General features: G+C 42.7%; 3 protein-coding genes across 3 annotated transcripts; all 3 read left to right on the forward strand.

Moving 5' to 3' along the window:
- Positions 1-19,047: 19,047 nt before the first annotated feature.
- LOC310793487 (adhesion G-protein coupled receptor G7-like) lies at positions 19,048-34,431 on the forward strand (the record flags this gene model as incomplete). Its single annotated transcript, XM_083655289.1, has 12 exons — positions 19,048-19,164; positions 19,416-19,492; positions 20,712-20,860; positions 23,403-23,558; positions 24,110-24,300; positions 24,822-24,974; positions 25,824-25,936; positions 26,943-27,289; positions 30,296-30,377; positions 30,726-30,884; positions 32,705-32,870; positions 33,804-34,431. The coding sequence occupies 12 exons, from the start codon at positions 19,048-19,050 to the stop codon at positions 34,032-34,034; spliced, it is 1,941 nt and encodes a 646-aa protein (XP_083511415.1). The 3' UTR covers positions 34,035-34,431.
- A 3,943-nt stretch (positions 34,432-38,374) lies between these two features.
- On the forward strand, positions 38,375-81,015 carry LOC310793490 (adhesion G-protein coupled receptor G7-like; the record flags this gene model as incomplete). Its single annotated transcript, XM_083655292.1, has 18 exons — positions 38,375-38,420; positions 39,739-39,975; positions 50,834-50,959; positions 51,595-51,723; positions 52,269-52,394; positions 59,457-59,566; positions 59,774-59,917; positions 60,450-60,526; positions 61,388-61,536; positions 66,210-66,323; positions 67,839-68,029; positions 68,689-68,841; positions 70,650-70,762; positions 71,767-72,113; positions 75,125-75,206; positions 75,555-75,713; positions 78,747-78,912; positions 79,858-81,015. 18 exons carry the CDS (start codon positions 38,375-38,377, stop codon positions 80,086-80,088), a joined length of 2,700 nt encoding a protein of 899 aa, XP_083511418.1. The 3' UTR covers positions 80,089-81,015.
- Positions 81,016-103,471: 22,456 nt separating this feature from the next.
- Positions 103,472-120,407, forward strand: LOC310793491 (adhesion G-protein coupled receptor G7-like; the record flags this gene model as incomplete). Its single annotated transcript, XM_083655293.1, has 13 exons — positions 103,472-103,564; positions 103,772-103,915; positions 104,448-104,524; positions 105,385-105,533; positions 108,112-108,225; positions 110,238-110,428; positions 111,088-111,240; positions 112,092-112,204; positions 113,213-113,559; positions 116,565-116,646; positions 116,995-117,153; positions 118,918-119,083; positions 120,216-120,407. The coding sequence occupies exons 2-13, from the start codon at positions 103,799-103,801 to the stop codon at positions 120,405-120,407; spliced, it is 1,860 nt and encodes a 619-aa protein (XP_083511419.1). The 5' UTR covers positions 103,472-103,564; positions 103,772-103,798.
- Positions 120,408-144,179: the final 23,772 nt, after the last annotated feature.

Raw genomic sequence — 144,179 nt, forward strand, 5'->3', positions numbered from 1 at the left:
GGCACGAGTGCTTTGTGAGACTGTTTCATTCTGGCTCTGCGTATAGGCTACCAAACATGACTGGAGGGGAATGGTATGCAGTCGTCAATTTAGCGGAGGTAAGAAGCTCTTTTAACCTCTGCTAAATTGACAGCCTACATCGGGCGAATCAATCAATGAATCAATCGCTCGCGCTTGTTGCCGAGCTCGTATGATGAGGAGATGAATCAAAATGCTTACCACCAATAAAGCCGAAGCGGAGCCAAGAACGAGTGCAGGAGAGCTAACGCAGGTGCCAGGTGTGAGTGGGAGAGAAAGGTGCGTAGCCCAAGTTGTGCGCTGTCTGTCGCAGTTATTACTTTTAGCTGCGTTGTTTTTTTTGCAACAATTTAAGCTCAAGATTGACTTGACATGTATTGATAAGATTGACTTGACATGTAGGCTATTGATTAATCAATCATCAATCAATATATTAAAATAATTTGCTTCAAATTTTACTCTGCCCTCTTATTTAAGTGTGTATTCTTCAACGTAATACCTTATCTACTTGAAATGTACTGAAAAAATTTGATATATATGGATATATGTGACACAAAAATGCGTTTTTTTTTTGGCCGGTAAGAAATATGCTTGGCGGGTAGATTTTTTCCACTGGCCGGTGGGTCAAAAAGTTAATTTCGGGCCCTGCTCACACTCGTATGCATGGTCATCTATCTATCTATCTATCTATCTATCTATCTATCTATCTATCTATCTATCTATCTATCTATCTATCTATCAACGTGTATGGTAAATACATGATACTGTCACTTTGATTGCCTGATATTCACCACAATGCTGTGCACTAAACATAATGAGTAACTAAAATGATCTTTATACTGGTCCTTCTTCTACGCAGCTATTGATTATACAGCCAGCTCCTTTCCTTTATTTTTCTTTTATTTATCCATGTTATATCCATAATGTCAGGGCAGCATACCATTTGTTTTGTACTTGATAATAATTTACTTTTCCAAGTCTGAGCTAATAGCTGACCAGAGTTGATTATACTGTATGTAAAAAGTCACACGCATTACCGTCCTGTTTACTATGAACTCATCATAAGACATGATTTGACCCCCACTATGCAAGAGATTGTTCATAGGGCTGCAATGTTTATTTTCATTATCAATTAATCTGTCAATTAATTCCTCAACTAACCAATTAGTCGTTTGGTCTATAAAATGTCACAAAATGTTTTCCCCAAAGCCTAAGAAGACATCCTCAAATGTCTTTGATCTGATCAACAGTCCACAACCCAAAGATAGCCTAATCAGTTTGCTGTCATAGAAGACTAAAGAAACCAGAGAATATTCACATTTAAGAAGCTGGAATGAGAGAGAGAAAAAAGTCTAAACCAGGCGAGCCTCCCCAGGGAGGGAAAAAGTGAACACTCCAAAAAATATGCAACTTCGGTGCAGGGCACATGTAATGTCAAGTCACAACAGAAAAGCCAGCACACAAAAAAAGTCCTGTTAGAGGTTTTAATACCTTAGTCTGGGTAGGGCAGCACAGCAACAAACAAGTTTCGGCATGTAGGCCTTCTTCAGTGACACTGAAGAAGGCCTGCCCAGACTAATGGCTCATTTCCACTACATTTTACTGCCCTGCACAGCTCGTCACCACTCGGCTCTAATCGTTTCGGCCCGATGGACGTTTTGCTTCCACCGCGGATCAACTGCCCCCACCCACCCCCGCCCACAGCTGGTCGTCATAGCGACCGCATATCTGTCCTTCGCTTATAGCTGAAGTAGGCTATAACATAACGTTACAATTAAATCCATCCACAGAACTTTTAAACTGTTTATGAAATACTGGTGGTGCCTCTAAATGACCTACAGTGTACATGGGCAAGTCAAACTCACAGGCATGCGCTGCGCTGTGCGGGGACGGGAGAGGCGCAACAGAGTGAAGCATGTACCCCGCGGCCTCTCACCAGGCAAGACCGCGGCTTCACCAAACACCCGCTGCGGCCTAGCGGAGCACTGCAGCCTGCACTCAGCTACAGAGCTCCCTGAGCAGCGGAATTGACAATTGAACACCCGCCACGATTTTATTTCACCGGAGGCGAAGGCAGCAACACAAAAGACTGATGGAAATATACATAACAGAAGAGAAGGTAAGCCCACTAAACTGGTATGCAGCCGCCAGCATTGCACTGCATTGACAGTCAGTAGACAGAGTAAACACGATTCTGCCTGACCAATCAGTCGTCAACAATGTTTTCACGTCACCGTATGAACCCGGGTTCACAGAATAGAACCACGACGAGGCAGGTACTAAAAGTAGCACGACTCGACCCCAATACAACCCGGGCTGGGATAGTTTTTAGTGGTGGAATGAGACCATTTATCGAGTCGAGCGGAGCGGGATCGCGTTACTACCTGTGGTGGAAATGAGCCATTAGGTATTAAAACCTCTAAAAGGACTTTTTTTTTTGTTCTGGATTTTCTGTTGTGACTCCCCAGGGAGGCTCAGTGAATGGAAGTGAAAAGTATTAGTTATTAGCCTACATTAGTTCTCAAAAAGAGATCTCATAAAATAGCCTAAATGTGTGTGATTTGGTTAGATAGTTCAAAGATACAGTTTTTGGTTTACTGTTTTTCCCACTTTCGCAGAGGCAGAAACTAATAAATGCCTTCAGACAGACCATTTCTATGCATTTGGTGTACATGTATGTCAAAAAGCTATGGAGTTATGTGGTTGCAATGGAATCAAATAACATAATCATGATGGGGGGCTTTGACCGTGCTTTGTCTGAGGGGAGGCTCACAGTCTCAGACTTTGAAGAAATAGTTGGTGATTAATTTTCTGTTGATCGACTAATAATTCTAACTGCAAGGCACTGCTAGTGTTGGGGAAGAAAAACAGGAGAACTGGCAGGGAGATAGTGTGCCAGTTTACATGGGTCCTGTTGGGATGTGTGTGTGTGTGTGTGTGTGTGTGTGTGTGTGTGTGTGTGTGTGTGTGTGTGTGTGTGTGTGTGTGTGTGTGTGTGTGTGTGTGTGTGTGTGTGTGTGTGTGTGTGTGTGTGTGTGTGTGTGTGTGTGTGTGTGCGTGCACGTGTCTGGTGTCACAGCAGGTGGGTCAGAGTTTCTCTCCGAGCGTCACTGGATGTGGTTTCTGGACTCTGTACTGTGGCTGCTTTGTGGTTTTGAGTTTGAGAAACAGAATGTAACATTGCCCATCTCTCCCCACAGGCTTACTGTCTCTGCTGATGAGAAGTGTCTCCACATGTGAGAAGGGATACAGATATGTTCGTGGTGATGTTTGTGTTGGTAATTATCTGACCTCTGATCTTAACTATCGCTCATCACCTCATCCCTTTACCACCACCTTTCTTCTGTAGCCTACACACTAATGCTCAAACATGACAAGACACTCAAACATTCAAAAGAAATTATGTTCCTATACAGTTCCTTCTGCTGACTGGAGTTTTGAGGGAATATTAACCTTAACTCATTCACCGCCAAAGACGTCTTTGACGTCTTATCAGAAATAGCCATCCACGCCAAAGACGTGTTTGACGTGTTTTTGTTTTTATGAGTGCAGCGCGTAGTTGAAACACTTACCCAGCCTCTGACATGTCATCTGGTCCCTATCCTCAAAGGGTAGCCGACAGCACGTTATCAAACACATACCGCAGCTGTTGTTTGAAACGAGGAAGAAGGAGGAAAAGAGGAAAAACAGAGAAACGCGCTTCCTTGTACAGAGGAAAAAACGCCATTGAAACGCCTCTCGGCGCGCTGCACTGCTGCCTTGCTGCAGGGCGAACCTGGATTGCCTAGTCAAACCCGTGACGAACATGATCGATCCGGTTCCAGCAGCGCCTGGTCCCAAAGCCAAGCTGCGGACCCGTTCCTGTGTCGTGTGACTCGTGTCGCAGCATTCGTCCCACTCCCAGCCCGAACGAGAGGAGGAAAACGAGCAGCAGAGGAGGCAAAACGCTGATGGGGAAGGAGGGGGAAGGAGGACTTTCACTATACTCGCGCATCTGACTGAGATGACTCCTCCTCTATCATGGCGGCGGCGGCTGCAGCAGCCTGCGAGCACACAGCGTCGTCCAACAAATCTGTTATTGAGCATTTTGAGTGTTTTTTGCACGTTATTCCTGATCACAGCCGCGGTGAAGAATATGCGACCAGTACTGCTGGATCAGAGGATAGTTGGGGAATCAATGGAGAACTTTCCGACGTTCTACATTCCCGACGACAACGTTAAAACAAACAAACACTTCGGCTTTGGCCTTGCGGCAAGTTACGACTCGCTGTTACGGCGTAAATGGCGGCCCCTTATTGTAAAGGGAACTGATGATCGCAGGAACATAATCTCCATCTGCCTGCTGATCTCGGGCGACATCCACCCGTGCCCAGGCCCTGCACCGTTTACCGGAGGGACGCTAGAGGCTAATACATCCACACAAACTGTACATGCTAACATAGCAATCCAGCAATTAGCCTGGCTCCCACAACAGTCGGTAGCTAACGTTTTAGCATGGCTCCACTTACCCCCATCGGTCTTCGCGCGGCTAAGTGGAATTGAACCAGCGCCGGTTGTGCCGCTGGGTGGGCCTGACCATCCAACAACTACGGCGCGGGCTGAGCCCCCGCGGCCAATGACGGTGGACCTGCCGACGGGAGAGCCATCACCCTCGCCGCCGGCGAGCCTTGTTGTAGCTCCGGAGCCATCGGAGGGTGGTAACAACGACTGCCTGCCGCCAGGTAGGCCGCTAGCTAGGCCGCTAGGCAGGCCTACCGGGCCTTCGCCTGACCATCTGACATCTACGGCGCGGGCCGGACCCTCGCGGCTTTCGGCGGTGCACACGGCCATCCACCCGGCTAGAGCCTACATCGGGCTGTCACCTGGCGACAGCTTAGCAGCGCCAGCTACATCAGCGGCAGTCACGGCGCCACTTCGGCATCCAGAGTCCATCTGCGGCGGGGACGCGCTGAGGGACCAGGCGGTCCTAGCAGCCCCAGATGGTCTACCATCACCAACCGTCTCAGCACGACCACGGGCTGAGCCCCCGTGGCCAACGCCTGCCCATCCGGCCGTCCCAGCACGACCACGGGCTGAGCCCCCGTGGCCGACGCCAGACCACCCGGCCGCCTCAGCACGACCACGGGCTGAGCCCCCGTGGCCGACACCTGTCCATCCGGCCTATGACCAGGCCAGCGGTGACATCGCCCCGGCTGACGGGAACCATGACAGCCTACCCAGTTCACCCATGAAGATTCCTGGCAGTCCACCCAGACTGTCTGTACCCGCGGACATGGACACGTTGTTTGCATCTAGAGGTTTGCACATGATACACCTTAACGTAAGAAGCCTCATTCATAAAATGGACGAAATTAGATTATTGTTTGCTTCAAACATAGTTGGAATAATATCTTTTTCAGAAACTTGGCTTGATAACACTATAAATGATTCTGAAATTGAGATAGAAAACTATGCTGTGATAAGAAAAGACCGAAACCGTAACGGTGGGGGTGTATGTGTGTACGTTAGATCTGATATATGTTATAATGTACGGGCAGACCTTGACCACGGCCACATCGAGGCCGTTTGGCTCGATATTATATTTCCAAACTCTAAACCCATTCTTTTCGGAGCCCTGTATAGGCCACCAGATCAAAGCCGTTTCTATGATGAATTGGAGGAGGTGTGTTTAAACTCAGTAAACTTTGGTAAAACAGAGGCGATATTGATGGGAGATTTAAACACCAATATACTGAAGAAGGATTCCTCTATTTATAAATCCTTAAGGAACTTCAGCCATCTATGCAGCATGCATCAATTGATATCCCGATTTACAAGAGTATCTACCTCCTCTCAGACCATCATAGACCTGGTACTGACATCTGACAAGTCCAAAATATCAAACAGTGGTGTCATCGAATACGGTCTTAGTGATCATTCAATGATTTTCTGCACTCGAAAAACCCGTAGATCTGTATTTAACTGTCACAGCTCAGTGAGGTCCAGGTCTCTGAAAAACTACAATACAGAGGTTCTATTAGACTTCCTGGGTAGTTTGGACTGGTCAGATGTCTTTTCTAGCTCCTCAGTGGAGGAAGCGTGGTGCTACTTTAAAACACTGTTTTTGTCTGCTGTTGATAGAACTGCTCCCCTGAAGACGTCCAGGATCAAAGCCAGGTCAGAACCCTGGGTCAACACTGACATTATTGAGGCTATAAAGGCAAGAAATGTCAGTTTTGGTCACTTTAGAAAACACAGAGATCCCGCCTCTTTCCGCATATTTAAAAAATTGCGAAATGAGGCAAATCAGCTTATTAAGAAAGCAAAGGCAAACTTCTTCAGGGAGTCTATAGCAGAAAACAAAAATAATCCTTCACAACTATGGAAAACCTTGAAACACCTAGGGCAAAACAACAGACTTAGGACAAAAACCATAAATAAGACCCTGATTATAGATGGTACAGTCACATCAGATAAAATTAAAGTTGCAGACTGCTTCAACAGGTTCTTCACCACTATAGCAGACACCCTGGTAAAGAAACTGCCAACCTTTACAGGGATCTTTGGTGAGAGCCATGTTGATTCATTCTACAAAAAGATGAACGTTCAGCCAGATGCTTTTTCTTTTACAGAAGTGTCTGAAGGGGAGGTGCTTAAAAGACTTAAGGCCCTAAACCCATCTAAAGCAACCGGTCTTGATAACATCCCGTCCAGGTTCCTAAGAGACGCAGCTGAAGTCATCTCTTCACCTATAACGTTTATAATTAATATGTCCATAACACAAGGCCAGATTCCTCGTGAATTCAAAATTGCTAAAGTAGCCCCGTTATACAAAAAAGGAAGCAAACTGGAACCAGGAAATTATCGTCCTGTTTCAATTCTTTCTTCAATCTCTAAAGTAATCGAAAAAGTGATTTTTGATCAGATAGACAGTTATCTATCATTGCATAGTCTGCTGTATGAATTTCAATCTGGCTTTAGGAAGTCACATTCAACAGACTCCTGCTTGCTCTATTTAAACGACTTCATAAGGCAAGAGGTGGACTCTGGTAAATACTGTGGGATGGTCATGCTGGACCTTCAGAAGGCATTCGATACTGTAAACCATGATATCCTCCTGTACAAACTCAGGTCGTTGGGATTTAATGGCACCTCCCTCAAATGGGTGGGGTCTTATTTAAAGGGAAGAGAGCAGGTTACCGACGTGAACGGTACCCTGTCCTCCCCTCTCCCCCTACGGTGCGGGGTGCCCCAAGGGAGCATATTGGGTCCACTCTTTTTCCTTATTTATGTAAATGATATGAAGTCGGCATGTGACTGCGACCTGTTTCTCTTTGCGGACGACTCGGCTCTCCTGGTCTCCCACAAAGAGAAAAAGGAGGTAGAACTTATCCTTAGTAATGAACTCCAGAAAGTAAGTACATGGTTAGTAGATAATAAATTATCTCTCCATCTAGGAAAAACTGAGTCAATTCTGTTTGGCTCTAACGCCAAACTTAAAAAATCCCCTGGCTTCACCATCACAGTCGACAATGTGACCGTCGAAAGCAAGGAGGAAATTACATATCTCGGCAGTATCCTGGACAGTAAAGTATCGGGAGAAAGTATGGCTTTAAAAACCATCTCCAAAATAAATCAGAAAGTGAGATTCCTGGCCAGACTTTCCTCCTTCCTAGACGTAAGTACTCTAAAAATTCTGGCGGGCGCTTTGATACAATGTCACTTTGATTATGCATGTATTTCCTGGTTCACCGGCATCACCAAGGCCCTCAAAAATAAACTTCAAATATCTCAAAACAAACTAGTACGGCTGTTACACTCTCTCCATCCCAGAACCCACCTCCTGCCTGGCCATTTTTCCAGCCTCAGATGGCTCAGAGTGGAGGAAAGAGTGAACCAAATCAAGCTGTGCCTGGTCCATAAGATCTTGCATAATATGGTCCCGAAATATCTCCAAAATTATTTCACCAAGGTAAATGACGTTCATAACTACTCCACCAGAGGGAGCTCCCACAATGTTGTCCCCATTAAATTTAAGAGCTGTATGAACAAAAACTCTTTCAAATACTCAGCCGGGCTGTTGTGGAACAGCCTTCCGGACAGCCTGAAGATGATTAACACCTTGAGCAGCTTTAAAATCGCTCTCAAAATCTGGTTCATGACTGGTGCGGGTATGTAAATGTAAATATTTTTGAGTATTGTTAATTTATAGCCTGTTTAAAGTTATTTCATTTATTTTAGTCAGATTGGTTTTTTAGCCTTTTTAATGTGTTCTTTATTTTCGGGATTGGGTCCTGTTTCAAATGTCTTTTTATATTGCTTTTGTTAAAACTGTTTTAACATCTTAAATGTTTTTTTTTTTAATAGTCTATAGGTGGAAGTAGTTTTATGTTTCTTTATTGTTATGTCTGTTTTTATGTCGGTCTGAGTCGTCTGTCCGAGACCAAGGACCACAATGGAAACAAGTCCTCGGACTTTATTGTGTTTTTATCCTTGATGGTGATGTATGAGTGGCCTTTATATTTTTGTGTATGATGTGCTTTACTTTTGTCATTCATCGAATAAATCAATCAATCAATCAAAAAAAAGAGGTGCGATCTAGCTGCAGGCAGCTGTGGACAGAACTCTCTCTCTCTGTGTGTGTGTGTGTGTGTGTGTGTGTGTGTGTGTGTGTGTGTGTGTGTGTGTGTGTGTGTGTCTGTGTCTGTGTGTCTGTCTGTCTGTCTGTCTGTCTGTGTGTCTGTCTGTACACTCACTCACACTGAGCAAACTGTATTGTTGAATGTAAAAAAAGCACTTCATATATTAGGGATGTCCCGATCAGGTTTTTTTGCCCCCAAGTCCGAGTCCGAGTCCTTTGATTTGAGAATCTGCCGATACAGAGTCCCGATCCGATACTTTTATAATACATTTAAAAAATGAAGAGCGAAGAAAATTATCCAGGATGTCCCTTATTTTTATTATATTTTAACATGTAACACTTATCATGCACAACTGTGCATGCAAGTAGTGCAGTGTATTGTAAACTGAGCACTAGTTATGAGGTAGCTTGAACATTCTCAAGTCAGAACAGAAAAATTATTCTTCACATTAGAACTAGTGCAACATTAGAACTTAGTGCAACATCACAGACTCAATAGTCTAGTGTTAAAACAAACAGCAGCTTAACTTAAAATGCCAGTCAGGCATTAAAATAAAAAATAAATAAATAAAAATATCAAATAAAACAAATGAGCCAATATTCAAGCAGTGCAGTGTATTGTAAACTGAGCACTTAAAGCTTAAAGATTTTCAAGTCAGAATAGAAAAAATATTCTTCACATTAGAACTAGTGCAACATTAGAACTTAGTGCAATATCAGTGTGTGTCTGTGACGCTGCGCTGGGAAAGCAGGCCCTCGTGCACGACAAGTTGTAATGTGTGCGCTACACAGCCCACACTCTGTACTCCCATATCCAGCATGGCTTTCTTCATATTTGCAGCGTTATCGCGCAAAATGATATGGACTCGGTTCTTGTCTATTCCCCAGTTGTTCAGCATCCTCTCCATCGCCTGCTGGATGCGCTCTGCTGTGTGGGATCCACGAAATTCCTGTGCATGCAAAGTCGCACGGCTTAAAACAAAACTGGAGTTGATCCATTGCGCAGTGAGGCTTAGAAGGGCCATGAAAACACAGACGAACTCCAAATATCTGTGGTAAACGCGACATCAGGCACGTCTTTCAATAGGACAAGCAGCTTGTCGCTTATCTTTTTCTGGAGCGCTGGCAGAGCCTTTTCAGTGATATAGTGTCGAGAGGGCATGTCGTATCGTGGTTCCATGTAGGCTACTCCATAAGCATGATAAAACCCGGGTCGTCTACCAGAGAGAGTGGCTGGTCACTCATTGCTATCATCTCGGCTATCTTTTCTGTGATCTTTTTCGCCTTTTCACTGTCGTTCTCGTCGTTCACTTTGAAATATTTCCACACAGCAGACATGATAGCGGCAGCGCGGCTCAGCTTCAAAACAAACTGGCGTGCTCTCTGCGCATGCGGTGCGGTGTTTTTGTGAGGCTGTCTGGCTGAGTGTCGTTTGACACAGACAAGGTCTGACTCTGTAAACGGTGGTAGTAATACTAATTTTATTCTAATTTATTTTGAATCACCAATAGCCCATATATAAAAAATCTGATAAAAATAATGACTCGGACATATGATCGGGTCATAATGTCCGAGTCCGGATCGAGTCTGCAGTCACGTGATTGGCCCCGATTTCCGATCACGTGATCGGATCGGGACAACCCTAATATATATATATATATATATATATATATTTTTTTGTCATTTGTGTCATAATGAATAATATTTACATGTCTGATGTCAATACAGTTCAAAATAAAAGAATTGAGAGCGAGTTCTGCATGATATTGTGTGCTGTACATAAATGCCATTTTCTGCAATTTCTTTTCTCAGAGAGACATTTTGGGTGAAAACAGGGTGTATATAAATGGCTATAAGTAGAGTACAGAACATGCTAAAAGCTCACTTTTTTTTTCCTGGTGAACCCAGAGACGTACATCTTCATTTTGAGGTATTGCGAATCACTCTGGTGCTAATAGATAATTTACTGTGGGTCTTGAAAGATGACCAACAATTATGAAAATCTTTGGCCTGTGCTAAATATTGGCAGTCCTAAACTGGCAGTGAATGAGTTAAATGACATTACGTATGTTGCTCTTATCCAGTAACGTAGAGGGAGAGAAGGGTGTGTGTGGGCCATTGAAGCCATTGAATGGGGCCATTGAAGACCGACACGGCTGAACCATGACACAGACACAGCAAAACAGTTGAATCCCCTCACTAATAAGCTGTTGAAACATTGTCGAATATTGGTATATAATCTTGAACATCAGTTGATCATTAGAATGTTCGACAAAATTAAATAAATGGTTAACTAAACTATTCATATATAGGTTGTTGAACATTTGTAAAGCATAGGTTGAGTGCATAGCTCATGTTCAACTAATTTATTCTGAGAATCGCTGATAATTAGAAGGTTCAACAAATATTAAATAGTTTACAAATTGTTTGTTGAATATTTGTGAAACATCTGTAAAGTATAGGTTGAGTCCATAGTTAAAGTTCAACTAATTTATTATGAAAAGATGTACCGTAGATATGTTCATGAATTGTCACATAATACTCTATAGATCATCTGTTAAACATCTACAGACGAAGCTGAATTGATGAATTGTTGAATGTCAACTAATAAGCTGTTGAAACATTACTCTGTAGACTATCTGTAGGCGGACTATCCAAGTAAAGTGTTACCCTAGTGAATTGTCAGTTCATAATCATGAGTAGAGTAATTCATCGTTAATCAATCACCCCCCACCCTCCCCCGTTTTTGTTTGTATATTTGGTATGGTATGAATTGTTTTGTTTGAATTATTAATGAATGAATTGAAAGATCATTTTCAACAAACCTTTTCTGCTGTGAAATTTAAATGAGCTCTGGTTAATGGTGCTTGGTCACATTTAGATTTAAATTAATCTCTGAAGTATTTTCATGCAAGTGTTGATTTCTGTGGTGCCCGTCTTTCTTTCCACATTCCTCTTTCTGTGCTTTTGCTCTTAGATCTTGATGAATGTGATTTTGAGGCCTATGGTTGGCCTAACCCATGTGGGGAGAATACAGTCTGTTTGAATACGATGGGCAGCTTCTACTGCAAGTGTGAAGATGGTTACATATCATCATCACATAATGAGACATTTTCAGACAACACATCTGCAACATGTGGAGGTAACTGACCTTGTCATTTTTCATCACTAACTGCAGAGACTGCTCCATACATTTGGTCTGTGTTTCCTCCAAATATGAAATGCCTGCTGTCCTTATCTTTGGCATTAAGATATCAATGAGTGTATCTCCGGAGACATCTGTGGACCTAATGCCATCTGTCACAATGAAATACCATTCTACTCCTGCACTTGTGAGGCCGGCTTCATCTCCAGTAGTGGAGCACAGAGTTTTCACAGGACTGACAATGTTACATGTATAGGTAAGATGCCAAGGAACACCCACTGCTCTTTCACACAGTCAGCACAATAGCAAGGCCATGTTTCAATGAGGCAGTGCTCTCCTCAACAGCTGCCAGGTTCTGCAGTGAAAGTTCAACTATAATGAACTTTGACCCAAATATGCTGACGTCTTCGAGGTGCGTCCAATGGCATTCTGGAATTTACAAGAGCTAGGTTGTGTTGATAGGAGAGGGGGGGGGGGGGGAGTGTCGTGGTAACAGCGACCTCCGTAATTACATGTAGGCTAACTAGGAGGGAAGTAACGTTGCTTTAGAATACAGCGCGTGCCCCTGTAGTTACCCTGTATAATAGGCACCCGATAGTTACGGAATAACTACAGTATAGGTTCTCCTAAATTGAAATTACATTTAAATTATTATTTCTCACAGGTCATACGTACCCTGTAACAACAGAATACTGTAGGTAAAAAATAGCTATGGTATTATAACAGAATAGGTACCCGGTAGTTACAAAAATAGGTACGGTATATTGAGTTCTTTATAAGTCCCCATTTCTCACACATGTGAGAAGGGATACATCGCGGCTTTTTGTGGGAATGCTCCTGTTTGTGTTGGTAATTATCTGACCTCTGATCTTAACTGTCGGTCATCACCTCATCCCTTTACCACCACCTTTCTTCTGTAGCCTACACACTAATGCTCAAACACGACAAGACACTCAAAAGAAATTATGTTGCTATACAATTCCTTCTGCTGACTGGAGTTTTGAGGGAATATTAACCTTAAATTACATTACGTATGTTGCTCTTATCCAGTAACTTAACAGAGACTGTCAGGGTTAAATGTCATGTGTAACTTTTAAGTCTAGTGATGGCTTTGATCTATGTGATGTATATCAATATTTGTATTCTTGTTGCTTACTCTATTTGTATGTACATCTACAGATGATAATGAGTGTAAAGACGAACAACCACCATGTGGGAATCACTCACGCTGTATCAACACACAGGGCAGCTTCCACTGTCAGTGCCTTGATGGGTTCATGACTGTTAAAGGGCTAAAGGACTTCAATGCCTCAGCTGGACGATGCCTAGGTGACCCTGTGTGTGTGTGTGTGTGTGTGTGTGTGTCTGTGTGTGTGTGTGTGTGTGTGTGTGTGTTTATGGTGTGTCTGTGTGGTTAACATACACATGACTGATGATGTCTCTCTCTTAGGCAACCTCTTGCTACGCTCTTCCCTTATTCCTCTGACAGACATCATCGAGTGCTGGAACACGAGCGAGCAACAGTCACAGTCTGGGGCACCGAGGCCTACTGTATTTTATTTGATTCATATAAAGATACTCTATTTTGCAGGAAGCAAAAGTAACAGGAGCTCATTTCATGGGGTCTTTAAAGCTATCATCAGTAGACAAATCATGTGAACATCAAAAACACTTTTCTCAGAGTGGTTCGAAGGCCAAAGTTTCAGTCATCATTAGAAGTTTCAATCCATCATTCCCCGCTCTGCTTTCCTTAGAGTCCAGTAGAGTACGTTTCAGAACAGCCATTAATTATGAGTCTGTCTCTCCCTCTCCCTCTATATCAGACATAGACGAATGCAAGGAAGCTGAAGAAGAAAACATTTGTGGAATGAACGGGAATTGTGAAAACCTTGATGGGAGCTACAAGTGCAAGTGTCCATCTGGATACAGTACTTACAACAACGAAAAGACCAAATGCTCAGGTGAGTTTATGTTCCTGCCAGTGGGCGAAGGTAGCTCATTTCATCGTCAGCAAATAACACAGTAGACAAATAATTTGGACACCACAGAAAACGAATGTACGGTATATCAACCACTTTTCCCAGAGTGGTTCAAAGGCCAAAGTTTGAGTCATCATTCATTCCATCATTCCCTGCTCTGCTTTCCTCAGAGTCCAGTAAGTTTCAGAACAGCGTCAGCCATTAATTATGAGTCTGTTTCTACCTCTCCAGACATAGACGAATGCAACGAAGCTGAAGCGAATAATGAAAACATTTGTGGAATGAACGGGACTTGTCTAAACCTTGATGGGAGTTACTGGTGCAATTGTCCATCCGGCTACACTACTTACGGCAATAAAAAGACCAAATGCTCAGGTGAGTTTTATATATAATCCATCTATTGCCTTTTGGTTATATTTCCTATTAGAGGCTCAATTCAAGGCTTTCATTTCCTCCTATTATGTGCACGTGAGGATTGGCTCTATTCCAGTTTTGTGCCTCCGCCCGGCGATAGCCGTGGCCGGAGGCATTATGGCTTCGGGTTGTCCGTCCGGCTCAAACGTTGAACTGATGAGGTTTTGGTGGTCAAACAGTCAAAGTTCAAGCTCACTGTCGCTGCATGTCCGTCTGTTCCATCAAGGATAAATGCATAAATATGCAAGGAGGGTGCTCTGCTCGTTGTTAAGCTGTCTTGCTATTTGCCAAACAAAAAAAAGTTTGTCGCGGTCCGCCATGTTTCTTGGTTGCGTTTTGCCTTTGTGCTCTGGAATGCTTTGAAGGTGGGGGGGTGGGACTTTTCCACTGGGAAACACCCACGTCCCAGGTGTCTGGAAGGCAGCATTATTTCCATCCCTTGTCCCTGTTGTGTTGACAGTCTACTGTGGGGACAAGCATGTGCTATACAAGTGCAATACAACATTAAAATGGATGGATAGGACGGTCATAGAGGGTTTGTGGTTCGAGGGTTGGTTGGAGAGAGTGGCTAGGGGGATCTGGGTGGTGGGAGGGGGTGTGGGGGTCGAGGAAGGGGGCGGGGCTGGGGAAAAGGGGCTGTAGCTAGGGACAGGAAGGTCGTAGAGAGTCGGGGTTCGAGGGTTGGTTGGAGAGAGTGGCTAGGCCCTAATTAATATTTGTCGAACATTCTAATAATCTAGAGACTTCAGGTCCATGGCGTTGCTGTTTCCATACCAGAGGGAAACACAGTTTTGCAGTTTAAACAAACATTACACAGAGATCTAATGCAACTTCAACACCACAGACAGGGAAGGCTCCAAACCACCAAAGACAAAGTTCAAAAACTGTAGCAAGAAGTCACTTCAAGTGAGATGATGTGACAGTGGGAGCTGCAGAAGGTGAAAGCAGCAGCACATTGAGACAATGGGCTGAACCTGGAGTTTAGTCCAGACCAGCCCACCACCATCAGCCGGACACCAGCCATCCTGGTTGATTATTTCACAACACAATCGGTCAGCTCCATGGCTCAGAGTAAACTGTGCCCGGCTTGCCCATTGGGTGGGTCTTTAAGCACTGTGATTGGCTCGAAGGTCCGAACACCGCCAGCCGGCAAATTTGTGTAAAAACTAACCAACTCAGTTGTTTAAGCCACCAAATGTTTACTGCTCTGTAATTTATTTTTTCAGACGGTCATCAGATAGCACGGCCAACTGAATATATTGCAATGCATAGGCTATCCAGTATTATGGTTGTTATGCATCACAAACCGCACGTCAGTTTCAAAGTGAAAACCTTTCAAGAAGCATAAACTCATTGTGACGTTCTTCACTCTTTTAAGTTGTGAAACCGATCTCTCACCCTTAGTCTACAGTTAGTGACAGGGTGAGAGATCTCTCATCCACAGTTAACAGACAGGCCAAGAAAAGCCAGACTGTGGTGAACATGTCAGACTTGGGGAAGTCGTTTTCAGCCAACCTTTTCTTAGCAGTTCCTCTGGTGAACATGTTTTCTCTCATCACACAAAATGCTTGAACTGGATACATTCAAATGTGATGGAGGGGGGTGGGGGGGGCACCTACACACCAAACACCATTCTTTCTCATTATGCATTCGTTTAGTATTGAAGATTAATTTCGGCCATGGAGTTTTGTTTGTATATTTGGTATGGTATGAATTGTTTTGTTTGAATTATTAATGAATGAATTGAAAGATCATTTTCAACAAACCTTTTCTGCTGTGAAATTTAAATGAGCTCTGGTTAATGGTGCTTGGTCACATTTAGATTTAAATTAATCTCTGAAGTATTTTCATGCAAGTGTTGATTTCTGTGGTGCCCGTCTTTCTTCCCACATTCCTCTTTCTGTGCTTTTGTCTTAGATGTTGATGAATGTGATTTTGAGGCCTATGGTGAGCCTAACCCATGTGGGGAGAATACAGTCTGTATGAACACGGTGGGCAGCTTTTCCTGCAAGTGTGAAGATGGTTACATATCATCATTACAGACTGTGACATTTTCAGCTGGCACATCTGCAACATGTGGAGGTAACTGACCATGTCCTTTTTCATCACTAACTGCAGAGACTGCTCCATACATTTGGTCTGTGTTTCCTCCAAATATGAAATGCCTGCTGTCCTTATCTTTGGCATTAAGATATCAATGAGTGTATCTCCGGAGACATCTGTGGACCTAATGCCATCTGTCACAATGAAATACCATTCTACTCCTGCACTTGTGAGGCCGGCTTCATCTCCAGTAGTGGAGCCCAGAGTTTTCACAGGACTGACAATGTTACATGTATAGGTAAGATGCCAAGGAACACCCACTGCTCTTTACACAGTCAGCACAATAGCAAGGCCATGTTTCAATGAGGCAGCGCTCTCCTAAACAGCTGCCAGGTTCTGCAGCGAAAGTTCAACTATAATGAACTTTGACCCAAATATGCTGACGTCTTCGAGGTGCATCCAATGGCATTCTGGAATTTACAAGAGCTAGGTTGTGTTGATAGGAGAGGATGGGGTATTCTAAAGTAACGTTGCTTTAGAATACAGCGCGTGCCCCTGTAGTTACCCTGTATAATAGGCACCCGATAGTTATGGAATAACTACAGTATAGGTTCTCCTAAATTGAAATTACATTTAAATTATTATTTCTCACAGGTCATACGTACCCTGTAACAACAGAATACTGTAGGTAAAAAATAGCTATGGTATTATAACAGAATAGGTACCCGGTAGTTACAAAAATAGGTACGGTATAAGTTCTTTATAAGTCCCCATTCATTACCCCCTCATTCCATAAATTCAGATGTTGTTACCCTACTTACCCTGTAAATTCAGATTTTGTTACCCTACTTACCCTGTAAATTCAGATTTTGTTACCCTACTTACCCTGTAAATTCAGATTTTGTTACCCTACTTACCCTGTAAGTTCAGATTTTGTTACCCTGTACTTACCCTGTAAGTAATCTAAAGCATTTCCAAAAGTTGCATAGTGTACCTTGAATCTTTTAAATAAACATGCCTTTTTCTCTTAGAAAATTTCTGCCAAGCAAACAAAATCTACGGATTCAACTTCCCACTCACCCCTATCGGCTTGTTTGGATATGCTGAGGAAGTTTGTCCTAAAGGAACAAATAGTGGCAAGTTTATCTCAACCATGACACTGTAGAGAGCTACTATCCATCTACTGTATATACAGAAGATCTACCATCTATTTACCTACCTACCCACTTATCTATCTAGAAACAGTTGAAGTGACTGGAGCACACAAAATCACTGGCAAAGAAAATTTAATAAGGTGCAAAAACTAACGTTTCGACGCGAGCAGCGGCTTCTTCGAGTCAGACCCTCTAGAGTTAGAGTCTAACCCTCTGACTCTGAAGAAGACGCTGCTCGCATCAAAACTTTAGTCTTTGCACCTTATTAAATTTTGTTTGTTTGTTTCTAGTATTCTGTCCTCCTCTGAGAGCACCGACCTCCCTTTGTGGACGGGCTGTAGCGCAAGAGATTCCTTCCACTTATCTATCTATCTATCTATCTATCTATCTATCTATCTGTCTGTCTGTCTGTCTATCTATCTATCTATCTATCTATCTATCTATCTATCTATCTATCTATCTATCTGTCTGTCTGTCTGTCTGTCTGTCTATCTATCTGTCTATCCACTTATCCATTCATTCACCTGTTAATCTACCTATAATCTATCTATCCATAAATAGTTTTACTTTTCAGATCTTCTCTGCAGAAATGATGATTTGTTTAGAATATCAGGTTCTTTTACCCATATTGATGATTAATTGGCATGTCTTTGTGTCCAACACGTCACCTTCCTGTCTAGCTGGCACACCGAAGGCCTCAGCAAGATGTTCAAACCAGAGAGGATTACAGAGTTTCGATGAGCTACAAGTTCTCCAGTGTGACCTGACGCTCAGGGACATACAACAAGCTGTGAGAACACAGGCTCTCTTCCCTTAAAACCTCAAATACCATCTTGCTTAACCTGTACTGTTACTGGCCACCTACTGGCAAAAGCAAATATCTTTTTTAGGTTTTAAGGAAAATGTGATTTTAAGATTCAATATGACATTACATTACATTACATTACGTCATTTGGCAGACGCTTTTATCCAAAGCGACTTACAATAACACATTTTTCTGTCTGCAATAGAACAATCAACTATGGAGCACAGTCTATGACAACTACAGCTTCTGAAGGAACAGTGGTACAAGTTTAGGTTAGTGGTACAAGGTTGGTTAGGGTTTTTTTTTTTTTTTTTTTTTTTTTTATATAAGGAAAGAGAGAGACGAGGTTAGATCAAGAAGGGCCCAGATGGAGCCTGAAAAGGTGTGTCTTTAGTCTTTTCCGAAAGATCGGCAGTGATTCAGCAGTCCTGACCGAAGGTGGAAGCTCGTTCCACCATTGAGGTGCCAGGGACGAGAAGAGTCGAGATCGGGATGAGCGACTTTTGAGCCCCCGTAGCGAAGGAGGGGCGAGGCGACCTGCACTGGTGGAGGAGCGAAGGGAGCGGTGAGAGGTTTGGAACCTGACCATGGATTGCAGGTACCGGGGAGCTGTCTGGTGTACTGCCCTGTAGGCCAGTACCAGTGTCTTGAATTTGATGCGGGCCGAGATGGGAAGCCAGTGGAGCTCCTGGAAGAGGGGAGTGACGTGAGAGAATTTGGGTTGGTTGAATATCAGACGGGCTGCAGCGTTCTGAATGAGCTGGAGCTGAATGAGAATACATTACTTGTTAAGAAGGGTCATTTTTGCACATCTCTAAATAAAACAAATATCATTCATCTCTCAGCTTACCAGCCCAGCTGATTTTGAGATGTTAGCGGCCAGCACTCAAATCCTGACCTCCAGACCTGATAAACTGATGGCAGAAGACGTCATCGCTGCAGTCGAGATCGCCAACACACTCCTCCTGTCTCCTAACGTCACACAGGTATGAAACACCTCTTCCACCACTGCATCAAACAAGGGGCAGACCCCTGCACATTATTAGGGGTTCAAGAGCGGCTAACTCCTACCCTGAAAACTCCTACTGCTAGCCTGACATCGCCAGACCAATTTCGCAAATGCAAATCCATCTGCCAGAGCAAATAAAGATTGAGCTTGCAGATTCGTCAGGTTCCCAGGCTACCATGGTGATGGAACCCTAATGTATTTGTTAGGATTATTTTTCTCCACTAAAAGTATGTGTACCTCAGAAACCATGAGCCCCAGAGGAACCACATTCGGCAGGTGGGTTCCTATGGCCCCCCACTACTCAGGTAAGGCCAGACCCCCATGCAATGTCGACCCGATGGTGGCGCTATTGCAACATATCATGTAACACCATCTGCTGGGGAAACAGATTTATTTAACTTTGCCTGCATCTATTGCGCAATTTGGATTTGACTTGTGTTACAAGACCAAGCTTCCTAAAGGATAACACTTTTACAGCCTGAATTCTCAATTTCAGAGATGCCGACTTGATCAAGTAATAGTTTTTTAAGCTGATATTGGTTTGGAAATGAACTCTTCAACTGTATTTTTATGAGACTACAGTTCTTTCTATCTGTTCTGATCTATCCTCCTATGCTAATGGTTGTGTTACAGAGAGTTAGGGTGGCAGCAATAGCTACAGTCAGCCAGTTGCTGGATTCCAGTGTACCGCCTGTGCTTGAAAATCACAGGTACGAGTTGAGCTAGGCTAGGGTTTAAAATGATGTTGAACTTTGGTAGTATCTTGGTTTGCGTAACTTTATCCGTGATAAAACCATAGAGATAAATAATATGGATGCAGTATATCCCATAAAATTTCTTCTCCCTGGCGGAGTTCAAACGTTGGCCGTCACCATCTTGATTTTTCATCAGCAGAGTGGGAGGGAATGGGTTGAGTCCTTTCGCACCTCACGTGAGATGAGAGTTTCCCCAGAGCCGCAGCTCCGCCTGCTGTCACTGGACAGGCGAGTTATATAAAGAATGACCCCCCTAAAGATGTTAAGAAAAGGTGAAATTAGCTATATAGACCAAAACCATGTTTTGCCCGTAACTGGAAAGATGTTTAATCCTTTTACAAAGTCAGGCATTTTAACATGGGGGGAATGCCTACTGCCCCCGATTCCTAGTGGCCATTCGAGGAACTACAGCTTTTCAATTCACTTCTGCGTCATCAGAGGAAAGGGGGTGGGCTTGCCCACTAGATAAAACGTTAGGGTTGTGCAACAACCCAGGTTTTACGAGTGATAACGAGGGTTCTCACCTTATGCTAAAAGCTGCTCAGAGCAGCGTCAATCTGAATGGCAGGTGATTGGCGCTCCACCCATGACTTGTCACTATATAAGATAGGCCAAAGTTCAACACCACTTTAAATTTCAGGCCTGTGCAGACATTTAGTAGGCAATAATTCAAACATTACATGTTGTAATTTTGTGATAAAGACCACGCCATGTCTGTGTGCGCCTGTATTATGTGTCTTATGCATGTGTCCACTATTCCCGCGCCCAGCCTCACAGTGACGCTGGAGCAGCTCTCTGTGAAGCAAAGTGTGGATCTGAACACATCTCAGTCTCAGGTGGTCCAGCCCAACCTGGTCATCCAGTCGGCCCAAATCCCTGCTGAAAACATACAGGGAGTCCAGTTCACTTTGTTCAAAGGTGAGCTAACTGTCGTATAGCAGCCAATCACATCACACTTAAGTCTCTCAAAATGGAAAAGAATGTGCATGCTCCATCAATTTCCCTGTTTATAAATATGTGGGGTTAGGTGTTACACCCAGGGGAGTAGTGGTAAATACAGGAGGGGAAACTATCCAAGGTGAGTAGTTACCCACCTTGTTTCCCCTCATTGATTGATACAGTTGATCTCAAAATGCTGTAGGTGAGTAAAGTCTTTGCCTCATTTCAAAGAGGTGGGTAAACCGTGTTTTCTTGCATTGACCCTCCACTACGCCCCTTACACCTGGACCCTTCTTGAAGTAACGCTTCCCGAACTAACCTTCTTACACTTCAAAATCAACAAATGTTACTTATTCCTTGTGAAAGTCTTAGGTGAAGAAGCCTGTGATGCAGGTAGTTTAACTACTGTACTGTTGACAAAATGTACTATTGTAAGTGCTTTGGACAAAAGCGTCAGCTAAATGATGTAATGCAGTAATAATCAACTTGCAGCCCGGGGGCCAGATGCGGCCCGTGATAGGGTGCAGAGTGGCCCCCCGGCCATTTTCTAATTCACAATGAAAACTGTGATGATTCGCGAGCGACCTCTGACCTATGACCCCTCCCCTGAGAGTTAGAACAGCGTCATCGGAGCACTCATAAATCACGGAGGTGAGAAATCGTGATAACCAGCGGATCTCTACCTAATAGAGGCTATCCCATATGACTAGAAATACCCAGAGCAAAGGCATGCATGTAAGTTCCCCGATGAGTAACAACATGTTAATCCTTTGTATACCTCCAAGTCTTAATCTAGGACCTCTATCCCCTCCTCCCCGAGCATCGGGTGGGCAGTCTACCGATACAGGTGGCCTGACGGCACTTTTTCCCTCCAGGGTGAAAGAATTGACTAACCTAGATAGTAGAATCACCCAGTAGGCTACATATTTTGCAAACGAGCTGAAGCCCGAGATCATTCTGTCCTTTCTACATGCATGGAGGAGGCTATTAGCTGAACCCAAAATCATGCCTCTTAACCCTACCTTATAGGATTTGTGGACCCTTCTCAAAAATGTTTTGAAGAAGAAAAATAAATAAATAAAAATCCTGGGGTTTTATAGGTTTTATATAAGTTTACACTTTTCCTTATTAAGCATACAAATCATTGTCCAGTACATTTTGTCCAACACACATGACATCATTGTCCAATATACATTACCTTATTTTTCAACATGGTGTTCATTATACATTCCCTATTTCAGCATCACTCTTGGCTTAGATGACATTTCATTGTTTTCCCTATCTATTTGCTATTTCCCTGTGATTGCTGTCTATTTTGTAATTCACCCTACCATTCAGTTTCACCTCGTTTGATAACGAGTCTTTTTCTCCCTAACTTAGGCTATTATCCCTGCGATAGATAAATGAGAGCCTGTCTGCGTCTTCACATTCCCTGGTGGAGCCGAGACAATTCCATCTAAGTGACGGTTCTCCCGTCTGGCTCCCTGCCTGGGCAGGAGAGCAAAATAGCTGTGAGGTCCGCTCCTTTTATCTGGTTCTCATCGAGGGTTTTGCTGGGTCACGGAGACCTAACCTCTAATTGGAGGCAACACTGTCTATCTGCATGATATCATCCCTGCCCATCTATGATGATTCAGCCATCATGTTTGTGTGTGCGCTGATGTGCGCAGTTCAATTCTAATCAGCCCATGATATCACACTACTCCTCACCCTAGCCCATCTTTAAACATTTCACATGTAATATACAGCCAAGATTACATTTACCACACTTTAAAAGCAGCATTAAACTCAGTTAGTCATCGATTGTCACATCTTCACAACCCTCAGTCAGTACATTATGCTTTTTCAACTTTCCATGTTTCATCATGCTACTGAAAAATCCTTCATTTGTCAACATACTGCATTTCAATTATATAATTCAATCCATGCTCCTAATATAACATTGTGACTTCAGTGCACACAGAATATATATAGAAAAACTTAGGTGAATAGCATTTTAATTGACTAGGAGTCTCCTCTCCTCCAGTCAGCCTTGCCCCCTCTGCTGCAGGTGGTGGAGCAAAAGTTCATCCAAAGCTCAGCTTTCCCAACAAAACTAACGTTAAATAAAGTTTGACTGGGGTCCTGCTAAATTGTCAAATATCGCCACCTACTCGCCGCCCAGGCACTTGTATGTACTTAACTAACTTAACCTAACAAACTATCCTTAAAAGCCATTTAACTATCCTGTGTGTGCTTAAAATTGTCAGACTAACCCGGCTGATTTATGTTTTACGGTATTAATAGACAGATATTTATAAATACCTTCCAAAATAGGCTATATATCATGATTTATTTGGAGAAACCAGGGAATTCTATGGAAAATCTAACATCCAGCCCCCATATAGCCAGAATGGAATAATCCTGGTTTCATAACCACACGATTCGACTGTGAGATTGGCCGTCGAATCAGGCTCCTTAGAATAAAGTGTTGAATCATCGACTATTCGGGGTCACCCCTAGTAATGTAATATAAATAAAGGTTATGGTAATAATAATACTAATTCTGATTCCCAATGTTTAGGAACTACTTGCAGTTTTGTGGCAGACCGAATTCAGCTCAACACCAATACTTCAGAAATTGTGGTGGAAACTGGGTCCGTAGCCGACGTCCTGGTATACATACGATTCCCCCCCGGTGAGTTTTCCCTCTATTTTCAAGTCGAAAAAGTCACAACTTTCTCATCCACATTGCACAAACCATCCTCCCACTGCAAAAAATACACTTCAGACTTTAACAAGGGCAAATTCAGTTCAGGACCACGTGCATCATGTAGCAATGAGGCGACCTCATGCAACTCAAGCCCATTCGAGGAAATTACATCTTTCAACAGCCCAAGTTTGGCAGGTTTAAAGATGTTTTTGATATCTTCAATCTATGGCAGATGTTCAGCTGTGTAACACTGGAACAGAACAATCACCAAGGCAACGACAGAACATAAATAAAACATAGACAACCGTTTGTCCATCTTGGCATAGATAGTTCAGGTCAATTGTCACAGGGAAACAAAAAGAAAACATAATGATTGATTGGCCCATGAGGTCCCAAAGACTATGGCTCAGGTCTGCCGTCAACTTAAAATCGAACTACAACATCAACTATCACTACTATTACTTACTACTACAAATAATACTGTACTAATAATCATTTACATTTCTTTCTCTCTGTCTGATTTCTTGCATCTGAAGATGCTGTGGCTGGACAGCGAAAGCCATCAAACATCTCCGTGGGTTTTGTTCTCTACCAGAACGATGGTTTCTTCAGGTCCCGGCTCTACAGGAGACAGAAGTCCACCTCCATCAGGGTCCTGTCGGCCAGTGTCAAAGGTCACGACCGTGCTGTGGTGCCACAACATGTGGAAATGCTGTTCACACCCACAGTAAGATAACTAAGCTGTCAGCACATTTACATCATGACAATTTGTATATTTTATGATTACATCATCTGAGCCTTACCAACGTTTACGGCCTTGACCTGGTCTGTACACTGCTCGTTCATATAACTTGCCGTCAGATTTAGCGTGATGTATGGGCAGTTACCATCACAGTAGTGTTTTCAAATTCATAAATGTGAAATACCTGTACTGTACGTTATTAGCGTTACACAAATTTGAAGAGGGATGGTGGGATCTTATGGAGGCAAACAATTTGATAGTGGCAAAGACAGCGTGGAGTTTACTAGTACCATGAAGTTTTCATTGAAAGTTGTATCAGTGAGTTTCATCTCAAATGTCTGAGCCATGGTATCCTTGACTTGATCTTGCACGTTTGCTGCCACATGAATCTCAAAACATTTTTTTCCCCCGCACATTCAAGGTGATGCTTGTTAATAAGTTTGCTTTGTTCCTTTTATGTTGCAGAACTCGACAACATTTATTTATTGTTGTTGTTGATGTTTTAGATCATCACCAATGCAAAGCTGTATGACTACGCCTGTGTGTTCTGGGACTACAGCCTGGGTGACTGGAGCACTCATGGCTGCACCAAGGGCAACGCAGTGGGTGGAGTTCCACGATGTTTCTGTAACCACACCACTAACTTCGCTGCACTCATGGTAAAGTGCTGTGGCTCTATTGTGGCAATGTCTTTCAAAATGAGGTTAAAATGTTTTTGTTTTTGTTTTGTTTTTTCTTTAAAAAAAAACCCCGTTACAGATAGGACAACCATAAACTGAGAAATATGATTTTGTTTTAATATTGGAATGCTGGTAACGGGGAAAAAAAGTGAAGTCCGTCTGAAACAAAAAATAAATGTGTTCTGAGTTTGTCACTCCACAGAAACGTGTTATTAACCACCCAGCCAAATTTGAACTATTAAAAATGTCGGCAAGTTGTCGAAGGTGCAGTGTCGAGGTGCGGACATGTCTGCCCTGCACATCTTACAAGCACCGCTCCCAATAAGGAAGCGGTCAGGGAAATGGAGGTTCACTGCACCCCCCAAAGTAAAGTCCCACCTCAACGAGATTCCAGTCTTTATCCCTTCCTCAAACATTTCGCCTCTCACCTTTCAAATGGTGACTCTTTGGAATCTGGAACCTGGGACTTTTTCTCCTTCTTCCTCCACTCATCCATGACTACAATCATTCTTCTCTCCTCTCATCCTCCGTTCTTCTGGTGGAGGAGATCGTCTCCGTCCTGCCGTATTAGTGACCCTCTCATCTCCAGCCCTCCATCTCCCCGATCGCTTCCTTATCGGAAGCCGTTACCATTAAGGTTTGCAGGACAGCAGAAGATGTGGACTAAGCATTACCTTACTGACTGACTGACTGACTGACTGTCTGCCTGCCTGCCTGACCTGAATTTAGCTTGTGATGAAAAATGGGATTTTGACAAATTCAAAAGAAACATTAATGTGTACAGAAATCACTGTTTGATTCTGTCCTCTCGGTTTGTTTCTCCAACAGATATTCAGGGAGAATTACAAATATGCAGAAGCCCTGAGCTATATCTCCATCATTGGACTATCTTTCTCTATCATTGGCTTGACAATAACAATCATTCACCGCATTACGGAAAGGTAAGACAGGACACACCTTCTTTTCCTCCACATGCACAAATGTGATTAGATTGTGTCACTGCCTGCCTGGTGTTGCACAACGCTGGATCTGCACAAAATGGCCCTCATTTCTCAAACAAGTGTAGAAACCAGAGCAGATCTGAAGGCAGAAATCATCTTACGACATGGTTCCCGTGTGATTGTATGAACCAACCAGTGTTATGCCAAACTCTGCATGTTTTTAGTGGGAAGGTTCATGTTGAGGCGAGCATGGGGAGAGCATGCAAACTCCACACACAAAGGCCCTTTTCAAGCGATAGCCCACCTGGGCACTATAGACACTGACAGCATGGCGAGACATACCCCCATGGGTGAAGTTTGCGTTGGTTCCTATGGTTGGTTCAGGGGGTGCACAGAACCCCCTAGTGGCCATAGCCAAAAATGAATGTTTTAAATATCCAATTTATAACACAAAAGTTATATTTTATTGTAATGCCTTGCTCTAGATAAAGGGTAGAATAACTGTGTGACTGTGATTATTTTCAATGTTTATTATAAAACATAATATTATGCTGGTCTATCTATGAGCCATATCTGAGCGGCATAATCTTGATGTAAACAACAGATAAAACGTGTGCGTAATGACGTCTCTATGCCGTGGAGAGTGTGTGTGTTCGCACTTCATACCTTCACCAGTCTCCTTCCCTCCCTCTGACGTGTCATTCTGTGTGTTTAAATTGTGTTTTCTGAATTCCTATGGAATGATGGTATTTATTGAAGTTATAGGCTATCTGTCGTGAGAATGAGCCACCGTGACACCTTTTTTGCCATTTTGGACATTTTGGGTGTGTAGTAGACAGCAGCGTTCCTGACAAAATGGAGCTACGTAAAGCTCACTACAGTAAAGCAAGTTACAAAATGTTCAAGACATAAAGACAATCTTTATGATGCTAAATGATAGCTAAATAAGAGCCAGGTTCAAAGTAAACAGAAATAGCCTTTAAGGATTGCTTTTCATCTTCTTTAGTTTTCAAGGAAAAGCTCGAAACCAGAACTCCACTATTGTGCTGGTGAGTATCTGCATCAGTCTGCTGGCCTTCAGCATCATCTTCCTCTCTGGAGTCAACAACCCAAATGAAGCCAGCAGCACCCAGGTGGAAGCCACCAACACCCAGACCACCATCCCTGATTCAGACGTCCATGTTGAGCCAGATGAGGGACCCTGCACGGCAGTGACGGCTCTTCTCCACTTCTTCCTGCTGGCGACCTTTGTGTGGAACGCTGTGTTCGGCACGCAGTTGATGCTTCTCATCCACAAAATACGCCGGAGTCTTCCACCTGCCTTCACCCCCCTCAGCATTACGATTGGATGGGGTAAGAGATTCAACATTCAAATATTTGAAAGGATTGAAGTTTAAGCGCACAGTGGTACCGCAGAAAACAATCAATTTGTGTGTTTTTCTTTTGATAATAATGTGTTTCTGTGTGAAATGAATGCTTTTAATTTTTGCATTCTCAACAGAGATGCATTAATGCATAAAAAACTGATTGTTGTAGAGATACAATCAAGTACTGGTAGTTTATTCCTCAACCTCAGGAGCCACAATGGCAGATCATTATTCCGTTTTCAAACTAGAACGACATCCGTCTGTCCAGACTTGTGCAGAAATTCCGTCAAGGCGTTACTGAGATATGGCATTACCGAGCTTGAAAATGGCGTTTGTGAGGTCACAGTGACCTTGACCTTTGACCACCAAAATGTAATCAGTTCATCCTCGAGTCCAAGTGGACTTTTGAGCCAAATGAACCAAAATTCCATCAAGGCATTCCTGAGATATCGCGTTAACGAGCAAGAAAATGCATATTTGTGAGGTCACAGTGACCTTGAAGTGACCTTGAGATATATCGCATTAATGAGCATAAAATTAGAGGTCGTGAGGTCACAGTGACCTTGAACTTTGACCTTTGACCACCAAAATCTAATCAGTTCCTCCTTGAGTAGAAGTGGAAGTTTGAGGCAAATTTGAAGAAATTCCATCAAGGTGTTCCTGAGATATCGCGATAACGAACATCAGACTTTTATGGTTTCGGACAACTTTTATGGTTTCGACATCCCAAAACCATAATGCCTCCGGCCTGGCTATCGCCGGCGGAGGCATAAAAACTATAACTATAAACTATAACTCTTTCTTCTTCAGCACAATTAATTACATTTTATTGTTTTGTCATATCAACTAGTGTACAAATAAACTGAAACTGAAACAAGAATGTTGGCAATTCCCCTTGTTTCAAGTAACTGTTATACTGTATATAAAAGCTGCATTGAAAAGTGAATACTGTGAAGGTAAGTAAGTAAATAATTTAGTAAGTAAGTAAGTAAATAATTTATTTCAGTCAGTTTGTCAATTTCACATAAATGCATTACAGTAATAATGTGCGTTTACATATAGGAGACCGAAAAGGTGTAGGCTGAAGCCGCAGCTTATGAATGCCTACCCTTTTTTACATTTCATTACATCAAAAATCAAAAACAAAAAATAAGATAGTTGCAAGAATCAGTTGACAGCGAGAAGGAAAGTTTTCAATAGAGCTTAGAAGCCCTAATGATAGCTTTTAAGTACTTGATTGTACTAGGGTTTTGTATTTGTTAAAGGGATAGTTTGGTTTGTTTGAAGTGGGGTCCTATCAGCTAGTGAGATACACTAACTTAATTAGGTACAGTGTTCAGGAGTGAGTGCGCATTGTGGAACGAGACCGCGCACTCAGCGCAGCAGCCAAACCAGCCTTTTCTCTGTAAGTACGGGGGGTCAACAACTAAAATGTAATTTAGCCACCTAAAACACCTAAAATAACGCCCACCTAAACAAATCGACATCCGTGTACATGCACGCTCTATTTTGACCATTTTCAGCGCTTTACTTTTCCGCAAAACAGCAGTTTCATTCGGCACTGCTTTTTCTCCCAACCGTACAACTACTGTATTCCTCCGCTAAAAGCCAGCACAGAGCACAGAGCCGCGGTTTACAAAACAGGAAGGCTTAGAAGAGAGATAAAACACTGACTTACTTTAGAGACAACAAGTCACCTGGCCTCTCTGGTCTGGGATGTTTTCCACAATTTATCCTGGGAATGGTGAAAAAGGTCTGCAGCCAGGGCACCCAGGCATTTAAACAGGAGGCGCATCTCTCTGCCTGTTCACTTCACTCTCTGCAAAAGTTCCTCTTCTGTATTCTCTCTGGTTCATAATTATATCCTCTTGTCACCAAGGTGAATGGCATATCATCCTCGCTATCAAAATCACTCATATTTTCGTCCGTGTATTCTATTTGTTGTGTCTTCAAACCGGGAGAAATAAAATAGCCTACCCCCAAATAACTGCGGAGTAATCCAGTGCTGCGGCTGTGTGCTGGCTTTTAGCGGAGGAATACGGTAGTTGTACGGTTGGGAGAAAAAGCAGTGCCGAATGAAACTGCTGTTTTGCGGAAAAGTAAAGCGCTGAAAATTGTCAAAATAGAGCGTGCATGTACACGGATATCGATTTGTTTAGGTGGGCGTTGTTTTAGGTGGGTAAATTACGTTTTTTTGTTTAGTTGTTGACCCCCAGGACTTAGAGAGAAAAAGCTGGTGATGCTGCTGCTCTGGGTGCCGGATCTCGTTCGACGCTGCGCTCCGCTTCAAGAACACTGTACCTAATTAAGTTAGTGTATCTGACTAGCTGATAGGACCCCACTTCAAACAAACCGAACTATCCCTTTAAGTACTCTTAGTTTAAACATTTTTTTGAATTTACATATAGAATTGCACAATTTTAACTCATCGCAGAGACTATTCCATAGTTGTACACCTTTGACAGAGATGCATCTACTTTTAAAGTTTGTTCTTACTCTCATTTGTTTGAACATGCAGGTTCCCCTTAGTTCGTACCGGCTGACTCGGGGTGAAAACAATTTCTGAATGCAGTTGGGAAGACGGTTATTATGTGCCTTGTAAAGTATAATGGAGGTTCTGAGCTCAACTAAATCTTCAAATTTAAGGGTATTTCATTTAATAAAGAGTGGGTTTGTTGGGTCGCAGTATTTGGAATGGTTGACAAGGTGAGCAAGACTCATGGGGTTGTTTCTTGGTTTATTGCTTCCCTTGACAGAATACAGAGCATACAGTAGTACAATGTAACACGCATGAAAACAAACTGATACTTTATAGCTTGTTTATTTAAAAAGTAGCTTGTTGAAGCTTCACACACTTTGGTGTTCACGTGTGTGAAACATGCTCCAACTTCAAGTTGCTTATTTTATTTAGAGAATATAAGAATTGTTTTTTTTATATATTTAATTCAAGCCACATGTAACTTTGTTTGATTTCCTTGCTGTGTTATTTTAGGAGTACCAGCCCTTATCGTGGCGATCACACTAGGAGCTACCTACAGGGTCGACGCGCCTTTGGGATACAGACAAGAGGAATTGTGGGTCAATGACAGTATTTTATTGCCTCTCTGCACTCGTCTCTTCTGTTCTAACAAATAGCTTCTTACCTTTGGACACATCAAGCATTGCCAAAAAGGGCCTTAAAAGTGCTAAAAGTGCAAATGTTTGCCTTTATTATAGATGTTGGTATGTTTTTCCTTTTCACTTTGTGATTTTAAAGATCACGTGATGTCCAGATATTTCCAGCAGCTACAGTGGAGTTTGATATGAGAAAAATGTTTCAGGATTTAAAACATCAGCTGTAAATGTTGGTGTCGCTCACTCAGAATCATAGAACTCTTACTAATTGTACAGTATTATCACTATTTTATTTCTGTACCCTCAAGTTGCTGGCTTGCAGCTCTGGACAGCGACGGGCGGTTTGACTTTAGGAAACCAATGTTTTGGGGGTTCGTTCTTCCAGTTGGCCTGGTCCTCATCTACAATGCTGTACTCTTGTGTTTCTTTGCAATAAAGACATGCAGAACAAATCCCAACCTAAACAGGTAATGTTGGAGCTTAAAGTTTAACTGCAACTTTTGTACTCCTGCAACCATTTTTAATTTTTTAAAAATGGTTGGATTTTATTTTGATCTTACACACTCTTGCGCACTTATTGCTACTCTGCACTAGTGTGCCATTGGTGAAGCCTTTGCGTGCCAAAGGTGTGTGCCGTAGTTTGCAGAGATACTGCTATACTGCTACACAAGGAGGGCCACTGTTTTTCCCTTGGCCAACCCAACATTATGCATGCGTGTGTTCCAATGAGCTGAAGACTGACTGTATTTAGACCTAAGCCTATTAAACTGGAAAAGATCATACAGTCCAGTTAGACACAAGGTTATGCACACAATCTTAGACAGCAAATCAAGTGTTTATAGTCAGAAGTTACACAAAAGATTAAAAAAAATGTGCTGTATCAGACAAATTAATCGCATAGCCTACAGGCACTTACTATATTAATTGCGAAATGTCTGTCTGTCCATCCGTTCGTTTGAGCACATTTATCTTCCTAGCCATGGCTCCAATCGCCTCCAAAATTTGCCAAAACACTTTTCAGGGGTCTGGAATGAATCTGGTGCAAAAGGAGAAGAAAATCTGCTCACAGAGGGTCTTCTTCTTGCTGGTGTTTTATGGCAGCTGGCAACCGCCACATTACCTCACCGCCTCCCTCTGGATTCATCCACCCACTGTCTCCATCCTGCCCTTCTGGTCCTCTTAGGTCTCTTCTTCTTCTTCTTCCTCCTCTTCTTCCCATCGTCTTACGGCGAGAGCATCCAGCTTATCGGAGCATTAACGCCACATTCTGCTCCCAGTATGGATCAGACAATCAACTTACAATCTAAACCCCTAACACACACTCGCACAACCACACACACACACACACACACACACACACACACACACACACACACACACACACCTAAACTACCTCACGCCCTACTAAACACCCCTGCCTTCACAACTCTCCGCTCACAGAGCGTGTAGCGGTATTTTGTTTTTAGGCCTTCACACTCACAGAGCCATTGTGACTTCATCAGCATCCCTTCTCTGCTTCCCACTGATGATGTCACCGCATCAGTGATGATGTCATCAGTGATGTCACTCAAGCAAGTTCGCTGCTGAGTTTCACCTGTCTGATTATGATGATGATGATGATGATGATGATGATGATTATTATTGACAGCGCTAACAACCAGTTTTGCTCCACAACAGCAATTCGTAAACGTGCTCATATCGCCACCTACTGGCAACACAAACAATGGTTTATTTTGAGTACCGTTCGTCCGATTGACTTCAAACTGCTGGGGTGCTGCTGGGGACCCCAGAATGTGCAGTGACAAATTTTGTGCAATTCGACCAATCAGAACATGGCTTTCATGTGTCTCGAGAAACGTTTGTCTGATCGACTTCAAACATGCTGTGTGCACTGCTGGGGACTGGAGAAAGTGCATTTTCGACTTTCATGCAATTCGTCCAATTGGGGGGAAGCGTTGCAGGGGGAGGATGGGTGATGTGGGAAGGGAAGGGGCACTGCACTAGTTATATTAATGTGTCACAAATTTGGTTACAAGTAAATATACTTGAGTGTCATCAGCATAGATATAATCAATGCTGTCTTCTGATGATATAAGCTAGAGGGAACATAAATATTAAAAAGGAAGGCCACAGTAAGTAACTGTCGCTAGTAGTCATGTAGTCATAGTTTTAGTATTTTTCATTCAGTATTCAGCCATCATACAGTATCAACCTTTACATGTATTTATCTGCAATGTTTGACTCCAGAGAATAACGTCCAATCACCTATACTCTTTCTGTTGTGCAGTACAAAGCAGACGTCTTTGGGGAAGAAGTTCCTCCATAGTTTTTCAGTGGCTGTGTTACTGGGCCTTTCCTGGATACTGGGCTACATGGTGCTCAGTACCAGCCAAGAGCAGGGAGTGGTCCACCTCATCTTAAGCATTGTCTTCTGCCTCTGTACCACCACACAGGTAGGTTACAAGAACACAGCCACTTTGTGGTACAAAGTTACTTACCTCGCATTGGCTTCTGGTTAGTTTTAGAATTGATTTTAAGATTTGATTGATTACTTATAAAACGCTAAATGGCCTTGCGATATTCTGGAAATATCACAATTCTTAAAAGAAAAATCTATGGCTGTAGCGGGCTCAGTTTTAAAGCCAGAGTGAAGTTTCTGGTATGAAGACCTAAGGTATCACTTGGTGCCAACCATGTCATGCTAGGAAGGTGGCAACAAGTTAAGCGAAATTTTGGCGAGGTCAGAAAAACAAACATTTTCAAAGGGGTCCTCTTTTTCACAGAATAGAGAAAAAGCCAGCACTCCAAATGTCCCTTCACAGGTTTTAATAGTTCCTCAAACCGGGCAGCAGCAACGAATGTTTCAGCCAAAGGCCTTCCTCAGGCCTTCCTCAGGCCTTCCTCAGGCCTTCCTCAGGCCTTCCTCAGGCCTTCCTCAGCGTTGTGCTGAGTCAGGCACCTGTGAAAGGACATTTGGAGTGCTGGATTTTTCTCTATTCTGTGAAAAAGAGGACCCCTTTGAAAATGTTTGTTTTTCTGATAGCCTTTTTTTTTTTTTACTTAATTTTTATTTGGTTTACATTAACAACAATACATTGTATTCCTTCGATTACAGTTGTTTGCTTTTTCCCTTTCCTTTTCCAGCAGTGTGCTTATTGTACACATTATCATTGTATGCTATTTCATGGTTAAAATCAGCTAATTTTATTTCATGGTAGAAAAAGGGAAGTGGTCCCTGGGAAATTTGGTTTGGTACATACCGCCCCCTTCTGGCAGCAGTGTCAGGTTAGCATAGTGGTATGGTCTGAAAAGTTTGGGAACCCCTGAACGACAGCAATAATAAAATAAGAGTGGGTCTAACCAATTTCTTCCCGCTCACTCTCCAGGGTTTTCAGATATTCATCTTCTTCACAGCAAGATCACCGACCTTCAGGAAAGCCTTCTGCAAGCTCATCAGGCATAACTCTTCTGCCAGCACCCAGAGCAAAGAAAGCAAAGAACAGGGAACGCAAAGCACTGGCATTAACTTAAGTCAAATCAACTCTCAACTAGAAGTGGACTCAGCGAGACCGCATTTAGCTGTGAGCAGGCCACCCAAATCACCCAATATGACATAGAACACCACCCTATGTGAAACATCTATGTCATATTGGGGCTATATATATCCCTTGTAGATTTAACGTGATTTAGATGAGTGACAGTGTAACGCGGTTCTACTGTCATGTCCTACTGTGATGTCAGCTCCAATAAATTGGCTCTACTTCACATTTTAGTTTTACAATAAAAACACATTTCTGCAATGACTTTACATAATGTAGGCTATATTTATGTGCATCATCCTACCTCTGCAGCAGGGGAGAGAAAACGATATCTTTCTGGACAAACTTTCACCAATCTAATTAATCTCATCATATAGGGATAGGCTATATTTTTCTAGCTGATGCGTTTAGAACATTCTTTTCACTTTGATCTTGCTATAGTGTAGGGTATTTACATGCTTGCAGTATTTAAACTGCAGTTAGATTGGTTTGATAAGCATAATAATATGGAATAATAGCTTATATATGGAGACAGACAGACGGGATGAAGGGAGGGGGGGGGGGAGCAGAGCGCTTGGCTTGTCTGGTTTTACTGGATTTCTCGTGGAATTGGAGCTGAAAAGTGAAGCATGTGCTTCGTTTACTGCACTTACCCAATGACCAGACAGTGCATAATTTTACGCTTAAAAGGCGTGGTTGTAATGCTTTAGGCTGCATGTAGCACCAACACCAAGATATCGAGTGGGCTGGTCCACGCCCACTGATCAGCGCTGCCGGGCGCTCAGCGCAGTTTAAAGGCTGATGCAACGATAGGGGCCATAATGTTTAAACTCAAACATATGAATCGATGGAAAACCAATATTTTGGAAGCATTTATATGATCATGGCGTTTGTTTCATGTGTCTAGCAAATGAAGATGATGAGAAATTGAGAAATTTAAGTTTAAGCTTCCTATGAGGAATCATAAACATCACATTGAAGCAGATAATCTGATAATCTGATATTTTAGTCTCAAAATGTACACTGTCCCTGTTCAAAAATAAATAAAAGAAATGCATTCATTCAATTATTCGTTCAATTTCATTCATAATGAAAGTTAATTATGTTCATTATAGACCTGTGTAGTCTTTATGGACATGACTTTAGGCATCCGTTTTGTTAGATTCTCATAAATCATGAATGTTGTCAGCTTTGAATTAGAAAATTAAAGCCACCATGGGACCCACAGTTTTGTATTTTTCCCCGTACTCCTCATAAATTCAGAGGCCTGCAGGTCTGTATCCTACAGTAGATCTCTGTGTCACCTATGCTATACTATTTATATTATTAGTGTTTACGTCAATGTATCACATAATTGCACTTATCTAGCACAATCTTGCCTCCACAGGTTTCTGGTGTATCTCACTGATGCAGCACACTATGATAACATCTGGGGGGTTTCTGCTTATCTAATCACACTCTCTGTCACAGGAAATATGTCTTTGGTGAGTTGACTCATTGCTATGATGGTCTTTTGGTGACTGACTGTAATGGCTGCTACATTTATTTATTTATGAAAGCCAGCACCCCCTTGTTGATATTTCTAAGAATTTGTTAGAATTATTTGTAAGTCTACAACTTACAAACTCCAGCCCCCATGATGTATCTGCTCTGTTGCGAAATAGCCTCACTGTCTGTCAAAAGGGTGAAGGAAAAGATCAAGCTCTTTATAACCTGTCTTCATCTAATGAACATTGAGTTCTGAATCTTGGCCTACCCTCTTAACATGATCTCATGTTAAGTGGGACAGACACCGTAGACTATATAAAATGATGGACAAAGTCTCTGTGACGTCAATCACTGCCTCTCTAGCCTGTTTTAAGCAGACAATTGGACTCGAGTCATAGGGACTCGGACTCGAGTCGACTCGAGTCGCAAATTTGACGACTTCCGACTCGACTCGGACTTGGAAGGTAAATACTTGAAACTCGACTCGGACTTGGAAGAAAATGACTCGAAACTCGACTCGGACTTGTGACAAGATCAGCTGAGTGCACCAGCTGGGCGTACGCCTAGGTTTACACGCTACGTCTGATGTAGAACTCAAAGTTACGACTAACTTAATTTTATGACTAGTGCACCCTGTATGCGCTGCATCTGTGTATGCAGCAGGCGTAAAAGTTACACCCAAATGCATAGCTACTCACTGACAGCTGTCTCATCTTGATCTGCGCGTGATGCGGCCGGAATCTTCTCCAAAAATATCAATCGATATGTGCTGTAAATAGACGTAAGCTGATGCGTCGGAAGATCTTTCAATTTCTTCCTGACTTCGTCAACTGCCCGCAATGCGCAGTCTGCCATCGCATTCAGTACTGATTGCACTTGTGATCAAACTGCTTGTGTTGGCACTGTTAAATTGAGCTGTGAGAACGTTTCTATGCTTTGAATACAACTCTATAAGTTTGAGCTGAGTTGGAGCTGTCTGTCAGCTGTCTCGAGCTCGTCTGAGAGAAGTGTGTTGCTTGGCAACAAGCACGTATTAACGTGAACGCGCACGTCTGCAGCCTAAATAATCTCTGCCTTGTCATTTTTTCTAACCTGTGACTCGACTTGACATAACCTGTGACTCGACTCGAGACTTGACTTGAAATAACATTGTGACTTGACTTGACTTGACGACAAAAGGAAAGACTTGGGACTTGCTTGAGACTCGGGACCAATTGACTTGAGACTCGCTTGTGACTCGGATCAGAGGGACTTGGACAATTGTCTGGTTTTAAGCATATAGGAAGTGGGCTTTCTGGGTGCCAACATGTGGTCAGAGGTTTGGACAGTAGAGTTATAGAGCAGGGAGTCAGCAAAAGCCTTGTAGTCATAACATAGATGCCAATGCAGATAACAAGTTTGTTGGGTTGTTTATCTATCACAAAACCTTCTATGGGTAATTACTCATGAACATGCAAACTCCACACAGAAAGAAAGGCCCTTACGACGAGATAACCCACCTGGGCAGTAGGCACTGAAGATATGGGGGGGAACACAACCACAGCGCTCACAGTGTCCCACGCGAGAATCGAACCCAGGACCTTCCAACTGCGAGGCGACAGCGCTACCGACTGCGCCACCGTACCCCCGTTGTCGTTGATGTTGTCAGTTATACAGTATATTTTCTCTTGTGAAAATGATGAATGTTCTCCAAAACAGGCCATTACTAGATATGTTGCCCACAAATACACTGTAATATTATGCAATAACACATAAACCAATATGTGAAAATATATACTGGCACAGATACTTTCTATATTAGCTAATAGGAGAGGTAATTTCCATAATGAGATGCTATTGTTGCAGTAATAGAACAAGAAAATTGTGGATTCGGCAAACTACAATAATCATTTACTCCACTAGAGTGAGCTGTTGAGCCTCAGCATCTCCTCTCCTGACATCTCATTTTCAAGCTTTTTTCCCCCAACCACAGCTATAAAATCATATAATCATAAAGATAAAATCTATTATAAAAAAAACTTGTTTTTATATCATATATAATAATGCGGGTATAAGATGTTTCAGTTTGTTTCTACAGAATGCATAATGAAATGTTGAGTTTTATAGATCCATTATTAGTATCCCTTTCGGTAACCCTTTATTTTACAGGTACACTAGTTACATATGAACTATTTGTAATTACACATGAACACCAAATGTAATTACACAGTAATTACCAATAGTTATAAATGATGTTCATATGTAGTTACATTGTAACAGACCTGTAAAATGGAGTGAGTCTGTACAACTGTAGTTCATATGTAGTTACATTGTAACGGACCTGTAAAATGGAGTGAGTCTGTTCAACTGTAGTTCATATGTAGTTACATGGTAACAGACCTGTAAAGTGGAGTGAGTCTATTCAACTGTAGTTAATATGTAGTTACATTGTAACGGACCTGTAAAGTGGAGTGAGTCTATTCAACTGTAGTTCATATAGTTACATGGTATCATTACAGGCACACTGGCAAGAGTGCGATGGAGGTCCCCTCCCACACTAACCCGCTGACCAACTGGATGTTGGCCAGCGCCTCCTAAAATGTCTTGGGCTGAAGCCCGTCAGCTCCACACATGGCTCGAGGTCTCCAAGGCCTCGAACATCTGGAACTGGAACGAACTCTCACTGGACCGTTGAACTGGTCCTACTTATAGCCGAGCCAGTCTGACATCACTGGTGATGTCATAACTCCTCTCACTCCCAGCCAGTGATGTCACACTTAAGACACTTGTGGCACTTGTGATGTCACCAATGGCATTGTGATGTCATCTTTCGGTGATGATGTCATCAGAGAATTGCCGTCCAGCCGGACCCAGAGGCCCGTATATGCCTTGAATGTTCCCGGGTTTCGGCACCATTTATTGCGGAGGTTTCAAATGTCAGCCGACGGATCATGGTTGACGTGAAGCATTTGCAACAGTTCCCTAAACATGATGATGGTGAGTGTTGAAGATGTGGTATCCTGTTGTTGTCTCCAGAGTTCTAAAAGTCTATCAGAATATCCCTTACGTGGCTTGCTGTCATTATCTCCCATTATCTTCCATTATCTATATACCATGGAAAAGCGTTCACCCTTCACGGACTAAACCTGCCATCCTACCTCAAGATAGATCTGTCATAATACATGTCACAACATTAACAGACAATATCAGTGATAATAGGAAAATATATTCTAAATATTAAGGAAGTCCAACTATGACCTCCTGCTTCAAGACGTATCGTAACATGTTGATTGACAAACGTCTCGCACCTTAGTTCCAAGCCCGTTTCACCTGTATTGTGAATAATAACAAATAATGCAAAGATTTGTACTCTGATTGATTTGTAGCCTGTTTCCGTATGGAATTTCTTTCAACTTTTCATATACCAACTCGGTAACACTTTACAATAAGGGTCACTAAATTAAGCCTTATTAATGTGTAATAAGCATTGGTTAATGCTTAATATGATCCAACTAACCCTTAGTTAATGTTTATCAACTCTAACCTGAACCATTAGCTAACCCCAACCCTAACCCTCACCCTAACCATTAACTAACCCTAAACTATTAAATAATGTGTAAATTAATACATGGTTAACATGAAAACCATTAGTAAATTATTACCAGACACATTAGTTAACTGTTAGTTAATGGTTAATAAGCATTAACTAACCCTTAATTTAGTGACCCAGTGTTACCATATACTCGTATAGAAATCTGAAGTGACGTGTGTTGTGCAGCACAGTGCAGAGCGCCTTTAAAGTACACCACAGAGATGTCTCACCTCCACCCTCTTCTCTTATATTTAGTTGACAGTAGCCCCGTCTGCCCCTCTTTCTTTAGAAGACTCCACAGGAAGGTGGAGAGTTGTGCAACTGAATTCACTTAACATGCAGTTGGATGCTCAGTAATAGACAATGATGAAACAACAGGTATATACAATTTAGTCTGAAAAGCTTCTTTTTGTATACTGAATTAAATGTTTCTGAGACAGATTACTCTATTCCTGGAATAAGAAAGAAAGAACAAAACTGTAGAACTTGCACTTTATTGATCAGAATGAAGACCATTTGTATCTTCTGCTGTCTTCTTTATGGTAAGTGTTAAAAATAATGCATGTGTTCATTTATTCTGCCATTCAAGTTGAACAAGGGCACCTTAACACTTCAGTGTTATTTCATGTTTGGCAGCTATGTGCACTGTGGAGGCAGCAGACATCAATGTGAAGGGATTTGAGCAAGGTGAAGTCTCATTCAAATGCTCATTCTCGTGGGCAGGGTCAAACAACAAGTACCTCTGCAAGGATCCCTGCACAGACAGCAGCCATAAACTGATTGATGTAGTGTCTGGTGGAAGAAGAAAGAAGGGGAGGATTTCCCTGGTGGACTCAGGTGATGGAGACTTAACTGTCACCTTCACTCAGCTCAAGAAGTCAGACTCTGGGACATACTGGTGTGGAGTGCACAGACCTGTTCCAGATACATATCAAAGGGTGAACGTTGCTGTAAAGGATGGTAAATACATGATACTGTGACTTCAGAATCAGAATGATTTTTATTGCCACAATATGCAAATTACATACGAGGAATTTGTCTTAGTCACTTTGAATGCCTCATATTCACCCCAATGGTGAACCACTGATCATTATACTGGTCCTTCTTCTACACAGCCATTGTGATTGAAACAACAACTGACACTCCTGGAGTTTCTTCCACACGGACAACTCAGAATGTTTCCACGGTGACACATCCAGTGTCCCAAATGGACAGGAGGACTACAAATATTTCAAAAGGTAGGAAAGGAAGGTAATCTGCTCTTACATGTGCTACTAAGACATACATGCTGCCCTCATTTTTAATAGTGTATACTTTATTCAAAGGTCTTTGCAAGCTTCATTTTTCTATTTTTTTTTACTTTTTATATCATGTAGAGTCTGATATGTTTTGAATGTTTGTTGCTGGTATGCCAAAAACAATTTAATCAATGCGTATCTATCTATCTATCTATCTATCTATCTATCTATCTATCTATCTATCTATCTATCTATCTATCTATCTATATATATATATACTGTATATATATATATATATATATATATATATATATATATATCAACGTGTATGGTAAATACATGATACTGTCACTTTGATTGCCTCATATTCACCACAATGCTGTGCACTAAACATAATGAGCAACTAAAATGATCTTTATACTGGTCCTTCTTCTACGCAGCTATTGATTATACAGCCAGCTCCTTTCCTTTATGTTTCTTTTATTTATCCATGTTATATCCATAATGTCAGGGCAGCATACCATTTGTTTTGTACTTGATAATAATTGACTTTTCCAAGTCTGAGCTGATAGCTAACCAGAGTTGATTATACTGTATGTAAAAAGTCACACGCATTACCGTACTGTATATTATGAACTCGTCATAAGACATGATTTGACCCCCACTATTCAAGAGATTGTTCATAGGGCTGCAATGTTTATTTTCATTATCAATTAATCTGTCAATTAATTCCTCAACTAACCAATTAGTCGTTTGGTCTATAAAATGTCACAAAATGGTTTCCCCAAAGCCTAAGAAGACATCCTCAAATGTCTTTGTCCTGACCAACAGTCCACAACCCAAAGATAGCCTAATCAGTTTGCTGTCATAGAAGACTAAAGAAACCAGAGAATATTCACATTTAAGAAGCTGGAATGAGAGAGAGAAAAAAGTCTAAACCAGGCGAGCCTCCCCAGGGAGGGAAAAAGTGAACAGCGAGCACACTCCAAAAAATATGCAACTTCGGTGCAGGGCACATGTAATGTCAAGTCACAACAGAAAAGCCAGCACACAAAAAAAGTCCTTTTAGAGGTTTTAATACTGTACCTTAGTCTGGGTAGGGCAGCAGCACAGCAACAAACACGTTTCGGCACGTAGGCCTTCTTCAGTTTTTCTGTTGTGACTCCCCAGGGAGGCTGAGTGAATGGAAGTGAAAAGTATTAGTTATTAGCCTACATTAGTTCTAAAAAAGAGATCTCATAGAATAGCCTAAATGTGTGTGATTTGGTTAGATAGTTCAAAGATACCGTTTTTGGTTTACTGTTTTTCCCACTTTCCCAGAGGCAGAAACTAATACATGCCTTCAGACAGACCATTTCTATGCATTTGGTGTACATGTATGTCAAAAAGCTATGGAGTTATGTGGTTGCAATGGAATCAAATAACATAATCATGATGGGGGGCTTTGACCATGCTTTGTCTGAGGGGAGGCTCACAGTCTCAGACTTTGAAGAAATAGTTGGTGATTCATTTTCTGTTGATCGACTAATAATTCTAACTGCAAGGCACTGCTAGTGTTGGGGAAGAAAAACAGGGTAACTGGCAGGGAGATAGTGTGCCAGTTTACATGGGTCCTGTTGGGATGTGTGTGTGTGTGTGTGTGTGTGTGTGTGTGTGTGTGTGTGTGTGTGTGTGTGTGTGTGTGTGTGTGTGCGTGCGTGCGTGCGTGCGTGCGTGCGTGCGTGCGTGCGTGCGTGTGCGTGCGCGCGCATTCGTGCGTGCATGCATGTGTGTGTGGGGCAGGGGCGTATATGGGTGGGCCTGGCTGGGCCTAGGCCCACCTACTTCTTGTCTAGACCCATCCAATCACGAGACTTTAAAACTTTAAAACCTAAATGGCTGACATTACTGTCTTTCAGAGGCTGTATTGGGCTCATTTTTAGAGAAAGAGTGAGGGTCCTGCTATCATATGAAATTAGAAGACCTAAGACATGCATTGGTGCCAACCCTGTCATGTTAACTTGAAGGGGACTAAATAACGCAAAAAACATGCAATTTTGCATTTTCTTTTTGCATGCAGTATAATTATTTTCCCATCTATTCTATTTGAATATGTTTTGCATACTGGAGTCCCTAAACCGTTTTTGCATAAATTGGGTATGAGTGGAAAACTGAGACTCTTGTTATTAGAAAATACTGTAGGATAGTAGAAATGTGATGATGCTGCCATGCTAATGTAGCATTACTTATGCCAGCATGCATTTTGAGCTGAGCTAAGTGCTGTTAGATCCTCTACCCACAAGGCTTGGTCAGTGTCAAAAGTGGGGTTTTGCTAGGTGTCAAAAGGGCGTAAGTGCAATTACACCCTTTTGACAGCAAACAAAACAAACTTTTTGCAGTACACTATACAATGATTTCCCTGACCCTTTGAGCAAATGGAATGGCCTGCCATGTTACCTGAAGAGCAGCTGGAGCATGTGTCCCAGGACACATGACTTATTGATGTGTCCTGGCTGGGACACATTCAAAGAACTGTAAACCCCTGCAAAACTCTTACTATCAGACCTCGTATTGACCAGTTCACACTCCTAACCTTATAGAATAACATTTGAATATAGGCCTAAGTATTTAATGGGAATATTAGCATATTTATATTCATCTAATATTAACCTAGAATATGAATTGGAATGTATAATAGTAGAAATTATGTTATCACGCTGCAAACCTAGCATTACTTATGTCAGCATGTACTTTGAGCTGACATAAGTGCTGTTAGGATCCTTCAGTTTACGCACAAGGCTTGGTCAGTGTCAAAAGTGGGGTTTTGCTAGGTGTTAAAATGGCGTACATGCAGTAACACCCTTTAGACAGCAAACAAACCCTACTTTTGCTGTCTTTGCAGTGAGATATACAATGATTTGTACATATACAATTATTTCTTTATCTTACTCCTGCTTATAGCATTCTACATTCTACATAACAAATGACGACATTCTACATAACAAATATTGTATATAATGTAAATAGCAGTTAACCATACCTTTGAGTCCTTGTTTGTTCATTTTAGCTTGTATGAATACCTTTTCTTTTCTTTTCTTTTGAAAGCACATTAAGAGCAACGTATACCGGAGTCAAATTCCTTGTACCCAGTGAGCATTTTCGGTTGAAAAGACGTTTTATGTGATGTGTACGAGACTATTATATTATGTAACAGACTAAAATTATGTTGTGTGTGTGTGTGCATCTAGTCTTTAGGCTGTACGGCTTCAGAGGTTAACTTCATTTAACACCAGAGACTCAGGAGGTACACACCTCGTATACAGTCTGTTACAATAACATAGCGTGCCCAGAGCACCTCGTTCCGCACTTGGTGCAGACCGGTGCAGACTTGCTTTGGTCTAGTCTAGTCAGTCACAGCTAGTAGCCTATAGCTAGCGACTAAGTACTTGCGCATGCACGTTGCTGCAGGAACTGAATTCATTATTTTATAGTATTGCGCTAAACTATTAACCATAGTTGTGTCCTGGAAGCTTTTTGCTGGCACCACATAGCCTATATAGTCCCATATTTATGATATTTCATGTGACATAAAATGCGTTGAAATGTAGTGTTCGTGTAGACCAGATTTCAACTCTCAGTTACACAATAAAATGGACAAATGCCAATTCACACACTATCAATATTGTCTCTATTCCAAACTACAACGAATGTTTTAACAATATGATGAACCAAATTGTGTTTTTTTACACGTTGACATTGTAACCGCATTTTAGCCAGTTGAAAAGAGGGTGAAATTAGGTCTTAGACGTTCAAACCTTATATCACCCAGATTTAAACTAAAAATCAACGTTGAAAAAACGTTTTGTGCTCGCTGGGTATACTTGGCCAATAAAGCTGATTCTGATTCGGATAATGCAAATGACGTCAATAGTGTGGCCCATCCACTTGACGGCACGGTGGCTCAGTGGTAACACTGTTGCCTCACAGCAAGAAGGGCCCAGGTTCGAACCCCGGTCCGTCCCAGGTCCTTTCTGTGTGGAGTTTGCATGTTCTCCCCGTGTCCGTGTGGGTTTTCTCCGGGTGCTCCGGTTTCCTCCCACCATCAAGAAAGACATGTATGTTAGGGTTAATACTCCTGTCAGTGCCCCTGACCAAGGTCCTGGCAAAAAGAACTGGAGTTGGTCCCCGGGCGCTGCACTGCGGCTGCCCACTGCTCCTAGTTCTAGGAAGGTTCCTAGTAGAGGATGGGTCAAATGCAGAGGATGAATTTCCCCAAGGGGATAAATAAAGGATAACTTAACTTAACTTTGATTCAGGCCCACCTGTCATTTCATTTCTGGCTACGCCCCTGGTGTGGGGGCTGTACCCAGGAGGTAGCGTGGGTCGTCCACTAATTGCTTTGGATAAAAGAGGTCGGTGGTTCGATCCCTGGCTCCTTCAGCCTGCATGTCAAAGTGTCCTTGGGCAAGATATACTGAGCACTGAACCCAAAATTGCTCCTGATGGTGTGTCAGCACCCTGCGTGGTAGCTTGCCGTCATTGCTGTGTGAATGAGTGGGTGAATGTACCTACTGACTGTAAAGCACTTTGTAAATGCTGCCCATTTGCTATTTGGCCATTTGTGTGCACGGGTGTCTCATGGTGTGTGTGTGTGTGTGTGTGTGTGTGTGTGTGTGTGTGTGTGTGTGTGTGTGTGTGTGTGTGTGTGTGTGTGTGTGTGTGTGTGTGTGTGCGTGTGCGTGCGTGCACGTGTCTCTGGTGTCACACCAGGTGGGTCAGAGTTTCTCCGAGCGTCACTGGATGTGGTTTCTGGACGCTGTACTGTGGCTGCTTTGTGGTTTTGAGTTTGAGAAACAGAATGTAACATTGCCCATCTCTCCCCACAGGCTTACTGTCTCTGCTGATGAGAAGTGTCTCCACATGTGAGAAGGGATACAGATATGTTCGTGGTGCTGCTGTTTGTGTTGGTAATTATCTGACCTCTGATCTTAACTATCGCTCATCACCTCATCCCTTTACCACCACCTTTCTTCTGTAGCCTACACACTAATGCTCAAACATGACAAGACACTCAAACATTCAAAAGAAATTATGTTCCTTTACAGTTCCTTCTGCTGACTGGAGTTTTGAGGGAATGTTAACCTTAAATGACATTACGTATGCTGCTCTTATCCAGTAACTTAACAGAGACTGTCAGGGTTAAATGTCATGTGTAACTTTTAAGTCTAGTGATGGCTTTGATCTATGTGATGTATATCAATATTTGTATTCTTGTTGCTTACTGTATTTGTATGTACATCTACAGATGATAATGAGTGTAAAGACGAACAACCACCATGTGGGAATCACGCACGCTGTATCAACACAGAGGGCAGCTTCTACTGTCGGTGCCTTGATGGGTTCATGACTGTTAAAGGGCTAAAGGACTTCAATGCCTCAGCTGGACAATGCCTAGGTGACCCTGTGTGTGTGTGTGTGTGTGTGTCTGTGTGTGTGTGTGTGTGTGTGTGTGTGTGTGTGTGTGTGTGTGTGTGCGTGCGTGCGTGCGTGCGTGCGTGTGTGTGCACCCGTGCCTGGCTGTCTGTCTGTCTGTGTGGTTAACTTACACATGTGATCTCTCTCTCTCTCTCTGCAACCTCTGGCTGCTTCCTCCTCCCTTATTCCTCTGTCAGAATTCAACGAGTGTGACATCCCAAACATCTGTGGTGAGAGGGCCGACTGTACCAACACGCTTGGGAACTACAGCTGCACCTGCAAGGCTGGGTATAGACCTACAGACCTCAGCAGTAACTGCACAGGTGAGCTGGGTATAGACCTACAGACCTCAGCAGTAACTGCACAGGTGAGCTGGGTATAGACCTACAGACCTCAGCAGTAACTGCACAGGTGAGCTGGGTATAGACCTACAGACCTCAACAGTAACTGCACAGGTGAGCTGGGTATAGACCTACAGACCTCAGCAGTAACTGCACAGGTGAGCTGGGTATAGACCTACAGACCTCAGCAGTAACTGCACAGGTGAGCTGGGTAAAGACCTACAGACCTCAGCAGTAACTGCACAGGTGAGCTGGGTATAGACCTACAGACCTCAACAGTAACTGCACAGGTGAGCTGGGTATAGACCTACAGACCTCAGCAGTAACTGCACAGGTGAGCTGGGTATAGACCTACAGACCTCAGCAGTAACTGCACAGGTGAGCTGGGTATAGACCTACAGACCTCAGCAGTAACTGCACAGGTGAGCTGGGTATATCTACAGACCTCAGCAGTAACTGCACAGGTGAGCTGGGTATAGACCTACAGACCTCAGCAGTAACTGCACAGGTGAGGCTGTGCTACCTCTGTATGTACTGTAGCTCACTGGTGCATTTAAACACATTTAGCCTACTTCCTTGATTTGACACATTTGCGGGTGGGATATTTAAGCAATATAGCATGAGAGCTAGTGTGTTGTGGCAAATATATCCCGCTGATCAGTTGTTATCCCACGAGGCCGTGTGGGATAACAACTGATCAGCGGGATATATGCCACAACACACGCTGCTCGAGTGCTATATTGCTTTTTTATACAACAGGTAGTTCCGGCCGAGCAATTTGATTGGACAAGAGGGATCCTACGAGTGCCTATATTTCACGATAATGCACTGGCGCTTCACTGTGTGTAGATCACTCCGCTTCACAGCTGCCCTAATCAACAAAACGCTTCACAGCTGTAGAGTAGACAGTAGTAAAGTAGACAGCCTGCAGTTAATTAGGCTGATTAGGCTACATTTTCAGCAAAGCAGAAAGCTGAGGGGACTATTTTTGTTGGCGGAGGAATAAATACAGAAATCATCTATTTTCTCAGCTTTTTGTCATTTTTTTAATCAGCTTTGTTTAATAGAACTGTTGTATAAAAGCAATATCACACTCGAGGTCGTGCATTGTTGTCTAATATTGGCACTGCTGTGATTATCTACGGCACTCGGCCTATGGCCTCGTGCCTGCGACCGAATCACAGCAGTGCCAATATTAGCCAACAATGCACTCCCTCTCGTGTGATATTGCTTAAATAAAATGGTTTCCAAGTATGATAATATAAATATAATAATAATACTATAAGTCCGACTGGCATGGTATTCTGATAGAGTCAGTTGAAACACTACTGTAAGGCGGGACCTCTAGCAAGAAGATAGACGTGCGGGTGATTTGATTGGATCGTTCTGGAGACTGAAGTTGACATTGGCCAATCCTGGCGCTTGCTGAGAAGCTGAGAGCTTTCTGGAAACCCCGACAGGCAGCTCAAGCGCAGCGCTGCATTCTCAGCGCTTGCTGAGAAGCTGAGTGCTTTCTGCAAAGCCCGACACCAACTAACGTTACGGGGTTAAATGCGGGGTTAAATGCGGGGTTAACAGCCTTTTTTTTGCAAAGAAGACATTAGCCCGCATCTATTCTTGTACAAAACATAATTTTCTGCGAAGTATTAGTAAAGTTATAAGCGAAGATCGATTCACAAGGATCTGACAGCTGTCTCCGCCATTTGTTTTTTTTGAGGTAACCAAAGGCTTTTAGTAAGAGAGTTGCCATGGCAACCAATAACCCATGGCCATGGGTTATTGGAGTGGGTTATTGGATTTATACCAGGGGCGGTTTTAGCATCAGAGCTTACCCAAAGGTCATGGACCGCTGCACCCCTAGGGGGGTCCGGGGGCATGCCCCCCCGGAAGAAAATTTTGTACAGTTTCAAGTAAAAATGGATCAAACTGGCGCACTTTGAGATCAAAATGAAGAGACTAGATCTATGAAGAACTACACACATCAATATCTTCTTTACCGTTCTGTGGTTTTACAGCGATGAAAAAATAATTGTTTCCCTATATATATATTCTGCATACAGGTTCTATATGGTAGAATTATGCTTGCATAAATAATACCAAAATCACTTCAGGGGAGTTTCAAGTAAAGTAACATTTTGCTTTGTAGGCAAAACAAAAGTAAAATTATATCAAAAGGGAACTTCCTAATTTATTGGCTGGAATAATATTCCGACAAGATAATAATATACTGTAAGCACTAAAGAAGGAGTTTGCAGTCAACTAGTTGAAATTAATATGTGGCAGTATTTGTGGGGGTCAAAATCTATGTAGGGTGTACCACCACAAATAGATCAGTGTATGGGAAACACTGACTATTAAATTGTGTGACTAGAAAGACACCAATAAATCTGAGAAAATGTACTTTAATTTTGAACAACAGCACTACAACGGTGGCATTACAAATGGTATTATGAAATTATTGTGGGAAAAAACAAGATCTGACTGGTTGGAAGTTGGTAGGCTACCACCACCACAGCGTGCAAAAATAGGGAAAGAAGGAAAGAAAAGTGAATAGCATGCCATGCACGCATGTTAAGCTATCATCATCATCACATCAGACAGGCTGTGTAAAGCAGCCACTTGCGATTCTGAAGGGCTTAATTTCATTCAGATAACAAGGGACCCGTTTGAAAATATGTTTGTCACTTATGCCCATATGTTTCTCAAAAAACATTGCATCCATTTACACCCACTTTACTGCGAGCTAGCATGACATGGCTGGCTGGTGCCATGGTAGCCTACCTACCTTCCTCCAGTCCACCTGTTTGTCTGGCAGGCACAGCCACAAGTTCTTTTGTTTAGCCTACGAAACAACGTTACGCGCTAATTTGCATATCAATATGCGCTAATTAAGTAACTACTAACGACTCTGACTGCTCAATGCTCACCTCACAGTTTCATTGATCATGAGTAGGGAGAACGATTGTGTGGACTGTGGAGGACCACTTCGCTGCTGTACTGTGTGTGACCTGTGTGAAGTGATGTGGGATTAGGCAGATAGATGGAGGAGGGAGCGCCTGCGCAGCCGCGGTTCTAGAAACTTTTCAGGTGGGCTGAACCCCCCTAAATGTTTGTCTCAGCCCACCCTAAGAACATAGAGGGGGGGGGAAACACGCACACAGCGCATTGAGTGTAGTCAGAAACTGCTACTAATGACCACCATGGATTTGGAGAGGGAAAAAAAAAAAAAAAAAAAAAAAAACTTTTTTTTTGCCTCTATTTTTTTTGGGTGGGCTGAGACTATTTTTGGGTGGGCTAAAGCCCACCCAAAAACGGCCTAGAACCGCCCCTGATTTATACAATGGCTGTGAACCAATCAGATTGCTTGATTTGAGAGAGCCGTTTTATAAAATGCATTATAAAACGGCTCTCTCAAATCAAGCAATCTGATTGGTTCACAGCCATTGTATAATTCCAGTAACCGAGTTCAATAACCCATGGCCATGGGTTATTGGTTGCCATGGCAACTCTCTTATTAAAAGGCAGCGCTGCCTCGAGCTCCGTGTTGGGCTTTCCAGAAAGCTCTCAGCTTCTCAGCAAGCGCCAGGATTGGCCAATGTCAACTTCAGTCTCCAGAACGATCCAATCAAATCACCCGCACTGCTGCGGCCTCGTGGGATAACAGCTTATCAGCGGGATATATTCACCACAACACACTTGCTCTCGTGTTATATTGCTTAATTATACAACAGTTAGTTCCGGCCGAGCAATTTGATTGGACAAGAGGGATCCTACCAGTGCTGATATTTCACGATAACAGCACTGGCGCTTCACTGTGTGTAGGGTAGGCTATATCACTCCGCTTCACAGCTGCTCTAATCAACAAAACGCTTCACAGCTGCTCTAATCAACAAAACAAACACCAGCCACGTTACATTGAACGTCATTCACAAAGCGTAACACAGCTACCAACAACGCAAAGATGGATTTATTTCCTAACATAACTAAGTAACATGCCATCACCAGACTCTTATTTCACGGGCTGTACAATAAATGGAAACGTGCTAATGTGTATGATAAAAAAGTAGGCAGCCTGCAGTTAATTAGGCTACATTTTCGGCAACTGGTAGCAGAAAGCTGAGGGGACTATTTTTGTTGGCGGAGGAATAAATAGAGAAATCATATATTTTCGCAGCTTTTTGTAAAAATTTTTAACAGCTTTGTTTCATAAAACTGTTGTATAAAAGCAATATCACACTCAAGGTCGTGCTGTTGTTGGCTAATATCGTCACTGCTGTGATTATCGTCGACCGAATCACAGCCGTTACGATATTAGCCAACAACAGCACTCCCTCTCGTGTGATATTGCTTAAGTGAGGGATCATTCACAAGTCTAAAGCAGAGGTGCAGAAAGGCTGGATTGTTCAAAGATCTGATGTTTATATTGGTTAGAAATGTATATTTAATATTTATGCCTACTATTACAGCATGAGGTCACCATGAAAGATACTCTATTTTCCAGGAAGCCAAAAGTAATGGGAGAACATTGGAGTCTTTAAAGCAATCATCAGCAAATAATGCATTAGACATTCAACAAACAACTTGACCATCACAGAAAAGTCCTTTTTCTTGGAGTAGTTCGAAGGCCAAACTTTCAGTCGTCCTTATAAGTTTCAATCCATCATTACCCGCTCTGCTTTCCTCAGAGTGTAGGCTGGCTACTGTAGACTAGTGTAAGTTTCAGAACAGCTGCTAGAGGAATATCAGTCATTAATTATGGATCTGTCTCTACCTCTCCCTACACAGACATAGACACATGCAAGAACATCATCAACAGCGACACCTGTGGCGGCGAGGCCTACTGCACCAAACTGACTGGGAAAGGCTGCATCTGCCTGGATGGGTATACAGACCTCAGAGGTGACTGCACAGGTGAGGCTGTGCTACCTCTGTTTGTAGTTCACTGGTGCACAACGCATCTGTAAAGACCTCATGAAATGGCATCTGTACTTCCTTGATTTGACACATTTCCTGTTGAAACAGGATGTTGGGGCGAGACGTAATGCAGTGAGGGATCATTCAAAAGTCTAAACCAATGGAAGAGTCCACAATCTTATTTAAATCATGAGCGTAAGAAGGTTCAAATCAACTTTAATGATACGATAAACAAGATTAAGGATTGGCGTATGACCCCATGATGAGGCTCAGTGAGAGGAGGGCGTCAACATAGGATAGAAAATGAAAAAAAATGCCCCCGATGTGTAAGGACCTTAAGACTTGGTAGAGGGGCAGGATTGTTCAAAGATCTCATGGGTATGGTTAGAAATGTACATTTCGAGTACTTACGTAAGTGTGTGTGTGTGTGTGTGTGTGTGTGTGTGTGTGTGTGTGTGTGTGTGTGTGTGTGTGTGTGTGTGTGTGTGTGTGTGTGTGTGTGTGTGCACCCGTGCCTGCCTGTCTGCCTGTTTGTCTGTCTGTCTGTCTGTCTGTGTGGTTAACTTACACATGTGATCTCTCTCTCTCTCTGCAACCTCTGGCTGCTGTCTCTTCCCTTATTCCTCTGTCAGAATTCAACGAGTGCAAAGACATCCCAAACATCTGTGGTGAGAGGGCCGACTGTACCAACACGATTGGGAACTACAGCTGCACCTGCAAGGCTGGGTATAGACATACAGACCTCAGCAGTAACTGCACAGGTGAGGCTGTGCTACCTCTGTATGTACTGTAGCTCACTGGTGCATTTAATCTGTAAAGACCCCGTGAAATAACATATTTAGCCGACTTCCTTGATTTGACACATTTGCGGGTGGGATGATGCAGTGAGGGATCATTCATAAGTCTAAAGCAGAGGTGCAGAAAGGCTGGATTGTTCAAAGATCTGATGTTTATATTGGTTAGAAATGTATATTTAATATTTATGCCTACTATTACAGCATGAGGTCACCATGAAAGATACTCTATTTTCCAGGAAGCAAAAGTAATGGGAGAACATTGGAGTCTTTAAAGCAATCATCAGCAAATAATGCAGTAGACATTCAACAAACAACTTGACCATCACAGAAAAGTCCTTTTTCTTGGAGGCCAAACTTTCAGCCGTCCATAAAAGTTTCAATCCATCATTACCCGCTGTGCTTTCCTCAGAGTGTAGGCTGGCTACTGTAGACTAGAGTAAGTTTCAGAACAGCTGCTAGAGGAATATCAGTCATTAATTATGGATCTGTCTCTACCTCTCCCTACACAGACATAGACACATGCAAGAACATCAGCAACAGCGACACCTGTGGTGCCGAGGCCTACTGCACCAAACTGACTGGGAAAGGCTGCATCTGCCTGGATGGGTATACAGACCTCAGAGGTGACTGCACAGGTGAGGCTGTGCTACCTCTGTTTGTAGTTCACTGGTGCACAACGCATCTGTAAAGACCCCATGAAATGGCATCTGTACTTCCTTGATTTGACACATTTCCTGTTGAAACAGGATGTTGGGGCGAGACGTAAGTGAGGGATCATTCAAAAGTCGAAACCAATGGAAGACTCCACAATCTTATTTCAATCATGAGCGTAAGAAGTTTCAAATCAACTTTAATGATACAATAAGGATTGGCCTATGACCCCATGATGATGCTCGGTGAGAGGAGGGCGTCAACATAGGATAGAAAATGGAAAAAAATGCTCCCGATGTGTAAGGACCTTAAGACTTGGTAGAGGGGCAGGATTGTTCAAAGAGCTCATGGGTATGGTTAGAAATGTACATTTCGAGTACTTACGTAAGTGCTCTTGTGTGTGTGTGTGTGTGTGTGTGTGTGTGTGTGTGTGTGTGTGTGTGTGTGTGTGTGTGTGCCTGCCTCCCTTCCTGTGTGTTTATGGTGTGTCTGTGTGGTTAACATACACATGACTGATGATGTCTCTCTCTTGTGCAACCTCTTGCTACGCTCTTCCCTTATTCCTCTGACAGACATCATCGAGTGCTGGAACACGAGCGAGTTACAGTGACATTCTGGGGCACCGCAAAGGCGTTGGAAGCACGGTGCGGTGGGCGCTGCAGCACCCCCTGGTGGCAAGAGATGTAAAAAAAACAACAAAAAAAAAAAACATTTTTTTTTTTTTTTTTTTTTACAGTGCACCTGAACGCAACATGCAAAATACCCGCTGAATAAGTGTCCAAATGTTCATGTAATTCTGGCCAATACTCCACTTCTGTTATAACATTTCAGTCTGGAAGATATAATCTTTATGACTACCTTAAAAGGCTAAATGAATAGCTTAGAAAATGAATAGCACCGGGGGCCCATGGTACTATTAATCCGGCCATGGATATATCGGAGGAATAGCAGGTAGGCTATCACTGTCCCTGAGTCCTGAGGGTAAATTGAGTAATGCTGCAGAGAAGAGGAGAAGACACTGAATAATGACATCACAACAGTATAATCCTAATGTTAATTTAAAATTTAATATTCCTCTAAATATGGCTAAAAGTCCAAAAAGGGTGGGAGAGAGAATGAAGATTCCAACACAGCAGTGGGAGCAAGTGGTGACATGGAGGTGAGTGAGAAAAGGTGACTGAATAATGACACAACAGTCTAATCTTAATATTAATATTCCTCTAATCTGGCGACAAAGTGGCCAAATTTTTTGTCAGCCGTCCCCCCCAATGTTGAATCGGTGGCAGCACCCCCTACCTAAAAGTACTTCCAACGCCCCTGCCGAGGCCTACTGTATTTTATTCATATACATGTATCGTGCAGCATGAGGTCACCAAAGATACTCTATTTTGCAGGAAGCAAAAGTAACAGGAGCTCATTTCATGGGGTCTTTAAAGCTATCATCAGTAGACAAATCATTTGAACATCAAAAACACTTTTCTCAGAGTGGTTCGAAGGCCAAAGTTTATCATTAGAAGTTTCAATCCATCATTCCTCGCTCTGCTTTCCTCAGAGTCCAGTAGAGTACGTTTCAGAACAGCCATTAATTATGGGTCTGTCTCTCCCTCTCCCTCTATATCAGACATAGATGAATGTACAGTAAGGAAGCTGAAGCGAAAAATGAAAACATTTGTGGAATGAACGGGACTTGTGAAAACCTTGATGGGAGCTACTCGTGCAATTGTCCATCTGGATACACTACTTCCCAGCGAGCATTTTTCGGTTGAAAAGACGTTTAAAAAACGTTTAGGGTCAACGTTGAAAAAACGTGCAAGGAAGGTTTGAAAGTGAAAGTTTTTTCACCCACTATTTGCAGACGTTTATTGAACGTTCAGATTTAGACCATATTTCACCAGGATCTTAAATTAAAAATTCAGCAGCACACACAGGATTCGAACCCCGTTTTCCCACGTGCGCTCTACGGCCTGAGCTATAGATTTTCATATACTATACAGAGAGCCGGGCACATATATACTCTATCTCGCACACAATGTAGACTACACAATTGTCAATGATCGGGAGGACAAGTTATTTTATGTGATGTGTACGAGACTATTATGTAACAGACTAAAATTATGTTGTGTGTGTGTGTGCATCTATAGTCTGTATAGTCTATAAAAAGTATATAAAAAAGTATATAAAGTCTATAAAGAGTCCAAGTTAAGTCCCTGTGTGTGTGGGCTGATCTGCTCCGGATGATGCGATATCTCTTGCCGGAGGGCAGGAGGGTGAACAGACTGTTGAAGGGGTGGGTGGGGTCTTTGGCAATGTTCAGGGCTTTGGATATGCAGCGTTTGTGTGCTGTCTCCTGGATGGTTGGGAGAGAGGTCCCAATGATTCTCTCCGCTGACCTCACCACCCTCTGCAGAGACTTCAGGTCCATGGCGTTGCTGTTTCCATACCAGAGGGAAACGCAGTTTCGCAGTTTAAACAAACATTACACAGAGATCTAATGCAACTTCAGCACCACAGACAGGGAAGGCTCCATACCACCAAAGACAAAGTTCAAAAACTGTAGCAAGAAGTCACTTCAAGTGAGATGATGTGACAGTGGGAGCTGCAGAAGGTGAAAGCAGCAGCACATTGAGACAATGGGCTGAACCTGGAGTTTAGTCCAGACCAGCCCACCACCATCAGCCGGACACCAGCCATCCTGGTTGATTATTTCACAACACAATCGGTCAGCTCCATGGCTCAGACTAAACTGTGCCCGGCTTGCCCATTGGGTGGGTCTTTAAGCACTGTGATTGGCTCGAAGGTCCGAACACTGTCAGCCGGCAAATTTGTGTAAAAACTAACCAACTCAGTTGTTTAAGCCACCAAATGTTTACTGCTCTGTAATTTATTTTTTCAGACCGTCATCAGATAGCACGGCCAACTGAATATATTGCAATGCATAGGCTATCCGTTATTATGGTTGTTATGCATCACAAACCGCACGTCAGTTTCAAAGTGAAAACCTTTCAAGAAGCATAAACTCATTGTGACGTTCTTCACTCTTTTAAGTTGTGAAACCGATCTCTCACCCTTAGTCTACAGTTAGTGACAGGGTGAGAGATCTCTCATCCACAGTTAACAGACAGGCCAAGAAAAGCCAGACTGTGGTGAACATGTCAGACTTGGGGAAGTCGTTTTCAGCCTAGCTTTTCTTAGCAGTTCCTCTGGTGAACATGTTTTCTCTCATCACACAAAATGCTTGAACTGGATACATTCAAATGTGATGGAGGGGGGTGGGGGGGGCACCTACACACCAAACACCATTCTTTCTCATTATGCATAATATTCGTTTAGTATTGAAGATTAATTTCGGCCATTGAGTAGGCCTAATATATAAAGAAAATATGACAAAGCTTATAAAGAATTGAATTTGAATGAGTGGTGACCCCCCAACAATGCAAATTGGCTGGGGCACTCGCCCGATCCGATATATGGATAAACCTGGCCCAGAGTCGGGGGGGCCTATCTTGGTACAGGCGATATCCCCTATTTGCGCTTGTTTGCGCTTGCCTTAAGGCAGGGAAGATTGCAGTCTGCTGTCCAGGTGAGTTTTGCACCCCCGCCTGGCAGCAGCTAAACGCATCCCCACCTCACTGGAGTATATTGTAATGATTGTACAACAATAATAATAATAATGTAATGATATACAGAAACATAACTGTTTAAAAATGATATAATTGTTTAGGTAGAGGTGACCTCCCTGTTTTTAAAGGGCCCATATTTTGCTAATATAATGTAATATTATTTTATTGTTGGCCTCCAGTAGAGTAACTTATTGCATCATTCATAGTGGAAAAAACTCAGTTTATCTTGTACTGGCTCTCACTGCCCCCTTCAGTTCAGCCTCTGTATGAAACGCTCTGTTTATAGGTCCTGTCCTTGAACCCCCACCCTCCGGAAAATACTCAAGGAGGGCAGCGCGAGGAGTTTTTGTGTTTGGCCGCGGCACGTGATGCCCTGCTCGGCCAGCCGCCGAAGGAAATGTCCCGGCACAGCCCGGGCCTAGCGGAGCTGTAGATAGCTAGGGGGATGTTGATATATCAATTGATAGCCTTGCTTGTTACGCCCAAGTCACGTTTGTTATCGATGGTCAAATTCGTTTTGACAATCCCTTGCTCGTTTATATAATTGTTTTACAGCTCCCCGCCCTGCCCGGGAGCTTCACACTCAAGCCACAACACAACAGCTAATGGCCACAACACAACAGCTAATGTAGCTAGTTAGCTAACTTCCCAAATGTTTGTGACTATAGTGTGCCTCTCCTAGCAAAGGCTACACGGACCAAACCAAAATGAGGACTTGGAGAAGTCAGCAAGTTGGACTAACGTTACAAGTTCTGAAAATGTGTGCCTTCGTCATTCATCGGTTGTTCATGTCTATGAAAGGCAGCTGTGCTGCTAGGCTAATAGCAAGTGCTAACGTTACCCAGCCGGTGGTAAGTAACGTTAGGGCTTCCTAGTTGCTAGGTACAACCAATGCTGGAATGAGACACATATTTTCAGAACTTACCACTTCAGTCCTACATCCTGGCTCACTTCCAAGTCGTCTCCTTGTTTTGTGTGAAAGTGAAAGGCAGATACGGCCGAGACGAGTGGAAATTAGCAGCGCTACTGTCGGTCGGCAGTGTACTGGAGAAATGTCAACACAGGGAAGGGTGGGGGCTAGAGGGCGTGCGCGCGCTGCGCGCCGGTGGCGGCAACGCTTTATTGCCAGGGTAACAAGTCCTACCTGACGTCACCAAAATTATGGTTCTCGCACAAAATCGCCATAAATCCATGTCATCTCGTCTACGAGAGTTCATAGGCGCGAGGGGGGGTTCATGGGGGTAACATTAAAACACTTTCACATGTTTATTTGAAGCTTAGCCCATGTTTAATATGACCATCCAAGATTGTAACAACATATATATGATACAAAATTAAGAAATGCATAATATGGCCCCTTTAAGTTAAAACAGACCCAAAATATGGTTGGATGCAATTACTCGCGGGGAAGCATAAGTCGTCACAACAACGGGCGCAAACGCAGATTGGGCGTGTCAACTCATTTATGCATGGCGCAGATGGGATTTGGGCGGCGTTAACCACCAAAGTTATTCACAGGTGTGGCCTGGCAATGCCTGGGCGTTACATCAATTAAACCAGATTCTCGTCTTGCAGTCCCTGTAATACAGTTTGCGTGAGGCATGCTGTAATTCTCGCCATGCGTAATTTGGATAGGTGTAAGCCTATTGACTGTATATATTATCCCTCTCTCATAACGACACCATCACTATACCTCTGTGTTTTGATGCAGTTTGGGTTATTTTGTTGACTGGGGTGGGACAATACAAATGTGTTTGCAGCGGGTAAACGGCGCAGACAAGGCCATGTTTCAATGAGGCAGCGCTCTCCTAAACAGCTGCCAGGTTCTGCAGCGAAAGTTCAACTATAATGAACTTTGACCCAAATATGCTGACATCTTCGAGGTGCGTCCAATGGCATTCTGGAATTTACAAGAGCTAGGTTGTGTTGATAGGAGAGGGGGGAGTGTCGTCGTGGTAACAGCGACCTCCGTAATTACATGTAGGCTAACTAGGAGGGAAGTAACGTTGCTTTAGAATACATTTAAATTATTATTTCTCACAGGTCATACGTACCCTGTAACAACAGAATACTGTAGGTAAAAAATAGCTATGGTATTATAACAGAATAGGTACCCGGTAGTTACAAAAATAGGTACGTATAAGTTCTTTATAAGTCCCCATTTATTACCCCCTCATTCCATAAATTCAGATGTTGTTACCCTACTTACCTTGTAAATTCAGATTTTGTTACCCTACTTACCCTGTAAATTCAGATTTTGTTACCCTACTTACCCTGTAAATTCAGATTTTGTTACCCTACTTACCCTGTAAGTTCAGATTTTGTTACCCTGTACTTACCCTGTAAATTCAGATTTTGTTACCCTACTTACCATGTAAATTCAGATTTTGTTACCCTACTTACCCTGTAAATTCAGATTTTGTTACCCTACTTACCCTGTAAATTCAGATTTTGTTACCCTACTTACCCTGTAAGTTCAGATTTTGTTACCCTGTACTTACCCTGTAAGTAATCTAAAGCATTTCCAAAAGTTGCATAGTGTACCTTTAATCTTTTAATTAAACATGCCTTTTTCTCTTAGAAAATTTCTGCCAAGCAAAAGAAATCAACGGATTCAACTTCCCACTCACCCCTATCGGCTTGTTTGGATATGCTGAGGAAGTTTGTCCTAAAGGAACAAATAGTGGCAAGTTTATCTCAACCATGACACTGTAGGCTATAGCTACTATCCATCTACTGTATATACAGAAGATCTACCATCTATTTACCTACTATACCCACCTACCCACTTATCTATCTAGAAACAGGTAAAGTGACTGGAGCACACAAAATCACTGGCAAACAAAATTTAATACGGTGCAAAAACGAACGTTTCGACGCGAGCAGCGGCTTCTTCGAGTCAGACCCTCTAGAGTTAGAGTCTAACCCTAACCCTCTGACTCTGAAGAAGACGCTGCTCACATCAAAACTTTAGTCTTTGCACCTTATTAAGTTTTGTTTGTTTGTTTCTAGTATTCTGTCCTCCTCTGAGAGCACCGACCTCCCTTTGTGGACGGGCTGTAGCGCAAGAGATTCCTTCCACTTATCTATCTATCTATCTATCTATCTATCGATCGATCTATCTATCTATCTATCTATCTATCTATCTATCTATCTATCTATCTATCTATCTATCTATCTATCTATCTATCTATCTATCTATTTATCTATCTATCTATCTGTCTGTCTATCTGTCTATCTATCTGTCTATCCACTTATCCATTCATTCACCTGTTAATCTACCTATAATCTATCTATCCATAAATAGTTTTACTTTTCAGATCTTCTCTGCTGAAATGATGATTTGTTTAGAATATCAGGTTCTTTTACCCATATTGATGATTCATTGGCATGTCTTTGTGTCCAACACGTCACCTTCCTGTCTAGCTGGCACACCAAAGGCCTCAGCAAGATGTTCAAACCAGAGAGGATTACAGAGTTTCGATGAGCTACAAGTTCTCCAGTGTGACCTGACGCTCAGGAACATACAACAAGCTGTGAGAACACAGGCTCTCCTCCCTTAAAACCTCAAATACCATCTTGCTTAACCTGTACTGTTAATGGCCATCTACTGGCAAAAGCAAATATCTTTTTTAGGTTTTAAGGAAAATGTGATTTTAAGATTCAATATGAGAATACATCACTTGTTAAGAAGGGTAATTTTTGCACATCTCTAAATAAAACAAATATCGTTCATCTCTCAGCTTACCAGCCCAGCTGCTGATTTAGAGATGTTAGCGGCCAGCACTCAAATCCTGACCTCCAGACCTGATAAACTGATGGCAGAAGACGTCATCGCTGCAGTCGAGATCGCCAACACACTCCTCCTGTCTCCTAACGCCACACAGGTATGAAACACCTCTTCCACCACTGCATCAAACAAGGGGCAGACACCTGCACATTATTAGGGGTTCAAGAGCGGCTAACTCCTAGCCTGAAAACTCCTACTGCTAGCCTGACATCGCCAGACCAATTCGCAAATGCAAATCCATCTGCCAGAGCAAATAAAGATTGAGCTTGCAGATTCGTCAGGTTCCCAGGCTACCATGGTGATGGAACCCTATTGTATTTGTTAGGATTATTTTTCTCCACTAAAAGTATGTGTACCTCAGAAACCATGAGCCCCAGAGGAACCACATTCGGCAGGTGGGTTCCTATGGCCCCCCACTACTAAGGTAAGGCCAGACCCCCATGCAATGTCGACCCGATGGTGGCGCTATTGCAACATATCATGTAACACCATCAGAGATGCCGACTTGATCAAGTAATAGTTTTTTAAGCTGATATTGGTTTGGAAATGAACTCTTCAACTGTATTTTTATGAGACAGTTCTTTCTATCTGTTCTGATCTATCCTCCTATGCTAATGGTTGTGTTACAGAGAGTTAGGGTGGCAGCAATAGCTACAGTCAGCCAGTTGCTGGATTCCAGTGTACCGCCTGTGCTTGAAAATCACAGGTACGAGTTGAGCTAGGCTAGGGTTTAAAATGATGTTGAACTTTGGTAGTATCTTGGTTTGCAAATCTTTATCCGTGATAAAACCATAGAGATAAATAATATGGATGCAGTTATCCCATAAAATTTCTTCTCCCTGGCGGAGTTCAAACGTTGGCCGTCACCATCTTGATTTTTCATCAGCAGAGTGGGAGGGAATGTGTTGAGTCCTTCCGCACCTCATGTGAGATGAGAGTTTCCCCAGAGCCGCAGCTCCGCCTGCTGTCACTGGACAGGCGATCTGTCAATCACCCCCTTTTCTATCATCTATTTGACTCCAAACGGGCGAGTTATATAAAGAATGACCCCCCTAAAGATGTTAAGAAAAGGTGAAATTAGCTATATAGACCAAAACCATGTTTTGCCCCTCACTGGAAAGATGTTTAATCCTTTTACAAAGTCAGGCATTTTAACATGGGGGAATGCCTACTGCCCCCGATTCCTAGTGGCCATTCGAGGAACTACAGCTTTTCAATTCACTTCTGCGTCATCAGAGGAAAGGGGGTGGGCTTGCCCACTAGATAAAACGTTAGGGTTGTGCAACAACCCAGGTTTTACGAGTGATAACGAGGGTTCTCACCTTATGCTAAAAGCTGCTCAGAGCAGCGTCAATCTGAATGGCAGGTGATTGGCGCTCCACCCATGACTTGTCACTATATAAGATAGGCCAAAGTTCAACACCACTTTAAATTTCAGGCCTGTGCAGACATTTAGTAGGCAATAATTCAAACATTACATGTTGTAATTTTGTGATAAAGACCACGCCATGTCTGTGTGCGCCTGTATTATGTGTCTTATGCATGTGTCCACTATTCCCGCGCCCAGCCTCACAGTGACGCTGGAGCAGCTCTCTGTGAAGCAAAGTGTGGATCTGAACACATCTCAGTCTCAGGTGGTCCAGCCCAACCTGGTCATCCAGTCGGCCCAAATCCCTGCTGAAAACACACAGGGAGTCCAGTTCACTTCGTTTAAAGGTGAGCTAACTGTCCTATAGCAGCCAATCACATCACACTTAAGTCTCTCAAAATGGAAAAGAATGTGCATGCTCCATCAATTTCCCTGTTTATAAATATGTGGGGTTAGGTGTTACACCCAGGGGAGTAGTGGTAAATACAGGAGGGGAAACTATCCAAGGTGAGTAGTTTACCCACCTTGTTTCCCCTCATTGATTGATACAGTTGATCTCAAAATGCTGTAGGTGAGTAAAGTCTTTGCCTCATTTCAAAGAGGTGGGTAAACCGTGTTTTCTTGCATTGACCCTCCACTACGCCCCTTACACCTGGACCCTTCTTGAAGTAACGCTTCCCGAACTAACCTTCTTACACTTCAAAATCAACAAATGTTACTTATTCCTTTTGAAAGTCTTAGGTGAAGAAGCCTGTGATGCAGTTAGTTTAACTACTGTACTGTTGACAAAATGTACTATTGTAAGTGCTTTGGACAAAAGCGTCAGCTAAATGATGTAATGCAGTAATAATCAACTTGCAGCCCGGGGGCCAGATGCGGCCCGTGATAGGGTGCAGAGTGGCCCCCCGGCCATTTTCTAATTCACAATGAAAACTGTGATGATTCGCGAGCGACCTCTGACCTATGACCCCTCCCCTGAGAGTTAGAATAGCGTCATCGGAGCACTCATAAATCACGGAGGTGAGAAATCGTGATAACCAGCGGATCTCTACCTAATAGAGGCTATCCCATATGACTAGAAATACCCAGAGCAAAGGCATGCATGTAAGTTCCCCGATGAGTAACAACATGTTAATCCTTTGTATACCTCCAAGTCTTAATCTAGGACCTCTATCCCCTCCTCCCCGAGCATCGGGTGGGCAGTCTACCGATACAGGTGGCCTGACGGCACTTTTTCCCTCCAGGGTGAAAGAATTGACTAACCTATATAGTAGAATCACCCAGTAGGCTACATATTTTGCGAATGAGCTGAAGCCCGAGATCATTCTGTCCTTTCTACATGCATGGAGGAGGCTAGCTGAACCCAAAATCATGCCTCTTAACCCTACCTTATAGGATTTGTGGACCCTTCTCAAAAATGTTTTGAAGAAGAAAAATAAATAAATAAAAATCCTGGGGTTTTATAGGTTTTATATAAGTTTACACTTTTCCTTATTAAGCATACAAATCATTGTCCAGTACATTTTGTCCAACACACATGACATCATTGTCCAATATACATTACCTTATTTTTCAACATGGTGTTCATTATACATTCCCTATTTAAGCATCACTCTTGGCTTAAATGACATTTCATTGTTTTCCTATCTATTTGCTATTTCCCTGTGATTGCTGACTAATAAGAACCTGTCTGTCTATTTTGTAATTCACCCTACCATTCAGTTTCACCTCGTTTGATAACGAGTCTTTTCAGAATCAGAATCAGAATCAGAAAGACTTTAATGATCCCCGGGGGGAAATTGGGACAAGTTACAGTAGCTCGCTCACAGAACACACATAGCATAAAATAAAATAAAATAAAAATAAACCGTAGTCAATGCAATATTAAGCAAATAAGCAGAAAAACACAACATAGCATAAATAACTAGTAAATGCGATAGAAGCAAAAAGCAAAAAATAAGTAGAATGTCTAAGTAGCAAAATACAAATACGTAGAGTAAGTATAGTATACATTGCGTGTCAATTAATTCAATTCAATTCAAAAAACTTTATTAGTCCCGCAAGGGGCAATTTAAGGCATGAATACTGCAAACAAGCTGTACTTTGTACACATCCAAAAACAATACAAAAAACAAGACAATAAATACAATAAATGGCACTGATAAAGCAAGATCCCTGATTACAATGTATCCAACACCACAAAGGAATATAGGTGTCAGATCAATACAAATTAAATTCAGTCAATACAATCCAAGTGCATATTAGACTTGTTCAAGGGTTCAAATCAAAAGGTCAAGGTACAGACTTAGTCTAGATAAACTGACCATTTCTTGTACTGTGGCTGTTCACCAGTCGAATGGCCTCTGGAACAAAACCAAACTTCCTTCTGTTTGTTTTGCAGGCAGGCTGTCTAAAGCGCTTTCCTGATGGCATTAAGTCAAAACAGACATGAAGGACATGAAGGACATTATCATTATTGCACCTGACATATTGCACATGACATATTGCACCTATTGCACGTGATTTATATTGTCGGCTTGCCCTATACGTTACATGTGGCTCAGCCAGGCACAGTTAACCTATCGGCTGGCTCAGTCTCAGGGAGACTGAGCGTCTCCGAGGTGCTCTTTTAAGAGAGGCATTAAATAGACCAATGGCCACAGACAGGAATGATTTCCTGTGCCTCTCCGTATTGCATCTAGGTGGAAACAGTCTCTCACTGAACGTACTCCTGTGTTTGACTAGCACGTCGTGGAGTGGGTGCGAGTCATTGTTCATGATGGAGCGTAGCCTGGACAACGTTCTCTTCTCTGACACCGCAGTCAGAGAGCCCAGGTCCAGCCCCACAATGTCCCTGGCCTTACGGATCAGTTTGTTGAGTCTGTTGGCATCCGCTGCCTTCAGCCTGCTGCCCCAGCACACAATAGCATGGCACTAGCCACTACCGACTCGTAGAACATCCTCAGCATGGTTCGGCAGACGTTGAAGGACCTCAGCCGTCTCAGAAAGTAGAGACGGCTTTGCCCCTTCTTGTAGAGTGCATCAGAGTTCTTAGCCCAGTCTAGTTTATTGTCAATGTACACTCCAAGGTACTTGTAATCCTCCACTATGTCAACACTGACCCCGTGGATTGAGACAGGGGTCACCGGAGCCTTGACCCTCCTCAGGTCCACCACCAGCTCCTTTGTCTTTGACACGTTGAGCTGCAGGTGGTTCAGCTCACACCATGTGACAAAGTTGGCCACCACATCCCGATACTCGTCATCGTCACCATCTTTGATACATCCCACTATCGCAGAGTCATCAGAGAACTTCTGAAGGTGGCAAGACTCTGTCTGGTAGGTGAAGTCCATAGTGTAGATGGTGAAGAAGAAGGGAGAGAAGACCGTCCCCTGTGGTGCTCCCGTATTGCTGACCACTCTGTCTGACACACAGTTCTTCAGGCGCACATACTGTGGTCTGCCAGACAGGTAGTCCACAATCCAGGCCACCAGGGGGGCATCCACTCGCATCGCTGTCAGCTTCTCACCCAGTAGAGCCGGCCTGATGGTGTTGAAAGCACTGGAGAAGTCAAAGAACATGACTCTCACAGTGCTGGCCGGGTTGTCAAGGTGGGCGTAGGCGCGGTTGGTAAGGTAGATGACCGCATCCTCCACTCCCAGTCGGGGCTGGTAGGCGAACTGGAGGGGGTCAAGGGATGGTTTGACCATAGGCCTGAGCTGCTCCAGGACGAGTTTCTCCAGGGTCTTCATGATGTGGGACGTCAAAGCTACCGGCCTGTAGTCATTGGAGCCACTGGGTCTTGGCTTTTTCGTTTTCGTTTTCTCCCTAACTTAGGCTATTATCCCTGCGATAGATAAATGAGAGCCTGTCTGCGTCTTCACATTCCCTGGTGGAGCCGAGACAATTCCATCTAAGTGACGGTTCTCCCGTCTGGCTCCCTGCCTGGGCAGGAGAGCAAAATAGCTGTGAGGTCCGCTCCTTTTATCTGGTTCTCATCGAGGGTTTTGCTGGGTCACGGAGACCTAACCTCTAATTGGAAGCAACACTGTCTATCTGCATGATATCATCCCTGCCCATCTATGATGATTCAGCCATCATGTTTGTGTGTGCGCTGATGTGCGCAGTTCAATTCTAATCAGCCCATGATATCACACTACTCCTCACCCTAGCCCATCTTTAAACATTTCACATGTAATATACAGCCAAGATTACATTTACCACACTTTAAAAGCAGCATTAAACTCAGTTAGTCATCGATTGTCACATCTTCACAACCCTCAGTCAGTACATTATGCTTTTTCAACTTTCCATGTTTCATCATGCTACTGAAAAATCCTTCATTTGTCAACATACTGCATTTCAATTATATAATTCAATCCATGCTCCTAATATAACATTGTGACTTCAGTGCACACAGAATATATATAGAAAAACTTAGGTGAATAGCATTTTAATTGACTAGGAGTCTCCTCTCCTCCAGTCAGCCTTGCCCCCTCTGCTGCAGGTGGTGGAGCAAAAGTTCATCCAAAGCTCAGCTTTCCCAACAAAACTAACGTTAAATAAAGTTTGACTGGGGTCCTGCTAAATTGTCAAATATCGCCACCTACTCGCCGCCCAGGCACTTGTATGTACTTAACTAACTTAACCTAACAAACTATCCTTAAAAGCCATTTAACTATCCTGTGTGTGCTTAAAATTGTCAGACTAACCCGGCTGATTTATGTTTTACGGTATTAATAGACAGATATTTATAAATACCTTCCAAAATAGGCTATATATCATGATTTATTTGGAGAAACCAGGGAATTCTATGGAAAATCTAACATCCAGCCCCCATATAGCCAGAATGGAATAATCCTGGTTTCATAACCACACGATTCGACTGTGAGATTGGCCGTCGAATCAGGCTCCTTAGAATAAAGTGTTGAATCATCGACTATTCGGGGTCACCCCTAGTAATGTAATATAAATAAAGGTTATGGTAATAATAATACTAATTCTGATTCCCAATGTTTAGGATCTACTTGCAGTTTCGTGGCAGACCGAATTCAGCTCAACACCAATACTTCAGAAATTGTGGTGGAAACTGGGTCCGTAGCCGACGTCCTGGTATACATACGATTCCCCCCCGGTGAGTTTTCCCTCTATTTTCAAGTCGAAAAAGTCACAACTTTCTCATCCACATTGCACAAACCATCCTCACACTGCAAAAAATACATTTCAGACTTTAACAAGGGTAAATTCAGTTCAGGACCACGTGCATCATGTAGCAATGAGGCGACCTCATGCAACTCAAGCCCATTCGAGGAAACTACATCTTTCAACAGCCCAAGTTTGGCAGGTTTAAAGATGTTTTTGATATCTTCAAAGCTTGAGAAACGAGAGAGATCTTCACTGTCAAGAAACAAGCAGCACAGCTCTAACGTTAGACAGAAACAAGCAGCACACATCTCTAATGTTAGACAGAAACAAGCATCACAGCTCTAATGTTAGACAGAAACAAGCAGCACACAGCTCTAATGTTAGACAGAAACAAGCAGCACAGCTCTAATGTTAGACAGAAACCAGCAGCACACAGCTCTAACATTAGACAGAAACAAGCAGCACACAGCTCTAACATTAGACAGAAACAAGCAGCACACAGCTCTAACATTAGACAGAAACCAGCAGCACACAGCTCTAACGTTAGACAGAAACCAGCAGCACACATCTCTAATGTTAGACAGAAACAAGCAGCACACAGCTCTAACGTTAGACAGAAACAAGCAGCACACATCTCTAACGTTAGACAGAAACCAGCAGCACACAGCTCTAACGTTAGACAGAAACCAGCAGCACACAGCTCTAACGTTAGACAGAAACAAGCAGCACACAGCTCTAACGTTAGACAGAAACCAGCAGCACACAGCTCTAACGTTAGACAGAAACCAGCAGCACAGAGCTCTAACGTTAGACAGAAACAAGCAGCACACAGCTCTAACGTTAGACAGAAACCAGCAGCACACAGCTCTAACGTTAGACAGGATGAAAACGCAAACAACACCCACAGTGGTGTTGTTTGCGTTTAATCCCCCGATGCAAGAATTAATAAATACTCCGGGGTTACGGCAGCCAATCAGCGTTAAGCAGCAAGCGACTGTTGGCAGTGAAATTTCGCTCGAGTTGGGATATTTCATCTCGGGCGACGAGCAAATTTTCGCTCTGTCTCTGTCGCTCAGACGCCCATCGATTTTTCTCCCGGGCGAATATACGCTCAATCGCTCGTTTGCATTGACTTTGTATGTAAACTCGATGCCAGCGAAAAACTTTAATAGGTCGGTGTGAATGAACCTTCAGTCAAAGTGTTGTGAAACTTTGTACACATGTGTACTGTATCTGATCATGAACAATTTGGGCTCTAGCATAACTTCCACATTAAAAAAAATAATGGTGTCCACCATTTGGTAATTGTTTTGTTTTGAAAACCTTCAAACATCATTCAGAATGACACCAAATGCAGCTCAGGAATCTGCTTGCAATATTATGACAACCACCACCACTACAGCTACAACATCAACTATCACTACTATTACTTACTACTACAAATACTACTGTACTAATAATCATTTACCTTTCTTTCTCTCTGTCTGATTTCTTGCATCTGAAGATGCTGTGGCTGGACAGCGAAAGCCATCAAACATCTCCGTGGGTTTTGTTCTCTACCAGAACAATGGTTTCTTCAGGTCCCGGCTCTACAGGAGACAGAAGTCCACCTCCATCAGGGTCCTGTCGGCCAGTGTCAAAGGTCACGACCGTGCTGTGGTGCCACAACATGTGGAAATGCTGTTCACACCCACAGTAAGATAACTAAGCTGTCAGCACATTTACATCATGACAATTTGTATATTTTACATCATTTTACATTTGTACATCATCTGAGCCTTACCAACGTTTACGGCCTTGACCTGGTCTGTACACTGCTCGTTCATATAACTTGCCGTCAGGTTTAGCGTGATGTATGGGCAGATACCATCACAGTAGTGTTTTCAAATTCATAAATGTGAAATACCTGTACTGTACGTTATTAGCATTACACAAATTTGAAGAGGGATGGTGGGATCTTATGGAGGCAAACAATTTGATAGTGGCAAAGACAGCGTGGAGTTTACTAGTACCATGAAGTTTTCATTGAAAGTTGTATCAGTGAGTTTCATCTCAAATGTCTGAGCCATGGTATCCTTGACTTGATCTTGGGGTGGCTTTAGCTCAGGAGGTAGAGCGGGTCGGCCAATGACGCAAGGGTTGGCGGTTCAATCCCCACTCCCTCCCAGCTGCTGTCGCTGTGTCCTTGGGCAAGACACTTAACCCTCCTTGCTCCCGATGGTGTGTAGGCACCCTGCGTGGCAGCCTGCCGCCATCGGTGTATGAATGGGTGAATGTAGACTATCTACTGATTGTAAAGCGCTTACGTTGCAGAACTCGACAACATTTATTTATTGTTGTTGTTGATGTTTTAGATCAACACCAATGCAAAGCTGTATGACTACGCCTGTGTGTTCTGGGACTACAGCCTGGGTGACTGGAGCACTCATGGCTGCACCAAGGGCAACGCAGTGGGTGGAGTTCCACGATGTTTCTGTAACCACACCACTAACTTCGCTGCACTCATGGTAAAGTGCTGTGGCTCTATTGTGGCAATGTCTTTCAAAATGAGGTTAAAATGTTTTTGTTTTTGTTTTCTTTTTTCTTTAAAAAAAAACCTGTTACAGATAGGACAACCATAAACTGAGAAATATGATTTTGTTTTAATATTGGAATGCTGGTAACGGGGAAAAAAGTGAAGTCCGTCTGAAACAAAAATAAATGTGTTCTGAGTTTGTCACTCCACAGAAACGTGTTATTAACACATTCACTGCCAACAGTTTTTTTTTACTGTAGGTAGCTTCTGCCAAGGGTTTTTTTGAGGATTCTGGCTCATCTTTCAAGAGCCGAGGATTATTTTCTGCTAGGAATTTGTGAACACAAAATATCTCAAAAGAACTAATAGAATGTGTGCTTTCTCTGTCTAAAAGAGTTAGTTTGTAGAGTTAGTAGTTATGTAGGCATTAGCAGTTGAATACAGCATGGTTTCAGCATCTGAAAAGGAAAGTTGAGATAAATGCCTTTTTGTGAAATTCGATAGAACAGGCACTTTAACCATTTATTTTTGGCATCAGTAACACATCAGACATCTAAACGTTCTGAACAGTAATTTCCTCCATAACACCACCCCCACCCCCCTCTCCTTCAAACTCCTCGCTCCATGTGTGTTCTCCTCCTCCCTCCGTGGCTCTGCAGCGGGCGTGTCACAAGCGAGTTTCTGCTGTCTGTGCTGCCTGGCTGCTGGCGGCCGCTCTTTGGGCGAGTCTGGATGGGGCTCGTTCGTTTTCGGTTGTGAGCTCAGCTGGAATGAAGCTGCGTGCGATTCTGGGCTTTCTGCCGGTGTTTCAAGTGTGTTCCACCCGTAATCTATTATGCAAATTTGCAATCCCCCACCGCCAGCTCCCAGCGCGAAAGCGAAAGCGTTTTCGCCAATCCATTTTCATGAGAATGGCTTCCTCACGCTGCTGTCTTTGCTTGGCTTTCTCTCGTCTGGAGAGCACTGTTGCCACTTAGTGGGTCGGTAAAATAGGTTAAACACATTCAATAGCTCCCATATTTTTCTAGGAGATGTAAAAGGGTTTGATCCATGTCCCACCGTCAATTTTTTTTTTTTTTTTTTGACGAGATATCTCGTCCACGGCAGTCAAGCGTTGGTTTCTGCTTGACGAGATATCTCGTCCACGGCAGTGAACGTGTTAACCACCCAGCCAAATTTGAACTATTAAAAATGTCGGCAAGTTGTCGAAGGTGCAGTGTCGAGGTGCGGACATGTCTGCCCTGCACATCTTACAAGCACCGCTCCCAATAAGGAAGCGGTCAGGGAAATGGAGGTTCACTGCACCCCCCAAAGTAAAGTCCCACCTCAACGAGATTCCAGTCTTCATCCCTTCCTCAAACATTTCGCCTCTCGGCCTCTCTTCTCAAACACCTTTCAAATGGTGACTCTTTGGAATCTGGAACCTGGGACTTTTTCTCCTTCTTCCTCCACTCATCCAAGACCACAATCATTCTTCTCTCCTCTCCTCCTCCATTCTTCTGGTGGAGGAGATCGTCTCCGTCCTGCCGTATTAGTGACCCTCTCATCTCCAGCCCTCCATCTCCCCGATCGCTTCCTTATCGGAAGCCGTTACCATTAAGGTTTGCAGGACAGCAGAAGATGTGGACTAAGCATTACCTGACTGACTGACTGACTGACTGACTGACTGACTGTCTGCCTGCCTGCCTGACCTGAATTTAGCTTGTGATGAAAAATAGGATTTTGACAAATACAAAAGAAACATTAATGTGTAGAGAAATCACTGTTTGATTCTGTCCTCTGGGTTTGTTTCTCCAACAGATATTCAGGGAGAATTACAAATATGCAGAAGCCCTGAGCTATATCTCCATCATTGGACTATCTTTCTCTATCATTGGCTTGACAATAACAATCATTCACCGCATTACGGAAAGGTAAGACAGGACACACCTTCTTTTCCTCCACATGCACAAATGTGATTAGATTGTGTCACTGCCTGCCTGGTGTTGCACAACGCTGGATCTGCACAAAATGGCCCTCATTTCTCAAACAAGTGTAGAAACCAGAGCAGATCTGAAGGCAGAAATCATCTTACGACATGGTTCCCGTGTGATTGTATGAACCAACCAGTGTTATGCCAAACTCTGCATGTTTTTAGTGGGAAGGTTCATGTTGAGGAGAGCATGGGGAGAGCATGCAAACTCCACACACAAAGGCCCTTTTCAAGCGATAGCCCACCTGGGCACTATAGACACTGACAGCATGGCGAGACATACCCCCATGGGTGAAGTTTGCGTTGGTTCCTATGGTTGGTTCAGGGGGTGCACAGAACCCCCTAGTGGCCATAGCCAAAAATGAATGTTTTAAATATCCAATTTATAACACAAAAGTTATATTTTATTGTAATGCCTTGCTCTAGATAAAGGGTAGAATAACTGTGTGACTGTGATTATTTTCAATGTTTATTATAAAACATAATATTATGCTGGTCTATCTATGAGCCATATCTGAGCGGCATAATCTTGATGTAAACAACAGATAAAACGTGTGCGTAATGACGTCTCTATGCCGTGGAGAGTGTGTGTTCGCCCTTCATACCTTCACCAGTCTCCTTCCCTCCCTCTGACGTGTCATTCTGTGTGTTTAAATTGTGTTTTCTGAATTCCTATGGAATGATGGTATTTATTGAAGTTATAGGCTATCTGTCGTGAGAATGAGCCACCGTGACACCTTTTTTGCCATTTTGGACATTTTGGGTGTGTAGTAGACAGCAGCGTTCCTGACAAAATGGAGCTACGTAAAGCTCACTACAGTAAAGCAAGTTACAAAATGTTCAAGACATAAAGACAATCTTTATGATGCTAAATGATAGCTAAATAAGAGCCAGGTTCAAAGTAAACAGAAATAGCCTTTAAGGATTGCTTTTCATCTTCTTTAGTTTTCAAGGAAAAGCTCGAAACCAGAACTCCACTATTGTGCTGGTGAGTATCTGCATCAGTCTGCTGGCCTTCAGCATCATCTTCCTCTCTGGAGTCAACAACCCAAATGAAGCCAGCAGCACCCAGGTGGAAGCCACCAACACCCAGACCACCATCCCTGATTCAGACGTCCATGTTGAGCCAGATGAGGGACCCTGCACGGCAGTGACGGCTCTTCTCCACTTCTTCCTGCTGGCGACCTTTGTGTGGAACGCTGTGTTCGGCACGCAGTTGATGCTTCTCATCCACAAAATACGCCGGAGTCTTCCACCTGCCTTCACCCCCCTCAGCATTACGATTGGATGGGGTAAGAGATTCAACATTCAAATATTTGAAAGGATTGAAGTTTAAGCGCACAGTGGTACCGCAGAAAACAATCAATTTGTGTGTTTTTCTTTTGATAATAATGTGTTTCTGTGTGAAATGAATGCTTTTAATTTTTGCATTCTCAACAGAGATGCATTAATGCATAAAAAACTGATTGTTGTAGAGATACAATCAAGTACTGGTAGTTTATTCCTCAACCTCAGGAGCCACAATGGCAGATCATTATTCCGTTTTCAAACTAGAACGACATCCGTCTGTCCAGACTTGTGCAGAAATTCCGTCAAGGCGTTACTGAGATATGGCATTACCGAGCTTGAAAATGGCGTTTGTGAGGTCACAGTGACCTTGACCTTTGACCACCAAAATGTAATCAGTTCATCCTCGAGTCCAAGTGGACTTTTGAGCCAAATGAACCAAAATTCCATCAAGGCATTCCTGAGATATCGCGTTAACGAGCAAGAAAATGCATATTTGTGAGGTCACAGTGACCTTGAAGTGACCTTGAGATATATCGCGTTAATGAGCATAAAATTAGAGGTCGTGAGGTCACAGTGACCTTGAACTTTGACCTTTGACCACCAAAATCTAATCAGTTCCTCCTTGAGTAGAAGTGGAAGTTTGAGGCAAATTTGAAGAAATTCCATCAAGGTGTTCCTGAGATATCGCGATAACGAACATCAGACTTTTATGGTTTCGGACAACTTTTATGGTTTCGACATCCCAAAACCATAATGCCTCCGGCCTGGCTATCGCCGGCGGAGGCATAAAAACTATAACTATAAACTATAACTCTTTCTTCTTCAGCACAATTAATTACATTTTATTGTTTTGTCATATCAACTAGTGTACAAATAAACTGAAACTGAAACAAGAATGTTGGCAATTCCCCTTGTTTCAAGTAACTGTTATACTGTATATAAAAGCTGCATTGAAAAGTGAATACTGTGAAGGTAAGTAAGTAAATAATTTAGTAAGTAAGTAAGTAAATAATTTATTTCAGTCAGTTTGTCAATTTCACATAAATGCATTACAGTAATAATGTGCATTTACATATAGGAGACCGAAAAGGTGTAGGCTGAAGCCGCAGCTTATGAATGCCTACCCTTTTTTACATTTCATTACCGGTACATCAAAAATCAAAAACAAAAAATAAGATAGTTGCAAGAATCAGTTGACAGCGAGAAGGAAAGTTTTCAATAGAGCTTAGAAGCCCTAATGATAGCTTTTAAGTACTTGATTGTACTAGGGTTTTGTATTTGTTAAAGGGATAGTTTGGTTTGTTTGAAGTGGGGTCCTATCAGCTAGTGAGATACACTAACTTAATTAGGTACAGTGTTCAGGAGTGAGTGCGCATTGTGGAACGAGACCGCGCACTCAGCGCAGCAGCCAAACCAGCCTTTTCTCTGTAAGTACGGGGGGTCAACAACTAAAATGTAATTTAGCCACCTAAAACACCTAAAATAACGCCCACCTAAACAAATCGACATCTGTGTACATGCACGCTCTATTTTGACCATTTTCAGCGCTTTACTTTTCCGCAAAACAGCAGTTTCATTCGGCACTGCTTTTTCTCCCAACCGTACAACTACTGTATTCCTCCGCTAAAAGCCAGCACAGAGCACAGAGCCGCGGTTTACAAAACAGGAAGGCTTAGAAGAGAGATAAAACACTGACTTACTTTAGAGACAACAAGTCACCTGGCCTCTCTGGTCTGGGATGTTTTCCACAATTTATCCTGGGAATGGTGAAAAAAGGTCTGCAGCCAGGGCACCCAGGCATTTAGACAGGAGGCGCATCTCTCTGCCTGTTCACTTCACTCTCTGCAAAAGTTCCTCTTCTGTATTCTCTCTGGTTCATAATTATATCCTCTTGTCACCAAGGTGAATGGCATATCATCCTCGCTATCAAAATCACTCATATTTTCGTCCGTGTATTCTATTTGTTGTGTCTTCAAACCGGGAGAAATAAAATAGCCTACCCCCAAATAACTGCGGAGTAATCCAGTGCTGCGGCTGTGTGCTGGCTTTTAGCGGAGGAATACGGTAGTTGTACGGTTGGGAGAAAAAGCAGTGCCGAATGAAACTGCTGTTTTGCGGAAAAGTAAAGCGCTGAAAATTGTCAAAATAGAGCGTGCATGTACACGGATATCGATTTGTTTAGGTGGGCGTTGTTTTAGGTGGGTAAATTACGTTTTTTTGTTTAGTTGTTGACCCCCAGGACTTAGAGAGAAAAAGCTGGTGATGCTGCTGCTCTGGGTGCCGGATCTCGTTCGACGCTGCGCCCCACTTCAAGAACACTGTACCTAATTAAGTTAGTGTATCTGACTAGCTGATAGGACCCCACTTCAAACAAACCGAACTATCCCTTTAAGTACTCTTAGTTTAAACATTTTTTTGAATTTACATATAGAATTGCAAATTTTAACTCATCGCAGAGACTATTCCATAGTTGTACACCTTTGACAGAGATGCATCTACTTTTAAAGTTTGTTCTTACTCTCATTTGTTTGAACATGCAGGTTCCCCTTAGTTCGTACCGGCTGACTCGGGGTGAAAACAATTTCTGAATGCAGTTGGGAAGACGGTTATTATGTGCCTTGTAAAGTATAATGGAGGTTCTGAGCTCAACTAAATCTTCAAATTTAAGGGTATTTCATTTAATAAAGAGTGGGTTTGTTGGGTCGCAGTATTTGGAATGGTTGACAAGGTGAGCAAGACTCATGGGGCTGTTTCTTGGTTTATTGCTTACCTTGACAGAATACAGAGCATACAGTAGTACAATGTAACACGCATGAAAACAAACTGATACTTTATAGCTTGTTTATTTAAAAAGTAGCTTGTTGAAGCTTCACACACTTTGGTGTTCACGTGTGTGAAACATGCTCCAACTTCAAGTTGCTTATTTTATTTAGAGAATATAAGAATTGTTTTTTTTATATATTCAATTCAAGCCACATGTAACTTGTTTTCTTTCCTTGCTGTGTTATTTTAGGAGTACCAGCCCTTATCGTGGCGATCACACTAGGAGCTACCTACAGGGTCGACGCGCCTTTGGGATACAGACGAGAGGAATTGTGAGTCAATGACAGTCTATTATTGTCTCTCTGCACTCGTCTCTTCTGTTCTAACAAATAGCTTCTTATCTTTGGACACATCAAGCATTGCCAAAAAGGGCCTTAAAAGTGCTAAAAGTGCAAATGTTTGCCTTTATTATAGATGTTGGTATGTTTTTCCTTTTCACTTTGTGATTTTAAAGATCACGTGATGTCCAGATATTTCCAGCAGCTACAGTGGAGTTTGATATGAGAAAAATGTTTCAGGATTTAAAACATCAGCTGTAAATGTTGGTGTCGCTCACTCAGAATCATAGAACTCTTAATAATTGTACAGTATTATCACTATTTTATTTCTGTACCCTCAAGTTGCTGGCTTGCAGCTCTGGACAGCGACGGGCGGTTTGACTTTAGGAAACCAATGTTTTGGGGGTTCGTTCTTCCAGTTGGCCTGGTCCTCATCTACAATGCTGTACTCTTGTGTTTCTTTGCAATAAAGACATGCAGAACAAATCCCAACCTAAACAGGTAATGTTGGAGCTTAAAGTTTAACTGCAACTTTTGTACTCCTGCAACCATTTTTAATTTTTTTAAAATGGTTGGATTTTATTTTGATCTTACACACTCTTGCGCACTTATTGCTACTCTGCACTAGTGTGGTGAAGCCTTTGTGTGCCAAAGGTGTGTGCCGTAGTTTGCAGAGATACTGCTATACTGCTACACAAGGAGGGCCACTGTTTTTCCCTTGGCCAACCCAACATTATGCATGCGTGTGTTCCAATGAGCTGAAGACTGACTGTATTTAGACCTAAGCCTATTAAACTGGAAAAGATAATACAGTCCAGTTAGACACAAGGTTATGCACACAATCTTAGACAGCAAATCAAGTGTTTATAGTCAGAAGTTACACAAAAGATTAAAAAAAAAGTGCTGTATCAGACAAATTAATCGCATAGCCTACAGGCACTTACTATATTAATTGCGAAATGTCTGTCTGTCCATCCGTTCGTTTGAGCACATTTATCTTCCTAGCCGTTGCTCCAATCGCCTCCAAAATTTGCCAAAACACTTTTCAGGGGTCTGGAATGAATCTGGTGCAAAAGGAGAAGAAAATCTGCTCACAGAGGGTCTTCTTCTTGTTGGTGTTTTATGGCAGCTGGCAACCGCCACATTACCTCACCGCCTCCCTCTGGATTCATCCACCCACTGTCTCCATCCTGCCCTTCTGGTCCTCTTAGGTCTCTTCTTCTTCTTCTTCCTCCTCTTCTTCCCATCGTCTTACGGCGAGAGCATCCAGCTTATCGGAGCATTACCGCCACATTCTGCTCCCAGTATGGATCAGACAATCAATTTACAATCTAAACCCCTAACACACACTCGCACAACCACACACACACACACACACACACACACACACACACACACACACACAAACACACACACACACACACACACACACACACCTAAACTACCTCACGCCCTACTAAACACCCCTGCCTTCACAACTCTCCGCTCACAGAGCGTGTAGCGGTATTTTGTTTTTAGGCCTTCACACTCACAGAGCCATTGTGACTTCATCAGCATCCCTTCTCTGCTTCCCACTGATGATGTCACCGCATCAGTGATGATGTCATCAGTGATGTCACTCAAGCAAGTTCGCTGCTGAGTTTCACCTGTCTGATTATGATGATGATGATGATTATTATTGACAGCGCTAACAACCAGTTTTGCTCCACAACAGCAATTCGTAAACGTGCTCATATCGCCACCACACAAACAATGATTTATTTTGAGTACCGTTCGTCCGATCGACTTCAAACTGCTGGGGTGCTGCTGGGGACCCCAGAATGTGCAGTGACAAATTTTGTGCAATTCGACCAATCAGAACATGGCTTTCATGTGTCTCGAGAAACGTTTGTCTGATCGACTTCAAACATGCTGTGTGCACTGCTGGGGACTGGAGAAAGTGCATTTTCGACTTTCATGCAATTCGTCCAATTGGGGGGAAGCGCTGCAGGGGGAGGATGGGTGATGTGGGAAGGGAAGGGGCACTGCACTAGTTATATTAATGTGTCACAAATTTGGTTACAAGTAAATATACTTGAGTGTCATCAGCATAGATATAATCAATGCTGTCTTCTGATGATATAAGCTAGAGGGAACATAAATATTAAAAAGGAAGGCCACAGTAAGTAACTGTCGCTAGTAGTCATGTAGTCATAGTCATAGGTGTAGTGCTAATGTAACGCGGGGGAACGGCGTTCCCACACTTCTCCAAGGGGTGTTTTGTGCATTATTATTTACGACAGCATGAAGAAGAGTGCGACTGCGATGCGTTATTATGGGACCCACCACGGTTCTTCCCAAGGAAGAAAAACAACAAACACCTGAATAATGTCATGGGCAAACTGGAGGAGTGCAGAAACGCCCGTTGAGCCGTGGGTGGCGGCAGTACAAATCAATTGGCAACTTTGATGATATTTCATCTGCGCATTGAAGCCGTGGTCTCCCCCCTGTGCGTAATTGGGCAGCGCCAGCTCACCTGATCCAGCCGCTTTGATCTCTGTTACAGCTCCCGATTCGTAGCTACAAGCTGATATGAACTTATATTGCTACAATTAACGCATTAACAGTGTGTAACAGAATACATTCAGAGTGCAACAGAATAGCCTACATTCTGACTGTGTGTTATGGAACGCATCTACCAGCGCCCACAACGCCAACTGGGCCAATTTAGAGAAAGCGTGTTAAAGCAGAATACGGGACTATCTGGAGAAAACAAAACAAATGAACAATCTGAGCTGGCAATGTTATTTTGTTGTGGAATGCGCAGTGCATGGAGACTTGCACAGCTGCCTTAATCGAATAGAGGTGAGCATTGCTTCTTTGTGAAGAAGGAATGGAAAATTATCTCAATTTGGCCATACCAGTGCATATTATAATAATTTTGAGCATATTATGCATCATAATGTATTATTTTATTTCATGGCCAGATGTGGCCTTTCTTATCTCATATAGCCTATAGTGCAAGTTGAGCTGTTTATGTGCTTTTGTCCCATGCGTGATGCCCTCACGCTGCCTATGATTTTGACACTGAACATTTGTTTCACAAGCGAAAATAATTTTTTTCGGGGCACCGTTAATGAAATCGCCGGGCTGGGCGCAGTGTTTGTGATGTGGGAGATCCGAGCTGTCAAGAGGCAGAGCTGTCAAAAGGGAATAAAATACTCGCTCCTGGCCAATCCCGGAGCTTGACTGCCACGTAGGCGGGCACAGGGCATGGTTTTGCCGGAACCGCGGTGTGGGTTCCATAATAACGCGTATTTGCGTGCGGGGGGGGTTGTTGGGACCTGTGCGTGTGCCAGGGGAGGGGAGTGTTCCCCATAGAGCTATAGGTGCGTTCCCCCACTTCTCCAGATAGCACTACACCTCTGGTCATAGTTTTAGTATTTTTCATTCAGTATTCAGCCATCATACAGTATCAACCTTTACATGTATTTATCTGCAATGTTTGACTCCAGAGAATAACGTCCAATCACCTATGCTCTTTCTGTTGTGCAGTACAAAGCAGACGTCTTTGGGGAAGAAGTTCCTCCATAGTTTTTCAGTGGCTGTGTTACTGGGCCTTTCCTGGATACTGGGCTACATGGTGCTCAGTACCAGCCAAGAGCAGGGAGTGGTCCACCTCATCTTAAGCATTGTCTTCTGCCTCTGTACCACCACACAGGTAGGTTACAAGAACACAGCCACTTTGTGGTACAAAGTTACTTACCTCGCATTGGCTTCTGGTTAGTTTTAGAATTGATTTTAAGATTTGATTGATTACTTATAAAACGCTAAATGGCCTTGCGATATTCTGGAAATATCACAATTCTTAAAAGAAAAATCTATGGCTGTAGCGGGCTCAGTTTTAAAGCCAGAGTGAAGTTTCTGGTATGAAGACCTAAGGTATCACTTGGTGCCAACCATGTCATGCTAGGAAGGTGGCAACAAGTTAAGCGAAATTTTGGCGAGGTCAGAAAAACAAACATTTTCAAAGGGGTCCTCTTTTTCACAGAATAGAGAAAAAGCCAGCACTCCAAATGTCCCTTCACAGGTTTTAATAGTTCCTCAAACCGGGCAGCAGCAACGAATGTTTCAGCCAAAGGCCTTCCTCAGGCCTTCCTCAGGCCTTCCTCAGGCCTTCCTCAGGCCTTCCTCAGGCCTTCCTCAGGCCTTCCTCAGCGTTGTGCTGAGTCAGGCACCTGTGAAAGGACATTTGGAGTGCTGGATTTTTCTCTATTCTGTGAAAAAGAGGACCCCTTTGAAAATGTTTGTTTTTCTGATAGCCTTTTTTTTTTTTTTACTTAATTTTTATTTGGTTTACATTAACAACAATACATTGTATTCCTTCGATTACAGTTGTTTGCTTTTTCCCTTTCCTTTTCCAGCAGTGTGCTTATTGTACACATTATCATTGTATGCTATTTCATGGTTAAAGTCAGCTAATTTTGTTTCATGGTAGAAAAAGGGAAGTGGTCCCTGGGAAATTTGGTTTGGTACATACCGCCCCCTTCTGGCAGCAGTGTCAGGTTAGCATAGTGGTATGGTCTGAAAAGTTTGGGAACCCCTGAATGACAGCAATAATAAAATAAGAGTGGGTCTAACCAATTTCTTCCCGCTCACTCTCCAGGGTTTTCAGATATTCATCTTCTTCACAGCAAGAACACCGACCTTCAGGAAAGCCTTCTGCAGGCTCATCAGGCATAACTCTTCTGCCAGCACCCAGAGCAAAGAAAGCAAAGAACAGGCAACGCAAAGCACTGGCATTAACTTAAGTCAAATCAACTCTCAACTAGAAGTGGACTCAGCGAGACCGCTTTTAGCTGTGAGCAGGCCACCCAAATCACCCAATATGACATAGAACACCACCCTATGTGAAACATCTATGTCATATTGGGGCTATATACTGTATATCCCTTGTAGATTTAACGTGATTTAGATGAGTGACAGTGTAACGCGGTTCTACTGTCATGTCCTGATGTCAGCTCCAATAAATTGGCTCTACTTCACATTTTAGTTTTACAATAAAAACACATTTCTGCATTGACTTTACATAATGTAGGCTATATTTATGTGCATCATCCTACCTCTGCAGCAGGGGAGAGAAAATGATATCTTTCTGGACAAACTTTCACCAATCTAATTAATCTCATCATATAGGGATAGGCTATATTTTTCTAGCTGATGCGTTTAGAACATTCTTTTCACTTTGATCTTGCTATAGTGTAGGGTATTTACATGCTTGCAGTATTTAAACTGCAGTTAGATTGGTTTGATAAGCATAATAATATGGAATAATAGCCTATATATGGAGACAGACAGACGGGATGAAGGGAGGGGGGGGGGGGGAGCAGAGCGCTTGGCTTGTCTGGTTTTACTGGATTTCTCGTGGAATTGGAGCTGAAAAGTGAAGCATGTGCTTCGTTTACTGCACTTACCCAATGACCAGACAGTGCATAATTTTACGCTTAAAAGGCGTGGTTGTAATGCTTTAGGCTGCGTGTAGCACCAACACCAAGATATCGAGTGGGCTGGTCCACGCCCACTGATCAGCGCTGCCGGGCGCTCAGCGCAGTTTAAAGGCTGATGCAACGATAGGGGCCATAATGTTTAAACTCAAACATATGAATTGATGGAAAACCAATATTTTGGAAGCATTTATATGATCATGGCGTTTGTTTCATGTGTCTAGCAAATGAAGATGATGAGAAATTGAGAAATTTAAGTTTAAGCTTCCTATGAGGAATCATAAACATCACATTGAAGCAGATAATCTGATGATCTGATATTTTAGTCTCAAAATGTACACTGTCCCTGTTCAAAAATAAATAAAAGAAATTCATTCATTCAATTATTCGTTCAATTTCATTCATAATGAAAGTTAATTATGTTCATTATAGACCTGTGTAGTCTTTATGGACATGACTTTAGGCATCCGTTTTGTTAGATTCTCATAAATCATGAATGTTGTCAGCTTTGAACTAGAAAATTAAAGCCGCAAGGACCCACAGTTTTGTATTTTTCCCCGTACTCCTCATAAATTCAGGTCTGTATCCTACAGTAGATCTCTGTGTCACCTATGCTATACTATTTATATTATTAGTGTTTACGTCAATTGATCACATATATTGCACTTATCTAGCACACTCTTGCTTCCACAGGTTTCTGGTGTATCTCACTGATGCAGCACACTATGATAACATCTGGGGGGTTTCTGCTTATCTAATCACACTCTCTGTCACAGGAAATATGTCTGTGGTGAGTTGACTCATTGCTATGATGGTCTTTTGGTGACTGACTGTAATGGCTGCTACATTTATTTATTTATGAAAGCCAGCACCCCCTTGTTGATATTTCTAAGAATTTGTTAGAATTATTTGTAAGTCTACAACTTACAAACTCCAGCCCCCATGATGTATCTGCTCTGTTGCGACATAGCCTCACTGTCTGTCAAAAGGGTGAAGGAAAAGATAAAGCTCTTTATAACCTGTCTGCATCTAATGAACATTGAGTTCTGAATCTTGGCCTACCCTCTTAACATGATGATATGTTAAGTGGGACAGACACCGTAGAGTAGACTATATAAAATGATGGACAAAGTCTCTGTGACGTCAATCACTGACTCTCTAGCCTGTTTTAAGCATATAGGAAGTGGGCTTTCTGGGTGCCAACATGTGGTCAGAGGTTTGGACAGTAGAGTTATAGAGCAGGGAGTCAGCAAAAGCCTTGTGGTCATAACATAGATGCCAATGCAGATAACAAGTTTGTTGGGTTGTTTATCTATCACAAAACCTTCTATGGGTAATTACTCATGCCTAAAGGTCTATCTTGATAAAAAATTAAAAAAACTCGGAACGGACAAGCCCGTCTTTTATTGTCACACGAACACCACAATACATGCATGCGGCCACGACACACTCATGCTGACGGTGGCCGGTGAAAAGTGTCCTCTGCATTTAACCCATCCAGGCATGTCCTTTCCTCCGAGGGGCAGGCCAGGAGCAGTGGTCGCTTTCTCGTACAGCGCCTGGGGACCAACTTCGGATGTTGTCGTCACTGGTCGGATGACGATGACGATCTGATCTTCTGCATGTTTTTAGTGGGGGGGTTATATACGGAGGAACCCCCTGGCGGGGTACGGGGAGAACATGCAAACTCGACACAGAAAGAAAGGCCCTTACGACGAGATAACCCACCTGGGCAGTAGGCACTGAAGATATGGGGGGGGACACAACCACAGCGCTCACAGTGTCCCACGCGAGAATCGAACCCAGGACCTTCCAACTGCGAGGCGACATTGCTACCGACTGCGCCACCGTACCCCCGTTGTCGTTGATGTTGTCAGTTATATATTTTTTCTTGTGAAAATGATGAATGTTCTCCAAAACAGGCCATTACTAGATATGTTGCCCACAAATACACTGTAATATTATGCAATAACACATAAACCAATATGTGAAAATATATACTGGCACAGATACTTTCTATATTAGCTAATAGGAGAGGTAATTTCCATAATGAGATGCTATTGTTGCAGTAATAGAACAAGAAAATTGTGGATTCGGCAAACTACAATAATCATTTACTCCACTAGAGTGAGCTGTTGAGCCTCAGCATCTCCTCTCCTGACATCTAATTTTCAAGCTTTTTTCCCCCACCCACAGCTATAAAATCATATAATCATAAAGATAAAATCTATTATAAAAAAAACTTGTTTTTATATCATATATAATAAAGCGGGTATAAGATGTTTCAGTTTGTTTCTACAGAATGCATAATGAAATGTTGAGTTTTATAGATCCATTATTAGTATCCCTTTCTTTTTCTGTCTGCTGAGCTCCTTTCAATTTTACAGATAAACACTCTATATCAGAGAAGATAAAGGTGACTGAAACAATAAATAAATTCACAGCTCCGCCAAATGAAAAGCTGCTCTAACAAATTGTGTTAGTTCTTGGTTTAGCCTGTAAAGGGCAAGAACATCAGAGCACCAAACAGTATTTATGATTATGTGCACTTCATAATTTGTGCAAACCTCCACCCATCTCTGTTCCTCAAAACATCTCCCTTCCAAATGTGACGGTGCCACTGGACTGTGGATATTATAACGTCATGCAAAGAGAGATTTTCATACAGGCAGCTCCAATCTAACTGGAGAGCATCATTACAGGCACACTGGCAAGAGTGCGATGGAGGTCCCCTCCCACACTAACCCGCTGACCAACTGGATGTTGGCCAGCGCCTCCTAAAATGTCTTGGGCTGAAAGCCCGTCAGCTCCACACATGGCTCGAGGTCTCCAAGGCCTCGAACATCTGGAACTGGAACGAACTCTCACTGGACTGTTGAACTGGTCCTACTTATAGCCGAGCCAGTCTGACATCACTGGTGATGTCATAACTCCTCTCACTCCCAGCCAGTGATGTCACACTTAAGACACTTGTGGCACTTGTGATGTCACCAATGGCATTGTGATGTCATCTTTCGGTGATGATGTCATCAGAGAATTGCCGTCCAGCCGGACCCAGAGGCCCGTATATGCCTTGAATGTTCCCGGGTTTCGGCACCATTTATTGCGGAGGTTTCAAATGTCAGCCGACGGATCATGGTTGACGTGAAGCATTTGCAACAGTTCCCTAAACATGATGATGGTGAGTGTTGAAGATGTGGTATCCTGTTGTTGTCTCCAGAGTTCTAAAAGTCTATCAGAATATCCCTTACGTGGCTTGCTGTCATTATCTCCCATTATCTTCCATTATCTATATACCATGGAAAAGCGTTCACCCTTCACGGACTAAACCTGCCATCCTACCTCAAGATAGATCTGTCATAATACATGTCACAACATTAACAGACAATATCAGTGATAATGGAAAAATATGATATTCTAAATATTAAGGAAGTCCAACTATGACCTCCTGCTTCAAGACGTATCGTAACATGTTGATTGACAAACGTCTCGCACCTTAGTTCCAAGTCCTTTTCACCTGTATTGTGAATAATAACAAATAATGCAAAGATTTGTACTCTGATTGATTTGTAGCCTGTTTCCGTATGGAATTTCTTTCAACTTTTCATATACCAACTCGGTAACACTTTACAATAAGGGTCACTAAATTAAGCCTTATTAATGTGTAATAAGCATTGGTTAATGCTTAATATGATCCAACTAACCCTTAGTTAATGTTTATCAACTCTAACCTGAACCATTAGCTAACCCCAACCCTAACCCTCACCCTAACCATTAACTAACCCTAAACTATTAAATAATGTGTAAATTAATACATGGTTAACATGAAAACCATTAGTAAATTATTACCAGACACATTAGTTAACTGTTAGTTAATGGTTATTAAGCATTAACTAACCCTTAATTTAGTGACCCAGTGTTACCATATACTCGTATAGAAATCTGAAGTCACGTGTGTTGTGCAGCACAGTGCAGAGCGCCTTTAAAGTACATCACAGAGATGTCTCACCTCCACCCCCTTCTCTTCTATTTAGTTGACAGTAGCCCCGTCTGTCCCTCTTTCTTTAGAAGACTCCACAGGAAGGTGGAGAGTTCACAACTGAATTCACTTAACATGCAGTTGGATGCTCAGTAATAGACAATGATGAAACAACAGGTATATACAATTTAGTCTGAAAAGCTTCTTTTTGTATACTGAATTAAATGTTTCTGAGACAGATTACTCTATTCCTGGAATAAGAAAGAAAGAACGAAACTGTAGAACTTGCACTTTATTGATCAGAATGAAGACCATTTGTATCTTCTGCTGTCTTCTTTATGGTAAGTGTTAAAAATAATGCATGTGTTCATTTATTCTGCCATTCAAGTTGAACAAGGGCACCTTAACACTTCAGTGTTATTTCATGTTTGGCAGCTATGTGCACTGTGGAGGCAGCAGACATCAATGTGAAGGGATTTGAGCAAGGTGAAGTCTCATTCAAATGCTCATTCTCGTGGGCAGGGTCAAACAACAAGTACCTCTGCAAGGATCCCTGCACAGACAGCAGCCATAAACTGATTGATGTAGTGTCTGGTGGAAGAAGAGAGAAGGGGAGGATTTCCCTGGTGGACTCAGGTGATGGAGACTTAACTGTGACCTTCACTCAGCTCAAGAAGTCAGACTCTGGGACATACTGGTGTGGAGTGGACAGACCTGTTCCAGATACATATCAAAGGGTGAACGTTGCTGTAAAGGATGGTAATTACATGATACTGTGACTTCAGAATCAGAATGATTTTTATTGCCACAATATGCAAATTACATACGAGGAATTTGTCTTAGTCACTTTGAATGCCTCATATTCACCCCAATGGTGAACCACTGATCATTATACTGGTCCTTCTTCTACACAGCCATTGTGATTGAAACAACAACTGACACTCCTGGAGTTTCTTCCACACGGACAACTCAGAATGTTTCCACGATGACACATCCAGTGTCCCAAATGGACAGGACTACAAATATTTCAAAAGGTAGGAAAGGAAGGTAATCTGCTCTTACATGTGCTACTAAGACAAACATGCTGCCCTCATTTTTAATAGTGTATACTTTATTCAAAGGTCTTTGCAAGCTTCATTTTTCTATTTTCTTTTACTTTTTATATCATGTAGAGTCTGATATGTTTTGAATGTTTGTTGCTGGTATGCCAAAAACAATTTAATCAATGCGTATCTATCTATCTATCTATCTATCTATCTATCTATCTATCTATCTATCTATCTATCTATCTATCTATATATATATATACTGTATATATATATATATATATATATATATATCAAGGTGTATGGTAAATACATGATACTGTCACTTTGATTGCCTCATATTCACCACAATGCTGTGCACTAAACATAATGAGCAACTAAAATGATCTTTATACTGGTCCTTCTTCTACGCAGCTATTGATTATACAGCCAGCTCCTTTCCTTTATGTTTCTTTTATTTATCCATGTTATATCCATAATGTCAGGGCAGCATACCATTTGTTTTGTACTTGATAATAATTGACTTTTCCAAGTCTGAGCTGATAGCTAACCAGAGTTGATTATACTGTATGTAAAAAGTCACACGCATTACCGTACTGTATATTATGAACTCGTCATAAGACATGATTTGACCCCCACTATTCAAGAGATTGTTCATAGGGCTGCAATGTTTATTTTCATTATCAATTAATCTGTCAATTAATTCCTCAACTAACCAATTAGTCGTTTGGTCTATAAAATGTCACAAAATGGTTTCCCCAAAGCCTAAGAAGACATCCTCAAATGTCTTTGTCCTGACCAACAGTCCACAACCCAAAGATAGCCTAATCAGTTTGCTGTCATAGAAGACTAAAGAAACCAGAGAATATTCACATTTAAGAAGCTGGAATGAGAGAGAGAAAAAAGTCTAAACCAGGCGAGCCTCCCCAGGGAGGGAAAAAGTGAACAGCGAGCACACTCCAAAAAATATGCAACTTCGGTGCAGGGCACATGTAATGTCAAGTCACAACAGAAAAGCCAGCACACAAAAAAAGTCCTTTTAGAGGTTTTAATACTGTACCTTAGTCTGGGTAGGGCAGCAGCACAGTAACAAACACGTTTCGGCACATAGGCCTTCTTCAGTTTTTCTGTTGTGACTCCCCAGGGAGGCTGAGTGAATGGAAGTGAAAAGTATTAGTTATTAGCCTACATTAGTTCTCAAAAATAGATCTCATAGAATAGCCTAAATGTGTGTGATTTGGTTAGATAGTTCAAAGATACAGTTTTTGGTTTACTGTTTTTCCCACTTTCCCAGAGGCAGAAACTAATACATGCCTTCAGACAGACCATTTCTATGCATTTGGTGTACATGTATGTCAAAAAGCTATGGAGTTATGTGGTTGCAATGGAATCAAAAAACATAATCATGATGGGGGGCTTTGACCATGCTTTGTCTGAGGGGAGGCTCACAGTCTCAGACTTTGAAGAAATAGTTGGTGATTAATTTTCTGTTGATCGACTAATAATTCTAACTGCAAGGCACTGCTAGTGTTGGGGAAGAAAAACAGGGGAACTGGCAGGGAGATAGTGTGCCAGTTTACATGGGTCCTGTTGGGATGTGTGTGTGTGTGTGTGTGTGTGTGTGTGTGTGTGTGTGTGTGTGTGTGTGTGTGTGTGTGTGTGTGTGTGTGCGTGCGTGCGTGCGTGCGTGCGTGCGTGCATGCGTGCGTGTGCGTGCGCGCGCATTCGTGCGTGCATGCATGTGTGTGTGGGGCAGGGGCGTATATGGGTGGGCCTGGCTGGGCCTAGGCCCACCTACTTCTTGTCTAGACCCATCCAATCACGAGACTTTAAAACTTTAAAACCTAAATGGCTGACATCACTGTCTTTCAGAGGCTGTATTGGGCTCATTTTTAGAGAAAGAGTGAGGGTCCTGCTATCATATGAAATTAGAAGACCTAAGACATGCATTGGTGCCAACCCTGTCATGTTAACTTGAAGGGGACTAAATAACGCAAAAAACATGCAATTTTGCATTTTCTTTTTGCATGCAGTATAATTATTTTCCCATCTATTCTATTTGAATATGTTTTGCATACTGGAGTCCCTAAACCGTTTTTGCATAAATTGGGTATGAGTGGAAAACTGAGACTCTTGTTATTAGAAAATACTGTAGGATAGTAGAAATGTGATGATGCTGCCATGCTAATGTAGCATTACTTATGTCAGCATGCATTTTGAGCTGAGCTAAGTGCTGTTAGATCCTCTACCCACAAGGCTTGGTCAGTGTCAAAAGTGGGGTTTTGCTAGGTGTCAAAAGGGCGTAAGTGCAATTACACCCTTTTGACAGCAAACAAAACAAACTTTTTGCAGTACACTATACAATGATTTCCCTGACCCTTTGAGCAAATGGAATGGCCTGCCATGTTACCTGAAGAGCAGCTGGAGCATGTGTCCCAGGACACATGACTTATTGATGTGTCCTGGCTGGGACACATTCAAAGAACTGTAAACCCCTGCAAAACTCTTACTATCAGACCTCGTATTGACCAGTTCACACTCCTAACCTTATAGAATAACATTTGAATATAGGCCTAAGTATTTAATGGGAATATTAGCATATTTATATTCATCTAATATTAACCTAGAATATGAATTGGAATGTGTAATAGTAGAAATTATGTTATCACGCTGCAAACCTAGCATTACTTATGTCAGCATGTACTTTGAGCTGACATAAGTGCTGTTAGGATCCTTCAGTTTACGCACAAGGCTTGGTCAGTGTCAAAAGTAGGGTTTTGCTAGGTGTTAAAATGGCGTACATGCAGTAACACCCTTTAGACAGCAAACAAACCCTACTTTTGCTGTCTTTGCAGTGAGATATACAATGATTTGTACATATACAATTATTTCTTTATCTTACTCCTGCTTATAGCATTCTACATTCTACATAACAAATGACGACATTCTACATAACAAATATTGTATATAATGTAAATAGCAGTTAACCATACCTTTGAGTCCTTGTTTGTTCATTTTAGCTTGTATGAATACCTTTTCTTTTCTTTTCTTTTGAAAGCACATTAAGAGCAACGTATACCGGAGTCAAATTCCTTGTACCCAGTGAGCATTTTCGGTTGAAAAGACGTTTTATGTGATGTGTACGAGACTATTATATTATGTAACAGACTAAAATTATGTTGTGTGTGTGTGTGCATCTAGTCTTTAGGCTGTACGGCTTCAGAGGTTAACTTCATTTAACACCAGAGACTCAGGAGGTACACACCTCGTATACAGTCTGTTACAATAACATAGCGTGCCCAGAGCACCTCGTTCCGCACTTGGTGCAGACCGGTGCAGACTTGCTTTGGTCTAGTCTAGTCAGTCACAGCTAGTAGCCTATAGCTAGCGACTAAGTACTTGCGCATGCACGTTGCTGCAGGAACTGAATTCATTATTTTATAGTATTGCGCTAAACTATTAACCATAGTTGTGTCCTGGAAGCTTTTTGCTGGCACCACATAGCCTATATAGTCCCATATTTATGATATTTCATGTGACATAAAATGCGTTGAAATGTAGTGTTCGTGTAGACCAGATTTCAACTCTCAGTTACACAATAAAATGGACAAATGCCAATTCACACACTATCAATATTGTCTCTATTCCAAACTACAACGAATGTTTTAACAATATGATGAACCAAATTGTGTTTTTTTACACGTTGACATTGTAACCGCATTTTAGCCAGTTGAAAAGAGGGTGAAATTAGGTCTTAGACGTTCAAACCTTATATCACCCAGATTTAAACTAAAAATCAACGTTGAAAAAACGTTTTGTGCTCGCTGGGTATACTTGGCCAATAAAGCTGATTCTGATTCGGATAATGCAAATGACGTCAATAGTGTGGCCCATCCACTTGACGGCACGGTGGCTCAGTGGTAACACTGTTGCCTCACAGCAAGAAGGGCCCGGGTTCGAACCCCGGTCCGTCCCAGGTCCTTTCTGTGTGGAGTTTGCATGTTCTCCCCGTGTCCGTGTGGGTTTTCTCCGGGTGCTCCGGTTTCCTCCCACCATCAAGAAAGACATGTATGTTAGGGTTAATACTCCTGTCAGTGCCCCTGACCAAGGTCCTGGCAAAAAGAACTGGAGTTGGTCCCCGGGCGCTGCACAGTGGCTGCCCACTGCTCCTAGTTCTAGGAAGGTTCCTAGTAGAGGATGGGTCAAATGCAGAGGATGAATTTCCCCAAGGGGATAAATAAAGGATAACTTAACTTAACTTTGATTCAGGCCCACCTGTCATTTCATTTCTGGCTACGCCCCTGGTGTGGGGGCTGTACCCAGGAGGTAGCGTGGGTCGTCCACTAATTGCTTTGGATAAAAGAGGTCGGTGGTTCGATCCCTGGCTCCTTCAGCCTGCATGTCAAAGTGTCCTTGGGCAAGATATACTGAGCACTGAACCCAAAATTGCTCCTGATGGTGTGTCAGCACCCTGCGTGGTAGCTTGTCGTCATTGCTGTGTGAATGAATGGGTGAATGTACCTACTGACTAAAGCACTATGTAAATGCTGCCCATTTTTGCCCATTTGCTATTTGGCCATTTGTGTGCACAGGTGTCTCATGGTATGTGTGTGTGTGTGTGTGTGTGTGTGTGTGTGTGTGTGTGTGTGTGTGTGTGTGTGTGTGTGTGTGTGTGTGTGTGTGTGTGTGTGTGTGTGTGCGTGTGCGTGCGTGCGTGCACGTGTCTCTGGTGTCACACCAGGTGGGTCAGAGTTTCTCCGAGCGTCACTGGATGTGGTTTCTGGACGCTGTACTGTGGCTGCTTTGTGGTTTTGAGTTTGAGAAACAGAATGTAACATTGCCCATCTCTCCCCACAGGCTTACTGTCTCTGCTGATGAGAAGTGTCTCCACATGTGAGAAGGGATACAGATATGTTCGTGGTGCTGCTGTTTGTGTTGGTAATTATCTGACCTCTGATCTTAACTATCGCTCATCACCTCATCCCTTTACCACCACCTTTCTTCTGTAGCCTACACACTAATGCTCAAACATGACAAGACACTCAAACATTCAAAAGAAATTATGTTCCTTTACAGTTCCTTCTGCTGACTGGAGTTTTGAGGGAATGTTAACCTTAAATGACATTACGTATGCTGCTCTTATCCAGTAACTTAACAGAGACTGTCAGGGTTAAATGTCATGTGTAACTTTTAAGTCTAGTGATGGCTTTGATCTATGTGATGTATATCAATATTTGTATTCTTGTTGCTTACTGTATTTGTATGTACATCTACAGATGATAATGAGTGTAAAGACGAACAACCACCATGTGGGAATCACGCACGCTGTATCAACACAGAGGGCAGCTTCTACTGTCGGTGCCTTGATGGGTTCATGACTGTTAAAGGGCTAAAGGACTTCAATGCCTCAGCTGGACAATGCCTAGGTGACCCTGTGTGTGTGTGTGTGTGTGTGTCTGTGTGTGTGTGTGTGTGTGTGTGTGTGTGTGTGTGTGTGCGTGCGTGCGTGCGTGCGTGTGTGTGCACCCGTGCCTGGCTGTCTGTCTGTCTGTGTGGTTAACTTACACATGTGATCTCTCTCTCTCTCTCTGCAACCTCTGGCTGCTTCCTCCTCCCTTATTCCTCTGTCAGAATTCAACGAGTGTGACATCCCAAACATCTGTGGTGAGAGGGCCGACTGTACCAACACGCTTGGGAACTACAGCTGCACCTGCAAGGCTGGGTATAGACCTACAGACCTCAGCAGTAACTGCACAGGTGAGCTGGGTATAGACCTACAGACCTCAGCAGTAACTGCACAGGTGAGCTGGGTATAGACCTACAGACCTCAGCAGTAACTGCACAGGTGAGCTGGGTATAGACCTACAGACCTCAACAGTAACTGCACAGGTGAGCTGGGTATAGACCTACAGACCTCAGCAGTAACTGCACAGGTGAGCTGGGTATAGACCTACAGACCTCAGCAGTAACTGCACAGGTGAGCTGGGTATAGACCTACAGACCTCAGCAGTAACTGCACAGGTGAGCTGGGTATAGACCTACAGACCTCAACAGTAACTGCACAGGTGAGCTGGGTATAGACCTACAGACCTCAGCAGTAACTGCACAGGTGAGCTGGGTATAGACCTACAGACCTCAGCAGTAACTGCACAGGTGAGCTGGGTATAGACCTACAGACCTCAGCAGTAACTGCACAGGTGAGCTGGGTATAGACCTACAGACCTCAGCAGTAACTGCACAGGTGAGCTGGGTATAGACCTACAGACCTCAGCAGTAACTGCACAGGTGAGGCTGGTCTACCTCTGTATGTACTGTAGCTCACTGGTGCATTTAAACACATTTAGCCTACTTCCTTGATTTGACACATTTGCGGGTGGGATATTTAAGCAATATAGCATGAGAGCTAGTGTGTTGTGGCAAATATATCCCGCTGATCAGTTGTTATCCCACGAGGCCGTGTGGGATAACAACTGATCAGCGGGATATATGCCACAACACACGCTGCTCGAGTGCTATATTGCTTTTTTATACAACAGGTAGTTCCGGCCGAGCAATTTGATTGGACAAGAGGGATCCTACGAGTGCCTATATTTCACGATAATGCACTGGCGCTTCACTGTGTGTAGATCACTCCGCTTCACAGCTGCCCTAATCAACAAAACGCTTCACAGCTCTAGAGTAGACAGTAGTAAAGTAGACAGCCTGCAGTTAATTAGGCTGATTAGGCTACATTTTCAGCAAAGCAGAAAGCTGAGGGGACTATTTTTGTTGGCGGAGGAATAAATACAGAAATCATCTATTTTCTCAGCTTTTTGTCATTTTTTTAATCAGCTTTGTTTAATAGAACTGTTGTATAAAAGCAATATCACACTCGAGGTCGTGCATTGTTGTCTAATATTGGCACTGCTGTGATTATCTACGGCACTCGGCCTATGGCCTCGTGCCTGCGACCGAATCACAGCAGTGCCAATATTAGCAGACAATGCACTCCCTCTCGTGTGATATTGCTTAAATAAAATGGTTTCCAAGTATGATAATATAAATATAATAATAATACTATAAGTCCGACTGGCATGGTATTCTGATAGAGTCAGTTGAAACACTACTGTAAGGCGGGACCTCTAGCAAGAACATAGACGTGCGGGTGATTTGATTGGATCGTTCTGGAGACTGAAGTTGACATTGGCCAATCCTGGCGCTTGCTGAGAAGCTGAGAGCTTTCTGGAAACCCCGACAGGCAGCTCAAGCGCAGCGCTGCATTCTCAGCGCTTGCTGAGAAGCTGAGTGCTTTCTGCAAAGCCCGACACCAACTAACGTTACGGGGTTAAATGCGGGGTTAAATGCGGGGTTAACAGCCTTTTTTTTGCAAAGAAGACATTAGCCCGCATCTATTCTTGTACAAAACATAATTTTCTGCGAAGTATTAGTAAAGTTATAAGCGAAGATCGATTCACAAGGATCTGACAGCTGTCTCCGCCATTTGTTTTTTTTGAGGTAACCAAAGGCTTTTAGTAAGAGAGTTGCCATGGCAACCAATAACCCATGGCCATGGGTTATTGGAGTGGGTTATTGGATTTATACAATGGCTGTGAACCAATCAGATTGCTTGATTTGAGAGAGCCGTTTTATAAAATGCATTATAAAACGGCTCTCTCAAATCAAGCAATCTGATTGGTTCACAGCCATTGTATAATTCCAGTAACCGAGTTCAATAACCCATGGCCATGGGTTATTGGTTGCCATGGCAACTCTCTTATTAAAAGGCAGCGCTGCCTCGAGCTCCGTGTTGGGCTTTCCAGAAAGCTCTCAGCTTCTCAGCAAGCGCCAGGATTGGCCAATGTCAACTTCAGTCTCCAGAACGATCCAATCAAATCACCCGCACTGCTGCGGCCTCGTGGGATAACAGCTTATCAGCGGGATATATTCACCACAACACACTTGCTCTCGTGTTATATTGCTTAATTATACAACAGTTAGTTCCGGCCGAGCAATTTGATTGGACAAGAGGGATCCTACCAGTGCTGATATTTCACGATAACAGCACTGGCGCTTCACTGTGTGTAGGGTAGGCTATATCACTCCGCTTCACAGCTGCTCTAATCAACAAAACGCTTCACAGCTGCTCTAATCAACAAAACAAACACCAGCCACGTTACATTGAACGTCATTCACAAAGCGTAACACAGCTACCAACAACGCAAAGATGGATTTATTTCCTAACATAACTAAGTAACATGCCATCACCAGACTCTTATTTCACGGGCTGTACAATAAATGGAAACGTGCTAATGTGTATGATAAAAAAGTAGGCAGCCTGCAGTTAATTAGGCTACATTTTCGGCAACTGGTAGCAGAAAGCTGAGGGGACTATTTTTGTTGGCGGAGGAATAAATAGAGAAATCATATATTTTCGCAGCTTTTTGTAAAATTTTTTAACAGCTTTGTTTCATAAAACTGTTGTATAAAAGCAATATCACACTCAAGGTCGTGCTGTTGTTGGCTAATATCGTCACTGCTGTGATTATCGTCGACCGAATCACAGCCGTTACGATATTAGCCAACAACAGCACTCCCTCTCGTGTGATATTGCTTAAGTGAGGGATCATTCACAAGTCTAAAGCAGAGGTGCAGAAAGGCTGGATTGTTCAAAGATCTGATGTTTATATTGGTTAGAAATGTATATTTAATATTTATGCCTACTATTACAGCATGAGGTCACCATGAAAGATACTCTATTTTCCAGGAAGCCAAAAGTAATGGGAGAACATTGGAGTCTTTAAAGCAATCATCAGCAAATAATGCATTAGACATTCAACAAACAACTTGACCATCACAGAAAAGTTCTTTTTCTTGGAGTAGTTCGAAGGCCAAACTTTCAGTCGTCCTTATAAGTTTCAATCCATCATTACCCGCTGTGCTTTCCTCAGAGTGTAGGCTGGCTACTGTAGACTAGTGTAAGTTTCAGAACAGCTGCTAGAGGAATATCAGTCATTAATTATGGATCTGTCTCTACCTCTCCCTACACAGACATAGACACATGCAAGAACATCATCAACAGTGACACCTGTGGCGGCGAGGCCTACTGCACCAAACTGACTGGGAAAGGCTGCATCTGCCTGGATGGGTATACAGACCTCAGAGGTGACTGCACAGGTGAGGCTGTGCTACCTCTGTTTGTAGTTCACTGGTGCACAACGCATCTGTAAAGACCCCATGAAATGGCATCTGTACTTCCTTGATTTGACACATTTCCTGTTGAAACAGGATGTTGGGGCGAGACGTAATGCAGTGAGGGATCATTCAAAAGTCTAAACCAATGGAAGAGTCCACAATCTTATTTAAATCATGAGCGTAAGAAGGTTCAAATCAACTTTAATGATACGATAAACAAGATTAAGGATTGGCGTATGACCCCATGATGAGGCTCGGTGAGAGGAGGGCGTCAACATAGGATAGAAAATGAAAAAAAATGCCCCCGATGTGTAAGGACCTTAAGACTTGGTAGAGGGGCAGGATTGTTCAAAGATCTCATGGGTATGGTTAGAAATGTACATTTCGAGTACTTACGTAAGTGTGTGTGTGTGTGTGTGTGTGTGTGTGTGTGTGTGTGTGTGTTTGTGTGTGTGTGTGTCTGTGTGGTTAACTTACACATGTGATCTCTCTCTCTCTCTCTGCAACCTCTGGCTACTGTCTCTTCCCTTATTCCTCTGTCAGACTTCAACGAGTGCAAAGACATCCCAAACATCTGTGGTGAGAGGGCCGACTGTACCAACACGCTTGGGAACTACAGCTGCACCTGCAAGGCTGGGTATAGACCTACAGACCTCAGCAGTAACTGCACAGGTGAGCTGGGTATAGACCTACAGACCTCAGCAGTAACTGCACAGGTGAGCTGGGTATAGACCTACAGACCTCAGCAGTAACTGCACAGGTGAGCTGGGTATAGACCTACAGACCTCAGCAGTAACTGCACAGGTGAGCTGGGTATAGACCTACAGACCTCAGCAGTAACTGCACAGGTGAGGCTGTGCTACCTCTGTATGTACTGTAACTCACTGGTGCATTTAATCTGTAAAGACCCCGTGAAATAACATATTTAGCCGACTTCCTTGATTTGACACATTTGCGGGTGGGATAATGCAGTGAGGGATCATTCATAAGTCTAAAGCAGAGGTGCAGAAAGGCTGGATTGTTCAAAGATCTGATGTTTATATTGGTTAGAAATGTATATTTAATATTAATGCCTACTATTACAGCATGAGGTCACCATGAAATATACTCTATTTTCCAGGAAGCAAAAGTAATGGGAGAACATTGGAGTCTTTAAAGCAATCATCAGCAAATAATGCAGTAGACATTCAACAAACAACTTGACCATCACAGAAAAGTCCTTTTTCTTGGAGGCCAAACTTTCAGTCGTCCTTAAAAGTTTCAATCCATCATTACCCGCTGTGCTTTCCTCAGAGTGTAGGCTGGCTACTGTACGTTTCAGAACAGCTGTTTCAGAACAGCTGCTAGAGGAATATCAGTCATTAATTATGGATCTGTCTCTACCTCTCCCTACACAGACATAGACACATGCAAGAACATCAGCAACAGCGACACCTGTGGTGCCGAGGCCTACTGCACCAAACTGACTGGGAAAGGCTGCATCTGCCTGGATGGGTATACAGACCTCAGAGGTGACTGCACAGGTGAGGCTGTGCTACCTCTGTTTGTAGTTCACTGGTGCACAACGCATCTGTAAAGACCCCATGAAATGGCATCTGTACTTCCTTGATTTGACACATTTCCTGTTGAAACAGGATGTTGGGGCGAGACGTAAGTGAGGGATCATTCAAAAGTCGAAACCAATGGAAGACTCCACAATCTTATTTCAATCATGAGCGTAAGAAGGTTCAAATCAACTTTAATGATACAATAAGGATTGGCCTATGACCCCATGATGATGCTCGGTGAGAGGAGGGTGTCAACATAGGATAGAAAATGGAAAAAAATGCTCCCGATGTGTAAGGACCTTAAGACTTGGTAGAGGGGCAGGATTGTTCAAAGATCTCATGGGTGTGGTTGGAAATGTACATTTCGAGTACTTACGTAAGTGCTCTTGTGTGTGTGTGTGTGTGTGTGTGTGTGTGTGTGTGTGTGTGTGTGTGTGTGTGTGTGCCTGCCTCCCTTCCTGTGTGTTTATGGTGTGTCTGTGTGGTTAACATACACATGACTGATGATGTCTCTCTCTTGTGCAACCTCTTGCTACGCTCTTCCCTTATTCCTCTGACAGACATCATCGAGTGCTGGAACACGAGCGAGCAACAGTGACATTCTGGGGCACCGCAAAGGCGTTGGAAGCACGGTGCGGTGGGCGGCGCTGCAGCACCCCCTGGTGGCAAGAGATGTAAAAAAAAAAAAAAAAAAAAAAAAAAAAACATTTTTTTTTTTTTTTTTTTTTTTTTACAGTGCACCTGAACGCAACATGCAAAATACCCGCTGAATAAGTGTCCAAATGTTCATGTAATTCTGGCCAATACTCCACTTCTGTTATAACATTTCAGTCTGGAAGATATAATCTTTATGACTACCTTAAAAGGCTAAATGAATAGCTTAGAAAATGAATAGCACCGGGGGCCCATGGTACTATTAATCCGGCCATGGATATATCGGAGGAATAGCAGGTAGGCTATCACTGTCCCTGAGTCCTGAGGGTAAATTGAGTAATGCTGCAGAGAAGAGGAGAAGACACTGAATAATGACATCACAACAGTATAATCCTAATGTTAATTTAAAATTTAATATTCCTCTAAATATGGCTAAAAGTCCAAAAAGGGTGGGAGAGAGAATGAAGATTCCAACACAGCAGTGGGAGCAAGTGGTGACATGGAGGTGAGTGAGAAAAGGTGACTGAATAATGACACAACAGTCTAATCTTAATATTAATATTCCTCTAATCTGGCGACAAAGTGGCCAAATTTTTTGTCAGCCGTCCCCCCCAATGTTGAATCGGTGGCAGCACCCCCTACCTAAAAGTACTTCCAACGCCCCTGCCGAGGCCTACTGTATTTTATTCATATACATGTATCGTGCAGCATGAGGTCACCATGAAAGATACTCTATTTTGCAGGAAGCAAAAGTAACAGGAGCTCATTTCATGGGGTCTTTAAAGCTATCATCAGTAGACAAATCATGTGAACATCAAAAACACTTTTCTCAGAGTGGTTCGAAGGCCAAAGTTTCAGTCATCATTAGAAGTTTCAATCCATCATTCCTCGCTCTGCTTTCCTCAGAGTCCAGTAGAGTACGTTTCAGAACAGCCATTAATTATGGGTCTGTCTCTCCCTCTCCCTCTATATCAGACATAGATGAATGCAAGGAAGCTCAAGCGAAAAATGAAAACATTTGTGGAATGAACGGGAATTGTGAAAACCTTGATGGGAGCTACTCGTGCAATTGTCCATCTGGATACACTACTTCCCAGCGAGCATTTTTCGGTTGAAAAGACTTTTAAAAAACGTTTAGGATCAACGTTGAAAAAACGTGCAAGGAAGGTTTGAAAGTGAAAGTTTTTTCACCCACTATTTGCAGACGTTTATTGAACGTTCAGATTTAGACCATATTTCACCAGGATCTTAAATTAAAAATTCAGCAGCACACACAGGATTTGAACCCCGTTTTCCCACGTGCGCTCTACGGCCTGAGCTATAGATTTTCATATACTATACAGAGAGCCGGGCACATATATACTCTATCTCGCACACAATGTAGACTACACAATTGTCAATGATCGGGAGGACAAGTTATTTTATGTGATGTGTACGAGACTATTATGTAACAGACTAAAATTATGTTGTGTGTGTGTGTGTGCATCTATAGTCTGTATAGTCTATAAAAAGTATATAAAAAAGTATATAAAGTCTATAAAGAGTCCAAGTTAAGTCCCTGTGTGTGTGGGCTGATCTGCTCCGGATGATGCGATATCTCTTGCCGGAGGGCAGGAGGGTGAACAGACTGTTGAAGGGGTGGGTGGGGTCTTTGGCAATGTTCAGGGCTTTGGATATGCAGCGTTTGTGTGCTGTCTCCTGGATGGTTGGGAGAGAGGTCCCAATGATTCTCTCCGCCGACCTCACCACCCTCTGCAGAGACTTCAGGTCCATGGCGTTGCTGTTTCCATACCAGAGGGAAACGCAGTTTCGCAGTTTAAACAAACATTACACAGAGATCTAATGCAACTTCAGCACCACAGACAGGGAAGGCTCCATACCACCAAAGACAAAGTTCAAAAACTGTAGCAAGAAGTCACTTCAAGTGAGATGATGTGACAGTGGGAGCTGCAGAAGGTGAAAGCAGCAGCACATTGAGACAATGGGCTGAACCTGGAGTTTAGTCCAGACCAGCCCACCACCATCAGCCGGACACCAGCCATCCTGGTTGATTATTTCACAACACAATCGGTCAGCTCCATGGCTCAGACTAAACTGTGCCCGGCTTGCCCATTGGGTGGGTCTTTAAGCACTGTGATTGGCTCGAAGGTCCGAACACTGTCAGCCGGCAAATTCGTGTAAAAACTAACCAACTCAGTTGTTCAAGCCACCAAATGTTTACTGCTGTGTAATTTATTTTTTCAGACCGTCATCAGATAGCACGGCCAACTGAATATATTGCAATGCATAGGCTATCCGTTATTATGGTTGTTATGCATAACAAACCGCACGTCAGTTTCAAAGTGAAAACCTTTCAAGAAGCATAAACTCATTGTGACGTTCTTCACTCTTTTAAGTTGTGAAACCGATCTCTCACCCTTAGTCTACAGTTAGTGACAGGGTGAGAGATCTCTCATCCACAGTTAACAGGCAGGCCAAGAAAAGCCTGACTGTGGTGAACATGTCAGACTTGGGGAAGTCGTTTTCAGCCTAGCTTTTCTTAGCAGTTCCTCTGGTGAACATGTTTTCTCTCATCACACAAAATGCTTGAACTGGATACATTCAAATGTGATGGAGGGGGGTGGGGGGGGGCACCTACACACCAAACACCATTCTTTCTCATTATGCATAATATTCGTTTAGTATTGAAGATTAATTTCGGCTACGGAGTAGGCCTAATATATAAAGAAAATATGACAAAGCTTATAAAGAATTGAATTTGAATGACTGGTGACCCCCCAACAATGCAAATTGGCTGGTGCCCCCGGGCACTCGCCCGATCCGATATATGGATAAACCTGGCCCAGAGTCGGGGGGGCCCTATCTTGGTACAGTCTGCTGTCCAGGTGAGTTTTGCACCCCCGCCCGGCAGCAGCTAAACGCATCCCCACCTCACTGGAGTATATTGTAATAATGATTGTACAACAATAATAATAATAATGTAATGATATACAGAAACATAACTGTTTAAAAATGATATAATTGTTTAGGTAGAGGTGACCTCCCTGTTTTTAAAGGGCCCATATTTTGCTAATATAATGTAATATTATTTTATTGTTGGCCTCCAGTAGAGTAACTTATTGCATCATTCATAGTTGAAAAAACTCAGTTTATCTTGTACTGGCTCTCACTACCCCCTTCAGTTCAGCCTCTGTATGAAACGCTCTGTTTAGGTCCTGTCCTTGAACCCCCACCCTCCGGAAAATACTCAAGGAGGGCAGCGCGAGGAGTTTTTGTGTTTGGCCGCGGCACGTGATGCCCTGCTCGGCCAGCCGCCGAAGGAAATGTCCCGGCACAGCCGGGGCCTAGCGGAGCTGTAGATAGCTAGGGGGATGTTGATATATCAATTGATAGCCTTGCTTGTTACGCCCAAGTCACGTTTGTTATCGATGGTCAAATTCGTTTTGACAATCCCTTGCTCGTTTATATAATTGTTTTACAGCTCCCCGCCCTGCCCGGGAGCTTCACACTCAAGCCACAACACAACAGCTAATGGCCACAACACAACAGCTAATGTAGCTAGTTAGCTAACTTCCCAAATGTTTGTGACTATAGTGTGCCTCTCCTAGCAAAGGCTACACGGACCAAACCAAAATGAGGACTTGGAGAAGTCAGCAAGTTGGACTAACGTTACAAGTTCTGAAAATGTGTGCCTTCGTCATTCATCGGTTGTTCATGTCTATGAAAGGCAGCTGTGCTGCTAGGCTAATAGCAAGTGCTAACGTTACCCAGCCGGTGGTAAGTAACGTTAGCGCTTCCTAGTTGCTAGGTACAACCAATGCTGGAATGAGACACATATTTTCAGCACTTACCACTTCAGTCCTACATCCTGGCTCACTTCCAAGTCGTCTCCTTGTTTTGTGTGAAAGTGAAAGGCAGATACGGCCGAGACGAGTGGAAATTAGCAGCGCTACTGTCGGTCGGCAGTGTACTGGAGAAATGTCAACACAGGGAAGGGTGGGGGCTAGAGGGCATGCGCGCGCTGCGCGCCGGTGGCGGCAACGCTTTATTGCCAGGGTAACAAGTCCTACCTGACGTCACCAAAATTATGGTTCTCGCACAAAATCGCCATAAATCCATGTCATCTCGTCTACGAGAGTTCATAGGCGCGAGGGGGGGTTCATGGGGGTAACATTAAAACACTTTCACATGTTTATTTGAAGCTTAGCCCATGTTTAATATGACCATCCAAGATTGTAACAACATATATATGATACAAAATTAAGAAATGCATAATATGGCCCCTTTAAGTTAAAACAGACCCAAAATATGGTTGGATGCAATTACTCGCGGGGAAGCATAAGTCGTCACAACAACGGGCGCAAACGCAGATTGGGCGTGTCAACTCATTTATGCATGGCGCAGATGGGATTTGGGCGGCGTTAACCACCAAAGTTATTCACAGGTGTGGCCTGGCAATGCCTGGGCGTTACATCAATTAAACCAGATTCTCGTCTTGCAGTCCCTGTAATACAGTTTGCGTGAGGCATGCTGTAATTCTCGCCATGCGTAATTTGGATAGGTGTAAGCCTATTGACTGTATATATTATCCCTCTCTCATAACGACACCATCACTATACCTCTGTGTTTTGATGCAGTTTGGGTTATTTTGTTGACTGGGGTGGGACAATACAAATGTGTTTGCAGCGGGTAAACGGCGCAAACAAGGCCATGTTTCAATGAGGCAGCGCTCTCCTAAACAGCTGCCAGGTTCTGCAGCGAAAGTTCAACTATAATGAACTTTGACCCAAATATGCTGACATCTTCGAGGTGCGTCCAATGGCATTCTGGAATTTACAAGAGCTAGGTTGTGTTGATAGGAGAGGGGGGAGTGTCGTCGTGGTAACAGCGACCTCCGTAATTACATGTAGGCTAACTAGGAGGGAAGTAACGTTGCTTTAGAATACAACGCGTGCCCCTGTAGTTACCCTGTATAATAGGCACCCGATAGTTACGGAATAACTACAGTATAGGTTCTCCTAAATTGAAATTACATTTAAATTATTATTTCTCACAGGTCATACGTACCCTGTAACAACAGAATACTGTAGGTAAAAAATAGCTATGGTATTATAACAGAATAGGTACCCGGTAGTTACAAAAATAGGTACGTATAAGTTCTTTATAAGTCCCCATTTATTACCCCCTCATTCCATAAATTCAGATGTTGTTACCCTACTTACCTTGTAAATTCAGATTTTGTTACCCTACTTACCCTGTAAATTCAGATTTTGTTACCCTACTTACCCTGTAAGTTCAGATTTTGTTACCCTGTACTTACCCTGTAAATTCAGATTTTGTTACCCTACTTACCATGTAAATTCAGATTTTGTTACCCTACTTACCCTGTAAATTCAGATTTTGTTACCCTACTTACCCTGTAAATTCAGATTTTGTTACCCTACTTACCCTGTAAGTTCAGATTTTGTTACCCTGTACTTACCCTGTAAGTAATCTAAAGCATTTCCAAAAGTTGCATAGTGTACCTTTAATCTTTTAATTAAACATGCCTTTTTCTCTTAGAAAATTTCTGCCAAGCAAAAGAAATCAACGGATTCAACTTCCCACTCACCCCTATCGGCTTGTTTGGATATGCTGAGGAAGTTTGTCCTAAAGGAACAAATAGTGGCAAGTTTATCTCAACCATGACACTGTAGGCTATAGCTACTATCCATCTACTGTATATACAGAAGATCTACCATCTATTTACCTACCTACCCACCTACCCACTTATCTATCTAGAAACAGGTAAAGTGACTGGAGCACACAAAATCACTGGCAAACAAAATTTAATACGGTGCAAAAACGAACGTTTCGACGCGAGCAGCGGCTTCTTCGAGTCAGACCCTCTAGAGTTAGAGTCTAACCCTAACCCTCTGACTCTGAAGAAGACGCTGCTCACATCAAAACTTTAGTCTTTGCACCTTATTAAGTTTTGTTTGTTTGTTTCTAGTATTCTGTCCTCCTCTGAGAGCACCGACCTCCCTTTGTGGACGGGCTGTAGCGCAAGAGATTCCTTCCACTTATCTATCTATCTATCTATCTATCTATCTATCTATCTATCTATCTATCTATCTATCTATCTATCTATCTATCTATTTATCTATCTATCTATCTGTCTGTCTATCTGTCTATCTATCTGTCTATCCACTTATCCATTCATTCACCTGTTAATCTACCTATAATCTATCTATCCATAAATAGTTTTACTTTTCAGATCTTCTCTGCTGAAATGATGATTTGTTTAGAATATCAGGTTCTTTTACCCATATTGATGATTCATTGGCATGTCTTTGTGTCCAACACGTCACCTTCCTGTCTAGCTGGCACACCGAAGGCCTCAGCAAGATGTTCAAACCAGAGAGGATTACAGAGTTTCGATGAGCTACAAGTTCTCCAGTGTGACCTGACGCTCAGGAACATACAACAAGCTGTGAGAACACAGGCTCTCCTCCCTTAAAACCTCAAATACCATCTTGCTTAACCTGTACTGTTAATGGCCATCTACTGGCAAAAGCAAATATCTTTTTTAGGTTTTAAGGAAAATGTGATTTTAAGATTCAATATGAGAATACATCACTTGTTAAGAAGGGTAATTTTTGCACATCTCTAAATAAAACAAATATCGTTCATCTCTCAGCTTACCAGCCCAGCTGCTGATTTAGAGATGTTAGCGGCCAGCACTCAAATCCTGACCTCCAGACCTGATAAACTGATGGCAGAAGACGTCATCGCTGCAGTCGAGATCGCCAACACACTCCTCCTGTCTCCTAACGCCACACAGGTATGAAACACCTCTTCCACCACTGCATCAAACAAGGGGCAGACACCTGCACATTATTAGGGGTTCAAGAGCGGCTAACTCCTAGCCTGAAAACTCCTACTGCTAGCCTGACATCGCCAGACCAATTCGCAAATGCAAATCCATCTGCCAGAGCAAATAAAGATTGAGCTTGCAGATTCGTCAGGTTCCCAGGCTACCATGGTGATGGAACCCTATTGTATTTGTTAGGATTATTTTTCTCCACTAAAAGTATGTGCACCTCAGAAACCATGAGCCCCAGAGGAACCACATTCGGCAGGTGGGTTCCTATGGCCCCCCACTACTAAGGTAAGGCCAGACCCCCATGCAATGTCGACCCGATGGTGGCGCTATTGCAACATATCATGTAACACCATCAGAGATGCCGACTTGATCAAGTAATAGTTTTTTAAGCTGATATTGGTTTGGAAATGAACTCTTCAACTGTATTTTTATGAGACAGTTCTTTCTATCTGTTCTGATCTATCCTCCTATGCTAATGGTTGTGTTACAGAGAGTTAGGGTGGCAGCAATAGCTACAGTCAGCCAGTTGCTGGATTCCAGTGTACCGCCTGTGCTTGAAAATCACAGGTACGAGTTGAGCTAGGCTAGGGTTTAAAATGATGTTGAACTTTGGTAGTATCTTGGTTTGCAAATCTTTATCCGTGATAAAACCATAGAGATAAATAATATGGATGCAGTTATCCCATAAAATTTCTTCTCCCTGGCGGAGTTCAAACGTTGGCCGTCACCATCTTGATTTTTCATCAGCAGAGTGGGAGGGAATGTGTTGAGTCCTTCCGCACCTCATGTGAGATGAGAGTTTCCCCAGAGCCGCAGCTCCGCCTGCTGTCACTGGACAGGCGATCTGTCAATCACCCCCTTTTCTATCATCTATTTGACTCCAAACGGGCGAGTTATATAAAGAATGACCCCCCTAAAGATGTTAAGAAAAGGTGAAATTAGCTATATAGACCAAAACCATGTTTTGCCCCTCACTGGAAAGATGTTTAATCCTTTTACAAAGTCAGGCATTTAACATGGGGGAATGCCTACTGCCCCCGATTCCTAGTGGCCATTCGAGGAACTACAGCTTTTCAATTCACTTCTGGGTCATCAGAGGAAAGGGGGTGGGCTTGCCCACTAGATAAAACGTTAGGGTTGTGCAACAACCCAGGTTTTACGAGTGATAACGAGGGTTCTCACCTTATGCTAAAAGCTGCTCAGAGCAGCGTCAATCTGAATGGCAGGTGATTGGCGCTCCACCCATGACTTGTCACTATATAAGATAGGCCAAAGTTCAACACCACTTTAAATTTCAGGCCTGTGCAGACATTTAGTAGGCAATAATTCAAACATTACATGTTGTAATTTTGTGATAAAGACCACGCCATGTCTGTGTGCGCCTGTATTATGTGTCTTATGCATGTGTCCACTATTCCCGCGCCCAGCCTCACAGTGACGCTGGAGCAGCTCTCTGTGAAGCAAAGTGTGGATCTGAACACATCTCAGTCTCAGGTGGTCCAGCCCAACCTGGTCATCCAGTCGGCCCAAATCCCTGCTGAAAACACACAGGGAGTCCAGTTCACTTCGTTCAAAGGTGAGCTAACTGTCCTATAGCAGCCAATCACATCACACTTAAGTCTCTCAAAATGGAAAAGAATGTGCATGCTCCATCAATTTCCCTGTTTATAAATATGTGGGGTTAGGTGTTACACCCAGGGGAGTAGTGGTAAATACAGGAGGGGAAACTATCCAAGGTGAGTAGTTTACCCACCTTGTTTCCCCTCATTGATTGATACAGTTGATCTCAAAATGCTGTAGGTGAGTAAAGTCTTTGCCTCATTTCAAAGAGGTGGGTAAACCGTGTTTTCTTGCATTGACCCTCCACTACGCCCCTTACACCTGGACCCTTCTTGAAGTAACGCTTCCCGAACTAACCTTCTTACACTTCAAAATCAACAAATGCTACTTATTCCTTGTGAAAGTCTTAGGTGAAGAAGCCTGTGATGCAGTTAGTTTAACTACTGTACTGTTGACAAAATGTACTATTGTAAGTGCTTTGGACAAAAGCATCAGCTAAATGATGTAATGCAGTAATAATCAACTTGCAGCCCGGGGGCCAGATGCGGCCCGCGATAGGGTGCAGAGTGGCCCCCCGGCCATTTTCTAATTCACAATGAAAACTGTGATGATTCGCGAGCGACCTCTGACCTATGACCCCTCCCCTGAGAGTTAGAATAGCGTCATCGGAGCACTCATAAATCACGGAGGTGAGAAATCGTGATAACCAGCGGATCTCTACCTAATAGAGGCTATCCCATATGACTAGAAATACCCAGAGCAAAGGCATGCATGTAAGTTCCCCGATGAGTAACAACATGTTAATCCTTTGTATACCTCCAAGTCTTAATCTAGGACCTCTATCCCCTCCTCCCCGAGCATCGGGTGGGCAGTCTACCGATACAGGTGGCCTGACGGCACTTTTTCCCTCCAGGGTGAAAGAATTGACTAACCTAGATAGTAGAATCACCCAGTACATATTTTGCAAACGAGCTGAAGCCCGAGATCATTCTGTCCTTTCTACATGCATGGAGGAGGCTATTAGCTGAACCCAAAATCATGCCTCTTAACCCTACCTTATAGGATTTGTGGACCCTTCTCAAAAATGTTTTGAAGAAGAAAAATAAATAAATAAAAATCCTGGGGTTTTATAGGTTTTATATAAGTTTACACTTTTCCTTATTAAGCATACAAATCATTGTCCAGTACATTTTGTCCAACACACATGACATCATTGTCCAATATACATTACCTTATTTTTCAACATGGTGTTCATTATACATTCCCTATTTCACCATCACTCTTGGCTTAGATGACATTTCATTGTTTTCCCTATCTATTTGCTATTTCCCTGTGATTGCTGTCTATTTTGTAATTCACCCTACCATTCAGTTTCACCTCGTTTGATAACGAGTCTTTTTCTCCCTAACTTAGGCTATTATCCCTGCGATAGATAAATGAGAGCCTGTCTGCGTCTTCACATTCCCTGGTGGAGCCGAGACAATTCCATCTAAGTGACGGTTCTCCCGTCTGGCTCCCTGCCTGGGCAGGAGAGCAAAGAGCTGTGAGGTCCGCTCCTTTGGTCTTATCGAGGGCGTGACTATGTTTTGCTGCGTCACGGTGACCTAACCTCTAATTGGAGGCAACACTGTCTATCTGCATGATATCATCCCTGCCCATCTATGATGATTCAGCCATCATGTTTGTGTGTGCGCTGATGTGCGCAGTTCAATTCTAATCAGCCCATGATATCACACTACTCCTCACCCTAGCCCATCTTTAAACATTTCACATGTAATATACAGCCAAGATTACATTTACCACACTTTAAAAGCAGCATTAAACTCAGTTAGTCATCGATTGTCACATCTTCACAATCCTCAGTCAGTACATTATGCCTTTTCAACTTTCCATGTTTCATCATGCTACTGAAAAATCCTTCATTTGTCAACATACTGCATTTCAATTATATAATTCAATCCATGCTCCTAATATAACATTGTGACTTCAGTGCACACAGAATATATATAGAAAAACTTAGGTGAATAGCATTTTAATTTACTAGGAGTCTCCTCTCCTCCAGTCAGCCTTTCCCCCCTGCTGCAGGTGGAGCAAAAGTTCATCCAAAGCTCAGCTTTCCCAACAAAACTAACGTTAAATAAAGTTTGACTGGGGTCCTGCTAAATTGTCAAATATCGCCACCTACTCGCCGCCCAGGCACTTGTATGTACTTAACTAACTTACCCTAACAAACTATCCTTAAAAGCCATTTAACTATCCTGTGTGTGCTTGAAATTGTCAGACTACCCGGCTGATTTATGTTTTACGGTATTAATAGACAGATATTTATAAATACCTTCCAAAATAGGCTATATATCATGATTTATTTGGAGAAACCAAGGACTTCTATGGAAAATCTAACATCCAGCCCCCATATAGCCAGAATGGAATAATCCTGGTTTCATAACCACACGATTCGACTGTGAGATTGGCCGTCGAATCAGGCTCCTTAGAATAAAGTGTTGAATCATCGACTATTCGGGGTCACCCCTAGTAATGTAATATAAATAAAGGTTATGGTAATAATAATACTAATTCTGATTCCCAATGTTTAGGATCTACTTGCAGTTTCGTGGCAGACCGAATTCAGCTCAACACCAATACTTCAGAAATTGTGGTGGAAACTGGGTCCGTAGCCGACGTCCTGGTATACATACGATTCCCCCCCGGTGAGTTTTCCCTCTATTTTCAAGTCGAAAAAGTCACAACTTTCTCATCCACATTGCACAAACCATCCTCCCACTGCAAAAAATACATTTCAGACTTTAACAAGGGTAAATTCAGTTCAGGACCACGTGCATCATGTAGCAATGAGGCGACCTCATGCAACTCAAGCCCATTCGAGGAAACTACATCTTTCAACAGCCCAAGTTTGGCAGGTTTAAAGATGTTTTTGATATCTTCAAAGCTTGAGAAACGAGAGAGATCTTCACTGTCAAGAAACAAGCAGCACAGCTCTAACGTTAGACAGAAACAAGCAGCACACAACTCTAATGTTAGACAGAAACAAGCAGCACAGCTCTAATGTTAGACAGAAACCAGCAGCACACAGCTCTAACATTAGACAGAAACCAGCAGCACACAGCTCTAACATTAGACAGAAACAAGCAGCACACAGCTCTAACATTAGACAGAAACAAGCAGCACACAGCTCTAACATTAGACAGAAACAAGCAGCACACAGCTCTAACGTTAGACAGAAACCAGCAGCACACAGCTCTAATGTTAGACAGAAACAAGCAGCACACAGCTCTAACGTTAGACAGAAACCAGCAGCACACATCTCTAATGTTAGACAGAAACCAGCAGCACACAGCTCTAATGTTAGACAGAAACAAGCAGCACACAGCTCTAACGTTAGACAGAAACCAGCAGCACACAGCTCTAACGTTAGACAGAAACAAGCAGCACACAGCTCTAACGTTAGACAGAAACCAGCAGCACACAGCTCTAACGTTAGACAGAAACAAGCAGCACACAGCTCTAACGTTAGACAGAAACAAGCAGCACACAGCTCTAATGTTAGACAGAAACAAGCAGCATACAGCTCTAACGTTAGACAGAAACAAGCAGCACACAGCTCTAATGTTAGACAGAAACCAGCAGCACACAGCTCTAACGTTAGACAGAAACAAGCAGCACACAGCTCTAACGTTAGACAGAAACAAGCAGCACACAGCTCTAATGTTAGACAGAAACAAGCAGCATACAGCTCTAACGTTAGACAGAAACAAGCAGCACACAGCTCTAACGTTAGACAGAAACCAGCAGCACACAGCTCTAATGTTAGACAGAAACCAGCAGCACACAGCTCTAATGTTAGACAGAAACAAGCAGCACACAGCTCTAACGTTAGACAGAAACCAGCAGCACACAGCTCTAACGTTAGACAGAAACAAGCAGCACACAGCTCTAACGTTAGACAGAAACCAGCAGCACACAGCTCTAACGTTAGACAGAAACCAGCAGCACACAGCTCTAACGTTAGACAGAAACAAGCAGCACACAGCTCTAACGTTAGACAGAAACCAGCAGCACACAGCTCTAACGTTAGACAGGATGAAAACGCAAACAACACCCACAGTGGTGTTGTTTGCGTTTAATCCCCCGATGCAAGAATTAATAAATACTCCGGGGTTACGGCAGCCAATCAGCGTTAAGCAGCAAGCGACTGTTGGCAGTGAAATTTCGCTCGAGTTGGGATATTTCATCTCGGGCGACGAGCAAATTTTCGCTCTGTCTCTGTCGCTCGGACGCCCATCGATTTTTCTCCCGGGCGAATATACGCTCAATCGCTCGTTTGCATTGACTTTGTATGTAAACTCGATGCCAGCGAAAAACTTTAATAGGTCGGTGTGAATGAACCTTCAGTCAAAGTGTTGTGAAACTTTGTACACATGTGTACTGTATCTGATCATGAACAATTTGGGCTCTAGCATAACTTCCACATTAAAAATAATAATGGTGTCCACCATTTGGTAATTGTTTTGTTTTGAAAACCTTCAAACATCATTCAGAATGACACCAAATGCAGCTCAGGAATCTGCTTGCAATATTATGACAACCACCACCACTACAGCTACAACATCAACTATCACTACTATTACTTACTACTACAAATACTACTGTACTAATAATCATTTACCTTTCTTTCTCTCTGTCTGATTTCTTGCATCTGAAGATGCTGTGGCTGGACAGCGAAAGCCATCAAACATCTCCGTGGGTTTTGTTCTCTACCAGAACGATGGTTTCTTCAGGTCCCGGCTCTACAGGAGACAGAAGTCCACCTCCATCAGGGTCCTGTCGGCCAGTGTCAAAGGTCACGACCGTGCTGTGGTGCCACAACATGTGGAAATGCTGTTCACACCCACAGTAAGATAACTAAGCTGTCAGCACATTTACATCATGACAATTTGTATATTTTACATCATTTTACATTTGTACATCATCTGAGCCTTACCAACGTTTACGGCCTTGACCTGGTCTGTACACTGCTCGTTCATATAACTTGCCGTCAGGTTTAGCGTGATGTATGGGCAGATACCATCACAGTAGTGTTTTCAAATTCATAAATGTGAAATACCTGTACTGTACGTTATTAGCATTACACAAATTTGAAGAGGGATGGTGGGATCTTATGGAGGCAAACAATTTGATAGTGGCAAAGACAGCGTGGAGTTTACTAGTACCATGAAGTTTTCATTGAAAGTTGTATCAGTGAGTTTCATCTCAAATGTCTGAGCCATGGTATCCTTGACTTGATCTTGGGGCGGCTTTAGCTCAGGAGGTAGAGCGGGTCGGCCAATGACGCAAGGGTTGGCGGTTCAATCCCCACTCCCTCCCAGCTGCTGTCGCTGTGTCCTTGGGCAAGACACTTAACCCTCCTTGCTCCCGATGGTGTGTAGGCACCCTGCGTGGCAGCCTGCCGCCATCGGTGTATGAATGGGTGAATGTAGACTATCTACTGATTGTAAAGCGCTTATTTTGCAGAACTCGACAACATTTATTTATTGTTGTTGTTGATGTTTTAGATCAACACCAATGCAAAGCTGTATGACTACGCCTGTGTGTTCTGGGACTACAGCCTGGGTGACTGGAGCACTCATGGCTGCACCAAGGGCAACGCAGTGGGTGGAGTTCCACGATGTTTCTGTAACCACACCACTAACTTCGCTGCACTCATGGTAAAGTGCTGTGGCTCTATTGTGGCAATGTCTTTCAAAATGAGGTTAAAATGTTTTTGTTTTTGTTTTCTTTTTTCTTTAAAAAAAAACCTGTTACAGATAGGACAACCATAAACTGAGAAATATGATTTTGTTTTAATATTGGAATGCTGGTAACGGGGAAAAAAAGTGAAGTCCGTCTGAAACAAAAATAAATGTGTTCTGAGTTTGTCACTCCACAGAAACGTGTTATTAACCACCCAGCCAAATTTGAACTATTAAAAATGGCGGCAAGTTGTCGAAGGTGCAGTGTCGAGGTGCGGACATGTCTGCCCTGCACATCTTACAAGCACCGCTCCCAATAAGGAAGCGGTCAGGGAAATGGAGGTTCACTGCACCCCCCAAAGTAAAGTCCCACCTCAACGAGATTCCAGTCTTCATCCCTTCCTCAAACATTTCGCCTCTCGGCCTCTCTTCTCAAACACCTTTCAAATGGTGACTCTTTGGAATCTGGAACCTGGGACTTTTTCTCCCTCTTCCTCCACTCATCCATGACCACAATCATTCTTCTCTCCTCTCCTCCTCCGTTCTTCTGGTGGAGGAGATCGTCTCCGTCCTGCCGTATTAGTGACCCTCTCATCTCCAGCCCTCCATCTTCCGATCGCTTCCTTATCGGAAGCCGTTACCATTAAGGTTTGCAGGACAGCAGAAGATGTGGACTAAGCATTACCTGACTGACTGACTGTCTGCCTGCCTGCCTGACCTGAATTTAGCTTGTGATGAAAAATAGGATTTTGACAAATACAAAAGAAACATTAATGTGTAGAGAAATCACTGTTTGATTCTGTCCTCTGGGTTTGTTTCTCCAACAGATATTCAGGGAGAATTACAAATATGCAGAAGCCCTGAGCTATATCTCCATCATTGGACTATCTTTCTCTATCATTGGCTTGACAATAACAATCATTCACCGCATTACGGAAAGGTAAGACAGGACACACCTTCTTTTCCTCCACATGCACAAATGTGATTAGATTGTGTCACTGCCTGCCTGGTGTTGCACAACGCTGGATCTGCACAAAATGGCCCTCATTTCTCAAACAAGTGTAGAAACCAGAGCAGATCTGAAGGCAGAAATCATCTTACGACATGGTTCCCGTGTGATTGTATGAACCAACCAGTGTTATGCCAAACTCTGCATGTTTTTAGTGGGAAGGTTCATGTTGAGGCGAGCATGGGGAGAGCATGCAAACTCCACACACAAAGGCCCTTTTCAAGCGATAGCCCACCTGGGCACTATAGACACTGACAGCATGGCGAGACATACCCCCATGGGTGAAGTTTGCGTTGGTTCCTATGGTTGGTTCAGGGGGTGCACAGAACCCCCTAGTGGCCATAGCCAAAAATGAATGTTTTAAATATCCAATTTATAACACAAAAGTTATATTTTATTGTAATGCCTTGCTCTAGATAAAGGGTAGAATAACTGTATGACTGTGATTATTTTCAATGTTTATTATAAAACATAATATTATGCTGGTCTATTTATGAGCCATATCTGAGCGGCATAATCTTGATGTAAACAACAGATAAAACGTGTGCGTAATGACGTCTCTATGCCGTGGAGAGTGTGTGTGTTCGCCCTTCATACCTTCACCAGTCTCCTTCCCTCCCTCTGACGTGTGTCATTCTGTGTGTTTAAATTGTGTTTTCTGAATTCCTATGGAATGATGGTATTTATTGAAGTTATAGGCTATCTGTCGTGAGAATGAACCACCGTGACCCCTTTTTTGCCATTTTGGACATTTTGGGTGTGTAGTAGACAGCAGCGTTCCTGACAAAATGGAGCTACGTAAAGCTCACTACAGTAAAGCAAGTTACAAAATGTTCAAGACATAAAGACAATCTTTATGATGCTAAATGATAGCTAAATAAGAGCCAGGTTAAAAGTAAACAGAAATAGCCTTTAAGGATTGCTTTTCATCTTCTTTAGTTTTCAAGGAAAAGCTCGAAACCAGAACTCCACTATTGTGCTGGTGAGTATCTGCATCAGTCTGCTGGCCTTCAGCATCATCTTCCTCTCTGGAGTCAACAACCCAAATGAAGCCAGCAGCACCCAGGTGGAAGCCACCAACACCCAGACCACCATCCCTGATTCAGACGTCCATGTTGAGCCAGATGAGGGACCCTGCACGGCAGTGACGGCTCTTCTCCACTTCTTCCTGCTGGCGACCTTTGTGTGGAACGCTGTGTTCGGCACGCAGTTGATGCTTCTCATCCACAAAATACGCCGGAGTCTTCCACCTGCCTTCACCCCCCTCAGCATTACGATTGGATGGGGTAAGAGATCCAACATTCAAATATTTGAAAGGATTGAAGTTTAAGCGCACAGTGGTACCGCAGAAAACAATCAATTTGTGTGTTTTTCTTTTGATAATAATGTGTTTCTGTGTGAAATGAATGCTTTTCATTTTTGCATTCTCAACAGAGATGCATTAATGCATAAAAAACTGATTGTTGTAGAGATACAATCAAGTACCGGTAGTTTATTCCTCAACCTCAGGAGCCACAATGGCAGATCATTATTCCGTTTTCAAACTAGAACGACATCCGTCTGTCCAGACTTGTGCAGAAATTCCGTCAAGGCGTTACTGAGATATGGCATTACCGAGCTTGAAAATGGCGTTTGTGAGGTCACAGTGACCTTGACCTTTGACCACCAAAATGTAATCAGTTCATCCTCGAGTCCAAGTGGACTTTTGAGCCAAATGAACCAAAATTCCATTAAGGCATTCCTGAGATATCACGTTAACGAGCAAGAAAATGCATATTTGTGAGGTCACAGTGACCTTGAAGTGACCTTGAGATATATTGCGTTAATGAGCATAATATTAGAGGTCGTGAGGTCACAGTGACCTTGAACTTTGACCTTTGACCACCAAAATCTAATCAGTTCATCCTTGAGTAGAAGTGGAAGTTTGAGGCAAATTTGAAGAAATTCCATCAAGGTGTTCCTGAGATATCGCGATAACGAACATCAGACTTTTATGGTTTCGGACAACTTTTATGGTTTCGACATCCCAAAACCATAATGCCTCCCGCCTGGCTATCGCCGGCGGAGGCATAAAAACTATAACTATAAACTATAACTCTTTCTTCTTCAGCACAATTAATTACATTTTATTGTTTTGTCATATCAACTAGTGTACAAATAAACTGAAACTGAAACAAGAATGTTGGCAATTCCCCTTGTTTCAAGTAACTGTTATACTGTATATAAAAGCTGCATTGAAAAGTGAATACTGTGAAGGTAAGTAAGTAAATAATTTAGTAAGTAAGTAAGTAAATAATTTATTTCAGTCAGTTTGTCAATTTCACATAAATGCATTACAGTAATAATGTGCGTTTACATATAGGAGACCGAAAAGGTGTAGGCTGAAGCCGCAGCTTATGAATGCCTACCCTTTTTTACATTTCATTACATCAAAAATCAAAAACAAAAAATAAGATAGTTGCAAGAATCAGTTGACAGCGAGAAGGAAAGTTTTCAATAGAGCTTAGAAGCCCTAATGATAGCTTTTAAGTACTTGATTGTACTAGGGTTTTGTATTTGTTAAAGGGATAGTTCGGTTTGTTTGAAGTGGGGTCCTATCAGCTAGTGAGATACACTAACTTAATTAGGTACAGTGTTCAGGAGTGAGTGCGCATTGTGGAACGAGACCGCGCACTCAGCGCAGCAGCCAAACCAGCCTTTTCTCTGTAAGTACGGGGGGGTCAACAACTAAAATGTAATTTAGCCACCTAAAACACCTAAAATAACGCCCACCTAAACAAATCGACATCTGTGTACATGCACGCTCTATTTTGACCATTTTCAGCGCTTTACTTTTCCGCAAAACAGCAGTTTCATTCGGCACTGCTTTTTCTCCCAACCGTACAACTACCGTATTCCTCCGCTAAAAGCCAGCACAGAGCACAGAGCCGCGGTTTACAAAACAGGAAGGCTTAGAAGAGAGATAAAACACTGACTTACTTTAGAGACAACAAGTCACCTGGCCTCTCTGGTCTGGGATGTTTTCCACAATTTATCCTGGGAATGGTGAAAAAAGGTCTGCAGCCAGGGCACCCAGGCATTTAGACAGGAGGCGCATCTCTCTGCCTGTTCACTTCACTCTCTGCAAAAGTTCATCTTCTGTATTCTCTCTGGTTCATAATTATATCCTCTTGTCACCAAGGTGAATGGCATATCATCCTCGCTATCAAAATCACTCATATTTTCGTCCGTGTATTCTATTTGTTGTGTCTTCAAACCGGGAGAAATAAAATAGCCTACCCCCAAATAACTGCGGAGTAATCCAGTGCTGCGGCTGTGTGCTGGCTTTTAGCGGAGGAATACGGTAGTTGTACGGTTGGGAGAAAAAGCAGTGCCGAATGAAACTGCTGTTTTGCGGAAAAGTAAAGCGCTGAAAATTGTCAAAATAGAGCGTGCATGTACGGATATCGATTTGTTTAGGTGGGCGTTGTTTTAGGTGGGTAAATTAAATTTTTTTGTTTAGTTGTTGACCCCCAGGACTTAGAGAGAAAAAGCTGGTGATGCTGCTGCTCAGGGTGCCGGATCTCGTTCGACGCTGCGCCCCGCTTCAAGAACACTGTACCTAATTAAGTTAGTGTATCTGACTAGCTGATAGGACCCCACTTCAAACAAACCGAACTATCCCTTTAAGTACTCTTAGTTTAAACATTTTTTTTTATTTACATATAGAATTTCACAATTTTAACTCATCGCAGAGACTATTCCATAGATGTACACCTTTGACAGAGATGCATCTACTTTTAAAGTTTGTTCTTACTCTCATTTGTTTGAACATGCAGGTTCCCCTTAGTTCGTACCGGCTGACTCGGGATGAAAACAATTTCTGAATGCAGTTGGGAAGAAGGTTATTATGTGCCTTGTAAAGTATAATGGAGGTTCTGAGCTCAACTAAATCTTCAAATTTAAGGGTATTTAATTTAATAAAGAGTGGGTTTGTTGGGTCGCAGTATTTGGAATGGTTGACAAGGTGAGCAAGACTCATGGGGCTGTTTCTTGGTTTCTTGCTTACCTTGACAGAATACAGAGCATACAGTAGTACAATGTAACACGCATGAAAACAAACTGATACTTTATAGGTTGTTTATTTAAAAAGTAGCTTGATGAAGCTTCACACACTTTGGTGTTCATGTGTGTGAAACATGCTCCAACTTCAAGCTGCTTATTTTATTTAGAGAATATAAGAATTGTTTTTTTTATATATATATTTAATTCAAGCCACAACTTGTTTGATTTCCTTGCTGTGTTATTTTAGGAGTACCAGCCCTTATCATGGCGATCACACTAGGAGCTACCTACAGGGTCGACGCGCCTTTGGGATACAGACAAGAGGAATTGTGGGTCAATGACAGTATTTTATTGCCTCTCTGCACTCGTCTCTTCTGTTCTAACAAATAGCTTCTTACCTTTGGACACATCAAGCATTGCCAAAAAGGGCCTTAAAAGTGCTAAAAGTGTAAATATTTGCCTTTATTATAGATGTTGGTATGTTTTTCCTTTTCACTTTGTGATTTTAAAGATCACGTGATGTCCAGATATTTCCAGCAGCTACAGTGGAGTTTGATATGAGAAAAATGTTTCAGGATTTAAAACATCAGCTGTAAATGTTGGTGTCGCTCACTCAGAATCATAGAACTCTTACTAATTGTACAGTATTATCACTATTTTATTTCTGTACCCTCAAGTTGCTGGCTTGCAGCTCTGGACAGCGACGGGCGGTTTGACTTTAGGAAACCAATGTTTTGGGGGTTCGTCCTTCCAGTTGGCCTGGTCCTCATCTACAATGCTGTACTCTTGTGTTTCTTTGCAATAAAGACATGCAGAACAAATCCCAACCTAAACAGGTAATGTTGGAGCTTAAAGTTTAACTGCAACTTTTGTACTCCTGCAACCATTTTTAAATTGACTGATCTTACACACTCTTGCGCACTTATTGCTACTCTGCACTAGTGTGCCATTGGTGAAGCCTTTGCGTGCCAAAGGTGTGTGCCGTAGTTTGCAGAGATACTGCTATACTGCTACACAAGGAGGGCCACTGTTTTTCCCTTGGCCAACCCAACATTATGCATGCGTGTGTTCCAATGAGCTGAAGACTGACTGTATTTAGACCTAAGCCTATTAAACTGGAAAATATAATACAGTCCAGTTAGACACAAGGTTATGCACACAATCTTAGACAGCAAATCAAGTGTTTATAGTCAGAAGTTACACAAAAGATAAAAAAAATGTGCTGTATCAGACAAATTAATCGCATAGCCTACAGGCACTTACTATATTAATTGCAAAATGTCTGTCTGTCCATCCGTTCGTTTGAGCACATTTATCTTCCTAGCCGTTGCTCCAATCGCCTCCAAAATTTGCCAAAACACTTTTCAGGGGTCTGGAATGAATCTGGTGCAAAAAAGGAGAAGAAAATCTGCTCACAGAGGGTCTTCTTCTTTTTGGTGTTTTATGGCAGCTGGCAACCGCCACATTACCTCACCGCCTCCCTCTGGATTCATCCACCCACTGTCTCCCCCCATCCTGCCCTTCTGGTCCTCTTAGGTCTCTTCTTCTTCTTGCTCCTCTTCTTCCCATCGTCTTACGGCGAGAGCATCCAGCTTATCGGAGCATTACCGCCACATTCTGCTCCCAGTATGGATCAGACAATCAACTTACAATCTAAACCCCTAACACACACTCGCACAACCACACACACACACACACACACACACACCTAAACTACCTCACGCCCTACTAAACACCCCTGCCTTCACAACTCTCCGCTCACAGAGCGTGTAGCGGTATTTTGTTTTTAGGCCTTCACACTCACAGAGCCATTGTGACTTCATCAGCATCCCTTCTCTGCTTCCCACTGATGATGTCACCGCATTAGTGATGATGTCATCAGTGATGTCACTCAAGCAAGTTCGCTGCTGAGTTTCACCTGTCTGATTATGATGATGATGATGATAATGATGATTATTATTGACAGCGCTAACAACCAGTTTTGCTCCACAACAGCAATTCGTAAATGTGCTCATATCGCCACCTACTGGCAACACAAACAATGATTTATTTCGAGTACCGTTCGTCCGATCGACTTCAAACTGGTGGGGTGCTGCTGGGGACCCCAGAATGTGCAGTGACAAATTTTGTGCAATTCGACCAATCAGAACATGGCTTTCATGTGTCTCGAGAAACGTTTGTCTGATCGACTTCAAACATGCTGTGTGCACTGCTGGGGACTGGAGAAAGTGCATTTTCGACTTTCATGCAATTCGTCCAATTGGGGGGAAGCGCTGCAGGGGATGGGTGATGTGGGAAGGGAAGGGGCACTGCACTAGTTATATTAATGTGTCACAAATTTGGTTACAAGTAAATATACTTGAGTGTCATCAGCATAGATATAATCAATGCTGTCTTCTGATGATATAAGCTAGAGGGAACATAAATATTAAAAAGGAAGGCCACAGTAAGTAACTGTCGCTAGTAGTCATGTAGTCATAGTTTAGTATTTTTCATTCAGTATTCAGCCATCATACAGTATCAACCTTTACATGTATTTATCTGCAATGTTTGACTCCAGATAATAACGTCCAATCACCTATGCTCTTTCTGTTGTGCAGTACAAAGCAGACGTCTTTGGGGAAGAAGTTCCTCCATAGTTTTTCAGTGGCTGTGTTACTGGGCCTTTCCTGGATACTGGGCTACATGGTGCTCAGTACCAGCCAAGAGCAGGGAGTGGTCCACCTCATCTTAAGCATTGTCTTCTGCCTCTGTACCACCACACAGGTAGGTTACAAGAACACAGCCACTTTGTGGTACAAGGTTACTTACCTCGCATTGGCTTCTGGTTAGTTTTAGAATTGATTTTAAGATTTTATTGATTACTTATAAAATGCTAAATGGCCTTGCGATATTCTGGAAATATCACAATTCTTAAAAGAAAAATCTATGGCTGTAGCGGGCTCAGTTTTAAAGCCAGAGTGAAGTTTCTGGTATGAAGACCTAAGGTATCACTTGGTGCCAACCATGTCATGCTAGGAAGGTGGCAACAAGTTAAGCGAAATTTTGGCGAGGTCAGAAAAACAAACATTTTCAAAGGGGTCCTCTTTTTCACAGAATAGAGAAAAAGCCAGCACTCCAAATGTCCTTTCACAGGTTTTAATAGTTCCTCAAACCGGGCAGCAGCAACGAATGTTTCCTCAGGCCTTCCTCAGCATTGTGCTGAGTCAGGCACCTGTGAAAGGACATTTGGAGTGCTGGATTTTTCTCTATTCACTGAACTCTTTGCTTTCCCCACCCAGTGAGTTTTTAATCCATTTTGAGTGTCCTCGCTACCGGTGAGTTTTCTATTGTCATCTTTTTCACAGCCTAATGTTGGCAGGCCTCTTGTGTGTATGTGTGTGTGTGTGTGTGTGTGGGGGGGGGAGGGTGTGTGTGTGTGTGTGTGTGTGTGTGTGTGTGTGTGTGTGTGTGTGTGTGTGTGTGTGTGTGTGTGTGTGTGTGTGTGTGTGTGTGTGTGTGTGTGTGTGTGTGTGTGTGTGCGTGCGTGCGTGCGTGTCTGTGTGTGTGCTAGCCTTTCTTTTTTTTTTTACTTAATTTTTATTTGGTTTACATCAACAACAATACATTGTATTCCTTCGATTACAGTTGTTTGCTTGTTCCTTTTCCTTTTCCAGCAGTGTGCTTATTGTACACATTATCATTGTATGCTATTTCATGGTTAAAATCAGCTAATTTTATTTCATGGTAGAAAAAGGGAAGTGGTCCCTTGGAAATTTGGTTTGGTACATACCGCCCCCTTCTGGCAGCAGTGTCAGGTTAGCATAGTGGTATGGTCTGAAAAGTTTGGGAACCCCTGAACGACAGCAATAATAAAATAAGAGTGGGTCTAACCAATTTCTTCCTGCTCACTCTCCAGGGTTTTCAGATATTCATCTTCTTCACAGCAAGAACACCGACCTTCAGGAAAGCCTTCTGCAGGCTCATCAGGCATAACTCTTCTGCCAGCACCCAGAGCAAAGAAAGCAAAGAACAGGCAACGCAAAGCACTGGCATTAACTTAAGTCAAATCAACTCTCAACTAGAAGTGGACTCAGCGAGACAGCTGTGAGCAGGCCACCCAAATCACCCAATATGACATAGAACACCACCCTATGTGAAACATCTATGTCATATTGGGGCTATATATATCCCTTGTAGATTTAACGTGATTTAGATGAGTGACAGTGTAACGTGGTTCTACTGTCATGTCCTACTGTGATGTCAGCTCCAATAAATTGGCTCTACTTCACATTTTAGTTTTACAATAAAAACACATTTCTGCAATGACTTTACATAATGTAGGCTATATTTATGTGCATCATCCTACCTCTGCAGCAGGGGAGAGAAAATGATATCTTTCTGGACAAACTTTCACCAATCTAATTAATCTCATCATATAGGGATAGGCTATATTTTTCTAGCTGATGCGTTTAGAACATTCTTTTCACTTTGATCTTGCTATAGTGTAGGGTATTTACATGCTTGCAGTATTTAAACTGCAGTTAGATTGGTTTGATAAGCATAATAATATGGAATAATAGCCTATATATGGAGACAGACAGACGGGATGAAGGGAGGGGGGGGGGGAGCAGAGCGCTTGGCTTGTCTGGTTTTACTGGATTTCTCGTGGAATTGGAGCTGAAAAGTGAAGCATGTGCTTCGTTTACTGCACTTACCCAATGACCAGACAGTGCATAATTGTACGCTTAAAAGGCGTGGTTGTAATGCTTTAGGCTGCGTGTAGCACCAACACCAAGATATCGAGTGGGCTGGTCCACGCCCACTGATCAGCGCTGCCGGGCGCTCAGCGCAGTTTAAAGGCTGATGCAACGATAGGGGCCATAATGTTTAAACTCAAACATATGAATTGATGGAAAACCAATATTTTGGAAGCATTTATATGATCATGGCGTTTGTTTCATGTGTCTAGCAAATGAAGATGATGAGAAATTGAGAAATTTAAGTTTAAGCTTCCTATGAGGAATCATAAACATCACATTGAAGCAGATAATCTGATAATCTGATATTTTAGTCTCAAAATGTACACTGTCCCTGTTCAAAAATAAATAAAAGAAATTCATTCATTCAATTATTCGTTCAATTTCATTCATAATGAAAGTTAATTATGTTCATTATAGACCTGTGTAGTCTTTATGAACATGACTTTAGGCATCCGTTTTGTTAGATTCTCATAAATCATGAATGTTGTCAGCTTTGAACTAGAAAATTAAAGCCGCAAGGACCCACAGTTTTGTATTTTTCCCCGTACTCCTCATAAATTCAGAGGCCTGCAGGTCTGTATCCTACAGTAGATCTCTGTGTCACCTATGCTATCATATTTATATTATTAGTGTTTACGTCAATTGATCACATATATTGCACTTATCTAGCACAATCTTGCCTCCACAGGTTTCTGGTGTATCTCACTGATGCAGCACACTATGATAACATCTGGGGGGTTTCTGCTTATCTAATCACACTCTCTGTCACAGGGAATATGTCTGTGGTGAGTTGACTCATTGCTATGATGGTCTTTTGGTGACTGACTGTAATGGCTGCTACATTTATTTATTTATGAAAGCCAGCACCCCCTTGTTGATATTTCTAAGAATTTGTTAGAATTATTTGTAAGTCTACAACTTACAAACTCCAGCCCCCATGATGTATCTGCTCTGTTGCGACATAGCCTCACTGTCTGTCAAAAGGGTGAAGCAAAAGATAAAGCTCTTTATAACCTGTCTGCATCTAATGAACATTGAGTTCTGAATCTTGGCCTACCCTCTTAACATGATCTCATGTTAAGTGGGACAGACACCGTAGACTATATAAAATGATGGACAAAGTCTCTGTGACGTCAATCACTGCCTCTCTAGCCTGTTTTAAGCAGACAATTGGACTCGAGTCATAGGGACTCGGACTCGAGTCGACTCGAGTCGCAAATTTGACGACTTCCGACTCGACTCGGACTTGGAAGGTAAATACTTGAAACTCGACTCGGACTTGGAAGAAAATGACTCGAAACTCGACTCGGACTTGTGACAAGATCAGCTGAGTGCACCAGCTGGGCGTACGCCTAGGTTTACACGCTACGTCTGATGTAGAACTCAAAGTTACGACTAACTTAATTTTATGACTAGTGCACCCTGTATGCGCTGCATCTGTGTATGCAGCAGGCGTAAAAGTTACACCCAAATGCATAGCTACTCACTGACAGCTGTCTCATCTTGATCTGCGCGTGATGCGGCCGGAATCTTCTCCAAAAATATCAATCGATATGTGCTGTAAATAGACGTAAGCTGATGCGTCGGAAGATCTTTCAATTTCTTCCTGACTTCGTCAACTGCCCGCAATGCGCAGTCTGCCATCGCATTCAGTACTGATTGCACTTGTGATCAAACTGCTTGTGTTGGCACTGTTAAATTGAGCTGTGAGAACGTTTCTATGCTTTGAATACAACTCTATAAGTTTGAGCTGAGTTGGAGCTGTCTGTCAGCTGTCTCGAGCTCGTCTGAGAGAAGTGTGTTGCTTGGCAACAAGCACGTATTAACGTGAACGCGCACGTCTGCAGCCTAAATAATCTCTGCCTTGTCATTTTTTCTAACCTGTGACTCGACTTGACATAACCTGTGACTCGACTCGAGACTTGACTTGAAATAACATTGTGACTTGACTTGACTTGACGACAAAAGGAAAGACTTGGGACTTGCTTGAGACTCGGGACCAATTGACTTGAGACTCGCTTGTGACTCGGATCAGAGGGACTTGGACAATTGTCTGGTTTTAAGCATATAGGAAGTGGGCTTTCTGGGTGCCAACATGTGGTCAGAGGTTTGGACAGTAGAGTTATAGAGCAGGGAGTCAGCAAAAGCCTTGTGGTCATAACATAGATGCCAATGCAGATAACAAGTTTGTTGGGTTGTTTATCTATCACAAAACCTTCTATGGGTAATTACTCATGAACATGCAAACTCCACACAGAAAGAAAGGCCCTTACGACGAGATAACCCACCTGGGCAGTAGGCACTGAAGATATGGGGGGGAACACAACCACAGCGCTCACAGTGTCCCACGCGAGAATCGAACCCAGGACCTTCCAACTGTGAGGCGACAGCGCTACCGACTGCGCCACCGTACCCCCGTTGTCGTTGATGTTGTCAGTTATACAGTATATTTTTTCTTGTGAAAATGATGAATGTTCTCCAAAACAGGCCATTACTAGATATGTTGCCCACAAATACACTGTAATATTATGCAATAACACATAAACCAATATGTGAAAATATATACTGGCACAGATACTTTCTATATTAGCTAATAGGAGAGGTAATTTCCATAATGAGATGCTATTGTTGCAGTAATAGAACAAGAAAATTGTGGATTCGGCAAACTACAATAATCATTTACTCCACTAGAGTGAGCTGTTGAGCCTCAGCATCTCCTCTCCTGACATCTCATTTTCAAGCTTTTTTCCCCCAACCACAGCTATAAAATCATATAATCATAAAGATAAAATCTATTATAAAAAAAACTTGTTTTTATATCATATATAATAATGCGGGTATAAGATGTTTCAGTTTGTTTCTACAGAATGCATAATGAAATGTTGAGTTTTATAGATCCATTATTAGTATCCCTTTCTTTTTCTGTCTGCTGAGCTCCTTTCAATTTTACAGATAAACACTCTATATCAGAGAAGATAAAGGTGAATGAAACAATAAATAAATTCACAGCTCCGCCAAATGAAAAGCTGCTCTAACAAATTGTGTTAGTTCTTGGTTTAGCCTGTCAAGGGCAAGAACATCAGAGCACCAAACAGTATTTATGATTATGTGCACTTCATAATTTGTGCAAACCTCCACCCATCTCTGTTCCTCAAAACATCTCCCTTCCAAATGTGACGGTGTCACTGGACTGTGGATATTATAAAACTTCACGTCATGCAAAGAGAGATTTTCATACAGGCAGCTCCAATCTAACTGGAGAGCATCATTACAGGCACACTGGCAAGAGTGCGATGGAGGTCCCCTCCCACACTAACCCGCTGACCAACTGGATGTTGGCCAGCGCCTCCTAAAATGTCTTGGGCTGAAGCCCGTCAGCTCCACACATGGCTCGAGGTCTCCAAGGCCTCGAACATCTGGAACTGGAACGAACTCTCACTGGACCGTTGAACTGGTCCTACTTATAGCCGAGCCAGTCTGACATCACTGGTGATGTCATAACTCCTCTCACTCCCAGCCAGTGATGTCACACTTAAGACACTTGTGGCACTTGTGATGTCACCAATGGCATTGTGATGTCATCTTTCGGTGATGATGTCATCAGAGAATTGCCGTCCAGCCGGACCCAGAGGCCCGTATATGCCTTGAATGTTCCCGGGTTTCGGCACCATTTATTGCGGAGGTTTCAAATGTCAGCCGACGGATCATGGTTGACGTGAAGCATTTGCAACAGTTCCCTAAACATGATGATGGTGAGTGTTGAAGATGTGGTATCCTGTTGTTGTCTCCAGAGTTCTAAAAGTCTATCAGAATATCCCTTACGTGGCTTGCTGTCATTATCTCCCATTATCTTCCATTATCTATATACCATGGAAAAGCGTTCACCCTTCACGGACTAAACCTGCCATCCTACCTCAAGATAGATCTGTCATAATACATGTCACAACATTAACAGACAATATCAGTGATAATGGAAAAATATATTATAAATATTAAGGAAGTCCAACTATGACCTCCTGCTTCAAGACGTATCGTAACATGTTGATTGACAAACGTCTCGCACCTTAGTTCCAAGTCCTTTTCACCTGTATTGTGAATAATAACAAATAATGCAAAGATTTGTACTCTGATTGATTTGTAGACTGTTTCCGTATGGAATTTCTTTCAACTTTTCAGATACCAACTTGGTAACACTTTAGAATAAGGGTCACTACATTAAGCCTTATTAATGTGTAATAATCATTAGTTAATGCTTAATATGATCCAACTAACCCTTAGTTACTGTTTATCAACTCTAACTGGAACCATTAGCTAACCCCAACCCTCACCCTAACCATTAACTAACCCTAAACTATTAAATAATGTGTAAATTAATACATGGTTAACATGAAAACCATTAGTAAATTATTACCAGACACATTAGTTAACTGTTAGTTAATGGTTATTAACCATTAACTAACCCTTAATTTAGTGACCCAGTGTTACCATATACTCGTATAGAAATCTGAAGTCACGTGTGTTGTGCAGCACAGTGCAGAGCGCCTTTAAAGTACACCACAGAGATGTCTCACCTCCACCCTCTTCTCTTCTATTTAGTTGACAGTAGCCCCGTCTGTCCCTCTTTCTTTAGAAGACTCCACAGGAAGGTGGAGAGTTGTGCAACTGAATTCACTTAACATGCAGTTGGATGCTCAGTAATAGACAATGATGAAACAACAGGTATATACAATTTAGTCTGAAAAGCTTCTTTTTGTATACTGAATTAAATGTTTCTGAGACAGATTACTCTATTCCTGGAATAAGAAAGAAAGAACGAAACTGTAGAACTTGCACTTTATTGATCAGAATGAAGACCATTTGTATCTTCTGCTGTCTTCTTTATGGTAAGTGTTAAAAATAATGCATGTGTTCATTTATTCTGCCATTCAAGTTGAACAAGGGCACCTTAACACTTCAGTGTTATTTCATGTTTGGCAGCTATGTGCACTGTGGAGGCAGCAGACATCAATGTGAAGGGATTTGAGCAAGGTGAAGTCTCATTCAAATGCTCATTCTCGTGGGCATGGTCAAACAACAAGTACCTCTGCAAGGATCCCTGCACAGACAGCAGCCATAAACTGATTGATGTAGTGTCTGGTGGAAGAAGAGAGAAGGGGAGGATTTCCCTGGTGGACTCAGGTGATGGAGACTTAACTGTCACCTTCACTCAGCTCAAGAAGTCAGACTCTGGGACATACTGGTGTGGAGTGCACAGACCTGTTCCAGATACATATCAAAGGGTGAACGTTGCTGTAAAGGATGGTAATTACATGATACTGTGACTTCAGAATCAGAATGATTTTTATTGCCACAATATGCAAATTACATACGAGGAATTTGTCTTAGTCACTTTGAATGCCTCATATTCACCCCAATGGTGAACCACTGATCATTATACTGGTCCTTCTTCTACACAGCCATTGTGATTGAAACAACAACTGACACTCCTGGAGTTTCTTCCACACGGACAACTCAGAATGTTTCCACGGTGACACATCCAGTGTCCCAAATGGACAGGACTACAAATATTTCAAAAGGTAGGAAAGGAAGGTAATCTGCTCTTACATGTGCTACTAAGACATACATGCTGCCCTCATTTTTAATAGTGTATACTACTTTATTCAAAGGTCTTTGCAAGCTTCATTTTTCTTTTTACTTTTTATATCATGTAGAGTCTGATATGTTTTGAATGTTTGTTGCTGGTATGCCAAAAACAATTTAATCAATGCATATCTATCTATCTATCTATCTATCTATCTATCTATCTATCTATCTATATATATACTGTATATATATATATATATATATATATATATATATATATATATATATATATATATATATATATATCAACGTGTATGGTAAATACATGATACTGTCACTTTGATTGCCTCATATTCACCACAATGCTGTGCACTAAACATAATGAGCAACTAAAATGATCTTTATACTGGTCCTTCTTCTACACAGCTATTGATTATACAGCCAGCTCCTTTCCTTTATGTTTCTTTTATTTATCCATGTTATATCCATAATGTCAGGGCAGCATACCATTTGTTTTGTACTTGATAATAATGTACTTTTCCAAGTCTGAGCTAATAGCTGACCAGAGTTGATTATACTGTATGTAAAAAGTCACACGCATTACCGTACTGTATATTATGAACTCGTCATAAGACATGATTTGACCCCCACTATTCAAGAGATTGTTCATAGGGCTGCAATGTTTATTTTCATTATCAATTAATCTGTCAATTAATTCCTCAACTAACCAATTAGTCGTTTGGTCTATAAAATGTTACAAAATGGTTTCCCCAAAGCCTAAGAAGACATCCTCAAATGTCTTTGTCCTGACCAACAGTCCACAACCCAAAGATAGCCTAATCAGTTTTCTGTCATAGAAGACTAAAGAAACCAGAGAATATTCACATTTAAGAAGCTGGAATGAGAGAGAGAAAAAAGTCTAAACCAGGCGAGCCTCCCCAGGGAGGGAAAAAGTGAACAGCGAGCACACTCCAAAAAATATGCAACTTCGGTGCAGGGCACATGTAATGTCAAGTCACAACAGAAAAGCCAGCACACAAAAAAAGTCCTTTTAGAGGTTTTAATACTGTACCTTATAGGGCAGCAGCACAGCAACAAACACGTTTCGGCACGTAGGCCTTCTTCAGTTTTTCTGTTGTGACTCCCCAGGGAGGCTGAGTGAATGGAAGTGAAAAGTATTAGTTATTAGCCTACATTAGTTCTCAAAAAGAGATCTCATAGAATAGCCTAAATGTGTGTGATTTGGTTAGATAGTTCAAAGATACCGTTTTTGGTTTACTGTTTTTCCCACTTTCCCAGAGGCAGAAACTAATACATGCATTCAGACAGACCATTTCTATGCATTTGGTGTACATGTATGTCAAAAAGCTATGGAGTTATGTGGTTGCAATGGAATCAAATAACATAATCATGATGGGGGGCTTTGACCGTGCTTTGTCTGAGGGGAGGCTCACAGTCTCAGACTTTGAAGAAATAGTTGGTGATTAATTTTCTGTTGATCGACTAATAATTCTAACTGCAAGGCACTGCTAGTGTTGGGGAAGAAAAACAGGGTAACTGGCAGGGAGATAGTGTGCCAGTTTACATGGGTCCTGTTGGGATGTGTGTGTGTGTGTGTGTGTGTGTGTGTGTGTGTGTGTGTGTGTGTGTGTGTGTGTGTGTGTGTGTGTGTGTGTGTGCGTGCGTGCGTGTGTGTGTGCGTGCGTGTGCGTGCGCGCGCATTCGTGCGTGCATGCATGTGTGTGTGGGGCAGGGGCGTATATGGGTGGGCCTGGCTGGGCCTAGGCCCACCTACTTCTTGTCTAGACCCATCCAATCACGAGACTTTAAAACTTTAAAACCTAAATGGCTGACATTACTGTCTTTCAGAGGCTGTATTGGGCTCATTTTTAGAGAAAGAGTGAGGGTCCTGCTATCATATGAAATTAGAAGACCTAAGACATGCATTGGTGCCAACCCTGTCATGTTAACTTGAAGGGGACTAAATAACGCAAAAAACATGCAATTTTGCATTTTCTTTTTGCATGCAGTATAATTATTTTCCCATCTATTCTATTTGAATATGTTTTGCATACTGGAGTCCCTAAACCGTTTTTGCATAAATTGGGTATGAGTGGAAAACTGAGACTCTTGTTATTAGAAAATACTGTAGGATAGTAGAAATGTGATGATGCTGCCATGCTAATGTAGCATTACTTATGTCAGCATGCATTTTGAGCTGAGCTAAGTGCTGTTAGATCCTCTACCCACAAGGCTTGGTCAGTGTCAAAAGTGGGGTTTTGCTAGGTGTCAAAAGGGCGTAAGTGCAATTACACCCTTTTGACAGCAAACAAAACAAACTTTTTGCAGTACACTATACAATGATTTCCCTGACCCTTTGAGCAAATGGAATGGCCTGCCATGTTACCTGAAGAGCAGCTGGAGCATGTGTCCCAGGACACATGACTTATTGATGTGTCCTGGCTGGGACACATTCAAAGAACTGTAAACCCCTGCAAAACTCTTACTATCAGACCTCGTATTGACCAGTTCACACTCCTAACCTTATAGAATAACATTTGAATATAGGCCTAAGTATTTAATGGGAATATTAGCATATTTATATTCATCTAATATTAACCTAGAATATGAATTGGAATGTATAATAGTAGAAATTATGTTATCACGCTGCAAACCTAGCATTACTTATGTCAGCATGTACTTTGAGCTGACATAAGTGCTGTTAGGATCCTTCAGTTTACGCACAAGGCTTGGTCAGTGTCAAAAGTGGGGTTTTGCTAGGTGTTAAAATGGCGTACATGCAGTAACACCCTTTAGACAGCAAACAAACCCTACTTTTGCTGTCTTTGCAGTGAGATATACAATGATTTGTACATATACAATTATTTCTTTATCTTACTCCTGCTTATAGCATTCTACATTCTACATAACAAATGACGACATTCTACATAACAAATATTGTATATAATGTAAATAGCAGTTAACCATACCTTTGAGTCCTTGTTTGTTCATTTTAGCTTGTATGAATACCTTTTCTTTTCTTTTCTTTTGAAAGCACATTAAGAGCAACGTATACCGGAGTCAAATTCCTTGTACCCAGTGAGCATTTTCGGTTGAAAAGACGTTTTATGTGATGTGTACGAGACTATTATATTATGTAACAGACTAAAATTATGTTGTGTGTGTGTGTGCATCTAGTCTTTAGGCTGTACGGCTTCAGAGGTTAACTTCATTTAACACCAGAGACTCAGGAGGTACACACCTCGTATACAGTCTGTTACAATAACATAGCGTGCCCAGAGCACCTCGTTCCGCACTTGGTGCAGACCGGTGCAGACTTGCTTTGGTCTAGTCTAGTCAGTCACAGCTAGTAGCCTATAGCTAGCGACTAAGTACTTGCGCATGCACGTTGCTGCAGGAACTGAATTCATTATTTTATAGTATTGCGCTAAACTATTAACCATAGTTGTGTCCTGGAAGCTTTTTGCTGGCACCACATAGCCTATATAGTCCCATATTTATGATATTTCATGTGACATAAAATGCGTTGAAATGTAGTGTTCGTGTAGACCAGATTTCAACTCTCAGTTACACAATAAAATGGACAAATGCCAATTCACACACTATCAATATTGTCTCTATTCCAAACTACAACGAATGTTTTAACAATATGATGAACCAAATTGTGTTTTTTTACACGTTGACATTGTAACCGCATTTTAGCCAGTTGAAAAGAGGGTGAAATTAGGTCTTAGACGTTCAAACCTTATATCACCCAGATTTAAACTAAAAATCAACGTTGAAAAAACGTTTTGTGCTCGCTGGGTATACTTGGCCAATAAAGCTGATTCTGATTCGGATAATGCAAATGACGTCAATAGTGTGGCCCATCCACTTGACGGCACGGTGGCTCAGTGGTAACACTGTTGCCTCACAGCAAGAAGGGCCCGGGTTCGAACCCCGGTCCGTCCCAGGTCCTTTCTGTGTGGAGTTTGCATGTTCTCCCCATGTCCGTGTGGGTTTTCTCCGGGTGCTCCGGTTTCCTCCCACCATCAAGAAAGACATGTATGTTAGGGTTAATACTCCTGTCAGTGCCCCTGACCAAGGTCCTGGCAAAAAGAACTGGAGTTGGTCCCCGGGCGCTGCACAGTGGCTGCCCACTGCTCCTAGTTCTAGGAAGGTTCCTAGTAGAGGATGGGTCAAATGCAGAGGATGAATTTCCCCAAGGGGATAAATAAAGGATAACTTAACTTAACTTTGATTCAGGCCCACCTGTCATTTCATTTCTGGCTACGCCCCTGGTGTGGGGGCTGTACCCAGGAGGTAGCGTGGGTCGTCCACTAATTGCTTTGGATAAAAGAGGTCGGTGGTTCGATCCCTGGCTCCTTCAGCCTGCATGTCAAAGTGTCCTTGGGCAAGATATACTGAACACTGAACCCAAAATTGCTCCTGATGGTGTGTCAGCACCCTGCGTGGTAGCTTGTCGTCATTGCTGTGTGAATGAATGGGTGAATGTACCTACTGACTAAAGCACTATGTAAATGCTGCCCATTTTTGCCCATTTGCTATTTGGCCATTTGTGTGCACGGGTGTCTCATGGTGTGTGTGTGTGTGTGTGTGTGTGTGTGTGTGTGTGTGTGTGTGTGTGTGTGTGTGTGTGTGTGTGTGTGTGTGTGTGTGTGTGTGTGTGTGTGTGTGTGTGTGTGTGTGTGTGCGTGTGCGTGCGTGCGTGCGTGCACGTGTCTCTGGTGTCACATCAGGTGGGTCAGAGTTTCTCCGAGCGTCACTGGATGTGGTTTCTGGACGCTGTACTGTGGCTGCTTTGTGGTTTTGAGTTTGAGAAACAGAATGTAACATTGCCCATCTCTCCCCACAGGCTTACTGTCTCTGCTGATGAGAAGTGTCTCCACATGTGAGAAGGGATACAGATATGTTCGTGGTGCTGCTGTTTGTGTTGGTAATTATCTGACCTCTGATCTTAACTATCGCTCATCACCTCATCCCTTTACCACCACCTTTCTTCTGTAGCCTACACACTAATGCTCAAACATGACAAGACACTCAAACATTCAAAAGAAATTATGTTCCTTTACAGTTCCTTCTGCTGACTGGAGTTTTGAGGGAATGTTAACCTTAAATGACATTACGTATGCTGCTCTTATCCAGTAACTTAACAGAGACTGTCAGGGTTAAATGTCATGTGTAACTTTTAAGTCTAGTGATGGCTTTGATCTATGTGATGTATATCAATATTTGTATTCTTGTTGCTTACTGTATTTGTATGTACATCTACAGATGATAATGAGTGTAAAGACGAACAACCACCATGTGGGAATCACGCACGCTGTATCAACACAGAGGGCAGCTTCTACTGTCGGTGCCTTGATGGGTTCATGACTGTTAAAGGGCTAAAGGACTTCAATGCCTCAGCTGGACAATGCCTAGGTGACCCTGTGTGTGTGTGTGTGTGTGTGTGTGTGTGTGTGTGTGTGTGTGTGTGTGTGTGTGTGTGTGTGTGTGTGTGTGTGTGTGCGTGCGTGCGTGCGTGCGTGCGTGTGTGTGCACCCGTGCCTGGCTGTCTGTCTGTCTGTGTGGTTAACTTACACATGTGATCTCTCTCTCTCTCTCTGCAACCTCTGGCTGCTTCCTCCTCCCTTATTCCTCTGTCAGAATTCAACGAGTGTGACATCCCAAACATCTGTGGTGAGAGGGCCGACTGTACCAACACGCTTGGGAACTACAGCTGCACCTGCAAGGCTGGGTATAGACCTACAGACCTCAGCAGTAACTGCACAGGTGAGCTGGGTATAGACCTACAGACCTCAGCAGTAACTGCACAGGTGAGCTGGGTATAGACCTACAGACCTCAGCAGTAACTGCACAGGTGAGCTGGGTATAGACCTACAGACCTCAACAGTAACTGCACAGGTGAGCTGGGTATAGACCTACAGACCTCAGCAGTAACTGCACAGGTGAGCTGGGTATAGACCTACAGACCTCAGCAGTAACTGCACAGGTGAGCTGGGTATAGACCTACAGACCTCAGCAGTAACTGCACAGGTGAGCTGGGTATAGACCTACAGACCTCAACAGTAACTGCACAGGTGAGCTGGGTATAGACCTACAGACCTCAGCAGTAACTGCACAGGTGAGCTGGGTATAGACCTACAGACCTCAGCAGTAACTGCACAGGTGAGCTGGGTATAGACCTACAGACCTCAGCAGTAACTGCACAGGTGAGCTGGGTATAGACCTACAGACCTCAGCAGTAACTGCACAGGTGAGCTGGGTATAGACCTACAGACCTCAGCAGTAACTGCACAGGTGAGGCTGTGCTACCTCTGTATGTACTGTAGCTCACTGGTGCATTTAAACACATTTAGCCTACTTCCTTGATTTGACACATTTGCGGGTGGGATATTTAAGCAATATAGCATGAGAGCTAGTGTGTTGTGGCAAATATATCCCGCTGATCAGTTGTTATCCCACGAGGCCGTGTGGGATAACAACTGATCAGCGGGATATATGCCACAACACACGCTGCTCGAGTGCTATATTGCTTTTTTATACAACAGGTAGTTCCGGCCGAGCAATTTGATTGGACAAGAGGGATCCTACGAGTGCCTATATTTCACGATAATGCACTGGCGCTTCACTGTGTGTAGATCACTCCGCTTCACAGCTGCCCTAATCAACAAAACGCTTCACAGCTCTAGAGTAGACAGTAGTAAAGTAGACAGCCTGCAGTTAATTAGGCTGATTAGGCTACATTTTCAGCAAAGCAGAAAGCTGAGGGGACTATTTTTGTTGGCGGAGGAATAAATACAGAAATCATCTATTTTCTCAGCTTTTTGTCATTTTTTTAATCAGCTTTGTTTAATAGAACTGTTGTATAAAAGCAATATCACACTCGAGGTCGTGCATTGTTGTCTAATATTGGCACTGCTGTGATTATCTACGGCACTCGGCCTATGGCCTCGTGCCTGCGACCGAATCACAGCAGTGCCAATATTAGCCAACAATGCACTCCCTCTCGTGTGATATTGCTTAAATAAAATGGTTTCCAAGTATGATAATATAAATATAATAATAATACTATAAGTCCGACTGGCATGGTATTCTGATAGAGTCAGTTGAAACACTACTGTAAGGCGGGACCTCTAGCAAGAAGATAGACGTGCGGGTGATTTGATTGGATCGTTCTGGAGACTGAAGTTGACATTGGCCAATCCTGGCGCTTGCTGAGAAGCTGAGAGCTTTCTGGAAACCCCGACAGGCAGCTCAAGCGCAGCGCTGCATTCTCAGCGCTTGCTGAGAAGCTGAGTGCTTTCTGCAAAGCCCGACACCAACTAACGTTACGGGGTTAAATGCGGGGTTAAATGCGGGGTTAACAGCCTTTTTTTTGCAAAGAAGACATTAGCCCGCATCTATTCTTGTACAAAACATAATTTTCTGCGAAGTATTAGTAAAGTTATAAGCGAAGATCGATTCACAAGGATCTGACAGCTGTCTCCGCCATTTGTTTTTTTTGAGGTAACCAAAGGCTTTTAGTAAGAGAGTTGCCATGGCAACCAATAACCCATGGCCATGGGTTATTGGAGTGGGTTATTGGATTTATACAATGGCTGTGAACCAATCAGATTGCTTGATTTGAGAGAGCCGTTTTATAAAATGCATTATAAAACGGCTCTCTCAAATCAAGCAATCTGATTGGTTCACAGCCATTGTATAATTCCAGTAACCGAGTTCAATAACCCATGGCCATGGGTTATTGGTTGCCATGGCAACTCTCTTATTAAAAGGCAGCGCTGCCTCGAGCTCCATGTTGGGCTTTCCAGAAAGCTCTCAGCTTCTCAGCAAGCGCCAGGATTGGCCAATGTCAACTTCAGTCTCCAGAACGATCCAATCAAATCACCCGCACTGCTGCGGCCTCGTGGGATAACAGCTTATCAGCGGGATATATTCACCACAACACACTTGCTCTCGTGTTATATTGCTTAATTATACAACAGTTAGTTCCGGCCGAGCAATTTGATTGGACAAGAGGGATCCTACCAGTGCTGATATTTCACGATAACAGCACTGGCGCTTCACTGTGTGTAGGGTAGGCTATATCACTCCGCTTCACAGCTGCTCTAATCAACAAAACGCTTCACAGCTGCTCTAATCAACAAAACAAACACCAGCCACGTTACATTGAACGTCATTCACAAAGCGTAACACAGCTACCAACAACGCAAAGATGGATTTATTTCCTAACATAACTAAGTAACATGCCATCACCAGACTCTTATTTCACGGGCTGTATAATCAATGGAAACGTGCTAATGTGTATGATAAAAAAGTAGGCAGCCTGCAGTTAATTAGGCTACATTTTCGGCAACTGGTAGCAGAAAGCTGAGGGGACTATTTTTGTTGGCGGAGGAATAAATAGAGAAATCATATATTTTCGCAGCTTTTTGTAATTTTTTTTAACAGCTTTGTTTCATAAAACTGTTGTATAAAAGCAATATCACACTCAAGGTCGTGCTGTTGTTGGCTAATATCGTCACTGCTGTGATTATCGTCGACCGAATCACAGCCGTTACGATATTAGCCAACAACAGCACTCCCTCTCGTGTGATATTGCTTAAGTGAGGGATCATTCACAAGTCTAAAGCAGAGGTGCAGAAAGGCTGGATTGTTCAAAGATCTGATGTTTATATTGGTTAGAAATGTATATTTAATATTTATGCCTACTATTACAGCATGAGGTCACCATGAAAGATACTCTATTTTCCAGGAAGCCAAAAGTAATGGGAGAACATTGGAGTCTTTAAAGCAATCATCAGCAAATAATGCATTAGACATTCAACAAACAACTTGACCATCACAGAAAAGTTCTTTTTCTTGGAGTAGTTCGAAGGCCAAACTTTCAGTCGTCCTTATAAGTTTCAATCCATCATTACCCGCTGTGCTTTCCTCAGAGTGTAGGCTGGCTACTGTAGACTAGTGTAAGTTTCAGAACAGCTGCTAGAGGAATATCAGTCATTAATTATGGATCTGTCTCTACCTCTCCCTACACAGACATAGACACATGCAAGAACATCATCAACAGTGACACCTGTGGCGGCGAGGCCTACTGCACCAAACTGACTGGGAAAGGCTGCATCTGCCTGGATGGGTATACAGACCTCAGAGGTGACTGCACAGGTGAGGCTGTGCTACCTCTGTTTGTAGTTCACTGGTGCACAACGCATCTGTAAAGACCCCATGAAATGGCATCTGTACTTCCTTGATTTGACACATTTCCTGTTGAAACAGGATGTTGGGGCGAGACGTAATGCAGTGAGGGATCATTCAAAAGTCTAAACCAATGGAAGAGTCCACAATCTTATTTAAATCATGAGCGTAAGAAGGTTCAAATCAACTTTAATGATACGATAAACAAGATTAAGGATTGGCGTATGACCCCATGATGAGGCTCGGTGAGAGGAGGGCGTCAACATAGGATAGAAAATGAAAAAAAATGCCCCCGATGTGTAAGGACCTTAAGACTTGGTAGAGGGGCAGGATTGTTCAAAGATCTCATGGGTATGGTTAGAAATGTACATTTCGAGTACTTACGTAAGTGTGTGTGTGTGTGTGTGTGTGTGTGTGTGTGTGTGTGTGTGTTTGTGTGTGTGTGTGTGTCTGTGTGGTTAACTTACACATGTGATCTCTCTCTCTCTCTCTGCAACCTCTGGCTACTGTCTCTTCCCTTATTCCTCTGTCAGACTTCAACGAGTGCAAAGACATCCCAAACATCTGTGGTGAGAGGGCCGACTGTACCAACACGCTTGGGAACTACAGCTGCACCTGCAAGGCTGGGTATAGACCTACAGACCTCAGCAGTAACTGCACAGGTGAGCTGGGTATAGACCTACAGACCTCAGCAGTAACTGCACAGGTGAGCTGGGTATAGACCTACAGACCTCAGCAGTAACTGCACAGGTGAGCTGGGTATAGACCTACAGACCTCAGCAGTAACTGCACAGGTGAGCTGGGTATAGACCTACAGACCTCAGCAGTAACTGCACAGGTGAGGCTGTGCTACCTCTGTATGTACTGTAGCTCACTGGTGCATTTAATCTGTAAAGACCCCGTAAAATAACATATTTAGCCGACTTCCTTGATTTGACACATTTGCGGGTGGGATAATGCAGTGAGGGATCATTCATAAGTCTAAAGCAGAGGTGCAGAAAGGCTGGATTGTTCAAAGATCTAATGTTTATATTGGTTAGAAATGTATATTTAATATTAATGCCTACTATTACAGCATGAGGTCACCATGAAATATACTCTATTTTCCAGGAAGCAAAAGTAATGGGAGAACATTGGAGTCTTTAAAGCAATCATCAGCAAATAATGCAGTAGACATTCAACAAACAACTTGACCATCACAGAAAAGTCCTTTTTCTTGGAGGCCAAACTTTCAGTCGTCCTTAAAAGTTTCAATCCATCATTACCCGCTGTGCTTTCCTCAGAGTGTAGGCTGGCTACTGTACGTTTCAGAACAGCTGTTTCAGAACAGCTGCTAGAGGAATATCAGTCATTAATTATGGATCTGTCTCTACCTCTCCCTACACAGACATAGACACATGCAAGAACATCAGCAACAGCGACACCTGTGGTGCCGAGGCCTACTGCACCAAACTGACTGGGAAAGGCTGCATCTGCCTGGATGGGTATACAGACCTCAGAGGTGACTGCACAGGTGAGGCTGTGCTACCTCTGTTTGTAGTTCACTGGTGCACAACGCATCTGTAAAGACCCCATGAAATGGCATCTGTACTTCCTTGATTTGACACATTTCCTGTTGAAACAGGATGTTGGGGCGAGACGTAAGTGAGGGATCATTCAAAAGTCGAAACCAATGGAAGACTCCACAATCTTATTTCAATCATGAGCGTAAGAAGGTTCAAATCAACTTTAATGATACAATAAGGATTGGCCTATGACCCCATGATGATGCTCGGTGAGAGGAGGGTGTCAACATAGGATAGAAAATGGAAAAAAATGCTCCCGATGTGTAAGGACCTTAAGACTTGGTAGAGGGGCAGGATTGTTCAAAGATCTCATGGGTGTGGTTGGAAATGTACATTTCGAGTACTTACGTAAGTGCTCTTGTGTGTGTGTGTGTGTGTGTGTGTGTGTGTGTGTGTGTGTGTGTGTGTGCCTGCCTCCCTTCCTGTGTGTTTATGGTGTGTCTGTGTGGTTAACATACACATGACTGATGATGTCTCTCTCTTGTGCAACCTCTTGCTACGCTCTTCCCTTATTCCTCTGACAGACATCATCGAGTGCTGGAACACGAGCGAGCAACAGTGACATTCTGGGGCACCGCAAAGGCGTTGGAAGCACGGTGCGGTGGGCGGCGCTGCAGCACCCCCTGGTGGCAAGAGATGTAAAAAAAAAAAAAAAAAAAAAAAAAACATTTTTTTTTTTTTTTTTTTTTTTTTTTTACAGTGCACCTGAACGCAACATGCAAAATACCCGCTGAATAAGTGTCCAAATGTTCATGTAATTCTGGCCAATACTCCACTTCTGTTATAACATTTCAGTCTGGAAGATATAATCTTTATGACTACCTTAAAAGGCTAAATGAATAGCTTAGAAAATGAATAGCACCGGGGGCCCATGGTACTATTAATCCGGCCATGGATATATCGGAGGAATAGCAGGTAGGCTATCACTGTCCCTGAGTCCTGAGGGTAAATTGAGTAATGCTGCAGAGAAGAGGAGAAGACACTGAATAATGACATCACAACAGTATAATCCTAATGTTAATTTAAAATTTAATATTCCTCTAAATATGGCTAAAAGTCCAAAAAGGGTGGGAGAGAGAATGAAGATTCCAACACAGCAGTGGGAGCAAGTGGTGACATGGAGGTGAGTGAGAAAAGGTGACTGAATAATGACACAACAGTCTAATCTTAATATTAATATTCCTCTAATCTGGCGACAAAGTGGCCAAATTTTTTGTCAGCCGTCCCCCCCAATGTTGAATCGGTGGCAGCACCCCCTACCTAAAAGTACTTCCAACGCCCCTGCCGAGGCCTACTGTATTTTATTCATATACATGTATCGTGCAGCATGAGGTCACCATGAAAGATACTCTATTTTGCAGGAAGCAAAAGTAACAGGAGCTCATTTCATGGGGTCTTTAAAGCTATCATCAGTAGACAAATCATGTGAACATCAAAAACACTTTTCTCAGAGTGGTTCGAAGGCCAAAGTTTCAGTCATCATTAGAAGTTTCAATCCATCATTCCTCGCTCTGCTTTCCTCAGAGTCCAGTAGAGTACGTTTCAGAACAGCCATTAATTATGGGTCTGTCTCTCCCTCTCCCTCTATATCAGACATAGATGAATGTACAGTAAGGAAGCTGAAGCGAAAAATGAAAACATTTGTGGAATGAACGGGACTTGTGAAAACCTTGATGGGAGCTACTCGTGCAATTGTCCATCTGGATACACTACTTCCCAGCGAGCATTTTTCGGTTGAAAAGACGTTTAAAAAACGTTTAGGGTCAACGTTGAAAAAACGTGCAAGGAAGGTTTGAAAGTGAAAGTTTTTTCACCCACTATTTGCAGACGTTTATTGAACGTTCAGATTTAGACCATATTTCACCAGGATCTTAAATTAAAAATTCAGCAGCACACACAGGATTCGAACCCCGTTTTCCCACGTGCGCTCTACGGCCTGAGCTATAGATTTTCATATACTATACAGAGAGCCGGGCACATATATACTCTATCTCGCACACAATGTAGACTACACAATTGTCAATGATCGGGAGGACAAGTTATTTTATGTGATGTGTACGAGACTATTATGTAACAGACTAAAATTATGTTGTGTGTGTGTGTGCATCTATAGTCTGTATAGTCTATAAAAAGTATATAAAAAAGTATATAAAGTCTATAAAGAGTCCAAGTTAAGTCCCTGTGTGTGTGGGCTGATCTGCTCCGGATGATGCGATATCTCTTGCCGGAGGGCAGGAGGGTGAACAGACTGTTGAAGGGGTGGGTGGGGTCTTTGGCAATGTTCAGGGCTTTGGATATGCAGCGTTTGTGTGCTGTCTCCTGGATGGTTGGGAGAGAGGTCCCAATGATTCTCTCCGCCGACCTCACCACCCTCTGCAGAGACTTCAGGTCCATGGCGTTGCTGTTTCCATACCAGAGGGAAACGCAGTTTCGCAGTTTAAACAAACATTACACAGATATCTAATGCAACTTCAGCACCACAGACAGGGAAGGCTCCATACCACCAAAGACAAAGTTCAAAAACTGTAGCAAGAAGTCACTTCAAGTGAGATGATGTGACAGTGGGAGCTGCAGAAGGTGAAAGCAGCAGCACATTGAGACAATGGGCTGAACCTGGAGTTTAGTCCAGACCAGCCCACCACCATCAGCCGGACACCAGCCATCCTGGTTGATTATTTCACAACACAATCGGTCAGCTCCATGGCTCAGACTAAACTGTGCCCGGCTTGCCCATTGGGTGGGTCTTTAAGCACTGTGATTGGCTCGAAGGTCCGAACACTGTCAGCCGGCAAATTCGTGTAAAAACTAACCAACTCAGTTGTTCAAGCCACCAAATGTTTACTGCTGTGTAATTTATTTTTTCAGACCGTCATCAGATAGCACGGCCAACTGAATATATTGCAATGCATAGGCTATCCGTTATTATGGTTGTTATGCATAACAAACCGCACGTCAGTTTCAAAGTGAAAACCTTTCAAGAAGCATAAACTCATTGTGACGTTCTTCACTCTTTTAAGTTGTGAAACCGATCTCTCACCCTTAGTCTACAGTTAGTGACAGGGTGAGAGATCTCTCATCCACAGTTAACAGGCAGGCCAAGAAAAGCCTGACTGTGGTGAACATGTCAGACTTGGGGAAGTCGTTTTCAGCCTAGCTTTTCTTAGCAGTTCCTCTGGTGAACATGTTTTCTCTCATCACACAAAATGCTTGAACTGGATACATTCAAATGTGATGGAGGGGGGTGGGGGGGGCACCTACACACCAAACACCATTCTTTCTCATTATGCATAATATTCGTTTAGTATTGAAGATTAATTTCGGCTACGGAGTAGGCCTAATATATAAAGAAAATATGACAAAGCTTATAAAGAATTGAATTTGAATGACTGGTGACCCCCCAACAATGCAAATTGGCTGGTGCCCCCGGGCACTCGCTCGATCCGATATATGGATAAACCTGGCCCAGAGTCGGGGGGGCCCTATCTTGGTACAGTCTGCTGTCCAGGTGAGTTTTGCACCCCCGCCCGGCAGCAGCTAAACGCATCCCCACCTCACTGGAGTATATTGTAATAATGATTGTACAACAATAATAATAATAATGTAATGATATACAGAAACATAACTGTTTAAAAATGATATAATTGTTTAGGTAGAGGTGACCTCCCTGTTTTTAAAGGGCCCATATTTTGCTAATATAATGTAATATTATTTTATTGTTGGCCTCCAGTAGAGTAACTTATTGCATCATTCATAGTTGAAAAAACTCAGTTTATCTTGTACTGGCTCTCACTACCCCCTTCAGTTCAGCCTCTGTATGAAACGCTCTGTTTAGGTCCTGTCCTTGAACCCCCACCCTCCGGAAAATACTCAAGGAGGGCAGCGCGAGGAGTTTTTGTGTTTGGCCGCGGCACGTGATGCCCTGCTCGGCCAGCCGCCGAAGGAAATGTCCCGGCACAGCCGGGGCCTAGCGGAGCTGTAGATAGCTAGGGGGATGTTGATATATCAATTGATAGCCTTGCTTGTTACGCCCAAGTCACGTTTGTTATCGATGGTCAAATTCGTTTTGACAATCCCTTGCTCGTTTATATAATTGTTTTACAGCTCCCCGCCCTGCCCGGGAGCTTCACACTCAAGCCACAACACAACAGCTAATGGCCACAACACAACAGCTAATGTAGCTAGTTAGCTAACTTCCCAAATGTTTGTGACTATAGTGTGCCTCTCCTAGCAAAGGCTACACGGACCAAACCAAAATGAGGACTTGGAGAAGTCAGCAAGTTGGACTAACGTTACAAGTTCTGAAAATGTGTGCCTTCGTCATTCATCGGTTGTTCATGTCTATGAAAGGCAGCTGTGCTGCTAGGCTAATAGCAAGTGCTAACGTTACCCAGCCGGTGGTAAGTAACGTTAGCGCTTCCTAGTTGCTAGGTACAACCAATGCTGGAATGAGACACATATTTTCAGCACTTACCACTTCAGTCCTACATCCTGGCTCACTTCCAAGTCGTCTCCTTGTTTTGTGTGAAAGTGAAAGGCAGATACGGCCGAGACGAGTGGAAATTAGCAGCGCTACTGTCGGTCGGCAGTGTACTGGAGAAATGTCAACACAGGGAAGGGTGGGGGCTAGAGGGCATGCGCGCGCTGCGCGCCGGTGGCGGCAACGCTTTATTGCCAGGGTAACAAGTCCTACCTGACGTCACCAAAATTATGGTTCTCGCACAAAATCGCCATAAATCCATGTCATCTCGTCTACGAGAGTTCATAGGCGCGAGGGGGGGTTCATGGGGGTAACATTAAAACACTTTCACATGTTTATTTGAAGCTTAGCCCATGTTTAATATGACCATCCAAGATTGTAACAACATATATATGATACAAAATTAAGAAATGCATAATATGGCCCCTTTAAGTTAAAACAGACCCAAAATATGGTTGGATGCAATTACTCGCGGGGAAGCATAAGTCGTCACAACAACGGGCGCAAACGCAGATTGGGCGTGTCAACTCATTTATGCATGGCGCAGATGGGATTTGGGCGGCGTTAACCACCAAAGTTATTCACAGGTGTGGCCTGGCAATGCCTGGGCGTTACATCAATTAAACCAGATTCTCGTCTTGCAGTCCCTGTAATACAGTTTGCGTGAGGCATGCTGTAATTCTCGCCATGCGTAATTTGGATAGGTGTAAGCCTATTGACTGTATATATTATCCCTCTCTCATAACGACACCATCACTATACCTCTGTGTTTTGATGCAGTTTGGGTTATTTTGTTGACTGGGGTGGGACAATACAAATGTGTTTGCAGCGGGTAAACGGCGCAGACAAGGCCATGTTTCAATGAGGCAGCGCTCTCCTAAACAGCTGCCAGGTTCTGCAGCGAAAGTTCAACTATAATGAACTTTGACCCAAATATGCTGACATCTTCGAGGTGCGTCCAATGGCATTCTGGAATTTACAAGAGCTAGGTTGTGTTGATAGGAGAGGGGGGAGTGTCGTCGTGGTAACAGCGACCTCCGTAATTACATGTAGGCTAACTAGGAGGGAAGTAACGTTGCTTTAGAATACAGCGCGTGCCCCTGTAGTTACCCTGTATAATAGGCACCCGATAGTTACGGAATAACTACAGTATAGGTTCTCCTAAATTGAAATTACATTTAAATTATTATTTCTCACAGGTCATACGTACCCTGTAACAACAGAATACTGTAGGTAAAAAATAGCTATGGTATTATAACAGAATAGGTACCCGGTAGTTACAAAAATAGGTACGTATAAGTTCTTTATAAGTCCCCATTTATTACCCCCTCATTCCATAAATTCAGATGTTGTTACCCTACTTACCTTGTAAATTCAGATTTTGTTACCCTACTTACCCTGTAAATTCAGATTTTGTTACCCTACTTACCCTGTAAATTCAGATTTTGTTACCCTACTTACCCTGTAAGTTCAGATTTTGTTACCCTGTACTTACCCTGTAAATTCAGATTTTGTTACCCTACTTACCATGTAAATTCAGATTTTGTTACCCTACTTACCCTGTAAATTCAGATTTTGTTACCCTACTTACCCTGTAAATTCAGATTTTGTTACCCTACTTACCCTGTAAGTTCAGATTTTGTTACCCTGTACTTACCCTGTAAGTAATCTAAAGCATTTCCAAAAGTTGCATAGTGTACCTTTAATCTTTTAATTAAACATGCCTTTTTCTCTTAGAAAATTTCTGCCAAGCAAAAGAAATCAACGGATTCAACTTCCCACTCACCCCTATCGGCTTGTTTGGATATGCTGAGGAAGTTTGTCCTAAAGGAACAAATAGTGGCAAGTTTATCTCAACCATGACACTGTAGGCTATAGCTACTATCCATCTACTGTATATACAGAAGATCTACCATCTATTTACCTACCTACCCACCTACCCACTTATCTATCTAGAAACAGGTAAAGTGACTGGAGCACACAAAATCACTGGCAAACAAAATTTAATACGGTGCAAAAACGAACGTTTCGACGCGAGCAGCGGCTTCTTCGAGTCAGACCCTCTAGAGTTAGAGTCTAACCCTAACCCTCTGACTCTGAAGAAGACGCTGCTCACATCAAAACTTTAGTCTTTGCACCTTATTAAGTTTTGTTTGTTTGTTTCTAGTATTCTGTCCTCCTCTGAGAGCACCGACCTCCCTTTGTGGACGGGCTGTAGCGCAAGAGATTCCTTCCACTTATCTATCTATCTATCTATCTATCTATCTATCTAT

This window comes from Poromitra crassiceps, assembly GCF_964638095.1.
Source record: "Poromitra crassiceps genome assembly, chromosome: 19".
NCBI lineage: Eukaryota > Metazoa > Chordata > Actinopteri > Beryciformes > Melamphaidae > Poromitra > Poromitra crassiceps.